The 144,179-nt window shown below is 39.1% G+C and overlaps 3 protein-coding genes across 3 annotated transcripts in view; all 3 read left to right on the forward strand.

Moving 5' to 3' along the window:
• Positions 1-6,800: 6,800 nt before the first annotated feature.
• SLC9A3 (solute carrier family 9 member A3) lies at positions 6,801-55,944 on the forward strand (the record flags this gene model as incomplete). The annotated part of the gene is made up of 16 exons (XM_084211453.1): positions 6,801-6,990; positions 31,391-31,693; positions 36,358-36,518; positions 38,443-38,521; positions 39,328-39,505; positions 40,380-40,600; positions 42,503-42,705; positions 43,508-43,597; positions 45,405-45,475; positions 47,657-47,786; positions 50,959-51,074; positions 51,689-51,818; positions 52,335-52,511; positions 53,085-53,160; positions 54,501-54,614; positions 55,697-55,944. 16 exons carry the CDS (start codon positions 6,801-6,803, stop codon positions 55,942-55,944), a joined length of 2,487 nt encoding a protein of 828 aa, XP_084067579.1.
• Positions 55,945-86,453: 30,509 nt separating this feature from the next.
• LRRC14B (leucine rich repeat containing 14B) lies at positions 86,454-92,154 on the forward strand. Its single transcript, XM_084207980.1, has 2 exons — positions 86,454-87,378; positions 88,878-92,154. Exons 1-2 carry the CDS (start codon positions 86,474-86,476, stop codon positions 89,515-89,517), a joined length of 1,545 nt encoding a protein of 514 aa, XP_084064106.1. The 5' UTR covers positions 86,454-86,473; the 3' UTR covers positions 89,518-92,154.
• A 14,043-nt stretch (positions 92,155-106,197) lies between these two features.
• RAMP3 (receptor activity modifying protein 3) overlaps positions 106,198-144,179 on the forward strand; it is a 41,128-nt gene continuing 3,146 nt past the window's right edge. The window contains exons 1-3 of the mRNA XM_084205282.1: positions 106,198-106,362; positions 123,447-123,476; positions 126,445-126,577. Of these exons, the coding sequence (XP_084061408.1) occupies positions 106,311-106,362; positions 123,447-123,476; positions 126,445-126,577 (215 nt within the window). The 5' untranslated portion in view covers positions 106,198-106,310. The remainder of the gene's footprint in view (positions 106,363-123,446; positions 123,477-126,444; positions 126,578-144,179) is intronic.

The following is a 144,179-nucleotide window of genomic DNA, read 5'->3' on the forward strand; positions in this document are numbered from 1 at the left end:
AGAATCTCTGTCACTTTTTACACCAGTAGCGACAGACCGACCTTCTCTTCTTTTTCTGCTCCACTACTGCCCAGCAGACTGCTAAACAAGTACAGCATTCCTTCTAAATTGATATTTGAAATAGCACCTGCAACTTCTCCAAATTGATTGTAACTTTTAGTGAAAATTTGTGTAATAATATAATAACTGTTTTTAATAAGCCAAACTGGAGGAAAAATGCTTCTCTTTTTATTTTTTCTCAAAAATTGAAATTTTAGCTTTGCTTTGGTGCAGAATAAAATAAAATCAGAACCATGTTAAAATCTTCTGAGTCATGATCAGGGCCTTCACCTGAAATATATGAAATTCAGGGTTATGTCTTGGCACTAAACTGGGCAGATCCTTGATGTTGTCAGTTCTAAGTTTCTCCTTCCTCTGGGACTTTAGCCAGGAATGCCATTCTGATCATGTGAAGACATCCAAAGGAAAGATTCATAGAAATATACATGTTCCACTTAAATGTTTGGATTTTAGTAAACTGGAATTAACTAACCAAAATCCCCACTACCTCTAATGCATCATTCTTAAATAGCAACAGGTTTTAAAGAACACGTCAACATCAAAGTGGTATTGCCTTCCATTTATGTCTTTTTGTATTGATAAAATTGCCATAATCAATACCTTAAGCCATAAATTGTGTCGGCAGATTTTTTTATTTTGGCATTGGAATTAATTTAGTTATTTGACTCTTTGATTTATGTGATTTAAGTTCAAAGGAATTGCTAATTATTGCAAGATTATTGCTGCTCCTCAGCCAAGGTTCACTTTTCCCTTTATCATAATTTAGATAAAGAAAAAAACATATGAAATTTTGCTCTCACAAAATCTCAACTGCCTTGAGATTTAGAAACATTTTAGAGAAAAATTCCTTTATGTGCAATGAAAGAGGGGAGGCTTAGGTTGGGCATTTTGACATTGGGAAGCATCCTAAAGATCAGAATAGCTTTAAACTATCATCATATCCAAGATGCTTAAGGAAGTCCTGTCCTCACAGGTTGCTGAGTGCCCTCAAGCCCAGGTAGGCAGGCCACCTTCTGCTGGGATTAGCTTTGGATTGCAAGAAGGAGGTAAGTTTATTCCTGTGGCTGGTTTTCACATCCTGGTTAAACTGCCCATGTCCACCCCATGCCCTAGCAGCTGAAACAAGCATGAATCACTGCGGGGCAGTGGCTGCTGCCACATGGGCAGACCTCAGCCCATAATTCAGGGAGGGCAGGGACAGCAGGACAGGCTTTGGCCAGGCTGGCAGGGTGTCTCCAGCTGCAGGTGTCACAGGTGATTTTGAACAATCAATCTGAGTGCCTGCCAAAACAGGAGCACTGGGGATGGTGTATTGAGTCTGGAGCAGCTTTAGGTGAAATCAGCTGAACTTTTTCACGTGAACATGCACACATTTAGCTAGGCAGGGGAGGCATGAGAGATGGATTTCACAGAGGCATTAATCAAGAAAAGGAAAGATTCCCTCCCTGTAGATCAGCCAAAAATTAAGACCAAGAAACATCAGAGCCTACTTATAACATAAGAAACAAGTGTAAAATTATCATGCTAGCAATTGAAATAATCTACTTAGCTGCCTTTGTTGTTTAAGAGTCTTCCTAGTTTTCCTAAGAAATTAATCTGTTTTGCTTTTCCTCTCAGGTTAAGCTTCAGGAAGCTGAATACCTGTACACAGAAACAGTGCCGAGACACATCTTTATTTTCCTTTTCCCCCCCACTGGATCTCTGAAATCTGTGGTTACCATTTCTGTCCCAGTCTTCCCCCCCAGCTTTTTTAGCATAAAACCAAATGATGGTTTTTAAAGATCAGCAAATGCAATCTCATTATGGCTAGAGAAATCACTTGTGTCTTGTGTCTAGTGTAAACATTTGTATTGGTCAGGGTGATGTGAGTACCCTGAAGGGGTATATGTGGTGAAAAATGACAAAGCTGAATTGGAAGGGACAGAGAGAGGATCAAATCTTAAGTATTGGGTTGAAACATCACACACAAATTGCATTTTGAGTGTTCCTTAGATCTCACTAGTAGGGATTCTTGGTGAGTATTGACAGAAGGTATGCAGGAAAAGGAAAGACAGCAGAAACAAGGAGAACAAAGAACAGAGAAATACGAGTGGCATGCCAATAACATGGGAATGAGGTGAGTACAACATGGGAATGAGGTGAGACAGAAAGTGTGGAAGATGCAGACTGTCACAGGTGGATATCTCTGTGGCCATCTTTGACTAATAGCAAGCCTAGAAGAGTCCTAATAAACAATAGAAGAATTTTCCTTGAAATTGGAACTGAAATAAAGAGTACTTTTAATACACATGGCATTTTATAAAAATATGTGGAGTTTTTTCCTGAACACAGATGATAAATAGTATCAGGTGTCTGGTGATATGTAAGAACTACTTTTTCTGTCCAATTCTCTTTTCACTGTACATGGCACTGAGAGCTCACATAGATACAATCCCTTATGGGGGGACTCTCCTTAGTGAAGGTCCTAGGCTGTGTCAGTTTGTCATTTGTACTGTCCTACTCCTACTAGATTAGCTTCTAATCTAATATAATGTGGGGGTTCATTAAAAACAGTAATGGCAACAACAACACACCAAAAAAATCTCACAATCTGCCTAAAATTTCTTCCAGTTTCAAAAATATTTGAGGCTAAAAATGAAGGTTCTGGTAAGAATCCCCTTTGCTTGCTATCCTTAAAGTGAGTCTTGTCTTGAAATTAGTCATGAAGAATTCAGCTAATTTCCTCTTCCACCCTACTTCCCAGACAAATCTATTTCCAACTACCTGTCTAATTCATTCTCACCCTAGTCTTCATCTTATTCACCTTAACTGGTAGTAATGTGTGTGGGCTGAATTAATATATTTTCTAATGTAATTTCAGAGGTTCATATTTATAATGTTGTAACACAGTGCTCTGCAACACCACTTAGTCCAGCAGTATTTGTCCAACTCCTTGCAGCATAGACTGGCACAGCAGCACTCATTTCTCTTGGAGAGTGGTTGGCAAAATGTCAGCTGTTGAATCAAGTAAATTCACTATAAATTTGTGTGGTTCTACATTCATCTGCATTAATTTTCACCAAATTGTGCAGTTTTATTGACACAATGCCATTCACAATAATTACTGTTCTATTTAACTTCATATACAGTTGGTATTATGGCATAAAATTATATACTGGAACTCAAATTCCATTCAAATCTTAACCTGCTTATGCATTTAATAGACATTCATATAAAAAAAGTGCATTTTCTTGAGGAAAGACAGGAGCGATAAGAAGTGATTTATGATAGTTTGTGTTGCATCAGGAGATTTTTCACACTTCACTTGCCAAATATTTACTATTTATTAATTTATTTTTCCTTTCATGAGATTTCTCAGTTTGACAGGGATGTGCTTCTTAATTTCATATAACCTTATTTTTAATATTTTTGGCAAATGCTAATGTTAAAAGTTAATTGTAGCTTCTACATCTATATTAGCATAACTGAAATACTGTGTGCGCTTTTAGGAGAAAGCAGATACAATTTTAGGGATTTTTTTAAACTGAAATTGTCTTTTACCTCAGCTTTGAAAAAATTGCCAAGAAGTAATCTTTACAGGACACAGGTCATGTGGAGGGTATAGAAGATACTTGTATAACAATTACACTAAGATACTCATAATTCTTTTCTTTAAGCCATTATGTACACGATATTTCCAGAAATTACAATGCTGGAGTTCAGTTAATTGCCAAAAAAAAAAAAAAAAAAAAGAAGGCTCAGGACACATAACCATTATTTTTTCAGTAAGTAGAAATTTTCCTTGTGCAATCTTTCTGGAAGTCAGGAAGTATCAGCTGTTGTGTGATATGATATCTTTATTGTAAGCATAATACTCAACCGATGCTTTTTGTTACTGGTACAGACTCAGGTTATTGGAGACTATGTAAGGGTTCCATAAAGGACATACAAGAAAATGGACTCTTGATAATAAATACATATATGCAAATGTATTCTTGTACAAGTACATATTTTGTACATGAGCTCATGTATACTCAGTGCATTATTGGTTTATTGTACATGTATTGGTGTACCTATAAGAAATTCATGATACACAGTCCCCTCCTCTGTCCTCTCTTGTCCTGCTGAAGTATTAATGAATCACACAACAATTCCCTGATATCTACAGTCATTTGATACCCTGCCAACTTCAAAAAATTCCATAAGCAGTCGCAAGTACACTTTGAACTAATAACTCCTTGTTGTTAAAAGAAATACAGTGTTGGCACTTTAACAGAGTTTTAAACCTTGTTTTTAGAAGATGGTACTGGCAACTTTTTTTCCCTAATACTGGTTTCCTCCACCAGCAAGCTCAAAATTGGCATGTAACTTTGGTTCCTGTTGTCATGGGCAGAACATTGCCTACAGGCAATGAGAGGTGTGATCTCAGCTGCTGCTCCTCCAAGCCTTTGCTTATCTCTAGAAAAGATCCACTGCAGAAGGCTTTCTCATTTTTCTAGCTCTGCTGCAGGTATTCTTGATCCATGACACATTTAATAATAACCATCTGGACAACATGGCTAGCTTCAGCACTTTCAATAGAAAGAGTTTTTATGATCAGTCAGCATTTTTTGGAACCAGATGTGGGAAGAATCACGAATATTAGATGGAACACTGGCAGCACTGGTGCCCTTTCATTAGCTGCAGCTGAAATGTTTAATTGTGCTGTGAGCATACTTGGAATAAGTTGCAACAGCAAAAACACTGCTGACAGCTTGTCTCTGCTGAAGTTTGTGGTTCTGCTAATAGTAGCAAGCAAACAGAACTCATGTTCATGGCTAGGAACTAATACTCTCCACGGGGCTCAGCAACAGGTTACACGGATGATCAGCAGCTACCTACTTCCAGTTACAGTTTTCTCTCTTGACTGCCTATCGACAAAAATGTTACTTTGGCATTGGCTACAGGCCCCTGTAGAACAGTCACAGAACTTAGGAGCAAATTCTAAACAACATTTGGGCGCCCAAGTCATGCTCTGAAAAAGATAAAAGAAATGTAAATAGAATTTGTTGTTAGACACTGAAGAATTCTTCAGGTCTTTGTCTACAACATTTACTGAATGTGAAGGAGCTATTTTGCTGTCTGTCATGCTTCCTAAAAAGAGTAGCCAATTCTGTCTTCAGACTTGCTCCCTCTTAAAGAACTTCCCACATCATTTCCTTTCACTTAAATAACGAAGAAGGAAAGAAAGTCCCCAAGATGTTTCATTGTTTGAAGACAGTTGGTCCAGTTTGGGGCCTGCACTTGCTTTGAGGTAATAATGACAATAACTTCCCATGGAAATTTATAGATTTAATTAACTAGCTAATTTATTTATGGAGTGTCTGTGCAGGACAGATGACCATGAAAAAGTGTGTAGGTTTTCTCCTTGGTGATTGAAATAATAAAAATAATTTCTCTGCCTTCCAATAATGTTAAAGAAGTTAAAGGAGCCCTGTTCATGTTTTACCTCTAATAAAACCAGCTGTTTTGTTAGGAAAACAAAAAGATAGTGTTTTTCCACAGAAAGTCACAGGAGGAGCGGACTGCACACAGATTGGGAGCACACAAGAGCGGAGAGCAGCTGCTGCTGCTGTTGCTGATGTGTGTGGAAGGGCGCCCTCAGCTCTGCCCGTCGGGAACAGGATGCTTTGCAAGGTGATGATTTCATGGGTCCGTCTGCCCGCAGCACCATGGTCCCGTGATATCATGGACCACGCAGGATAGCAAGCAAATGTTTTCAGCAGGAAAACAGGCTTTAGGGGGAGAGTAGAACCTCCTAAAAGGTCTCACGGTGTAAGCATTAAAAAACAAACAAACAAACAAACAAACAAACACAAGCCAGATAGCGTTTTTAATACGGCACATCTTAACAAGCAGCTGCAAGCAGACCTAAGTGGAAAGCCGAACGTTGCATGCTGCTGTCCTTTCCCCGAGCACCGTGGGAAGAGGTGCTCTCTGGTGGACAGAAGGAAAAGCTGGTCTGAGGAGCGTGCTGCTGCGCCCTCGGTGAGCTAGATCGGGCTCAGAAGGGGACTCGAGGCTGAGAAGCGGAAAGGAGTGCGTTTGCTCTGTGACAACCTGTCGGGAGAGTGAGGCTGAGGGAGGGAGGCTGATACACAAGCACCCAAAGCACCCGAACGGAGACCTGTGGATGCCCCGCGCACCCGGCTCCGGTGTGGGCGCGGACCCCGGGCTCCCCGGGACGTGCCCGCGGGAGCGTCCCGGCCCCGGCTCCGAGCGCCAGCAGCTCCGGGCCGCCGCTGCTCGCTGCCCAGCTGCCCGGGGCCGCACGGACACAGCCCAGAGCCCGCGGCCGGCCCGCGGCGAGCGGAGCTGCCCGCCGACCCCCGGGCGCTCTGTCAGTCAGGGCATCGCCGTCCCCGCACGGCAGGCTCTGCGGGAGCGGCGGGAGGCTCCGCCTCCGCCCGATCGGGAACAGCCTGATAAAGGCAGGTGCGGGCGAGCAGCGGGACCCCAGCTCGAAGCATCCGCTGGTGCGCGGAGCCCCTGACCCGTCCTTTGCCACCCCGCGCCAGGCGAAGCCCGGGGCAGCCGGTGCGGGACGGGACCGGACGGGACCGGAGGGGACCCTGCCGCCGCCGGCCGGGCGCGCCGCTGTCCCGCCGTCCTGAGCCGTCGGGCGCTCTCTGCGAAGGGACGAGGACCTCGCCCCCAAGGACCTCCGAAGAGGCGGGATCTCTCCGGGAAGGGGAAGCAGGATTTTGTTGTGTGGTTTGAAGATGAGGCAGGTATCTGGAGTGGCGCTCCTCCTGGGGCTGATGGCTCTCCCGGCGGCGCTGGGACAGAGAAGCTCGGAAAGCCCTAAAAATAGCAACGAAAGCTTTGCCATCGTCTCTTTCAAATGGGATCACGTCAAGGAGCCGTATGTCATTGTACTCTGGATACTTGTGGCCAGCTTGGCCAAAATCGGTGAGTCTGGAGTTACATATTAATACATGTCCTCTCCCTTTCCCTCCCCCCTTGCCCTTCTCCCACCCAGCGTAAATGAAGAAAGCTTATCATAGGTCCGCTGACCCGTTTTCAGGGGGTTTACTGTACTCTGTCCTGATTTCATAATACTGCCCTACACGGTGCTTAGCAGTGTGATTTTCACCAGCCTCGAGGGGTTACCTGGTTCATTTTCACCGCCCACGACTATGGCTTCTGCATCTGACTCCTTGTGAACCCTTTCAATTCCTTGAGACCTTGCACTCCTCTTGATCCCGGGAAAAACTTTTTTGCAAAAGTGAAACAGAAATCGGGCCTTACTGCTTACACAATATCTATTGCACTTTATCATATGCTTTTCTCCTGCCTATGGTTGTTAGCTGTATCAGTCGGTAATATCAAAAACAGCCGCTGCAAACTGCGCATATGAATTTAGCGTTCTCTGCTTTGAAGCGCATTGCTAGATGAGTGAAAGAGCATCGTTTATAGAGGAAGGTAACTCATATTATCAGACCATTTGATGTAGCTGAAGAAAAGACAAGCTTTAGAGCACCCAGAATTTTCTTCTAGAAATTGGAACAAGTGAAGAGCCAGGACTTAGCCTAACTTCGGCGTAGTTTAAATGAATTTATATGAATGCTCCAACTCTTGTGTTCTGAACTTTGTGACTTTTTCCAAAAGCGATCTTGTATCAATAATGCAGTTTGCTGAACGAGAAAAGTCACTGTTTAGTTAGAATGTATGTTACTTGATTGATGCTATTACTTTCAGACCTTTTGTCTTTGGATCTAAAAACACACCACCAGTTTGGCTGACACTGTAAATGTCATTTTCATTTAAAATTAATCTTTTCTATAATCAGTCTCATCTCAGAAGGTCAGCTGAAAATCCTACTGAAGACTTTTCTGGACTTGTAGTGTTAATACTAATTTGGTATACCAGAATCACATTCCATAGATTTTTCATGCCACAGAGAATGAAAGATGTAAAAAGGTATACTTAGGTATATTCTCTCTAGCACATAAGAGAAGCAGAGTAAGACCTGGATGGAAAATGCTGTCTCCAAACCCCAAAAAAGTATTTTTAAAAGGAGTAGTATGTTACAAGTTGGGGTGATATTGTACATAATTTTCCAGCAGTATTTGCATCTTGGCTTTTACTTGATTAACCATGGATATATAACTAAATAGCTTTATCCGAACCTGTTTGACTACATTATGCAAATAGATTGTCTTCAGACAGTTGCTGCATCACCTAGATTACATAACAGACAATTATGTTTTAATTGACTTTTATTGATGAGTTATAGCAATTAGAAAGCTGGGGAAACCATAAAAGGAAACAACTGACAACAATGAGTACCTATAAAATTGTGCTGAACAAAGTAATAAACAGGCTGCTTGTTTGAAACTTCTTTTTGAGATAGTCTTCTAAGCAAGTATAGTTATTAAGGCCTTGTGCTATTTAGGCTTTGCTGTTCTGTACATGTGGCCCAGTTGTGCAGTGTAATATTAGTGGTGCACAACCATATCAGTTTGTGTCTAAAGCCACTGAACCAAGAACAGGACAGTTAGATTGTACTATATTTAAATTGCAATGGCCTGGATTGAGATTAGTTGAGATTAATATGAGCCATTTTACCATGAAGTCCTTGATATAAACTCTTGATAAAGCGCTTACTGCCAAGAGCTGAGTGGTGCTGATTCGGTTTTTAAATTCTTTGTACTTCTTTCACAGTTGCACAGAGCATGTCACTTATTAGTAGATCATCCCTATCATCAGCTCCATCAATTTTCTTCCCCGAGGCTCTCAAGCTTTGTATGTTTCTCTCTTCACATTTGTATTTTTGAACCTATACTTCTCTGGACATAGTTTCTGAAGAAGAAATGGATAACTGCTGTATTCCCCTGAGAGCCTATGAATGTCTCTGCTTTCCCAGTGACATTTCCATCCCAGAGACCAGTCACAAATAACACACAGAAAAGCAAGAATATACACTCACTGTTCAACACCTTCTTAATGAAGAAATCATGAAGGTGTTCATGTCAGTCTGTGAGAAAGGGAACTGAAAAAAAAATAGCTTTTCAGCCTTCTGTCTGCCTTGGTGTGTCAAGGGTTCTGGAAAGTAGGTCAGAAATCTATGGGAAGATTTTGAATTGCAAAAGTCCTGTGCTGCATCAAAGGAAGTTTACATATTCAAAAAGCAGACAAGAAAGAAAATATAGAACATCTGTCCTTGGGTTTCTTTACTACCTGAAGCAGGTCAGTTGTAGTGAAGTGCTGGTTTTGCTGTGGGCTTTTCAGCAGGGAAGGAGCTGTTCTTACACATGCAAGCTCACTTCTCCATGGCTACAGGGATTGGGAGTTATTTTACTGATGGATGATAGACAATTGGGTCAGCAGAAAGTGTTCTAGGAATTGCAGTTGGTACCTGGGGATAAAGGTATACGAGAACTGGAATAGCATTAGTGGTTTAGTGTTGATTTGGATTTTTGTTGTTTTCAGGTTTTTTTGGATTTGTTTTGTTTCATTTGTGTGGAATTTCAGGGTTTTTGTAAAAAACAAGTTTCAGTTCATGGTGTTATATGACTGAGGGGAGCACTTTTTATTAGGAGATTTTTGCAGATTTTCTGGGGCTTGATGTTCATTCTCTGTGTACAAGGTATTCTGCAACATAAACTATTGGATGTTAAATCCCATAAGTGTCCCAAATACATGAGGAAGTGCTTAGGGTTTTGGGCTTTTGGAGAAGGAAACTGCTTTTTCAGTTTTAGTTTGGTCTAGTTACTGGTCAACTCTAAATATTGCTACAAATGAAATACTGCTACTAAATACTGCTACTACTGTGGAAAAGAGTCTTCATACAATTGGCTTTCATGCATTAGAGAAAATAAAAAACTTCCATGAAACTTCTGATGCATCTTGGTCTACTGGTTAACATATTCTAATTTATTTGATTTGACCCGCTTCATCTGAGATATTCCAATTCTTCATTCTTCCACTTCATGTGAAACATTCTTAAGGTTCATAATGTTCTGCTTTGGCTAATGATCTTTATTTCCCCTTGGTAGGCTGTCTTATCACTACAGAGGAGTATCCTTGTGGGATAGGGGCAATAAACTACTTACATTTGTAAATCTAAGCCAGACAATCATCTTATCTACATGAAGAAGGTACATGAAGTACAGCTGAGGACCCTCCTGGTGGACTTCAGGAGTTCCACGTCCTGGTATCTCAGTGCTCCAGATGAAATAAGCAACAGCACTGAAAAAGAATAACCCCCACATGCACACATGTGTGCATTTATAGCTACAGACAGTACAGACATTTCCTGCTGTAGGTAAAGGATGTACCATTTTTAAACAACATGCTTACACAATGCAGTTCTGGTTTAAGATGAAAGACACTCGTAGGCTGACCAGACTCTCATGTTCTTTCTAAGCTCACTTGACCATGTGCTCTTCTTCTTTATATGTCTGTCACGGATAACATCTTGGAAATAAACTTTGAATAAACAGATGCATAGAAGACACAAACAATATTTCAGCAGGAAAGGCTCTACAGAAAGAGGGTGGAAGATCAGAAAACTTTGGAAACAAGTAGAAGAAGGGAAAGAATAATGAGCTCAGAAGCTAAAAAATGGCTAAGAGAAGAATTTTTTTAACACTGAACATTATATACAATTTTGCAGCAGTATTTCTCAGGCCATGTCAAAGAAAAAAAAAAGAACAAGTATGCTTTCTACTTGAGGGATATCTAGTACATGTTTCTATACTTGTTCAGAATCCTAGGAAAGAGAGAGATTATACTTATGTCTTCATTGGAGGTTATATTGGGGAAATTGTGAAATTCCTTCTTGCAGTTTAAATCTCCTTCTGAACTCTAATATTTTTACAGAAGAATAGGTAATTGTCCTAAAGTAAAAAAAAAAACCCTTCAAAGCAGCCTTTCTGTCTGTCTGGCCCCCTGGGTTTGCTCAGTGTATGCAGATAAGCAACTGGAAGAAATAGTGGGAGAGTAAGTGACTATGAACAGGAATGAGGAAGGATACACAGCCTTTTCACTATCTGAGTCAAACCTCTTGCCAACTGCTTTTGTTGGTATAGGTTATGCTGAGTCTAAGAATGTCACAAAAGCTTCCCCCCCCCCCCCCCCCTAATTTCTGTGTAGTTGCACACAAATTCTAAAGGCTTTTATATAAGAAATTAAAAAGTGGGAGTGAAATTTGAATCCAGGGCAGCTGGTAAATCTGTCCTCAGGAATGCCACAATGCTTTGGAGGAGGGGGAAGAAATGATTCAATAACAGTGGGCAAACACATAGGAGAAGGCTGGTGAAGATACTGTGTCAGATGGACTTGTTGAGTCCATCAGCTCTTGAGACCTCGGCAGGACATGAGATTCAGAACACAATGCATCTCTAAGCTTACAGATATGGGTCCCCACAAACAGTCTGGTTTCTGCATGCCTGGGCTCCTTCACATTGTCTCCAACTACCCTGAGAAAGGAGCTCTTTAGAATATTTCGTTAACACAAACAATTGCTGTGGAGAATTTTAAGCATGTTAGGGATGGGCTAGGGAAGGAACTGTGAAAGGCAGGTCTAACCACCCATCTAATTTAGACTCCTGGGGCAATATTTTCTTTGAAGAAATCAATAACCCTCCTTCCAAAGCAAACTGTCATAACAAAAGCCCATTTGACTCCAAGGTTTCTCCTCCTGGCACTCTAGCTACTGAAAAGTGTCAGTTATGTAGAGAAAGCGATTTAGGGTATTGTTTTAATAAAATAAAAAATGTGAGACTAGCTCTTCTATTGTCAATTCTTCAGTAAATGACATAGAAAAAATGTTGAAGGGTGCTTAGCAGAACTTTACTGGGTGTATTTAACTGAAAATGGCGTCAGAGATTCAAAGGTGATGATATCAGCAGATCCTGCAAAGTTTAAAACCTCCTCATGATTGTGGATCTTGTTAAAAGTTGCCTTCATTAGCAAGTGATAATATGGAAAAAGTCTTTACATTGTGACTTAAGAAGTCTGGAGTTGGCTATCTTCCCCCATATCCTGACAAAGATAAGAAGGGGAAGATGCTTCTTTTACCTTTATTGTGAAGTCAGTAGAAGCTGAAACAGGTTAGCACACTTAGAACAGAGGCATATGCATTTTCTCCCCGGATAGTCATAGAAACAGTATAAAACTCTGCTGGCAAACTTACATATCTGTGGTGTCTTCATTTTTGTATGATGCTATTTCCTTTACCAACGTGCTGTTTAAAATACCTGTGAGCTAGGAATGTTAAGTACTGTAAAATCTCTTATCTTTTAAGGAATTACCTTTTGTATCTAACATTTTATAAGTTTTAGGCATCTGAAAAGAATATTTCCAAAACTGAATAATAGCTTTGCATTTCCAATGCTAAGAACAACTGTGTGAGCCATATTTTTATTAAATTTATCGTCTGTGACTGCCTATTCCCACATTTTAATTCCATTTTACTCTTGTGCCTTACTCATAATTTTCCTGTACTTCCTGTCTCCCTGTAACACACATCTATCTTCTTCCCCCTCCCCCTCCAAGTCTTGCAAGTCTCAAGTCTTAATTATTTAGAGCAGGGAAGAAGATATCAGGATAGTATAATTTGACAAGATTCAGATTACATGCCCTGGCAAATAGCAAATGTACAATGGCAACTTGTGCGAATTACATAAGAAAACAATGGCATTTTGAGAATGGCCCTGAATTGAATACAGTTCAGGCATGCATACCTAAGGAAGGATCTCTGCCATCAATTACTTTCAGGCACCTGTGTGCAAAGTGCTCGGCGTTCTCTGCAGAACAATGGAATCCTTTTAATACTGTAGTCTTAGGATTGTTGAAACCATTGATTTACTGTCTTCAGAGCTCAAGGCACTTATTACCAAGAGCGATCTAGGAACCCCCAAGTGACTGCAAATCTCTCATGTGGTAATGCTGCAGACCACAGCCCCACAGGGAATAAGAGCAAATCCTTCTAGGTGCACAGGAGGAGGTGTACACTTGTTCTTCAAGTGAAAGGCTCCGAGGTGCCCCTTTGTTTTTTGCGGACCTTTGTGTGTTAGAGATGCTTAGTATGGAAGCTGGCACTGGAAATCCTGAATTATTACCTCGTTTGACATGTACAACCAGAAGCCTGTCAAAAAAATCTGTAGTTTTACCACAAGTTTGCTTTAAGAAATGTTTGGAATCCAACTAAAAGAGTTCCCACCCCGATTTACTAGAGTTTTAATTGCTCTGAATGAACGGGCTAGTGGATTAATTAGTTCTTCTGTATTGTATGGCTCGCTCTATTCCAAGATGAAATATTGAGTCCAAAGTCATAGAAGAATATTTCTTATCTGAGTATTCTTTTTTCTTTCAGGAAAATGTCTCAGATTTTTCTCTTCTCTCTGCAGCAGTGAAGTTAGACTAATGGCCTGAAGGACTAGAGTCTTTAATTGTTATTCGGTTTGTTGACAAGTGGCAACCATTTAAAACTAGAGACCATTAAAACAGTCTCGGTAAACCACAGAGCATGGTGGATTGGCTGTGTTGCAACACTTTGTTTCCTTTTGTAAAGCAATTTGCAGAGTATTTACCGCTGTGGAAGGAGTGACTTGATACCCAATTGGCTGCTATGTAAAGCACTGTAAAGTCATAAATACTGAAACTACAGGCTGACAAGGAAGAGCTGACCAAGACGGAAAGCAAGACATCAAGTGGAAACACTTTTAATTAAGGCACGAATATTTAATGTTCATTCATGGAAGAAGAAAATTGGAAGGTATTCTGAAAGGCCTGCACACTAAGAGGGGTTTTAAGTACTTGGATCTGGAGAGTTTTCTCCTTCCATTAAATGAAAATAGAAGCAATAATTCTGGATTCATTAAAATGTGTCTAGGAGAGAAGTTCTGCTTTTATCTACTGAAAGAAAAAAAAGCCTTGGCTTTTGCCAAAGCCAAATGTAAAATAGCAGTAGTCACACACCAGGGAAGAAAATCTCAGGGTAGATTGTAGATTGATTTTCAAAAACGTGTAGTTATGATTATTTTTGCTTCAATTACAATTTTTAAAAATGGGGGAAAAAGTTTGAACTAGTGTCTTTATGGATTCAGCCAGTTTCATAAGATAAGCTTTGAGGAAAATATTAAATATTAAGAAACCAGTAAAGGTCTTGAGACTGTGAAATTTCACAATGAAAATCTCCCAGGTGCAAATAGATTGTAAACTGATGGAGAGACTTGCTAGCTCCTTTATTAAAATTAATATTGTTTCATTGGTTTGGTGATATAATAATATTCCAGGGACTAGGTGATACCAGTTAGCATAAAATAGCTTTATGTTAGTGTTATGTTATTGATACATTAACAGTTGTACTGGAGGTAGAGTTGTTATGTGATCATACATAAAACTAAATATAGATATCGTTTGGAGATATTACCATTCTACTCCAGTGAAATACCAGACTAGTGAATATCTAGATGTAAATTTTCAGACCTTGGCAGCTTAGATACATGCTTAGGAAATTCAGTTAATAAATGCTACTTAGTGGTTTAAGTGGTTAAAATATTCATTCCAGAATGACTGAAGCAGTCTTTGAATGCTTCCTCTTCTGTCTGTGCACAGTCTAGAGTTTAAAGTTTTCCAAGACCTGGTTTGAATTAAATATCCAGATTTTCTGTTGAAATAATGCTGGCTCTAAGCTATTCCATCCTATTTAGTTCTGGGAATGAATTCGGGACTGTAGGGAACTGGGGAAAACTGTTTGATACTGGGTCTCCTATATAGTTCACAGAATCATAAAATAATAGTGTCCCAGGCTTGTTGAGGTTGGAGGGAGCAACACCTGGTCCTATGCTCCAGCTCACCCAGGGTGACCTACAGCTCTTTGCTGTCGATCATGTCCAGACAACTTTTGATTATTTTTCACGGATGGAGACTCCACAACCCTTCAGGGCAGCCTGTGTGCCAGTGTTTGGACACACTCACACCTCTGCCAAGCTGCTCTGCAGCTGGGGGGCCCCTACATATTCTGGTGTGGGGGGTTGTTCCTCACCAGCTGCAGGACTCTGCACTTCTCTTTGCCAAACTTCATACAAGGTCCATACATTCCTGTCAGCTCATTTCTCCCTGTCAAGGTCCCTCTGGATAGCAGCCCGACCCTTTGGCCTATCAGCCTCTCCAAATTTGTGTCATCAGCCAAATTGCTAAGGGTACTCTCTGCCCCATCATTCAGACCATTAATGAAGATGTTAAACAGGACTGGACTCAGCTCAACCCCCCGCCCCCTGGGGTTCGCCTCCAGTTACCAGCCCCCGACTCTACTTGGCAGCACTGATCACCACCCCCAAGGTCTGTCCATTCACCCAGTTTCCAATCCAGCCCCTCCAGCAGCAGCCTGAGGCTGTTCTGGGAGGCAGTGTCAAAGGCCTCATTGTCGGCTCATTAGAAACTCGTCAGGCACCGATCTCCCCTCATCTAACATGTGCATCACTTTGTTGTTATCAGGTCAGTCAAACACTTTCACGAAGTGAACCATGCTGACTCCTCCTGAGAAATTTCTTGTCCCTCATGGGTCTGTTTACCCAATTAGTTGCTCTGTCAGCTCTGCAGAACCTTGAATTAGCAGTGGTCATACATGGGTGGGTCTTTATCTGCATCTTACCTGGTCAAAGAAAGCAACATTTCTGTATGCAGTCGGTAAGCTTTGGTCCGCTGCTACAAAATTGCACACTACAGAGAAGAGAAGAATACCAGGTGTTCATAGAGCGGCCACATGATCATGCCATCATGAATTAAATACAGGAATGACAAAGTACCAGCACAGTTTATCTCTCCTCTAAGCTAGGTGCTCTCTGATCAGAGTGCCTTCAATTTTCTATTATGAATGGCTTTCACTCATACATCACTCACCCTTCTGCCTTCTCTTACCTGATACAGTGTGAGTTTCATCTCTATTTTAGCCAAAGCTTTCTCCAGGATGAGCTGATATTCTAATGAGAATTATTATTATTACTTGATGGGAACGGGCAGTGAGATCAGTTAACTGGTAGTACCAAGCTGTAGCAGCAGCTGAAAGAGTCAGCAGGAGCATGTGTAAACTCAGAGGTGGTGCTTGTAGTGTACAAACCCCTCTCCTGCTCACAAGCTGTATGCCAGAAGTGCACACCTCTGTGGCTCCCCTCTGCACTATGCAGTTATTACTGCTGCATCTTCCACTTGCAGCACTGGCACTTTGCAACCTTGTCTCAGCTTGTCCATTTTTAATGGGCTTTTCTCAAGAAGACTGTCTTTGTCTTTCTAAAAAAAGAACCCTAAATTATGTCCATAAAGGTCTTCTATTCCTTCCCAAAATTATACTCATTTAGCTAACTTCATTTCACTTCACCAAGGACTGTGAAAACTCTGACTCTGGAAAGGAGAACATTTCAACTATTGAACTGGTATTTTGTCAAGAAACATTATTGAATTGTAGATAAAGATATTTTGAACTCAGTTACTTGGTCAGATCAACTGCTGTGGATGATCATTACTGGAGGATCGCGTATTTTTTTTCTAAGTAGAATTACTGCTTAAATGCTGTGTTTATTCTCATGCTTCTCCATTGTTTCACTTGCTACATAGAAGCCATGTAGAAAAGAAATCACAAATAACTTTATAGGTAAAAAAGTATTTGAAGTTGCATGCACAATCTTTCTGGTATAATGAACTGAGAAAGATAGTCTACATCTAAAAAAATGAACACTTTTGGACTGAGCAGTGGCCTGACCAAGAATGAAAAAGTACAATAAAAGGTATGAGATGAAGGGCAGAATGGAGGCTACAGATGAAGGTGCTATTATGTAAGCATAAAAACATTGGAATTAGATTGTGCAAGAACAAGAAAAACTGCAGAAAGAATCTCCATATTTACATTCAAAGCCTAACAAACACATAAATGAATTAATTAATTTCTCAATTTCTGTTTCTTTGTTATCACAAAGATAAGCATTTGACTGTCATTAAAGGTTTTCTGTTAAAATATTTTCTATTCATTGAAAGGATTTTGTCACAAATTACTGCCTGATAGATTCTATCAAGACTTCTGTTAATCATAATGTCTTATCATGAGTTAGCAATGTAAGATTTTTGGGACTTTGCTCTATAGATCTTCGAGAGGATTGCTTTTGCTCTTGGGCAATCTGTCCTCAGGAGGACTCATCCAGTAGCTCTCCATGTAATCCCGTGCAGTACAGTGTATCTGCTGTACAGACAGCATTTCTTAGAGAGGATGAATAGGCATCAAATCACTCAGTATCAATTTTTTCAGCTCATTGTCCTGCTAAGTATTCTTTCAAATGAGGGCCCCACCTTTCTACCTTCTCCCAGAAATTCTGTAAATCTTCTGGGGTATTTGAAGCTGGAGCTGCCAATTGCTGCATGGAGCAAAGTCCTGAAGGCAAGAATAAAAGATAGGTTAGTGGCTCAGTCAGGCCACATATCTAAGTGGCTGTGTAGCATCTCTAACAGAGACTGAAACTTGTACCAGTGAAAACTTACACTACTTATGCAGTAGAAGTGCCTGGAAAAGGAAGGCAGGTTTTGTTACTTTCTCAAAAAAGTCAACAATCCTCCAAAATTTTTGTTAAAAATTAAGAACATAAGTTCAGAAAATTCATTTTTTTTTTCAGTATGATAGATATGTCACTGAAGTCAGTGAAAAATAAAATTTTGTAATTCACCTTCCCCCTCCTCTGCTCAAGTTAATTCAATCAATTTTCAGACAATCTCTGATCTGAGGGTGAGGTTATTATATGAGCTTAAAAAAAAAGGACTGTCACATTTACCATGGACTTAAGGGGAGCAGCAACTCCTTAGTACACAATACATTAATCTTATTTGAACCTTATGTTCCCGAGCCTTTCAGTAAGCAGAAGAATATGTTGTTTTCATGTCTTGAATACCTGTACTGAAGAAAATGGTAATTAAGGGATAAGCTAAATTTTTTTTTTAACCAAAATTATTACTTTCGAGCACTCAATAAGGCATCTTAATTCTTTAGCCTTTCTTAAGGAATACAGCACAGTTGACCTTACTAAAAACCATAATTTTTAAGGCATGTTCCCTTGAATAATGCTGTTTGGTGTTTGAAAGTATGAGGATGTAAAAACAGCAGGAGGAAGTATGAAGTTTCCTTCTGTTTATTGTCATTTATGAGTAAAGATTAAAAGCAGTCCAAGATAAACCAGCCACTGCAAGTGGAAATTCAGCTTATGTGTGGGTACTGAAGTGCTTGTGTCAGAAAAGACCCATGCAAATGTGAAGGGGAATGGTCTTACATTTTCCTCTCGCTACTTGGTCTAGCATGTGTTGTCTGTTGCATTTTGGAGGACCTCAAATGCGTTGAAAGTCAGGAGAATCTTGTTGATATGCCATCATGTGATAAATGCTTTCTGGTTATAGGGAGATGAAGAAGTACTACTGTCAGTAGTAGGGTTTCTGCTGTAGTGCCTAAAACACAGAATCCTGCATCCAGCCAGGACAGGATTAATTTTTGCAGCAGCCAGGAGGGGCATGGCAAGGAGGTGATTCTGTACCCCTTAAGTCATTTTCTGGGGAGGGTTCCCACTCTGGGTTGGGTTGTGAGGCAGAGTGGGGTCAGGGTATTGACAGGGGTTTTCTGTGAGGGGTGGACAATAATTCAATCAGTCACGGTGTGTGAATCACTCACTGTTTTTCTTTTACCGCTCTGGCATTGGTATTGCTCCTTGTTTTATTTTATTGTTGCTTCCTGGGCTGCATCAAAAGCAGCATGGCCAGCAGGTCAAAGTGGGGTGATTCTCCCTCTGCTCTGCCCTGGTGAGAGCCTGCCTGCAGTACTGTGTCCAGCTCTGGGTCCTTGGCACAGGAAGGAAAGGGATCTGTTGGAGCAGGTCCTGAAGAAGCCACCCAGATGAACAGAAGGTGGGAGCGCCTCTCCTATTAAGACAAGCTGAGAGCATTCAGGTTGTTTGAGAAGAGAAGGCTCTGGGGAGACCTCATTGTTGTCTCTCAGCACTTAAAGGGTGCCTAAAACAAAAACTGAGGCAGACTTTTTAGCAGGGCCTCCTGGGATAGGACTGGGACTAATGGTTGTTAACTAAAAGATTCAGGATACATAGAAGGAAGAAATTTTTTATGACTAGGGTGGTGAAACACTGGAACAGATTACCCAGAGAGGTAATACATGCTCAGTCTCTGGAAGTACTCAAAGCCAGGTTGGACAGGTCTTTGAGCAACCTGGTCTAGTTGAAGATGTCCCTGCTCATTGCAGGAGGATTGGAGCTTGTGGCCTTCAAAAGTCCCTTCAAATCGTGACTACTTTGGGATTCAACTGAAGTTTAATTCTCATATATGTGGTAATAAAAGTAAAAAAGAGGCACTACTGTGGATAGCTTAGTAATATTTGTTTCATACTGAATTCTTACTCCTCCCAAAGTTTATTTCTGCACAGATATTTTTAGGAATATATGCAGAATATTTCCTATGTTGAAAGGGATCTAACTATACGAAGCACATGTTTTACAATGAAAAGAATCCTATGTTGATATGACTTTATACTATATATCATACAATAGAATAATGCTGAGTCTCAGTGGCATTCAGGGATTTTTTTTACTTAGGAAGGGATTTGTGTCTGGTTTCTACCTTTCTTTTTTCTTGTAATAAACAGTCATCTTAAGTACCCAGAATATTTGAGTTGTGAGCTGGCCTTCAAATAGAGCTTTAGCCAGTTCCCTTCCTTTTTATTTCTCCACTGTGGAAAGTAATGTTAAACTAATCTCCTTGTGAACTTCTTTTTGCACACTGTCCTTTCTCATTTTGCCTGTGCATTTGTGTACAAAACACAAATGCATGACTTAAAAAACCATCTGTCTTACCACCTTCCTACTGCATTTCAAAACATCAAAGCTATTTTCCATGTACTACATTTTGCAGTATAAGGACCCTAATTAAACTGCAGTTTTTCCTGCTGCTGCCATCGTGTCCATCACCTCTCAAATGAGATAATGAAGGTATGAAAGTTAACGTGTTACTTAACTGGAGAACCTGTAGGGATAAAAATCAAAAGTCAAGTTAAAGCACATTGAATTATAGCAGTATCTCAGAGCCATTTGCAGGTTTAAAATTATATATATTATATAAACTAAAATGCATCTTGCCCTTAATTCCAAGGGAAATAAATCACATATCTGGATTTCTGAGCAAATTTACTTTCTTATGGGCAGGAATGAGTGCATTCAGTAACAAAGCATGTCACATTTTCTGTTTTCTGTTGCCTAACCCAGAAACTTACAGGCTTGATTGGTGAAAATGGTGTTTTCTTAATAGACAGAGTACTGTGTAACTATTGTAACATGAGAATTGTTGCCTCTTTGTTTCCCACAAATCACCTTGCTCCCTTCTTTACCATACTCTTTCTGACTAGTGCTAGTAATGTTAAAAGAGCTATTCTGTCATGAAGTAAATTCCATAATGTATTCTCCATAACAGGATATGGAGAAACAAGTAAGTGATACATTATGTCTAGAGCATTCTTAAAGACAAAAGTTTTTACTTGCTTCTCCATTTTCTGACAAAGTTTTGGGGTCATAAACCATTCACTGAGATGTCTCCAAAGCCCTGAAGAATTAGAGAATTGTGGAATCATAAAATAGTTTGGGTGGGAAGGGACCTTAAAGATCATTTTCTCTCAGCTCTCTTGCATGGGCAAACACATCTTCCCCTAGACCAGGTTACCCACAGCTGCATCCAGCCTGGTCTTGAATATCTCTAGGGATCGGGAGTTCACAGTCTCTCTGGAAACCTGTTCCAGTGCCTCACCACCCTTACAGCAAAGAATTTCTTCCTAGCATCTACCCTCCTTCAGCTTAAGGCCGTTTTCCCCTTGTCCTTTAACTATGTGTCCGTGGGAAAAGTCCCTCTCCAGCTCTCTTGCAGTCCCCCTTTAGCTACTGTAAGGTTGCTATAAGGTCTCCCTGGAGCCTTCTCCTCCAGGCTGAACAATGCCAACCCTCCCCTTCTGTCTTCGTAGCAGAGGTGCTCCAGTCCTGAGATCAACTTCGTTGCCTCCTCTGAGCCTGTTAGAACAGGTCCATGCCCTTTCCTCTGCTGGGGAGCTCACAGCTGGATGCAGAACTCCAGATGGGGTCTCACCAGAGCAGAGTGGAGGGGCAGAATGTTCTCCCTTGCCCTGCTGTCCATGCTGCTTTGGATGCAGCCTGGGATCCTAGTGGATTTCTGGGCTGTGAGTGTACACTGCTGAATTGTGTTGAGCTTGGGAAGAGACTTCATCTCTTGTCATTCCGGACATCTTCTGACAATAGGGAGTGTTTATCTTTAAAGTATTTCTAACTTTGTGGTTAAAAATCTCACCTAGAAAATCTGAGATGACCTAATTTCTAGCACACATAAACAATATATCTGAGTTTCTGAAATTATGTATAGGAGTTGCAGTCCACCATGAAACTCTTCTCTTATCAAGCTGCTGGAGACTCTCCTCCAACATATGACTGGCAAAACTTTGAAGCTTTTCAGGGGGTGCAGTACTATTTACTTTCAATGGAAAGTAGACTGGCATATTTTTTAAATTCTCTCAAATTAAATTCATTTTCAGTTTTAAGCAAGAGCTGCTTGATATATGTGTGTTTACTTGGTTGGGGTTTTTTTTTGTCTGTGGGCATTGCTAGGGAATTTGAATACCATAATGCTTATTTAATTTACTGCTGTAATCAGGAATACTTCCACTGTAATTCCATGCTATTCCACTTGTATTAATTAAAATCTTACTGGGGTGGAATGTAAGGGGCAGGAAGCAAGCCAGTCTGCCAGTGCCTGAAAAAAGTACTTTCCTACCCCATGACCTGGAGCAGCCTTCATAGCTATTTGCCCTAGCCCTTAGGGTTTAATTATGTCCCTCATGCCCTTCCTAGCAGCAACAATCCTTACTATGCCTTGCTGGAAGCAGTACAGGGGAGGAAGACAAAGTCTTCCCTACCATATAAGGACATTTTCAGAGTTTCAGCCTACTATTGGTATTCATGAAATGATTTCTTCCTCATCTTCTTTTTCTTCATTTACTGTAGACCTGAACCAGGGAGAACTGATTCTGGTTCTTATTCAGGCTTTAGTAATTCCTTACACAGTTTATCATACAACAGAACAACTGCTTCCTATATTACAAGTAACCTATTTCTGTGCAGTTTTTTTATGAGGAGATGCCAAAAAATTCCCATGAGGATGTCTTAGTTTCAATTAATTTATCATATTAAAATGGAGGTTGAAAGAAAAAAAAAATTAAAATTCATAGTGTGAAACTCAGCTCTTGTCATTTCTTTATTTAACCCATGTTACTGGAAAATAGTTTGGTATTTTAAAACTAAAAAAATGCTTTCACTATCTGTCAATAACTTTCAGTGAATCTTTGAAGACAATTTTAAAGCTGGAGCAGTTGCAATATATTACAACTTAATTATAATACCTTTACATAGCAAGTGAAGCAGTTTTATGATTCTTTTACTGTCCTGTTTTATATCCTCTACTATACTTCAAGGTGTTTCTAATGTGTACTTTGCTCTCATTTTGAAATATTATTTTTGACTGTTCCCATTTTTCTTTCAGTGCCGCTCAGTTCCATAAGGGCCAAATGCTACCACACTTGCACTGCAGTGGGACTGCCCCTTCAAAAAAGAATTATTTCACATAATTATGATAAACTGTGCCTGACTGTTTAAGCTTCATTATGTTCTAAGTGCTTATAGAGGTAATAGTTGCTTACTCACACACTTCTTTGAGTTTGGCTTGAGGCTATCTTACTATGTTATGACCTATCAGCTGAGAACCTTGACCTGTATGTTGGTTACATTTTTAATTGCTAACATATTTTGTTAATTGTTCACCTACAGAGACCAGCTACCTAAAATTTCCTCCTTAATGAGCTCATTACAATGCTGTGCACTTTGTAAATGGTGACCATTACATGTGCCACAAATAAAGCAAGCTTTCTTGAGCTGGATTAAACCAAACCCAAACCAGTCCGTCCATATGAAGGACTTTTGTGTCTTGCTTAGGAAAAATATGTCCAAGATGAAGTAAAAATAATATTAATAGACATGGCCACGTAGTACATTTTAAGGCAGTACCAAGATCCAATACTAAAAGTGGATACATCTCTGAGTTTCTTCAGATATAAACTAACTCAAATTTTTTTTTCAATAAATCTCTTGTTTTTTCTAGATTGGGTAAAAGCATAAGGTACTGATTAATAAAATAATTTCATGTCTGTCTAAGGAGTATTGATAGAAGAAATCCTTAAAATCTGTTTTCTTAAGAGATTTTTGCCTGTTGTGTATAAATAATTCAAAATGGCAACATCAATTCACAACACTTGTTTTCTTGTTGCAAGGTCCACAGAACAGAATCCAAGGGACTATAAAATATGCTGTCAGTGCTCTGAGCAGGAAAAAAAAGAACTGAGCACACTTTGTTGATAAAGATTAGAAAGGCAAATATAGAATAATAATGATCAGCTTCAGTTCTGACAAGTCTGTCCAAACATTTCCTGGACAAACTAGAAATGCAGTTCCCTAATGCTTTGAATCTTTGCTTCAACTGAACCACTCATGACACAATGGAAGACATTTTTTCTTTAATTTAAGTCTAAATTAATCTGCAGATGAGACAGGGTAAAATAGTTTCTGTGTAGAAAAAGAAAAGATGAGATAAAAGTATGAAACTAAAAAAGGATTATTTTTCAGCCACAGGAAGTCACTAGAGTTTAGTTTTTGGACAGATGTTATGCAGGGCTTTGGTTTTGCTCTTTTTTGATTTACCACTTCACAGATGTGGGCCTTCCTACTGAAGGTTTCTGATTACTCATTTCTGCAGGCATTATCAGTATTCTTGTAGATCTGGCTATTGTACAAGGAAAAATATATAATCCTGAGTACTAGGGGAAGGTGTGCAATACAATAATAGCACGGGCAGTTTCACTCAGAGGCCGTGGCACGAACTGCCATGAGAATGGGAAGGAGAAGAGAGGTACATCTGTACAAAGTGAATTCAAGGTGACTGTGAGTCACCAGTGTGATAAAGAATCCAGGATGTAGCTGAACTATAGATTATGATAGGAAATTATTAATGTTGTTGGACCTGCTTCTACTATGACTCATGCAGAATGCAATCTATATTTCTGATGGCTCTGAATCCACAAAGGTGAACTCAGATTGAAATAGACAGAACTGAAGCCTGAAAAGCAGTGGTTTGCTCTCAAAAACCAAAGACAAGCAACAAAACATGGCTTTTTCTCTGCTTATGTTGTAGGAAATTAAGGAATTAGTATTAGGGCAAACCAGCATTTAAGAAAATCTATATCACTTCTGCAAAAGAAAATGGACATAAAGTATCTGTGAACAAGTTCAGGCTAGAAATCAGAATGAAGTCTCTAACTGTGATGAGTGCTGGTGGTGTACCTTCACATACACTTAGCTGGAGCAATAATCCTCTGAGATGAGGATCATTAAATATGATGGTGTGATAATGAAGGTCTGGATAAACAGCCAAATAGCCCTTCTAGTATTTATGGTTCTTGATGAGAATTCCCAGATACTCTGTTGAAAGGTGTGCCTATGGCTATGTAGGCAAAAAATGCTGTGTTTGCTAAAGTAGGGAACTCAGGAAGTCAAGTTGTGGAAGACATGTTAACAAAGAGATCCAGTACAACTGAGGTCAAAGCACTGAAGGATGCAAAACTGGTGCATCTGTGAAAATAATAAAAATTATAAAGATAGACCAGAAAATGGAAGACCTGAGAGTATAAAGAAACCAATTATAGCATGTGCAGGAAGTTTATTGGGAAACTAGTAGGTGGGCATGACTGTTGAGAAGTAAAGGGAGCCATAATAAAAGGAGAATTATAAACAAGTAAAATTTCTTAAACAGGAAATGGTATCAAAAACCTTCTCTTAGTAAAGAACGGAATAAGCAGAGATTAGACTTATCAGCAAAACTTCTGGAGAAATTAAAGATTAAAGTGGCAGTTTAAATAAATTGGCCCAATAAACAGAAGAGAAAGTAGCATTGAAGAGAACTACTTTTAAAAACTGCCAACATGATTAAAAATGAAACCAAAAATTATCATTATTGTTAAGCAATTTTCTAAATTGCAATGGGAAAGTTTGTTGCAATGGGGAATGTTGCAATGGGAAAGTTTGCTAAGGATTTTGTGCTGTCCATTTTATAAGAAAAATTCACTGTTAGACTGGATGAGGTGATGTGCAGACTGGGACTGACATACACTGCCCTCCTGTATCATGAGAGGACCACAGCACACACCAGAGGAAGCCAATTAAACTCAGTGATTACATCAGACTCTTGGTAAACCAAGAGTGAGAAGTCACTTTAAAACAGTGACTGCTCAGCTGCTTTTTGGATGTCAGGACTCCTACTTAAACAGTTTAATGGGATACAATCTCCAAACAATCTAATCTAATCTAATCTAATCTAATCTAATCTAATCTAATCTAATCTAATCTAATCTAATCTACTCTCTTAAAGGAGTTTGCAGGCTATAAAAAAACAGACATAGAAAATACACCATTGGCTCTGTCCCAGCTCCTACCCCATGAGTGCTGCAGTCTCTTGCAGGTGTGTGTGTTGGCTGTACGTATTTCTATAGCATTGCAGCTTCTTTTTGGTGTGGCAGATGCAGCTGGTCAGTCTGAGCTGTGACCCACTATGTCTCTGCAACTAAAGTGTGGGGCTAGGGAGCAAGAGCGTGCCCAGGGATCCATGACTTTTAGGCATGGGAGAAGCAAAACAATCCTGTCTTGAAAATGCATGCTGTATATTATATTTTAGAGGGTTTGGCCATGTCTTAGGTAGGCCAGCATAACAGCAATGGATTCTTTTGAACTACATTACTGACCAGCTACAGTTGATGCAATTTAGGTCATAAACTGGTATTTGACTGTACTGTGAGCTATTTTACAGGCAAGATAAATCAGATTTTTCTCCAGGGACGCTATAGAAATGGTGGTGTTTTTTTTATTTTGGTTTTTTGTTTGTTTGTTTGTTTGTTTGGTTGGTTTTTGGTTTGGGGTTTTTTTTGTGTGTTAAATAATAACATATATCTGCAGGAGGCACCACTGAAAAAATTGTGAAAATGGTAGAACAGTTTTTGAATTGAATTCTTTTATAATGTTAATGAGAATGTGAACAGGTACAAAAGGTAAGATACAAAAATTTCATGCTTGCCGGTCAGTGTCCAACTGCTGGAAGATATTTAGAGGGAAGAGTTCTCTTTGGGCAGAATATTCTTCTGTGTAATTTATTATGCCCTCTCTTAAGAAGTTTCTTGTGCTGTTAAAAAAATCTTACTGTGTGCTGCCTTGGAGATCCTGTTAGTTGCATCTCTGAAAAGTAAAGAAGCACAGAGGAGCTTGTTGTGTTTTGCTCTCACTTTGGTCAATGGCAAGGGTTTTCACCAGCTGCAGAGAATCAGGTCTTGGAGCTCCAAAGAGAAGCACCCATGGCTTGATGAAGTATGTCAGCTTCAACTTTATAAGTGAAAATAAAAAGTCAGAACTGGAAACAGACTAATAAGGGAGTGTCAGTGCATATTTGAACCATTAGTAAAAATGCATGTAGGAGACCTCACGCCTGCCACTAACCCTGATAGGAGGAGCTCAGAAATGTTTGTGGATTCATATCTATGCTTGTGCAGAAACTATGGAAATGATAGGCTGATCATATTTTAGTTTTCTAAATTATTTTATGTGTCCTTGGATCTTATCCAAAGATACATGGAAAAAAGTCATCAGAGAATTGTCAACATTATTATAGGTCAGTTCTTGATTTCTCTGGATGACACATTGTGTACTGTGCACGTGGTAGGTTTTGTGATTCACTAGAACAGTGATACTAGCTGCAAAAATAATTTCACTGTTTTCAGAGACTTGATTTACCCTATCAAAGATAATAGAAATGTAATTATTCATTTGAAATAGTGTTGAAATGACTGCCTAAATCCTGAAATTTAGCAGTATTTTAAATAGGTACTTTCAGATTTTTGTTTTTGCAGTGGTGTATTTTCAAAAGGTTGTAAATCTATCTCAAATTATTAATTTTGGCTGGAAATAATGCAAAAAAAAAAAAATCCTAGCTCTAGCTAAATTAAAATATTTCCTTTGACAAGAAAAAACCAGTATTGATTAAAATTTGGTTTTGTTAGAGATAATTAAAAAAAATAAGTGAAAACCCTACTTCAGAATTTTTTTAGGTGTCTACAAACATTACAACTTGAAGATGAATTTTACAGTATCTCTTTTTTATTATGTTTAAATTAATTTTTTCTTGCTTTTAACCAGTTTTCCTGACTTCATTTCTTTGAGTAAGTGAGAAAAAGCTTATTCTGTTGAATCACATCTTCCAAACCAGTCACAGATGGCCTTAGAAAGCAAGAGACAGTTCACTAAATGCTGTAATTCCACTGAAGGATTTAATCTGAGTTACTGCATTCATAAAGGGCCATAAATCCCAATTTACCTCTTAAGGTATGTTTCATTCTTCATGTCAAAAGAAAGTGGTTCCAGTCACCACATTCATAGACTGCTAATTTGTTTTGTCTTTCTCATCAGATAGTTTAAATGCCACAGGCCCTTTTCCTGGATCTCAAAGGAAGCATCTGAAAAAAATCACAGGATGTTTATACTGTGCAACTGTTTCTTAATTTTGTAGAAAGCTTCTAATTTGGTGATGCTCAGCTTGAATTTAAACCCAGTTTACCCAGTAGCCAGTCCAACCCACTTTCAAACCAGGTATAGCATGTACTGGAAATGAGGCAGATGTTTAACTTTTTCTTAAATACTGTATCTGGACCTAGGTAAAAGAATTCCAAATGCTAAATGTTAAAATGTTATATATCAAAATTTATGGATCACAAAATTGCCCTGTGCACAGTTATTTCTTTATGCCATGAACTGTCTACAGGTGTTCCTCCTTTACCCTTTCTCTCTCCTCATTAAAATATATTAACAGTGGTAAAGGAGACAATCACATCTCTGGGTCTGTAACAGGGTAATTTATCTGAGCAGCACTGCATGCCATCCTTCCTGATAGTTGAAATTCCTACCACATCAGAATCAAACTAAACCCTTTGTCCATTAGGTGTTTACAAACCTTGCTGTATTTTGCTCCTCAGTCAGGTGAAACACCTAGTCATGCTAGACATTTAGGTGTAATTAAAGCTTCCAGTTCTACTTTGTCATGGGGACACAATTAATTTTGTGGAACAGTTTTTGGATCTCTTTAAGACAAGTAAAGGCAAACTTTATGAAACAGAAGTGCTATCATGGTGTGGGATTGTAATACTCTCAGAATATATCAGAGACGTTGCTTCAGAATAATGAATTACAAAAATAAACATTAAGAAATGAATTTAGAATTAACCTATCTCTATCAAATTCCACAAATGGAATAACTACTCATAATGTACAATCTTGATTAAATATATTTTATACACATAGCCAGAAAAAAAAAATCAATCTGTGTAGGTGCAAATACGAGCTCAAACATGAATCTAAGTTCCAATTGCATCTCAGTGCAAAGCTATTTTATTAAATTTCATCAGTTGTGGTATTTTCCTTTTATTTATTTCTATGCTTATAGACATATTTCTGTTAATCATATAGCAGGCTATCTGCCTGAAGAGTTAGCTAAAAAGTTATCTTCAAACAAATATAGTCTGGTTTTCAGATTTTGCTTGGGCCATATACAAAAATGAAAAGAGGCTTCTCTAGACCCCATTCATGCAATAACTTTCCTGTCTATGGCCTGCATCCTTAAACTAACAGAGTAGAAGAATTTATTGCTGATAGTATTAAAATCTGGCACAGATAACAAGTGGGTTGGAGTTAAAGGGGACCCAGACAGATAAGACAGAGCTGATTCGCTGGGAAAATGCAACTTTTAGGAGGAGACAATTTTTCCCAGCATTCAAAACTGGTTTTGGTTGTAAAGGAGAGAATTCTACAAAATACAAAATTTTAGCTGGACATTGTTTTTTTTTCCAAATGCCTAGTTTTGAAAAGTCTTCACAGGTTCATTTTAAATTTTTAACTTTAACTTCTTGTAGTCATGGCTTATCTGCTAATGTAAGAGTAGGAAAAACAGACTTTGGTTAGTAAGACTAGCTCAGCAGCATTCATTTTCAGGGATAAGGAGATAATCCCCTCTCTGTGAAGTGATAAATTAGTTGATAATTCACGGACTGAAAATTCAAGGAATCAAGAATGACTAGTAGGAAGGACTTTTGAGAAGCTAAATGCCGCAATTTGTACACATGGAATAGTAGCTAGTTTATTTTTCTTCATTTAATTTCCTCTCTCTTCTTCTTTTTTAATGCAAGCCCAAGGGATTTCATAACAAAGAGAGGAAACTTAACAGAAAAATCAGAGTGTTTTTTTTCTGTGAAGTGTCATTTATCTCTTCTTACATGACACCGATGACATAGAAAGCTGGCATGGTTTAGTCAGCTTCACTGAATGCAGTTTGTTTTCATGTCTGGTTGCTTTTGTATTAATCCCTCTTTTTAGCTGTGCTCCAACATGTTTTCAAGTCTTGTCTGCAAACACTCAGGAACATCAACATTCATGCTCATTATTGGCATAGGGAGGCTGTGGTCACTTTCATGTTTTCTATTCTGATGAGATCATGAAGGTTCTATAGCTTAAGGAAGCACATTATTGTGGGGCTGCTGTAATGATGGATCGTGCCTGTGTAGATGCAACCAAGGCAAAAGCTGAGAGTTCAGGAGTAGGGCCCTTAAAACACTCTAAAAGGTAACTAGTAAATGTTTGACAAGGACAAATACTTGGATGGGAAGAAAAACAATGGTCTTTCAGTAAAGTAACCTGGTTTAAGATCTCTGCATGGTCATTGGAAAGATTCTCCCACTATGGCTTAAGAGTCTGGAATTCATAATGATGGATTTTTGTCCAAGCTAGTTAGTTTAGTTAAATTGCGTTAGCTTAACAACAGCTTCAACACAGCTGATGTTCAAACCAGGAGACGCTTGGTGGCTTTTGTTAAAATTTCCTTCCTGAAGTGCAACTTGCATTTTCAACACAAAGCTATGTAAGTAAAGCCACATTTATTGGGTCAGTTTCACAAAGTACCAGGGTTCAGGCCATCTGGGACACATCATTACTTAAGATAAACTGAAGGACAAGCTTACAGAAAACCTAAGAAAGTCAATTAAACCACCCGTCCTTACTTATTATCAAACACTTCTGCCTCTTCCTCCTATTTTATGTTCCATCTTTCTTTGTAGACTTGAATTCTCTCTGTTCTTCTCTCTGCTTTTTTATTTTCTTTTATCTGATACCTATCAAATGCACTATAAATACATGTTGCCACATGTATTGGCAGTCTTAGTTGTGTTTCTGTCACCTTGAACAGCCTGTTTTTTCTGTCTGGTTGTGCCATCTCTCTGTCTCTTTAGATTTGCTCACGGAACTCAGTAATTTTCCCTCCTTCTAATCATTGGCTAGTTTAATACTTTGGCCACACCATACAGTTACATGTTTTGCTATTATAGATACTATATATTCTTTGTTTATTAACAGATTTTACAGACTATTTTAATATACAATTTTTGTGACACCTTATACAAAAGAAAGCAACCTACTGCAGAACCATTTCACACAAATACATATTTGAAGGAACCACTAAAGCCTCAATTCCATCAGAAAGCCTCTGAATTATGAGAAATCCTCATTAGGGATGTCTTGAAGAAAAGGCTCAAAAGGGATCTCCCATGATATAAGTTTCATTTTTTTCCTGCTGCAGGCTGCATTATCAGAATATTTATACATTTAAAAAGAGTTGTCTTGAAACTAGTTCTTCTTGCAGCATCCTTATAATATCTTCCAATAATTTTTAAAGACAATAATTAGGAGGCTGGATTGTATTTTTAGTGACAGAAACAAACCATAATATCATACATTTCCAGGACTTCTCCACTGCTTTTCAGCCTTGCACTTACTGCTTTGCACAGAACATCATCTTTCCCTAAACAGATCTTGTTAAGAGAAGATAATCCAATGAAAGATATAAATATCTTGGAATGTTGGCTCTATATAAGTTAAAATATGCTGGATAAAATCTGAAGATCAACTCCTTTTTTTTTATTCTATAAGTGTCTATTTCCCAAACATCCCACACATACTTTTGGGTCTGATCACAGTGAAAGCAAAAACTTTGTGTGGAGTCAAAATTGCCAGCTATCAACAGCTGTTGCTCAAATTGTTTCTCCATTTCATTTCTGACTCACTGTTTTTGTGTTTCCTTGCAGTTTTCCACTTGTCCCACAAAGTCACTCGGGTGGTTCCAGAAAGTGCTCTGCTGATTGTCCTTGGTCTTATCCTCGGTGGCATTGTATGGGCAGCAGATCACCTTGCCTCCTTCTCCCTGACACCAACTGTATTTTTCTTCTATTTGCTGCCCCCCATTGTTTTGGATGCTGGATATTTTATGCCAAATAGATTGTTCTTCGGAAATCTTGGCTCCATCCTTTTGTATGCTGTCATTGGGACAATCTGGAATGCTGCCACTACTGGTTTATCTCTCTATGGTGTCTATCTGACTGGAATAATGGGTAAGTTTGATCTGTGAAGACACAGTTATGAATGCCACTGCATAAACTGTTAGATGGGTGATGTTACAATATAACAACTCTTTCCAGCAGAAAAATTCAATTTTAAAGGGAGCAATTTGTAATATCTTTATCAAATTTAAAAATGACCCTTTCCTTAGAGAAAAATCTTCCCTAACAGAAGTATAAAAGCTTCTTGAATCCACGTCTGTTATATTGTCCTGCTCTAAATGGGTGCACAAATCTCAGGATAAAGCTCAGGATTCCTTCTCTAATGGACATCTGGACAAAAATACACACTAAAGGGCTTGTTTGTTTCTGCTGTGATAGAAACCTTAAAAGTTACTCTGAAATGAAAGTGTCTTCCTGAAGTCAGCTTTTATTATTATGTATTATTTTTACTGTTATTTAATATTAAATATTATTATTGTATTTAATGTTATTAATGCAATTAAGTGCTATTTATAATAAGTGCTATCCAATATTAAGTGGCTACTGAGTGGGTATATATGCATGACTCATCCACACATCTCTTTTGCATTTTCTGAGTCTGGAAATTGTAACGGAAGATCTAGAAGTTTTACAGAATGAAGTAGCAGATGCCTTACTAAAAAAGAAAAAAAAAGGAAGCCATGTTAATGGGAGCAGTCCAAAGGGGCTTGAAAGGGTGGCTGATGCACAATTTCCTAGACCACAAATCCAAAAAGTGAGGGCTTCCTATTGCTTGTGCTTTCCACAGACGAGATGATGTGGATGGCCCACCCCTGGCAGTGTTCAAGGCCAGGTTGGATGGGGCTCTGAGCAACCTGGTCTGGTGAAAGGTGTCCCAGGTAGCGGAACTGGAGGGTGTAAGAAGTCCCCTCCAGCACAAACCATTCTGTGATTCCAAGACACACTTTGTCCTAATTACACTGTGATGTAAGGGCACAGGGCTGCTAGAAGAGGCACAGAACAGCAGTATTTAATCTCTACTTTCATTTAAGACTCATGTTATGTAATTGTAGATGTTTGTAATATAGACAGCTATGATGGATACATTTTAGATATTTACCTTATTATAACTCTTATTTTAGAAGCAGTAGTATTTTCTTAAGAAGATACAAAGGAGACAGCTCAGATGCAAAAATCTTTGACATTTTTTAGGTAGATAAGAGGTTTACTGTGCTTTAAGCAATATATTTAATCCACAATATCACATTTATAATTAAAATCAGCTGTTCAGAAAGAAGATATATGACAGGGATATTTCTATTGCAGATTGGAAAAGGATTTCTATATTTAAATATCCAAGATACTTGGAACAATTTAAAAATATGACCAAAAATATTTTCCTAAAAAAACCTGTTCTTGGAAATATAATTTATAATCATTGCTCTTAAAATATGTTGCTAGAAGTCATTAAAAGGAAAGGATTGATTTCCTTACAACATATGAAATAGAAAAGTTGGCTGTTTTTCAAAAAAAATTATTTTAGGAGGAAAATTCACTCAAATAATTCTTCTCCTCCCAATCTGTAAACAACTCATGACTAACTGCAAAAGCTGGGTTTGATGGTTATATGCTCTGCTTCATCAGTATGAGAATCTTTTAGTGATAGTGACAATGCATACTAGAACTCTGAGGTTACAGCTACACAGATCAATCAGCCCCTACCACAGGTCACAGTTAAAGCTCTACAAGAGAAATATGGGGATGTTAATAAAGGCAAACAATAAACTGACATGTCTGGCAAAGTTTGATGTTTAGAAAGAGCAGTATTTGTGCACTGTGGGGACCTGTCTTTGCCATGAAGACCTACTAGAGTTCTAATTCCAGCTGTGAAAAAGGCCAGACAAGGCTGTCCCTGATTCAAACTATGTCATTCTCCAGCAAAGCTGAGTAGGAGTCTAAAATATCTACATGACACAGACTTACTAATCCACTAAATCTATTGTGTTGACCTCCAAGAGGTCAACAAGATTTAACCACCACACTGTGAAAAGCCTTGCTCTTGTTACTTGCTGAAGATAGGAGAATGCTGAGTAGCTCAGTTTCTAGAAGAGTTCATAGTACCTTCTGGTTGAAGCTCCATGGCTCATATTTATTTCTATCCCATTTATTCTACAATTGGAGTGAATAATGATAAAAGTAATATTATAAAATGTAGAAATGTAAATCCACAACAGACTAAGAGGAACTAAAACCAAATGACTTCTAGCTTTGCTGTTCAGTGGGCTTGTAGTACTGTCCATCAATAAAAGAATGCATAATCCAAACTGGATTGCATAGATTTCCTACATAAATAAATATAAAAACAGGTCTTTGTTGGCATTCAACACCCTTGAGATATAATAATTTGCAGAAGGAAAATGGAGGAGGTGGTAGTGATGAAGAAATCCTTCTTTAGAACTGAAATAAAAAGATTAGCACATTAATTGCTAACCATTAGTCGTATCAGTCTGCTTGCACAGAACAGGAAGAATTATGTAATCCACTGGAGAACTAACACTTGCAGTATTGTGGCTGTGACTAGTTCTTATAACAGTTTTTCCTGTACAATCTAGGTCATACCTGCAACATGCTGAGTGTATCCAAAGGTCTTAAACTGGGCCCAGTGAACATATCTTGGTCAGGTGTCACTGATGTGCTGGAGGAAGCCATGGTCATGTACCAATTAAAAATAACAGCTATTATCACTCAGATGAAAGTCTCGTTTAGAAACTACAGGCCTCTTGACTTTGTAGGAATTATAGATGTGTCCTCATCTCCCCATAAATATTTGCTTACTAGATTTGCAAGTCTTCAAAGAATGTACCAATGATTATAATTGGTAACACATAAAAAAGATAAGCAATCTCGGTCAGCCAATTTATTTTCAAACCTTACGTTCTATTATACCCTGATATCAGATAGTTATTGTCATTGGGCTTGTTCCTTCCTTAGGCCTGCCTGAGAAGGACAACATTTGGTGGAACCATTGCTTGGATTTAGGTTCAAGGCTGTTGTCAGAATTTTTGGCACAGACTTAAGGTCACTGCCTCAACTCCACTCGCACGCTAAAACCGATAGGCTCAGTCCTTGTTCACAGCCCCATAGGTCCAAGTGTGAACAAGACTATTTATCTTCTTGAAAAAATTAGGCAGTTATACATCTGTGCAAGCTATGAATTTCTGTTTTCAGGGCCATACCAAGATCCCTACAAACTGTTTGGAAACCTTGTAGATAATCTGATTGGCAGATCGTAGCTAAGAGAATATATACATCTGCAGCTCCACCAGAATATTGGGCATTGTCACATATAACAGGGAGTTGTTTACTCCTGCCTCTGACTGCCCGTATAAGTATCCTTTTCTTGAGTAAATAAGCCTATGCCATTTTGTATCAAAACTATCTGGAATTTGGTTTCTGTTTCATTTACATTCTTAGCACAAACCATTTTGAATTTGAAAAATTACCTTTCAGTGTTCTTTCTAGAGGGGTGGCCATATTGTTCTGGAAGTACCTTACAGGCACTATTGATCCTGTGGTATGGTTACTGACTGTCCTTGTCTGACTCGTGCTTAAAAACCATTTAATTAGATGAATTTCTTCTTTACCTGTAGAAATCATATCTGATAATTTTGGGCATGGGCCTCTGCATTGTGTTTTAATGAATGAATTCTCAACCTGCTCCTTCTTGGCTCTTCCTCATATAATTTTTAGCAACATCACTTCTTCATAAACCTTGCTTCCTCCATCCATTAATGAACACAAAGGGAATTTTAGTGCTCAGAAATCTTTTCCCTAGAAAAAAATGACTAGGTTTCCACTTTTGATTTCATGAAGATGATAGATTTTGCTAGGTATTTAGGAAGCTGAGCAAAGCATTTTTTGTGGCTATGCTGCTTCTCTTTTTCTGCTACTTTTAAAATGACAGCGAATGCTTGTCTTGGTCTGTTTGCATAACTGAACAAAACAACATTAATAACTAAAGGCAGGTTAAAAAAAATACCGGGTTACATTGTCACCAGAGTTTTGTACCTTCAAAACTTTTGAAATCATTGCCAAAATTCCTTAGGGGCTACAACACAAACATGTTGAGGTACATTTTGGTCCTTCATCTATTTTTATGGTCTACTTGCAGACAATTTAACAGCCTCATGAATCCTAATTTGGGAACAAGTAGCTTAACCACACCTATCAGTGAGTAAGGAGGCCACAATTGGTGTTCACTTGTACTGAGTGCAGTTAAACACCACTGTAGCAGTTCTTACTAACCAAAAGTCACATTTGACCTGTGACATGAAATATTTTGGAACATTTACTTCAGAAGAGCTGGTATGGTCCTCTTAACATCTTGTGATTTCTCAGTTATCCTGGGATAATTTAGTCAAGTTAGACAAACCATGCCACACACAAATAGAAAGCTAGTTTAGACCTGGAACTGTCTTGTCACAAGAACAGTACTGGTCCTGCTCCCAGAAGTAACTTTGATCCACATGGGCCAGTGCTGAATCCAACAAAACTTGTAGGACACAACATGACTCAGTGCAGAACTTTTTAAGTAGTTACTGTAACACGCTTTCAAGTTGATACCTTGGCATGTCTATTTTCCAGTATTTGGCATTATCTGTAATATCCCAGTCTGTCATTGCTATTGATAATACAGAGATCATTCTGCTTGTAATTTGTTTGCTTTGTTTTTGAAGGTGAACTGCAATCTGGGCTGCTGGACTTCCTCCTCTTTGGCAGCTTAATTGCTGCTGTGGATCCTGTAGCTGTTCTGGCAGTGTTTGAGGAAGTCCATGTCAATGAGGTTCTATTCATCATTGTTTTTGGAGAATCACTTCTGAATGATGCTGTAACTGTGGTAAGTAAATGAACTATCCCAAAGTCAATCTAACTCAAGGGGATTTCTTCTGAAGTGCGTTTTCCCCTTTAAAGAAACACTATATTCTCTGTGTGTATCTACTCATGGGCTACTGCAGTGCAGCTCATGGTGTTTTCTGTCTTGCTTACAAACATCAGATATTTGAGCACTACAGCTATTTGGAGCTGGTAAGTGACATAAAACTCGCAGTCCTGGGTTAGACATTCCGAATGAAGTTTCAGGGCTGCATGTTTTATTTGCCTTTGCTGTTTAAGTAGGGCTTTGATGACTTAATGAAACCAGTTCCAGGGATTTTAAGCCTTCCTTTGCTTGTTATTGTTTAATGCACATGCATTTTTCTCTATATTTGTGTTATGCCCATAATTTATATGCATACCTCAGCTAGTGAGAGAGAGAATACTCTTCGAAGTGTTTATGCCTGCTCCCTTAGTTTTACTTTGATCAGATGTTTATCAAACAGATATAGGACAAAGAGCCAAATTAGAAAAAAAATTGTATGACATTTTAGAAAGTTTCTGATTTATTTAAAAAACCCCCATTATTTTTTAAATTTAAAAAGGCTTTAATAGATGTAGCAGAATCCCAGATTATACTGATTTTTTTTTTTTAATTGAAACAACTTTTCATACAAATTTTTTTTTCCCCTGAATAAAATTGTCAATAATATTGTAGCCCAGTGCTAGTGGTCAGGAACCAGGAAGTCCTAAGGCATAAAGATGCTATGCAACCAAGTTGCTGTGCAGCTTCAGTTCACTTTTGGATCATTTACAATTCTTGCTCCTGCCTATCTGCAAGGGAGGGTAAGACATGTTCATGAGGCTCAGCGACTTAACTTTTTGCAGCCAAGGAAGCAAAGCACTCCAGGGTCATCGGCAGCAGCCTAACTGTTCACATGAGCTTGAAGGTGACAGTATGGCTTCCAGAGAAACCTAATTGCCCCTGGATATTGGTATCATTAGTACTTCTGGGGTATTGCCAGAAACAAATATAAAAATAAACCTCTGATGAATTCAAGTGTCAACATCAAACAGTCTACAAAAAAAGAAAGTTTGATTGTTCATTGATAATAAAACAGACGAGCAAGTATGGTCCAGAGGTAGAAAGTGCAGCGTATGGGGAAATTTGAAACAGTGGAGTTACTACTTGGAAAAATGAAAGACTGGAAGACAGAAGAAAGTGGATAGTATAGCTTTCTTTAAACATAAATATGTAAAAGACTACTGTTACAGAAGAAAAGTAGTCTATATCCCATGACTGGGTGAAGATGATAAGAATTATCAAGTTTAGCTGCAACAAGGAATGCTGAGAAAGCCATAGTAAAGTCCTTATTCACCACTGGAGAAACTAAGAGCAGAATAAACTGGTATGTCTCAAAAATGATACTCATGTAAACCTCCTTAGGCACAGGTATGGATAAGGTGAATTCATTACTTTCAGCTCAATCACTGTTAGTCAATTATTTAAAAAGTTTTAGCACAATCATTATATTCTCTTTTATGTTCAATTTATTCAACATAATTCAGTATCTCATTATTAGCATCTTATTATTGTCTTTTATTTATCTTATACATGTGAGTAAATGAATCTTTGAAATACCTGGATTTTACAGTCAGGAGTGCTTTAGAAAACACATCTATATGTAACAATGCTTCTTATACTTAGGGGACATATTGAAGGGAGAAATGTATTGCTGTGAGGTGTTATTTTTTTGTTTAAAAAAAATTGTTTTTTCTTGGCCTACTGCATTTCTTTTATTTTGAGAAAATATAAAATTCACCCTTGTGACAGAATTTCCTTCAGTCAAACTCAATTTCAGACTTCATAATATTGAGGGCCCTAAGGAAATTATTTTAATAGGCTCAATTCAGGAGCAATTATTAAATTAGTCTACTTTTCTTTCCAGGTGCTGTACAATGTGTTTGACTCTTTTGTTGCGATAGGTGCAGCGAATGTGACGGGGATTGAATGTCTCAAAGGCATAGGTGCGTAGAAGTGAATTCTGTATCACACAATTGGTGTATATATGCAGTATTTTAAACAAAATATTACTATTATGCTATTGGTAACTGTTATTTTTTAGCCCTTTTCATTATTACTCATATTCACACACTCTTGGCATAGGCAAATGTCTTAAGAAAATAAATAAATAAACATTCCTGAATATTTGGGAAACTTAATCAGATCTGTTTTCTTTTGAGAAGACTCAACAGATGTGGAGTCAATTTGTTGAGAACACCAAACCTGACAGATATATATCTTTTCTTTGTATTTAAGAGCATTTCCCTAATTTCAGCCTACGGTCTCCCTGCATTCCAGGAAAGTCCATACTGCATACAGGCATTGCCACTCCTTATCACTGATCACCATCAAGCAATGTTTGCCAGTAACTATCAAGAAATTTTCCCTGAAAAATTAGTCTCTATTTCCCATTCCAAGTAAAATGAAATTATCTTATGAATAAATGTTTTAATAGTGACTTGGTCATATTCTATAAAACGTTTTTGTAAGAACAATTGTTTACAGACCATGGGAAAAATAGCATAAAGAAATGCAGTGGGTTTGAATAAGAGTAAAATGGTGAGGCTTAACAGAAGTAGCCTTGTTTTTCTACAGAATTCTATATTCATGCACCAAGTGCTCAAAAGCCTTGAGCCTAGAAATGAATTTGACATGTCCTCCAAATTCTTCTGTGATTTACTGGCCATTTGCTGTCCTCTCTTTGGAAGAGAACTAGCTCAAACCATTATATTTCTGTGGTTTAAGTTGTGTTAGGTGTTTTGTTTTTCAGTGTCATTCTTCGTGGTGAGCCTTGGTGGGACACTGGTTGGCATTTTCTTTGCATTCCTGCTCTCATTTGTCAGTCGTTTCACCAAGCACGTGAGGATCATTGAACCTGGATTTGTGTTTATAATTTCCTACCTGTCCTACCTCACAGCAGAGATGCTTTCTCTTTCTGCCATCTTAGCGTAAGTCTCTTTTTATAACTGCCTACGAAGGGGATTAGAAGGGAATATGGTTTTTAAAAACATAGAAAGGAAAACCTAAATTATATGGAACAGCTATAGAATACAACACTCATTAAGTTTATGCTGGCTAATACCATGTTCACACTGCATTAGATTATAGTTTGCCAATCCTGTTATTCAGCCTTGAAAAGGAATGCAAGTTCTTCTGTATCTGCTGAGCAACACGAGAACTCCTTTGCAAAATACAGACATGACTCTTTCCTCTCTGTTATTAATAATACTTCAAACTCAACTGTTGTCCATTTGTGCTGACATCTCTCCCTATAACTTGAAACTAAAGCAATATTTTTCTAAGGCACTGTGTAAATGTCACGATTCTCTGTTCTCTCTGTCTTGGCTGGCCATTAAGGTTTGCCTAAATGTTGCCTGTTTTGGCTTGAGTACTTCTGTGGTCTTTCTTCTCTTAGTCTCCATTGATTCCCAGCATACTTTTCTTCCCAGTTTTTCTTGTCATGTTTGTAGATGATATAGTAAGTGTATTCAAGTTCTGAAAATCTTTCTGCAAACAGATCATTAGTTTAAGATTATGTCTAATGTAAACAAGGTTTAGAAATTTGCATTGAAAAGAGTATGGTAATCTGAAGAGAATTACATGCTGCTATGTTCTAATGAAATCCTGTCTTCAGGCCACTTGAGGTCACATCAGCATGTATGTTTGAGGTATGCTTTTTATCAAGAGTAGACTCCACAAGTACTTGTGAATGGATCTTTTCTTAGGAATTAATAGTGAGTTTTTATCACTATGTGACAGACAGATGGAAATAATATTAAATGTTGCAACGCATATTTTCTGAACAATTGCATCTTTTTCTAGGATAACCTTCTGTGGCATTTGCTGTCAGAAATATGTCACAGCTAACATATCTGAACAGTCTTCTACAACTGTAAGATATACTATGAAAATGCTAGCCAGTGGAGCAGAAACTATTATCTTCATGTTCCTGGGTATTTCAGCTGTGGATCCAGAGATCTGGGATTGGAATACGGCTTTTATTCTGTTGACTCTGCTCTTCATCTCAGTATATAGAGTTATTGGTAAGAGAGTGACCTTCCTGTTCTTGCATTGTACTGCTGATGCAATCACATATTCTTTAGACCTATCCCCAAAAAATATTTGGAGTTCTAGGTTTGCTCCTTTTAAAACATTCCATTTATGTTAGTTGAATTTATTGTTGGATTTGGATTAGAGTAGTAGAACAAGCTCTACAGTAAATTCTGTCATTTGCTGAAAATATAGCAGGATTTAATTTCTGATGATGTTTGAGAATGTGAGTAGCCAGCAGTTAACACAAATCATTCAGTGGCTAAACTTTGTTGACCCAGTAAATGGCACTGGCAAAAATCTCCCAGTAAAATGGACTTTGTTCTTTAATTTGCAGCCTAACAAAAGATGTGACTCTTGTCAGCTGTATCTTTCCTTCAGCTATTTCAATTTGGCACTAAAGAGATTGCCTTAAGCTAATGTTATGGTTGACTTCAGGTTTTGGGCACACAGTGATATCGGACCATACAGAACTACATTGCAGGTTCTCTGGCTTAAGGAATAATTCTCAGGGACTGATGAAAAACTGAGTAAATAAGGCAGTGGCAGGTAGAGATTACCTACTGTCAATTTACTGGGTTTATATAAGTTTGCAAACATTTCAAAATACCAATGATGATTTGTCCAGCTACATAGTTCTGCTATAGTTTTGCTAAAATCGCAAAAGAGCTGTAGAATGAAATACTTGTAGAGAGTAACACACATGGCAATTTGGTCTATGTACTTACGCCTGGGAATAAATTAAACCAGCTTATTTGCCTGTTTGTCTTGACTTAAATTCAAATGACAGGTCACACATCTATCTAGCTGGCAGTTTTCCTAGATTCTGTGCTCTTATTCTCTCTAGAAGCTCCTGAGCTGAATGAAGTGCCTAACTCCTTGCCCTCCTTTTCTAAATATTCTGCAAGCATTGTTCATTTAGCTGCCTTTCAGTAACTGCAAATGTGCCTGAGGTGTTTTAGAAGAGTTTTCCGGGTCTTTTCTTTGACACTTTTTGTATTCCTCAAATGGGCGGTTAACAATCCTGTAATAGATGTGATAAGTAAATAGTAAATATTCAGCAATAACAATAAGCACCCACTAAAGTAATTGATCTTGGACATTGACAAATTACCAAATACCAGATGATATTGGGCCTTACATAATTGCAGCTCTCATACCCTGGAGGAGTCAGATTGGTAGAATTTCCAAGGTCCCCTCCTCCGGAGGCCCTCCTTACAGTGACAAGACACTTGGCACAAGTTCAAAGTTCTTTAAAAGAGAAGAAACTGTTTTGTGCTGGTTAACAGCCCTGGTCTGCTGCAGTGGGAAACACATGCCCTACCAGTCACACGAGTGGTGAAGCTCTTTCCCTCTGTATGGTGGGAGTTCATTGAGATAGCTAGAGCCTTAGGTCTCCTGCAGCAGGCAGCATCTCACCTGTAGGTCTGGAGACAGTGTCAGCATAACTGAACAACCCTTCATAAGACAATGACTTAAATGTAATTTTCAGTGATTTGCAAAGGGTACAACACTTACTCCTTAAATCAGTGCTGTTTTAACCTGTTTTTGTTTTAACTGACCCTGTGCATATCACTGGTTACGGTGCTACAAAACCTATATTCTTTCTTAACGAATTTCCAAGGTCAGCACATGGCAGAACCTTCCTTGGAGTGCCTGTGCCAGAGGCCAGCCCTCTCAGATGAGCTGCTGGCTCACAGAAGCGGCTTCACCTAATTCCTTCGACTTGACGTAATGAGAAGGCACCAAGTGGGCAGCACAGTGATAAGAGGGGGGAAGTAGATGGTGAAGATTGTTATAAAGGCAGTCTGGTGGCACCATTTCTGTTACTCACAGCTGGGATATTGACATTCCATGAGGGTGTTTCTAGACGTGCTGACATTTGTTTGTTGTAGGTGTCGTTATACAGACTTGGATTCTTAACCGCTACAGAACTGTCCAGCTGGAGATAATAGACCAGGTGGTGATGTCCTACGGAGGACTACGAGGAGCAGTTGCTTTTGCTCTTGTTGCACTTCTGGATCAGGATAAAGTGAGAGAAAGAAAGCTGTTTGTCAGCACAACCATCATTGTTGTGTTTTTTACTGTTATATTCCAGGTAATTTAATTTCTCAAGCATGCTTCTTGCAAGGAGAAGGAGTCCCCCAAATGTACTGAATGCTTAAAGCAGTTCTCAGCTGAAGGTTGCATATTGTTTCACTGAACTGAAAACATAATTGAATTTGTAATTTTAGTAACAAAGATCCTATTTTATGTTTTCATGTGGGACCACATGGGGCAAAACACAATTTCCTCTGCACTAAAAATTGTTCAGTCTTAGCTGCTTGGTATTAATAGTGCCAAGTTAATATCTGATTAAACATCCTTCACCTCATGCGAATAACTATAGGGAACAGTGCTTTTAATGGGCAGATACAGTCATTAAGCTGATCTACCTGAGTTTCAGTCCTTGTTTTAAAATATAGCAGCAAGCAGTGGGACTAGGAAGTATTTAACGTCCAAACAAAATAGCACTTTCTGGATTAAAAAAAAGTAATTTAAATGAAAATATGTCAGTAGGTAGCATCTTGCAATATTTTCTAAACTGCATTACAGAAAGTTTAGTTGTGTTCACAAACTCCTGATTTGCGGAGAAAATACCACATTCAGTGGCATAAAAACACTTCTTCCACTACCATATTTTTCCTATAGATTATATAGTTTTCCACTGTTGTCTTTTCAAACCTTTGTAATAGGAGCTGAGGGTACTGTATTATTTTATCTTCTAGAAGGAATAGAAATCAACTGAGAAAGTATGAGAACCACTAAATAAAACACAAATGTGCTTTATTTCTGTTTAACCAGCTGGAGGAAAGTCTAAGAGGACTTCCAAGAATTTATTGTCTTGTTTCAATCCTTAGGGACTGACTATCAAACCTTTGGTACAGTGGCTGAAAGTGAAGAAAACTGAACACAGAGAACCAAAACTGAATGAGAAACTTCATGGCAGAGTAAGATGTTTAAAAAAACCTCATGGTATCTTGCATTTTTACAGAGCACCTTAGGAGAAAACAAAATTGTTAGTGAAAATGTCTTTTTTTTGTAAGGGAGTGGGCTATCAAATTTCAAGAGCAAAATCCTTCAAACATTTCAAAAGTTATTTGTACGTTGCTGTTTCTCTTTGGTTGGAGTCCTGTGAGAAGATTTTCATATGCAAGTTCTGGTCTTTCACTTGAGAATTCAATGGGGCTGGGAGTACTGGGGAAACAGTACAGATGGAATACGCTTCTTTGTCTTCATCCAAAAGAGGAGGATGATTGATAATTGCTAGGGCAAAGCATGTCCAAAAATTTTTATTTTTCCTTCTCAAAAACTTAATTTTTGGAAAAGGTAAGAAAGCAGGCTTTGTAGCTTGCATATTACATAGAAAAATACTCTGCTGCCTAGTACAGAATAATTATATACTGAAATTCCAGACCAATGACAACAGTTTCAATTCAGTGTGAGTGTTGTGTACCAGGATTTCTTTACCCTTTTAGAATATTTTGAAACACAAACTCTTCCAATTGACTTTCACACCACATAATAAAGTTTTCATTAAGTAAAAGAAAACATAACCTTTCAATATAAATATAGGTTAAAGGATGGAAGACAATAAAACATCACAGTATCATCAAGGTTGGAAGAGATCTTCAAGAACATCCTGTCCAACCATCAACACATCACCACCATAGTCACCCCTAAATCATATCCCCCAGTACCACACCCAGACAGCTCTTGAACGCTTCCAGAGACAGTGACTCCACTACCTCTCCGAGGAAATTATTCCAGTGCTTACCACTGTTTCAGGGAAAACTTTGTTTTCTGAAATCTAATCTGAACTTCCCCTGGCACAACTGAGGACCATTTCCTCTTGTCCTTTCACCTAAGACATGGTAGAAGAGGCCAACACCCACCTGCCTACAACACCCTTCCAGGTGGTTATAGAGAGTGAGCCTCCTTTTCTCCAGGTTTAACAACCTCAGCTCCCCCAGCTGCTCCCCACAGGACTTGTGTTCCAGACCTTTCCCCAGCTTCATTGCCCTTCTCTGGACACGCTCCAGCATCTCAATGTCCTTTCTGAAGTGAGGGGCCCAGAACTGGACACAGAACTAGAGATACAGCTCACCAGTGCCTAACGTCAGTCCTGCTGTTCCAAACATAGCACTGTATATTCTGCAGTAATCATTCCAATGTTCAGAGTGAAATGTTAATAACCATACACAGAAAAAGGCCAAATTGTACCTGCAGCTGCCTTGGTTTGAATCAAGAGTTATAAGCCTCCAGATTTCTATCAGCCAGATAATATACTTAGTATGAAATTTTGCCCTAGATATTAAAAGAATGGTGCCTACTTCTACTCTGAGGGGAGTATAAACTCCTGAAACATCTAAAAAGAATTACTGTGGAAACTACTCAACTGAAATAATCACCCACACTAATAGTGGCAGATTTACTTAATAGGGCAGAAATGGAGATGGTAAAATGAGTCCATAAAAGTTTTAAAATTGAATGTTAAAATGGGGGTTTAATGGTACCTTCTCGTTGAGACCCTTGTAATTCAAGAACACTCAGTGAATTTATGAAGAACTGGTTAGAAAGTTCAGGACCTTTGAAGAAAAGCTTATAGTTAGTACTTCTGTAAATGGGGAAAAATTTTATAACAGCCAAAAAATTATTCTGCATAGTCACCTGGTACAACTTGAAATAAATTGGGCTATTTTCTAATTATGCTTTTTTATTTCTGTAAAGATATTAATTCCACTCTCACTTTCCTAGGCCTTTGATCACATTCTTTCTGCTATAGAAGATATTTCTGGACAAATAGGGCATCATTATCTGAGAGACAAGTAAGTAGTAACCAATTTAGAATCTGGAAATACTGCTAGGAAATATTATCTGTACATTATAACTTTTTAAGCCTATGAGCTTAGGGAAAGTAAGGATGCTAAATGTAGTAAAGAGGTTGCATACTGAAAATACTGGAAATACAGCAAATGTCAAAACTGTATTTTTGGCCCCTTACAACTAGAATCTTTCCTTTCTCTTCCACAGTTCAGGTTATGCCTTTGAAGGTGCTTCAGTTCACATACAGGGGTCATTCTCTCAAGATTAGAAAACGGACTATTTGCAGAAATTTTCATCTAGAATGTTAATGTTGGTTTTTCTTTGTACTACTACATTTCATGAATACTGTTTATGTGTGGAGGCACTAAAAAAGCTCAGCTACAACTATGCTAGCTGTTCATCCTATCTCTGCAAGGATGTGTTTAACACCTGTGAAAGTTATGGCAGAGGGTGCTCTGAAATTGCTCTGACAGTGTCAGCCTATTAGCCTGAAACCAATAGTGAACCATCTCCTCTGTTTATAGTGGATTCATCTAGAGAGAAGCAGAATTACTCAGCTGAGAGATACACCATTACCTTTAAAGTACATGTGAAGATTTGCCCTTGTGATGGACACACTTCCATACCTAGATGAATAAATGTGGAAAAAAGGACATTAAATCTGGACTTCCTTAAGAATGTTATTTCAAGTTAGGCCATTCTCTCCCTGGAGTCGGGTCATTTCATAGGTGCAAACTGTCACAGTTTTGACCTGCTAACCTCTTGCTGACTCAACATGACAATTCCAATCCAAAAGCTATGTGGTTGTGTTAGCTTTCTGCAGAGCACACCCCTAATGCTTTTTGAGAAGCTGAGTCTGTTAGCTTAGGTTTAACATTATCATGCAAAACAATACAATTCTTAGGCTGAAGCATGCTTGTACTGGAACTCAAGCAGAATTGCTCACCTGCATCCAGTTATAGAGACAATCTTCTTCCTTTCCTTTTACTCTTCATTTATTTATGCAGTAAAAAATTTTCCCGAGGCACTACAGAGAGAATAAATCTTTATTTTGGTCTAAGTTTGTAGTTTCCTTTTTGGGAATAAATTTCAACAGGCTATATATAATACAGGCAAATACATCTCCAGTTTTGAGATTGCCTCAAAGATAGAGCTATATTTTTAAAGTGGAAGATTAACATGTGACTCCTTGCATGTCAGAAAGTAATCCCCTTGAGTAAGAACAGAAGGAATAGCTTAATGTAGAGTCATGGTTGAGTATGTGGTTTAATGACCAATATATTTTGAATGAGACCATCTTAAGCCTGCCTTTTGGACTCTATGTACATGAAAGTGCTGCTTCCATAATGAAATGGCAACCCCTAGCATCCTCACCGATAGGTTCAGGTGTGGAAACCTGAATTAGAGCCTTCTGGTCAGATGTTCTGGCCAGAGAAGAGGAATAGTCATCAATTATGTGAATAATATTTAACACAAAAAGGTTTAGGCAATCTGAATCAAAAACTGGCCATTGGGTGAGATGGATAGAGTAATTCTGAGCAGTAGTCTCCAAAGCTGCCTCATGCCCTTTAGATGAAGTGTTGAGGAAGTTAGAAGAAAGTACAAAAGCTTTTAATCTTTTGGACCCTAAACATGACAGGGCAGATATTCTACTCTCAGACAATCTTGGAAGTGTAAATCATTGAAAATACATATGGCTACTATCCCCAGAGCAGAGCACATCAGTGGCATGATGTGGCAGAGCTTCTGGAAGGGCACTGTCATTCAAAACTGATGGTCTGGCTGTCTTACAATACACCTGGGGAAAAGCAGATTACTTTCTCAACAAGGGAAGAAAATTTAACGTAACCAGAAGTGGAAAAATAAGGTAGCATAACATCCAAAAGTATAAAATGTGCTACTGACTCTGAAATGGGCTACTGTAATCACAGCACTCTTGTATAGTAGTGTTGGGTAAGTGAACTGATTAAATGCTTTGTGACACCTTTGTAAGTCTGTAGCAGGCTTTTCCTTGACTTTCTTTCCATGCTGATTGAAAAGCTTCAAGACACAAATCCCTCACATTCCACCGTTCACCTTTTTTTCAAAGTGTTTAGCTAAAAAAATATAATTTATACTAAAGTAAAAATGCTTTGAAACTAAAATTGCTTGTTGCCATTAACACAGTTTGTTTAAATTATCAGGTGGTCCAATTTTGATAGGAAATACCTCAGAAAAATACTGATGAGAAGGTCTGCTCAAAAATCAAGGGACCAAATCCTTAATGTTTTCCATGAGCTCAACTTGAAGGATGCAATTAGCTATGTGGCTGAGGTACTTATGAACACTTGTTGACATATTATAGCATCATTTGGAATTTGTTTTTTTAAAATTTGTACTATAACCTAAAGTTGATCTGTTGCAGGAGGTGCCTAAAGGAAAACTATTTCCATCTCAGCTCTGCTTTTATTTATTTTTTTAATGTGTTTTGCGTGTCAGTATTGCTGTTTTGAGAAGCTGTAGTTCTCAACATTGTGCCTGATCGCCAAATGCTAGTATATTGTACTTCAGCATACATTTCTGTTGCATTCTACTGAATATCTTTGTTTCTATATTCATTACTTGAAAAAAATACTGTAATTCTGGAGGGGTGTTGTCTTTCTAAATGTGTCAACAGGGTCTGGCTCCTGCAGGATAGTGGGTCTATGTGATGACAAATCTGATTTGAAGAAGCTCACTTCTCACATGATGTGCATATGTGGCCGAAGTGTGGGACTGCTAATCTCAATCTGCCAGATCACTGTAACACGCACCCAAAAAAAAAAAAAAAAAAAAAAAAAAAAAAAAAAAAAAAAAAAAAAAGAAAAGGGTAACTTTAATTCAGTGGAACCATAAGCCGCACAATTCAGTAATTAGGGTAAAATATACTACAAATATCAATTGTAAACAAAGAATTGTGAAGTTAGGGAAACTTAAAACTTGCAACAGGAGAAGTTTTTAAAGGAGATTTGAAGAAAGTTTCTGACCTTCTGTAGGAGTAGTGCAGCAATGTTGCCTGATTGTGTAAGAGTTCCTAATCTTCTTCAGTATGAAACTAGTCAGCTCAGTTCAAACAGCCATGAATGTGCAGTACTGATACAGGGTAAAGGACAGTTTTAAATGGAATATTTTTAAAAGTGATTTTTGAAATTATAATTTATCAATGCTCATAATCTCCAATTGAATTACTTTTCACAGTTAGGTGATATATCAGTTAATTTCTTTAAATAAAAACTATTACTATCATTGATACTACTACTACTACTGCTAAGCTCTTTTTCCTTTTTTTTTTTTTAATGAGCTATAGCCAGGCAGTCTTTTTCAAATGAAACATATAATTTTGGAGATTGAATTCAGAAAACAAAATGAAATTCAGAAATTATGTTAGCATGGAAGATGGAGAATAGTTCAACAAGACAAGCAAATTATTCCTTTTGAGATTTTGTAAATTATCCTTTTGATTTTTAGACCACCTGAACTCAAGAACTAATTTTCTTTCTTGTGATTCTTTCTGGGTCACACCTCAGAGGAAGAAAGTTGGATAATGACTTTGAGATGGATGACCACGAAACTCATGTTCAAATTCATTGCTGAATCTGTTCAGTAGATTCATTACAGTGTTTCTTCTCTTTAACAAATGCAAAGGGCTTTATAGATCACTAATACATGCAGATTTAGAGTCAGAATTTTTAGCCAATAATATCTTTGATCCCATATAGTAAAGACAGATTTCTAAAAGTTAGATTGCTAATTTTTTAGGCAATGAAACACAAGGGAACTGCTTTTTGTTACCTTAGTCCAAATCCTATTTGTGTATATTGTTTCTTGCAGATAAATTCTGTTGGGCAAATGTCTACTGATCTGATAATAATAGAAAAAAAAATTGAAAATTCTCCAAGTTCTACAGAAGCTTTGCAACAAGTTTTCTTCCTGCAGAAATTAATTATGAGCTGTGAATCCTAGTCATTTCACCTTTCTCACTTTAATATTGTCTTCAATATACATTGCCTTAACAACGAAAAAGTTGTTAAAGCAATGTATCAAAAGAATGTATTAAAAGAAAACTTCACTTTGCAAGTATATCTTTGAACTAAATATCTATGAATTACAAGATGAAATTGAAACTGAAGCTATTGCTTCCAGGATAAGTAAAGACATGCCTCCCCCAGCTACTCACTCTCTTCTTACTTGCAAGAAACTGAAGAGTTTAAAAATTATTTTATATCTTTTCCTTTGTTCAACTCTGCTGCTGGGGTGCATCTATATAATAAATATGAATTGAGAGAGTTAAGTCTTTATCTAAGTAAATTCATTACAGTTGAAAGGGGAGAACCTAAGCCAAGAAAAATGAAAATAACCCAGAGCAACTGAAGGGAAGTGACTTAAAATACTCATGGTTCATAATTTGTTCTGGCTAAAATACCTTCACTGCTGATCTGGTATGATGTATGTATGAAACATTAAACTTGATTTGAAAAGAAAGTCAGATTCACTTAAGAAAATGGATGGGACAATGTTCTCACAGAATTCAATTTTATTAACCTCAAGTTTTCTGCCTGCAGAGGCCCCAGTGTATTTATTAATGCCATTGGTAACCCACACACTGTGATATGTATGTGGTTTGCCACATCAAAAGAAAACTTTTTTTTGTCCGCTCCATGAATATGAAAATGTAAAGGAAACACAGTACAGTTAAAGTTGGAGAAATGTAGATAACATCTCTGTTCTGCAAGGGAGGTGATTTTTCTTGATTATTACTGCTTAAAATCTAGAGACCTGCTATGTAATTTCACTCCACTGATTCAAAATCATAGATGTTTTCAGCCTGTGTAACCGCAATGTCACCCAACAGATACCTTTTAGCTACACAAGAGATTATTTAAAGTGTAGGGAAAAGTATGAAGATATAAAACTGAGCTTTTCCAGCAGTTCACTTCTGTGACACCAGTTTTAAAACAGAAAGAAAATCTCATCTCTTCAATATCTCATCTTGTCATGTCATAATCTCTTTTTAATAGTCTTGTAGACTTCTATCCCCACTTAATATTTGCTGCTTCCAGTCTGGTAGAGAACAGAAAACTTCATGTTGTGTCTTTGAAAATGTTTCTGATAATGTGTTGATGCGTTGAAGCATAAACATCCTTATGTATGTTCCTATGGTCTTGGCTTGCAGCATTTTACAAAGTAAAGTTGCAAATCTATTGAGGCACAGGAAATCATTCACTTTTCAAAATCAGTTTCTAAGAATGGAGTAGATTTTCTCTTTGCTTCGTTTGTTGGGATAATGTCACTCAACGTAAAGAAACCATAAAACCTAAAAATGGTTTTTATTTGTTACCTAGATACAACTCCTCCCATGCTTCTTGTGCCATTTGCATAAATAGTCTCACAAATTATCTGTATTCTGATACGCATTTTGTCCTAGGTTTTTACAGCTGTAATATGTCTTGTTTCTTTCCATGACCAGGGAGAACGTAGAGGTTCGCTGGCATTTATACGTTCTCCAAGTACAGACAACATGGTAAATGTGGATTTCAGCACTCCACTCCCAAGCACTGTGGAAAGCTCTGTCTCTTATTTATTGTAAGTAATGTGGACTGACGGGGTGGCGTATGAGAGGAAATTGAAACACTGCTAAAAAAATTGAAAAATGCAAATTACAGGGCCTTTGGTCACTACTTTTTGAACTTTAATTAATATTTTCTCCCACAGAAAATGGGTATATATGGATTTATAATGTCATATTTTACACACATTTTTTTTTCGGTAAAGTCTGGTAATATGAAGCAGACATCCCCATTAGGGCTGTTTCATTTGCCTTTGGTTCACCAACTATTATATACAGGGCTAGATGTTATTTCTGTGTTTGCTCCAGAAAAAGGAGAGGGGCAAGGAAAAAAAATGCCCCTTCCTTAACTTTTTGATGAATCTGTTACTGAACAGACCATGTGCCATGTAAACGGTGAAATAAATTAATGCTACATCCCCCTGAAAGACAAAAACCAATGATCTTTTCACATTTCCCATTAGGCATTTACTCAGCCATCGTAATTTAGCTTTAGCCAGTTCTTACTCTTCCTTTTTTTTTTTCTTTTTAACTTCATCTTGTTTTCTCCTTTTCATTCCTTGTCTTCCTGTTTTTTCTTCCTTTTCAGCAATCACTGATTTTAAAAACCACTGTTTGTGTTTTTCTTCAGGAGAGAAAAAGCTGGACCAGTTTGCCTTGACATGCAAGCTTTAGAGCAGAGAAGGAAAAGCATCCGGGACACAGAAGATACCCTTGCTCATCACACCCTACAGCAGTACCTGTATAAACCCAGGCAGGAGGTGAGAGCCAGAGGCTAGCACTGGACTGTTTTCCAGTCTAAAACTAAGAGGAGATAGGAAGCAAAACTTGCGAGTGAAACTCAAAAGGAGAGAACCCACTGCAAAATCTGCACCCTTGAGGAAGATAGGCTCTTTGTGTGATTTCCCATTTAAGAACATGGCATTTTAAAAGAACTAGTGCCTTTGAAATCACTGGGAACAGTGGAATGCAGAACTGTGTCCAGCAAAGGTTCTGATCAGGATTAAATGAAGTGTATCAACTGAAGGGATTCAGACACTTACAGGGGAGAAGCTTACTTTGAATGACAGTCCACTCTTACACAGTTAAAAATCCTGGAATTGTTTCATGAAGAAAAAAGAAAAATGGGAGTTTCATTTATGCCTTCACGCTAATCTTTAGTTCACTCTTTCTTACGGAGTTGTTTACATTTTCGTGACACTGATTGAATGCATTGATTCAGGGCTTTCACCTGTACTTCTCAGTAAGTGAATATTGTCTTCCCTTCCTGGCCACAGCACAAACACCTGTACAGTCGACATGAGATCATGCACAGTGAAGATGACAAACAAGACAAGGAGATTTTCCATAGGACAATGAGGAAGCGCTTAGAATCTTTCAAGAGTACCAAACTAGGAATAAACCATTCCAAGAAGCTCAATAAAATCCACAAACGAGACCGGGGCCAAAAAAGGGTAAAAATACTTTCACAAGGACCCAGATGTAGCCACCTATTATACAAACTAATGGGTGGGAAGGGTAGGGAGGACTCTGAAGGGTCCTATGTCCTGCACTTATCTCTGTCCTATAGAACTTAATGAATTTAGAGGACCTAAGCAAGAAGAGATAAAATTAGGAGGTAACTCAAGGGGCTTCTTCTCACATTCTGCACTTCTCTATGCTTTGGGACTCTTCTTCTGGGTGAGAGGTTTCTGATCACTTGAAAAACAACAGACCCTGGACCATGCTACTACACTGTGGAGAGATTTTGCAGGAGAGAGGTAGCAGGATAGGATGGAGCATTCAACCAAATTTGTGTGAAACTAAGAGAGAACACACAGTATAAAAAGAGCCAAAGTTTCTTTTTATACTCTGTCTGTCCACTCTTCATCTGTAGGTGGGAAATGAGTGGCATCAATATTGAGCCTCAAACAAAGATTACAATGGATTTTAGGCTTATTCTGCTGAACTCATCATTTCAAAGGGTATCACTGCCAGTGCTACCTGATGACATTAGCATTTTTGGTCACATTTTGCTTTCTTTTCAGAGAAATAGCAGTGTCATACCAAATGGAAACATTCCTTCAGAAAATCCAGTACAAGATTTTGCTTTGAAGGAAAAAGGTAAAAAGATTCTTAGACTGTTTTCATTAACTGAATTTTACCAGCTACACTGCCAGCAAAGCATCACTAAAAGATTTTGTGATATGCCACAGCAAATCTGACAGTAAAAAGGGGCTTCTAGTCATAGTTCAGAACTTGAAGTGGTGATCTGCTTCATGCTTAAATGTAGTGTGTAGAAGTTGGTTTTTTAGGCATCTGGACGACAAAAAAAAATTTAGTTGGCCTTTTTGCTCACATTTTAAAAGTATCACATTTATATTCTGTAAACAAAACAATGCAGTGGCTACAATATAAATGAAATTTCAGCTTCTGTTTGGATAAGGTACACAGAGCTGCTAATTTTTTTCGTCACATCAGGATATGTCTACCTAAGATATCAGCCATATAAAATTCAGTAGCTGAGATTGCATTCTTATCTGAGTTAAAGTCCACTGTTTTAGAAGGGTCTGAATCAGACCTGAGGCTAAGCAAGTATGATATAACTCAAGGAAGGTGTAGTCAGAGGTCAGTTCCAGCACTGCTTCACCCTCCATGAGCAGATCTATCACATGGATCAGTCTTGGAAGTGTAATTGGAAGCTGACCAGCCTGGGGACTATCCCAAGCAAAAGCTGGTCTTGCAAATAAAGCCCAAAATTCTTTCCCGTTTTAGCCATTTTTGGGCACTGGTGTCAGGCATTGCCAGATGTGATGGGTGCTAACATGCTTGTTATACAATTTTAAATTATATGTGTGACTTCAAACTGAAATGTGGTTAAAAGCTGCTGAACTAACTTTGATTTGTGTTCTTCCCTCTGTTTATGCCTGTAACTCCTTGATCTCAAAGACAACTCAAGTAAAATAGAGAGGGATTTATCTTTTCTCAGTAGCTCCAAGCAAATATATTTTTCCTTATGTACCTTCTTTGAATCATTTACTGAGTGTTATTTTTGTTTGACTGAGAGGAGCAGTACAGTTGGCTCCCCATGTGTAATATTCTAGAACTACTTTGCTTGGGAAGAGCCTTCCGAATACTCATTAGTAGGTCATTCAATATTGTCTTGTTAAAGAACTCTGCATAGAGATGTCATCATCTACTTAACACCAAAAAAGTTTAATTGGAAGACAGACTTAGCAAGCGGTTTAGCAGCTATTGTAAAACTTATTCTACTGCAGTAAAAGCAGCAATGACCTCATTAGGTTTGAAACTAGTCATTATACTAACGCTGACCGTGTCAAGTGATGAACATCCTTGTTAAAGATGTATAACCATGACAGCATCAAACCAGTAGGAAATAGCAATTTCTATCAGAACTGATACAAAGCTGTAATGAAATTGCATTTTTTTTTCTTTCCCCCTAGATTTGGAGTTTTCTGAATCAGAAGAAAATAATGATTATGAGACATTGCATCTAGGCAAAGGAGTTGATTTCCTGGCTAATGTGACGAAACAAAATTTCACAGATGCACCTGCTGGTAAAAATATTTATTACCTACAAAGATTTTTTTTCCCCTCAAATTTAACAAAATGTACTAGAAATGCTGATGAGTTAGCCTGGTGGGTTTTTTTTGTGGTTTTTTGTTGTTTTTGGGTTGTTTTTTGTTTTTTTTTTTTTGCTTGAGTGATTTTATGTGTTCAATCTGAAAATACATTTCCTTAATATTAATGTTAACATACAGATTTTTTGATATTTGGAGGTATGGAGAGCACCACTTTTGAAACTGACAGCAGTTGTGAACATGACTACCTAAACCAGTTTTAAAGCCACTAATTATTTCTAGCAGCAGAAAATGTTATTTTAGAATTGTCTTACTTCACAAGACCAGTCAATACTAGTCCTCTGGAATTATTTTTCACTTGCATTGGAACTTTGTTGTGATAAATTTTGTTCTTCTTATTTCAGGCAAGCTTTCTACTTTTAGGTTCACAATCCCATCAGTTCCTTACAGGCTTATAGAAGTCACTGAAAAGGGCAGACTGCAGCATTTCTGGAGCACTCAATGCTCTTGATTTCTAGCCCTGAAAGACTCCAAAATATTAGATTGGAAGCTTATGTTTATGTAAAAGCTTGTCAAACTTGATAATGTATGAACAGGCTCCTGTATCATACTTTTGACTGCTTCATGGCCTGCCATAGCTACCTCACACTCATCTGTTTATGGAGTGGTGAAGTCAGGGTTTTTTCACATTTTTTGATGCATTTGATCTGAAATTTCTGCAGTTAATTTATGCTGTGGTTTTTTTTTTTCCATCTGGTTTAACACTTCAGGACTGATTAATTCTTTTATTGATTTTATTTTTTGTCTCAAGATATCCCTAACTTCATTGCAAATTTGATGTGACAACCAATATTTCTCTTTATTGAAATCCAGTATATGTCTAGCTATAACCAAGATACATATGTGTGCAATGGTCTGTATATTGACTTAGTCACACACATACCAGTGTATCAGCCCCTTTTTTCCAACAGCCTTTCTCCTTTTATAAAGCATCTTGCTGTATTATCAAGAAATTATTTTGATTACTTTTATTTGTCACTCGTGAATTTTTTTTTTAGGAATTGATAACCCAGTATTTTCAGCTGATGATGACCAAAGCATCTACATGAAGTTCTCACCATGGTTATCTGGTGAAGACACTGTGGTACCCTCACAAAGGGCCCGAGTGCAGCTCCCATATTCTCCAGACAACTTCAAACGGCTCACTCCAATCCGGCTCAGCAATAAATCAACAGATTCCTTCCTGCTAGCAGATGGCCCAGAGGACCGACCCAGATCTTTTCTCCCAGAATCAACACATATGTAATATTTTAAGAGATATTATCACCTTTATTTTTTACCCAGACTTCTTATCAATCCTGAGAAGTAAACTTATTCTTGTTTTTTCTTCTTTCAGAAAATGTCTTTCTTTCCTGATTTCTTCGTACAACTTAACATCTTTTGTTTCCCTCTGACTTAATTAACAGAACACTTCTCTATTTTCCTTCTGCAGAAGAACTGTTCAACTATTTGGGGTCCAATGCCTTGCTACTTTTACAGCAGACAAGGGTCCCTCTCTTTGTTTTCACTCGAATATTTTTAATGCCAAGAAAATAGTATTCCAAGTACCAGAATATTGAGCATACATTTTCAAGAGGCTTCAGGTTTCCCGGTTAGTCAGTCCTAGGTGATAAAATTGGTAACAGAATTCCCTAAAAGGAATAAAATTTTTTGACCCTGTTGCTAAGAAGCCTTGAGTTAGCTGAACATTTTTCCAGATTATTTATCCAGTGTCCAGGAAGAAGAAATGCCCCAATGCTACAGTGCAACTATTCAGTGACACTACTGATGTACCATCAATTTACATAAGAAAGGGGTTTAAAATGAATTGTATTTACTAAAATGCATCAGAGTCTCCTTGTGGGGATAATTACACAACAGAATTGTGGAGAAGCAGAATTTCATTTAGAGCTTTATCCTTAAACTGTGAATTTACCTTAATCCATACCTTATTTTGAAACTAGAAAAAGGCTTAGCTTTCTGAGGCAGCAAATAATTTGTTGTTTCTAATGTGTTAGAGGCTTAAAATTAAATTGATTCTGGGTTTAAATTAATATCCCAGTTGCCCTTTAACTTCTGCTGTGTGGAAATTTTCCACACCATAAAATAGCTTTCATTTTTATAATCAAGTCAGGTAGTGCTTCAAACGAGGTGGGTCAGGTCCACAGTTCAGATGTAATTGAATAGAACACAGGGCACTTCAGGGATTGTGCAATGAAACACAAAAGTCAGTGTCATTGTGAATACACTTTTGTGGAATCCATGGGCACAAATATGTCTTAGTGTCCTCTTGGTGTGCATCAACAAAAAAAGTGAGTTGAAAGTATTCTGTAGCTGGTTGATGAAACCTTTTTCAGACAAACACCTCAGGCCAAGAGTGAATACTGTTAATTTTGACATAAGAAGTATTTCATGCCTCTTAAGAAGAAGTAGAAAAGGTAGTTCCATTTTTCTTCTGTTTTGGCTTCTGTCCCTTCAGAAGATGTGCTAGTTCAAGGGTAATTAGAGGAAGCACATCACTTTCTTTACAGGAGTGGCCTGTAGGTCTGTGTTTGGTTTCAGTACTGTGTTTCTTAATAATGCATCTTTGTTTATTTTTTAAATGATGCTTTAAAATAAACACTGTATTAGTTAAAGGACTGTGAATTACAGCCCAATATCCTGATGAGAAGTGTGAACAATGAGCAGCATTCCAAAAGGAAAATTTCACCTTGACACTTATCCACATTGAAATTCTCTTCACTTTTTCTTCCCCACTGAGAACATTGTCACAGAATATTGACATATGACCTGCAGAACTTTTGAACTTTTTCTTGCAAGCCTTTGTTCTTTTCCTCCATTTAATTGCTTTATTTATAATTTACTTTATTATTAGGAAGTGGTATGTGCAAGTTCATTTGTGGGTATCTTTGATATGTCAAAATCACTGGATTTTTGACTAGTGCGTTTCTTAATAAGTGTTTTGCAAAGTTAGATTTCCCAAGCTGATAAGCACACACCTTGATTACTGTCTGAAACAGTCCTCTGAATGATCTCCTTAACAAAATTCTCCCAATAGGAGAATGATAGTAAAATCTCAATTAAAAGGTTTTAAAAAAAAATGGAAACTAGAAGCCAAGAGTGGAAGTGTTAAGTTTCTCTACATACCTAATGTATACAGAAAACTGATCATAGGTTCTGATCAATAAGAGATTGATTCCCTGGAGTGAAACCCTCTGCTATTTGATTGAAAGAGTACAATTTGTTTCAAAAATTTCTGAAATATTTCTTTGCTGAGAATCAGGACTGTTTAGATATACACCTTAGTCACCAGACGATGGCTCCATCTCCTAACTATCTGAAACAGGCAGTTGTTCATCTAAACACTGAATTAAGTTTTGCTTGACATTCAGCAAGGATAAGAAGTTTACTCACTTCAGGTTGTCCAAGATAGAACTGGATACAGAGTAGAGTTCTTCAGGAAAAAAATAATCTTTAACCACTCACTTTCATAAAAATAGCCAAAAGCAAAGCCCAATAGCCAGCATACTAACAGACAAACTGTGTACAAATAGAAAACAAATGTTTCTATTTAATTATGCTCTCTAGGTGATATGGACCATGACGTTGAAATGACAGAATACTCCTCTTCAGATGATCAACTAAACCAAAATGGAAGTGTTTCAGTGAATCCCCTCCACTTCTTCCCCTCTTGTCTTCAAATGCCTTGGACACAAAACTACTCTTCATTGGAAAACAGAGGGAATATATCTCTTTCTGCTGTCTCTGAGTACATTGCTTCATGTGACCCAAATGTACCTGATCTCTTCTGGGAATCGGGTACAGATATGAATAACAAAGAGACAGTAAACTCAGGTTATTGTTCTGAAGTTAGCTTCAAGTCGGAGAATTCACAAGAAGAGAATACTCTGCTTATGTTTGAAGGGCTGGAAGACTCTTATATGAAGGAGCCCCAAGAGAAGAAAATGTTGCTTGATATAGAAGGGAATTACAGGTCTGCTGCAGCCAGACGTGTACAAAGCCGACGCTCTTTCCACAGGCCAAAACCTCTGCATCACCCTAAGCTTCAGAAGCTGGCATCTCTTCCAGCATCTTGCCATGTCCCTCCACATTCCTTGGAACAGGAGGAAACACAGCTGTGAGCCAGAACTTAATTGAAAGAAGAAGATGAACAAAGGGCTTTTGTAAAAATAGAGAGCAACCTATTGGGTCATAGGATCTGCTCTAGGATGGCTTCAGATGGAAAGGGAGTGGGGTCCTGTGATGTCAGAAACACTTGAGCTTTTCTGCTGCACTTACATTTTTAAGTTCTTATTCATAATGAAAGGGTGCATAGTGAGAGGGAATTATGACTCGTTTTTTTTTCACGTAGACTGTTACAAATAATCTATTATTTTTGGAGGGCTAAACCAAGAATCTTTTCAAATGGTAAATCCTTGATGTTTTTTTGACGTGGACATGGTTTATTATGCCATTATGCCATAAATACATTTAAAGGAATAGGCTGCATTTGCTGCTTCAGTAATGGAATTAAGCATTTTTGCTACATGAGATTAAAGTAAAAGAAGCCAATGGTTAGCCTTTTCCCTGCTAAGTCTACTCTGATTGAAATGGATCAGTGCCTTTTATAAGTGCAAGCTACAGAAAAATATTTTCCTGCTCTTGAATATTTGTGTCACTGAGTAATTGTGGATACAGACTCTCATGTAAAACTTTCCAGGGAGAGGAAAGTCCTGGAATCTTGAAATTTATTCAAGTACTCCAGGAGGGCCATTTCCTTCCTTCACCTTCACTCCCTCAACTCGTTAGCACTGGAATGAAAGAACATCCAGAATTAGCTCAGAATTATAATTTGTGTGGTCAGAAGCAATTAATTTAATATTCTTAATTAAGCTGCTCTATTTTAAATAGCCTCACTCAGAAAGAAGTGTAAATATTTGTCATTTTTACTGCTGCTTTGGAAGAGACCTTCCAAGTACTGTTAGATTATCCTGTTAATTTATGTATCACTTTCAATAGCTGATCAGGATAGTGGGCTCTCAGATGGTGTTCTGCATTTTGCCACATGATTTAAGTGCCACAAAGACTCAGGATGCTGATGGTTCAAAGTATTGTACAGAGGCAGTTTGGCTACTGTGCATGTATATACCTACTTCTTTAGGAATGTCCTTTATTTTTGTATGTGGTTTTCTGTCAAATGATAGTTATGGTTGCACTAGACACTTACTGCATATGAATTAGATCTACATCACCTTGAAGACAGATGGAGACATCAGTGAAAGCCAATTCAGATGAAGACTAAATAAAAGTGAAAACTCTGAGACCTCTCATACATGTATAATACTACATGTATAGTCCTCTGGCCATTTTGCCTTGGATGATTCCAGTCTTGAAATTTTGGCTTGAAATCTTCAGTGGTATAAATAGTAAAGGTTCTATGACATTAATAGAAGGAGAGTGCTTAGCCACTTCTGTGGTCCTAATGTGTTCCTACTTTCTATTTAATATCAGTGTAAACTATTTGTAAATGAGCTGTCACCTTCAGGGAGGTATCTGAATTGTTTAAGACTGGATCCTGGACAGTGGCTTTATGTGGTAAATTTTACTTTATCTATAGTAATTAATGATTTTTTCACTCTACCTACCCAGATTTTGAATGGGTTTGAGATGATTCTGTGTAAGATATCAAAACTGATATTTACCCAAACACCCAAGAAGAGTGGAGCAATGTGTGAAAACTCATGCCTAAATCCTTTTTCTATCTTTGTCTTCTTCCCAAAATCTGTATGTTAGGCTGCTGCAAATTGCAGAGATGTGATGGCATATACAAACCTAGACAGATACAAAATGTACACCTCTAGAGACTAGACTCAGAGAGAAGTGGTTCTTTTGGTAGCAGCTGCCACAAGCAGCTGCCTGTTTAGCTGTCATTGTAGGCAAAGATTCAAATCAGGGTCCCTGACTGGAAAGCTTCATCACCCACAGCTACTCTCGTTAAAATTCAATAATATAAATACAATTTTTGTGAAACTGAGTACATGTGAACATACTATTTTGATGAAGTAGAGCATATTAATGCCATTCTAGATATTATAATTGGAACAAGTATTTTAGTAATTGGCATAGATATGTAACAGGACTGTGACTGATCCCAAATATTAGTACAAGTAAAGTGCAATGTGCCAAAAATCTACCCCTCTGTCTCATAGCATAATGCTAAAGTGCCAACACCAAAATTGGCAAGATGCTCATCAGGTGTTGGCTTTTAAATAAAACTTTCATTTCTTATTGGCCTCATACAGAAGTCATTGCTGTGCTGCAGAGAACCACACTGTGGACTGTTTCCTGCATGCTTGTTAGACCATTACCAATCTGTCTTTGTACACCTCAAAGGTGTACCTCAAAGGTAGGAACCTCAAAGAAACATTTGTAAGTTGTCATCAGCAGATGGGAGTTTTCACCATATAACTGTTGCACAGACAAGAGTATGCAATTTTGAAAATCACATATGTTTCTATTGTTGTTGCAAGCGTTTAGGCTAAAGAAAAGAGGATCCATAGACATCACCATATTTACAAACATACCAGTCTCTGTGAAAAGTCAGCAGGACCCTGTATGTTTTTGAGGGCTGTGGGCTGTAGTATTATAAAACAGAGGAATATCACACCATTTCAAACAGTAGAAATGGAAAGGCACTATATACAAAGGGCTTATCTCTCTGTTTCAAGGGCATTAGGCATTTTCTATATGTTGCTCAACATATAGAAAACTACAGCTCAACAAATATAGGATAAAATGGGCCGTTCCGATAGCAAAGAGACCTTTCTCTGGAATATCTTGCTTAATTCCTGAAGCTCTTCTGCCCCTGGAAGAGGTTTTCTAGTAGAATTGATTCTACAGCAAGGTTTTGCTTGTCATAATTTCTCAGTTTGAAATGTGATAAAAAAAACTTTCATGCCCCCAGTTTCCACATTTGAGAATGTACTCATTCATAATACTCATACTAGTGGATTATAATTCCTTTTTTTATCAAGGGCAATTGATAAATACACACTCCCACTCTCTACCAGGGTAAATACAAAAAAGCGAGTTATAACAGTTGATCATTTGTCATACTTTTTTCTTTTTTTGCTTTCTCTTTCCTTGTGCATTCACATTTCCTGTGGTATGTGAACCTGTGGGTGAAAGTGTTTGGTTACTTCTTCAGCACACTTTAATCAGTCAAGCACCACTGATTTCTATCACAGCAATATAAATTCAGAGCTGCTGAGGATACAGCTCTAAGTATCAGCTATTTTCGCCCTGGTTTATTAGACTGGAATGATCAGTTGACAACTCATTCACCTCTGATGAGGCCAGTTCAGTTCTTACTTCCCTGAAAACTCTGTCTCTAAATTTTTTTTGTGACATGCTCTGTCAGAAAAAGGGAAGCTTGGCATTCCACAGTTGTTATTTATTTAATAAGTAACTGTGGCCTACCTTCTTGCAAAAACATGAAGCGAAGAAATATATTTTGTTCCTTCTACATATTTTGCTCCACAAATAAAGTTCTTTTTAACAATGTTTATTATGCTGCACTATGACCTAGCAATGTTAAAAACCCCCAGAAGTGTTGCCTGCATTGAGGCGAATTCTGTCTCTCTGAGCTGTGAACCTAGTTATTGAAATATATGAAATTATGTTTTACAAATACATGGTCTAGTCAGAGATTTATGTGAGAAAGTTTGCAAAACAATCACGTGCCTTAAATTGTCACTCTCTGGAGTGCTGTTTGGACATACTTGTGTGTACTTTCCAAAAGGTGTCAACTTACTTCATATATTTTTAAACAAGTCAAGTTGTTCTGCTAATGTCTTTATAGAAATGTTTTAATAGTATATCATAATGAGAAGTTTGGCAATAAATTGTATCACTTTGGTGGAATCACACTGGTTTGGTAAGTGATTTAGAAAATAATTTATTTATTACACTTGGAAAAGACTTTGCATTCAAGACTTCTGAGAAGCATGTATTTCTGCTCCCAAATCAAAGTTAAAAAGGACAATGGAGTGCTGCTGATAATTCATGTCATTTATAAAACACAAATCATTAAAAGCAGCAACAAAACTGGTAGATTTCCTGAGTCTCATTCTGACAGCTGCAACACTTTTTGAATAGTTCTAGTCTCACTGTAGTCAATGACAGAATTCCAATTGACTTTATAAGCCACTATTTTCATCCATAGAGCAGAAAGGCACATATTTTGTCAAGTTATGTATAGAGATGTAATCATAACAACAATTTATAATTTAAATTTTACACAAATGACATATGACATCTCATTATTATTATTATGCACGTGGATTGGGGCAATTCAACATCATAGAAGGAAAATTCTGACCAGTCTTAGAAAGTTATTTCATCGGTTTCATCAAAGTTTCAGGAAAGCTAAGTGATAAACTGGCTCTATAGTTTATTTTATAGTTTATTTTAAAGTGTGATCCTTTATATAAAATATAGTTTATTTTATAGTTTATTTTAAAGTGTGATCCTCCAAGTGTTATCAACAAGGAAGAGGCTGCTCAGACCCATCACTGAATACTGCAGTGCTTCCAGGAAGCACACATTTGCAGGCATAAAAGGAATCCTGGGAGGCAGTGTAGCTGTACTCATGACTGAAAAAATGAAGAAAGTCTGAAGCAGAAGGATCACTTTAGTGCTCCTAAGGTGTGAGTAGCTAAGAGTGGGGAGAAACCTTATGTGGGCTAACTATGTACATGTGAATACTCATGACAGAAACAATGAAAACTGAAATGGGTAAAACTGACCTCAAAGGAAGATAACAGAGAGGTGCAAAACACACCTATATCACCTGCCTAATAACCAATGCTTAATTCCTACCCACACAAACATATTTTCAAAGGATAACTCTATAAAGTGCAATTTTAGCTGACATCTTAATACTAACATTTCCTTCAGTGTAAAAGCAGTAGAAATGACAAATAATGTAGTCACAAATAATCCTGGATCTAGAACCCAAGATGTGAGAAAAATAATTCACAGAACTTTAAACAAGCACATAAACTCACTAATCCAGTGATGGCAGGAAGGTACCGAGAAACACCAGGATGATTACACAACTTGCAGTCATCCCATACTCACTGGCTCAGAACTTTACTGTATAGAGTAGAGAGAGTTTCACCTAGGAAATAGAAATGGATTTTGAGAAGACAGGATAGAATGCAGTGACCAATTGAAGGGCATGACCAGATGAGCAGACTGACCAGCAACCTGTTCACATGGAACCAGTCCCCTAAATACCATCATCTCTCTATCTTCTTAGAGTTGTTCGCCCTCAAAACACCTTAATTGCCTCCTTTCCCTGTCTTAGCTTCCTATTCAAAGCATCTTATACAATGTCTTGCAGAATCCCAAGATAGATTCCATTATCCCATAGGCAGTAACCCTCCTTGTTCTGCAAGGTGATACAGAGCCCACCCACACGACTGACCTCAATGGCTTTCACCACACAGACAAGGAGGCTGATTGTCCTCCTGTGACAGCCCTGGAAGAAGCCAGATTAGAGTGCACCAGTTTCTCTTCTCCAGTTGTAATGGTTTCCTGAGCATCACTGTCTCTCTGTGCTCCTCTGTGTGTGTGAGGATGGACTTTGTGTTTCATAATCTAACAACTTCATTGTAGTTTCTGGGGAAAAAAAAGTTCTATTGCCACCTGCTCAGGTTTTGTGTGTGATAAAAAGTATTTTTTGAGTTGGTGGGATTATCAAGATAAATAGTGTTACCTGCACCAAACTGTTTTTTTTCTGCTAAAAATTGGTGAATTCTATCCATCACATGACATGCATAAAGAATAACAGCATCATTTAAAAAATGGCCATTATAATTTATTCAATTAGTATTGTTGAAACTCTTATCTAAAAAGGCTATTTATAACATCACTCCAGCAAAGTCCTACTTCTTTGACAAGTTTACAAGCCAGATCGAGTTGACAAGTAATGTACAATCCTAAATTTAATCCCCTGAACACTGCCTATATTTCTTAAGATACTGAAGCTATTCAGACATTCAGAATATAGAATCATTTCGGGTAAAGAAGAACCCCCACTGTTAACCTAACACTTTCAAGCCCACTATTAAACCATGTCCCTAATCACATGTCCAGGTCTTTTAAATACCTCCATGGATGGTGACTCAAACACTTCCCTGCACAGTCCCTGTGTGTGAGTGCTTGTCAACCCTTTCAATGAAGAAATTTTTCCAGTTATTCAATCAAAACTTCCAATCTGCAGCCTGATGGGGCAACTTGTTTCCACTTGTCCTATCACTGAGGAATGAGGCCACAAAGCTAAGCTAAAAAATGTTTGAGACATAGATATGTTGGAGAGCATCATGTGTAGGATGACTGTAAAGTCTCATGCCATAACACAGGTAGGTCTGCTGTAGAAATATATTTCACAGGACATAAACAACACCCAGAAGTGTCAGTGGAAGAAGATTTGTGTTAGATTCATCATTGGAGTGATTGCTGAACCACATGGGATAGGTAAACTTTCTGGAGCATTGAAAAATAGATTTTTTGGCTGCTATTGGCATGTGAATGGTCTAACAATAGATGTAAGTGAGCTGAAGAAACAGCTGAAGTGAAACAGCCTTTATCATACAAGAATAAGCAAAATACTGAGAATATAGATAAGGATTACCATATGGATGCAAAAATGGACCTAATTTGGAGAGAAGATAATCCTTTTTTCCAGTGCTGCAAGTCTTTTTACTGCTCTTAATCCAATTTTTACATTGCATATTTCCTTCTTGTTTTGGAACAAATACAGCTTTTAAGAAATTCTAATTCTTACACAATTCATTAGGGGACAACTTTGTGTTGTGAATGTTTCATTTCTTTAACAGGCTTGCACTGTAAAGCATTTAGACCTTTTTTTTAAATGACAGTTTTGAAATCACCAGAAACTGGTTTTGCTTGATGTTAGAATGATGCTTAATTCTAACATGAAATAGTCAGGAGTACAGAGATAGTTTAACCTATCTTCCCAAGCAAGCACTGCCCTTTTAGACAACTAATTTCGTAAGGTGGAAAAGGGGTGGCTGTCTTCCCCTCTTTTACCTTTCTTCATACCTTGAAACATGTAATTAATATCTTCAAGAATTTCCAAATCATGCGGTGATTCCCACCTGAAAAGAAATCTGAATGAATTTGTCCCGCTGTGTTGGATCTGCATACACTCTGGACAGGCCTAGAAGAAAAGAAAATCTATTATGAAGGAAGGTAATGGTACATTTGGTATACATGTGGTAAATATATGAAGAGATAAGCAGTTACTTTTCTGGGAGCAACTGAGTGTGACCAGTAGGCCCTTTTTTCTAGATTTCACTAGGATTCCTAATACCTATAGCTGTTAGCAACACTACCAGTTTGCAGGAATGGAATAATGAGTTTGAATAGCCAGTGCCCAGTAAATCAGATGTTGTGACAGTTTGTAAGAACCTTTGTACAGCAGGGTCAAAAAAAAAAAAAGACTCGGACTGAACCCAGAAGTACTTTGTGCAAATTATCAACTTAAATATCTGTCATGAGAGAATACAGGCTCTTGACTACATTTCTGCCATACCTAATGAGGAAATAGTGGCACATTTCAAGCATTCACCTGACCCACCTGAGCTCTGAGTCCACTTCATGTTACATTCATATTCAAACATCCTTGAAAAGGCAAATAAGAAGCAGTTAAGCATTAGGAAACTACCTACATCTAGCTTATGTAAAGAAACCAATACTTAGACTTTTCTGCAAATAACGAACCTAGTTCTACATCCTCATTGTCAGTGTTTTCTTTTGCCTTATTGGACTTTTTAGTTGGGCTTACTTTTAGTGATGATAAATATGTATTGAGCAATTGGGAGGCCTAGACAGCAAGATCCCTTGACAAGGGAACATTGCACAAGTACAGAGTACAGCATCTGACAAGTGTTAGCAATCCATGGACAGATAGTTTCAGAGAAACACTTTTTGAGTAGCTTTTCAAGTTTATGTTTCAGTTTGCCTTGCAAACAGAATTTTACTACAGGAGACTGTATGAAAAATCATTAGATTAGATTACAAAATCAGATTAGATTTGACTAGATTAGATTACAGAATCACAAGGTTGGAAGATCATCGAGTTCAACCCATGACCTAACACCTCAACTAAAACATAGCACCGAGTGCCACATCCAATCTTTTTTTTAAGCACATCCAGAGATGGTGACTCCACCATCTCCACGAGCAGACCATTCCAGTACTTTATCACTCTCTGTAAAAATCTTTTTCCTAACCAACCTATATTTATATCCAACCTATATTTCCCACAGCTTAAGACTGTGTCCTCTCGTTCTGTCAATTGTTGCCTGGTGAAAGAGACCAACCCCCACCTGACTACAGCCGCCTTTCAGGAGGTTGTAGAGAGTGATAAGGTCACCCCTGAGTTTCCTTTTCTCCAGGCTAAACAACCCCAGCTCCCTCAGTTGCTCCTCACAGGGCTCGTGTCCCAAGCCCCTCACCAGCCCCATTGCCCTCCTCTGGATGTGCTCAAGCATCTCAATGTCCTTCCCAAACTGAGGGGCCCAGAACTGGACACAGCACTCAAGGTGTGGCCTTGCTAGTGCCAAGAACAGGGCTGACCTCCCTGTTCCTGCTGGCCACACTGTTCCTGACACAGGCCAGGATGCCCTTGGCCTTCCTGGCTGCCAGAGCACACTGCTGGCTCATGTCCAGCCGGCTGCCAACCAGCACCCCGGGTCCCTTTCTGCCTGGGCACTGCCCAGTCACACTGTCCCCAGCCTATAATGTTGCAGGGGGTTATTATGGCCAAAACGCAGGACTCGGCACTTGGATTTATTAAACCTCATCCTATTGGACTTTGCCCATCCATCCAACCATTGCAGATCTCTCTGCAGTGCTCTCCTGCCTTCCAACAGATCAACAAACACACACTCCCATTTAGTGTCGTCTGCAAATTTACCAATGGAAGACTCAATGTCCTCATCCATGTCATCAATAAAGATATTGAACAGAACTGGCCCCATCACAGCAAGGGACACCACTGTGACTGGTCCCAGCTGGATGCAGCGCCGTTCACCGCCACCCTCTGGGCCCGGCCATCCAGCCAGTGCTTAACCCAGCAAAGAGTGCTCCTGTCCAAGCCGCAGGATAAGATTAGATTACTTTAGGTTAGACTAAGTTAGATTGGAAGCGTTGCTGGACCTGCTGCTCACCGAGATGAGCTCTTTAAAAGAGGTGAAGCTTTACAGCGGTATCCCGGCTCCGGCCCAGAGAGGCGGGATTCCGTCCCGGACGGATTGGGCTGGGCTCGGGGAGCGCCGGCAGGGCAGGGCAGGGCAGGGCTGTTCGGAGTCCACGCCTCTCCCGGGCGCTCCGCTGTGCTCCCGGGGCTGAGGGCATCCTCCGGGCCCGGCTCCGGCCGCCCCGGCCCGGCCCCTCCGGCCGTGGCCCCGCGGCGCCCGGCCCGGTCAGTGCCGCTGGGCGCTGCTCGGCCCGCTCGGCCTCCTCCGGCTGCTCCTCGCCGCTTTCCGCCAGAAAGGCGCTGGAAGGGTTGGGATCAGCAAGTTTTAGGAAACCGTCTTGTCCTAGCTGGCAGGGTTTCAAACTTACAAAGCTCTGATAGAAAAAGGGATGGCAGGGCTCGAACCGCCCCTGTGCTCCTGTTTAGCAATTTCCCTGGGCAGTGTTTTCCAGGGGCTTTCCAAAGATCACCTGCTGTTTAAACCGCGCTCCTGAAGGCAGTGGTGTTCACACCGAATTGTTAGGTTTTCCCGAGGTCTTATTTCCCTGGCACGAACATAACCTCCCTGACAGCTACAGTTTCATGTAATATATTTAGGAAGCTGTTTGCACTATGGTATGATGGCCTTTTGTTAGGGAGAAAAAATATAAGGTCACACCTTTCTCCCATGCTCCAAGTGCCTGAGGGAGAAAAGGACTCCAATTATAATATTAAAGTAGAGCCACATGCCATGATTATGGTACCACTTGCACTTACAAACAACGTGACCTCCAATCTTTATGCTGACATCACTATAGAAAACAAAGTTCTCTTCATAATGTAAACCCCTGAAAGGTATGCTTTGGGGAATTATCATTCTGTGTTCTACAAAAAACATTGCTCACCAACTGCTAGTTAATAACATTAACTTTTTCTTCCCTTACAGAGAATAATTTAGAGTGGAAAAGATCTTTAAGACTGAGTCCAGCCATAAACCTAATACTTCCACTCCACTAAAACATGTCCCAAATCACCACACCTGTGAGTCTTGGAAATACCTCTAGAGACAGCAGCTCCACCACTGACTTCCCTGGGGATCCTGTTCCAGGCTTGAAAACCCTTTCAGTGAGGAAATTTTTCCTAATATCCAATCCAAACCTCCCCTGGTGCAACTTGATGCTGTTTCCTGTCATCCTATAATTTCTTATTTGGAAAAAGACCCCTAGACATGCCTTGCTCAATAATTAGAGTGATTAGGATGATCCCTGTGCCTCCTTTTCTCCAGGTTGAACAGCCCCATCTCCCTCACTTGCTCATCAGACTTGATCTCAAGACTTTTAAACAATTTCATTGCTCTTCTTCAGACACCTTCAAGTTTAACATACAGATTCAAGGCTATTAATTCTTCTGTTTAAACTGTGAAAATCAAGAAATCAGAGAATGCCAAATCTTGTTTTTTTTAAAAAAATATTTCATAACCTGGCTATTTTCATTTTAATTTCTCTTCCCCTTTGGCAGATTACCTGTTGCTTGCATCTCATGCCCACAGGTTTCAGTCGAGTCAGAGCTACCTCTTTAGAAGCTGCAGATCACATACCTTCGACTAGTAAAAATAGATAATATATTTTTGAGCAGCAGCCCAGGATGTTAATAATTTACTAAGCTGTCAGTAAAACACCACAGTTCCTTTTGACACACAAGACTTTTCTGCACTGCAAGAATTTCTGCTCTGCCTGAAGCTTTTGCATTCCATGGCACATTCTAAACTCTCCTTGTCTTGCTGAAACTTGATAATGCTGAAGTTTATTGATCACAGCGCTTCATTCTGCATTCTGAAGTGATGCAGTTATGAGATAATCACTTTCCTCCCATTTTTTACACCCCTTTTTTGAGGGGTAAAAGATTTTTGCATATTTAAGTTTTTATAACCTCTTGTATAACCTATGTATGTGATTGCTTTCATTCAAATAAATCTTTTATTTTTAGTGTCTTCTACGTGGAAAATAACTATAGAATATGCTTTTAAAAACAATCTAAAAGTTTGAACTGTTAAATTACAGTTGAATTTTAAGATTTTAGTATATATAGGTTAGCTCAAAGGACTAACTAAAACCTGCCTGAATTTGTAGATTTTTGTATTGCAAAATGAATATGTCCAGTGACTGACAAACAAATGGGTATGATCTGGAAAACCTGAAACATTTTGTGCCTTGAAGTAATCTTAAGTGGTAAGTAGTGAGTGGTAAAAGCATGAAAGACCAAACAGAGGTATCTATATTGTGAAAAATCAGATTATGGAATAAGATATTACGATAGGGACTGTAAGAGGTAATTATGTATTACTTATTTGGGTAATTATATATTACTTATTCATTCACACACTTGGTGTGGAGAGGGAGGATCTTAATTTTAGGATAATACAAGATAATTTCATGTGCTGGTTTGCAATAGGATTTTTTAAAACTCCCAGACATTTATTTCTTAGATGATAATGTCCCTTTTGTTCCTGAATGGTAACCTTGCATCCTGGTTTTGCCAACGGGTTAGACTTTGTTTCTGAATTCTTAAAAAAATATTATAAACAGGATGAATAGTCTTAAAGAAAATTTTAATTTCCTTTTCCAAAAAGTAAAACTTCATAGACTAATTTGATGTGTATTTTTAGAATGAGTTTATATTGTCATGCAAATCTGTTTCTGTTCCATACCATTGACACTTAAGGAGGATGTTATGTGTTCACTACTTTTTGTGTCATAAAAGAGTAAAAATTTTGATGAAGGGTGAAGTTTAGCAGTCCCTGACCAAAGGAAAATGTGATACGTGTAGATGTAACATGTTACATAGTTTAAAGAGTTAAAAGTGCAGTTACATTTGTCACTTAGATGTGCAAGGGAAGGAAGCCAATCTTATGTGCAAATAGTGTTTGTTGAGACTGTAGAGGAATACTAACAGAATTTTAGAATAACTAAATTTTCAGTGGTGGGTTACAGATATGATGTGGATTTGCTTTATTTCTATGTTCTAACATCAAGCTTCTAGCTTAAAAAAAATGTAAAATAAAGTTGATTAACTTTTTTGCCTTCACACAAAAGAAAAACTATTATTGATGATCAAATTGCTCAGTTTGTAGACTGGATAACTGGTTCATAACGCTGGCCAAATTTTTCAGATTAGAGTTTGTCATATACTGATAGTATAAAATCCAACTCGTCACCTTGTGCCTTAATATTAGTCATGATTGTAAAATGGACTAAATCAGAGGCTTAGTGATAGTGAAAATTGTTATCTTCCATTTTCTGATTGCTATGTTGTGCTTGGATCATGGAAAGATTTTTGTATCATTCCCGCCTGAGGCCATGTTTAACTCATATGTGTATCAGAGGTCTGCACGTGCAGATGCATTTCAAATACATTTGCATTTCGAGGCCAAACTGATTCTTTTATTCTTCCCGTCCCCCTCAACTTTCCCCTGCCCTTTCTCTTTCACACTCCCCTTTCTCTATCCCTTTGCCTTTAGCCTTCCCCTACCTTTAGCCTACGCCCTACTATCCATCCCCCAATGGATCTTTTATCTCCTGGCCAGGCAGTGGAACACCTGTTTGCTGTATTGTTGTTGCTGTCTTGTTTTTGTTTGTCTGTGGTGGTTTTTTTCCTTTTGAGTTTTGTTTTGTAACTGAGAAAATTATCTCAGCATGCACCATGAAGCAATAGAAGAGCATTTTGCAGTATTGGGGAGCAGTTACTTTAATCTAGTGGAGGTGTGTGTGATTGCCAATGAGGAATGTTTCCTGGGAGCACTTAGTGTTTATAAAACTATATAAAGGAGGGTGGTGTGAGCTGAAAGACATGTCAAGCGAAATTTAGAGTGACATGGATATCAGTGCTTGCATTGTCTTGACAAAGTGCCACTTATGCAATTGCTTTTTGCATTGCAATCAGGATGGAGTAAGTCTCAAGATGCATCACCAAACCCAAGCTCCAAAGACAAGTGTTGACAGCTGTTGATGTAGAAAGTTATGTTGAATGCAAGTGCAGTCAGGGAAGCGATAGCAGATGTGTGTGCCCTTAAAAAAGGCCTTGGGACAACAAAAAATGTTTTGATGGATGTAGGTGATAATTTTATGACAATGATAAGCAATCAAGAGGTTCAGGTAGCATTTGATAAATCCTGTATTTTGGATCCATGTTTCCATTCTCCTATGAGAGAAAAATAAAATAAATATGAGTAAACATTCACATTCTTCAAGAGTTACTTGGTCCCTGTAGGTAAATTCTGAGGAAAGGGTCAACACACCATCCTTCCTTCTGCCTTTTTCCCTCACCTTTAGACTGAATACATTCAGCAGGCTGCTTCTCACTTTCAAAAAAGAAAATGGAGATTCTCACACTTCAATTATAGCCATTGTGTTTTATTACTAGGGGAACTTTGCATTTGGCTTAACAAACAGGTATGACTTACTGGAGCAGAACAATACAACAGTGTTACTTGCGTGCAGGTTTTTGAGAAAGGCTTGGATTGGGTGATATTTCAGTAAATGATGATAGCTAATCAACAATATTTAAGATTTTAGTATATATAGGTTAACTCAAACCTGCCAGAATTTGCATTTCAAATTTGGAATACAACAGCAGATGCATTTACACAGGTTTGTTGGAGAAAAGTATGTGCTTTTTTTCTCTCTAAAGTTTGTGCATAAAGTGTGTAAGCAAAATAATGCCAGAAAAATGCTTGAAAGGAAAAGAAAGTGCTGGTAGTATCAAAAAACTTTACTGTTAAGGAGGAAATTTTAAAGAACAAATTCATTGTTTGGTTAGGTGGTTTGACTTGTCTTGTAGTGCAACTCTATTGCTATATCCCCATAATTCACAAAACATTGTTAGTGTTCAGTGCTTATTGTTGTCACATAAATAGTGAATTCAAGCCTGATTCAGGCTTGTATATTTTTGATATACAATATTTGCCATGAGGAAAATTCAGGCTCTTTTATCCATAAGCAAATTGCTATTAAATAAAAATGCAAAGAATATCTGTAGTGATCTTCTGTGGGGTCACAGGGAAGCTCTGCAGCTTTCACCTTCATCTGGTACACAATGTGGAAGACAACATGTAGCAAGTGTAAAAAATCTGTCTGTCATGCCTGTTGAGAAACAGTCCAGGTACAGCAGTACTCGGTTCAGTGGTTATACTCTGTGAGCCCTCTGTTCAAAATCAGTTCAGCATCGGGGACAAGTTTAAGTTCAGTAGATCATTCAAGAGACAATTGGAACATTTTGAACTTTTTTTTTGAGTTGAACAAATGTCTTGCTATGAAGACTGAACTTACCACCTTATTTGTCTTATTTGCCTTTGAGCTTTAATCAGCTGGTGAACCAAATTTAATTCCTACTGCTTTGACACATAAGGAATTCTTGGGGCAGTGAGTGAATCTTATTCAAGTGAATTGTATTTGATAGAGTGTTTTTTATGCTTTTTGGTGCTAGCAGGTAGAAGCAACTACACGTTCTTGTAGAATAGAGGCTAAGTGGATTGAAAAAGTCAGGCAATCAAAATCTAATTTTCTCTCTCAAATACTATATTGTGCATTTTCAGATTCAAAGTATGTGTTGAAATAGCTGTAAAAACGGCTTAAGATTTAACTCTAGAAAAAAATCAAGCTATTTCTTTTGCCTCAAAGGATCTTTCTTTTGGAAACTATTGTCTCAAGATCAAGCCTGGTTTTAAGGTTCAAAAATGACTGTTGCTAGCAAATACACAGAATTACAATTAACTCTGAGATAAAGGCAGGCTCTAAGATGCAGCTGATGAGGAGATGGATCAAAGGGGTTGGAAGTACCTGAAACACTGTGCTTAGAGAAAGGCTAAGTTTGTGTAGCAACACTAGCAAGTGTTTCTCTGACTGGTACTTGGTATATGTCTATAAAGGTTTTTGCTGAAATATGAGGCTGGCATAATCTTGTATGATTATCTCAAGTCAGTACACTCCAATTTTGTGTGGAATTCTTTGGCACGCATGCCAATGAAAATAAGTACAATGTGCCAAAAGGAATTGGGAGGTCTGTGATTGTCTCCTTTTTCCTCTGCTTCCAGGTGAGTGAGCTAGTGGGAAAGTGAGCTAAAGAAATTCTTATATTTTCCTGTGAGTCTTTGTGAGGCAGGCACCACTCTCAGGATCACTGTTTGCTCCTCTTTAAGGAAGAGAGATCCTGAATCTTAGCAACTGCTTAAAGACAATTGCTTCCTGAACAGGTGCTCTTTATGGTCTCTGTTTCCACATGAATAACACCATCCATTCCTTTAAATTTTAAGCAAGAAATGATGAATAAATAAACAAATTCTAGCATACTCTGTGTACTGAAAAATATTCTGGGGGACACAATCCTGGGTCACTCTGCTGCTTGTGGTCCAGTCTTCTGACTTTAAAATGGGATCTGTAAAACTCATCAGACCATTACAGTGCCAGACCAAGCTCACTCTTCTGTGAAACATCTGTAAGGCTGGGCTGGAGAACTCATTACTTCCAGCCTGGAATTGATGAATTCATTACTGGCTGAACAGCAGATCCTGGAGGGTCATGATCAGTGACACAGGAACTAGTTGAAGACCTGTCATTAGTGGTATCCCCCAGGGTTATATGCTGGGCCCAGTGTTGTGTAACTTGTCCATCAGTGATTTGAATGAAGATGCAGATGCCTCCTCAGCAAGTTCACTGATGACCCAAAGCTGTGAGGAGTGTCTGACACCCCAGAGAGCTGTGCAGCCCTTCAGAGGGACCTTGATAGGCTGGAGGGATGGGCAGAGAACCTACAGAAATTCAACAAGGGCAAATTCAGGGTCCTGCACCTGGGGAGGAGTAACTGTGACCACCAGTACGGGCTGGGGGGCAGACTGTTGGAAAACAGCTCTATGGAGAAAGACCTGGGGTCCTGTTGGACAACAAGTTGTCCATGAGCCAGCAGTGAGACCTTGTGGCCAAGAAGGCCAATGGGATCCCAGGGTGCATTAGGAAGAGCATTGCCAGCAGGCTAAGAAGGTGATCCTGCCCTTCTCAGCCCTGGTGAGACCACATGGAGTGCCCACTTCTGTGCTCCTGAGGACAAGACATGGAGCTTCTGGAGCAGTTCCAGGGGTGCTAGAACTCAGGACATCCCTTTGGGAGTCTGGAGTTGCCATGACCCCTGCCAGGGGCTCAGAGACCCTGGCACACAGCCCAGAACACCTGTGGGTTCGATAACGAACCGTGGAGCAAATTGCCAGCTTTACATGAAGATCTAAAAGCCACAGCAGTTTAAATAGTGTAATAATAAAGTTATCACAGGGTATAAATGTAGGTTTTGGGATTTTTAGTATGAGGGTTTTGGGGACAAGATGGAGGAACTTGGGCATGTCTAGCCCTTCTTCTTTTTCTTCTCTACCTCCATCTTCAGTGGTGATGCTGGCACGTTTAGATTGGTTTAGAGTAGAAGCTCACTGTCTAAAATAGGTGATAGCTATTGGAAAATAATTGTAAACATGTTACATGTAGTTTTTAGTACATAAAGATAACACCGCCCTGGGGGCAGGCAGAGTGCCTCTGGCTGTCCTGCTGAGCAGACTTCAGCTGGGCAGGAGGAAAATTTTATAGATAAGATTTAATAAACAACTCCAAGACCGAAAACTGAAGAGCTTCGACTCATCCTTTGAATGTGTGGGCTGAAACAGAGACTTTTAGCACATCTCGGGTTCGCAAAGCTTGGCAATCTTCCGAGACAGGGGAGAGTTACAAAGTTGATCAATGGTCTGGAGAATCTCTCTTACAAGGAAAGGCTGAGGGAGCTGGGCCTGTTCAGCCTTAGAAGGAAAGGACTGAGAGGAGACCTCACCAATGTCTATCAGTATCTAAGTGAGGAGAGCCAGAAGATGGAGCCAGGCTCTTGTCGGTGGTGCCAGCTCATAGGACAAGGTGCAGTGGGCAGAAACGAATGCACAAGAAATTCCACCTGAATGTGAAGAAAAACTTCTTTACTACTCAAATTACCTGCTGAGCCACTTAGATACTCATAAATCTATGGGACCAGATGGGATTCATCTAAGGATACTGAAGGAGCTGATGGAAGATTCACCAAACCTCTGTCCATCTTTTATAATCAGTCCTGGTTAGCCAGGAGGTCCCAGACAGCTGGAGATTGGCCAGCGTGATGCCCATCCACAAGAAGGGCCAGAAGGAGGATCCAGGGAACTACAGGCCTGTCAGCCTGACCCTGGTGACCAGGAGGGTTATGGAGCAGATCATCTTGAGTGTGCAGGACAACCAAGGGCTCAGGCCCAGCCAGCATTGGTTTAGGAGGAGCAGGTCCTTCCTAACCAACCTGATCTCCTTTTATGACCAGGTGACCCACCTGGTGGATGGGGAAAGGGCTGTGGATGTTGTCTGCCTGAACTTCAGCAAAGCCTTTGGCACTGTCTCCCATAGCATACTCCTAGAAATGCTGTCAGCCCATGGTTTAGACAGGTGCAGTCCTTGCTGGGTTAAGAACGGGCTGGATGGCTGGGCCAAGAGAGATGTGGTGAGTGGTGCTGCTCCCAGCTGGTGGGTGGTCACTGGAGGGGTTCCCTGAGCCTCAGTATTGGGCCAGTCCTTTTTAATATCTTTATTGATCACTTGGGGATCAAGTGCACTCTCAGTAAGTTCACAAATTACATCAAGTTGGGTGGGAGTGTTGATCTGCTGGAGGGTAGGAAGGCTCTACAGAGGGATTTGGATGGGCTGGATTGATGGACTGAGGCCAATTTTATGAGGTTCAACAAGACCAAATGCTTGATCACAATAACCCCATGCAGCTCCATGGGTGAAGAGCTCCAGCTGGGTGAAGAGTGACTGGAAAGCTGCCCAGTGGAAAAGGACCTGGGATGCTGGTTGGCAGCAGGGTAAATATGAGCCAGTGTGTGCCCAGGTGGACAAGAAGGTCAAGAGGGTGTGGCTTGTATCAGAAATAGTGTGGCCAGCAGGACCAGGACAGGGATAACCCTCCTGTACTCAGCACTGGTGAGGCTGCATCTCAAATCCTATGTACAGTTTTGGGCCCCTCACTCCATGAAAGTCATTGAGGTGCTGGAGCATGTCCAGAGAAGAGCAGTGGAGCTGGTGAAGGTATGGAGGGTAAGTCATATAAGGAGCATTTGATGAAGCTTGGTTTGTTTAGTCTGGCGAAAACGAAGCTCAGGGGTACCTTATTGCTCTCTACAACTGCCTGAAAGGAGGTTGTATCCAGGTGGGGGTCATTCTTTCCTCCCAGGCAGCCAGCAACAGCACCAGAGGCTTTAAGCTGCGTCATTGGAGGTTCAGGTTGGACATCAGGAAGAAGTTATTCCTTGAAAGAGTTGTCAAATATTGGAATGGACTGTCCAGGGAGGTGGTGGAGTCACCATCCCTGGAGGTGTTCAAGAAACAGCTGGACCATGGCACTTAGTCCTATGGTCCTTTCCACCCCTAATCATTCTGTATACTGTGACCCATTGCTCTCACTTGAATTCAAAGAGCATTAGGAGATGCCATAAATGTGCAACATTACAAACAAACTTTAAACTCTCTGGATAAAGTATTATGTTATTTGGATTTACTTAAGATTAATTTCCCAGTATGATGAAGCAATAAAGTAATTGGAAATAGGTGTTAAAAATCACGTGTATGTCAAATGAGAGGAAAAATAATGGGTATGTTAATACATAAATTATATTAGGAAAGTTGTGTGGAACTATTTGAAGTGTGTATTATTTGTCATGCAGAACAAAGCCATATACAGGTGTTACCTTTAAAAGCAGAATCTGGCTGAAGAGAATTTTTAAACTTGACATGTCATTGGATATCTTTTGCAGACAGTGTAAGTGGGAATATAGCATTTTTAGTAAGTTAGTGATGAGACTTAGTGGCTATAAACATTTATTTACAGCCTAAGCCTAGACCATATGCTTTCAGACAAAATAAAGGACATGGATGATGAGCTACTTTAAAACTTTCCAAGTTTTTTCCCTTGCAAATTATTTCAGCATTTGTTTTTGGTCTTGCCACCAGCTTTGAGCCTGGAATCTTGTGAGCCTGCACAACCCATCTTTTCATTCTCTCTTTGATCCTTGGAACATGAAATGGAACAAGTTTTTCTGGCCAAATTAGTTCAAGGTAATCAGCCAGTGTACCAAATTATTCAATGTCTGTCCCACAGCCTAGATGAGAAGACAGTTCCTTCTACAGGTTCCCAAAAAAACCCCAGAGACAGCAAAATATCAGGGAATCAGGGAGGAGCTGTGATACTTTGAGTTCTTTGCTTTACCTAATAACATTTCCAGGAAAAACTCTTTCTGTCCTTCACCTGTCCTCTGTTGCTCAGTGTCACTGGTTTACTGTTCTTTTGCCTCTAATGCATGATCCAAAAAAAAGCAGGATGTGGAAGTGCACATTGTCATGTTAGCTCAAAGCAGGAGAGAAGATAGTGGTCAAAGTAATACATTATTGAGACTCTTTGAAGAGTTACAGACTGCTATGCTCAGCTTCCCTTTTTTACAGAAGACTGATCTCTGAAATGAACCATGGATATGAGGATAAGACTGTGGAGTACCAGTAAGTATAGTTGCTCTGCTGCCTGGGACCGAAGCAGCACCCTTGACTTTTAGTAACTTGGAAATGTAGCCCTGTGCACTGCTTGGAGAAGTTACTATGGCCACTGAATATGAGAAAGCATTTTTTCCTGAGTTTGAAAACCACACCCACTCAAATATTCCTGTGCCAGCTAAAATACACAGCTGTAGATCAGGAAAGATGAGCTCTCTCTCTGTCAGTACTCTTACTGTACGGGAACCACATCCTGTTGTGCAGGTAAGCCAAATCAATAAAGTTAAATAAATGCTAGAGGAAAAGATTAGTTAACTAAAACAGAGATGTAACAGGGATGAGTGGTTATTGAAAACAAGAAAAAGACACGAAGTGGAGTACTGCAGATCTAGTTTTTGGCTCTAGTTAGTGCATAAGAGACTATTGTTGGAATGAAAATGTTCAGAAATGTGACATCTTTGTGAGACCTGACTAGATATCTTATTTTTGCCCAGCTTCTAAGTTTTTTCAGAGCTATGGTTAGCCAGCATAGACAGTAGGAGCAAGGCTTCATTAGGAGTTAAGGTTCTGTCTAGCTATTCAGTTTTCATTGTTTCTTTTTATAGATGGACACAGTATGAAGTGCCATTATTTCTTCTTTGGTATTTCAGGTTAATGGGAAAGTGTTTTCCTTGTACACTGCTATCTTTGCCAAGATTTCCACAAAGGATAGAGACACTCTTTGGCCTGGTTTTCTACAGGTGCTGCTTCCATCATGTATTTTAGATAATCTGTCTCTTGGCTGCAGAAACATAGCAGGATTCCTCAGCTACGGTGGGAGTTGTATGTTGTCTGTGCAATCTGAAGTATTTACTGCCTTACTCTGAGATACTGATTCCAGAACTGCAAAGCTGCAGGCAGATTTCAGTCTCTTCCTTCTCTGTGAAAACTTGGTTAACTCTGTCTCCCTGCATTCAGAGATCAAAAAGGAGCTTCTCTTGATGATGGAATATAATCTTTTTTTACAGAATATTTTCCTCATCCTTATTCACTAGCTTATTTGGTTTATGAATGCCTTGGTGTCATCACAACCTGCTTGGAGTGGCCAGCATTATCTTCGATTATGCTACATGTAGCTGTCACCCTCTAGTGTTAGTATCTATTGCAACAGGGACATCAAGATTGATACAGGATCTAGAAACTATTGAATGAGGCTGGTAAGAAAGGAGGATGCTGGTGCACTTGGTGATGGATAGATTTTAAAGCTCACAAAGACTTCTGCATGTTTCTTCTGGAAGGCTGTTGCATCAGTGATGAGTGACATTGTGAAAACAACCAGTAAAATTCTCAGTAGATGGTCAGGCCAAATGAAGACGCAGTACATGGAAACAAAAAACTCAAAGCCTCAGGTCAAGAGTTTAAGTCTCCTAAGCAGTAAACTCCATGCCCCTGCCTTCCCACTAGTTAATGTGTGGCTGGATCAACGTCAGAGCAACAGACTTTCAGAGACTCTTCACTGATTTATACAACCAGAATGTGAGAAGACTTATATAAACTTAGAATGCTTACAGAATCAAAAATGTTTAAAATAGTCTAGTAATTGTTTTTGAGATGAATAACATGAATTAAACGGACTCAATATACATAGTGAAATTCCTGCATTTACACCTTTTTTCCTTTTCTTTTTTTAAGCAAGAAAGAGCATTTTCTCCTGATCTGAAATGGAATTTGTCTGTTCTTGTGCCATTGCATAAGCATAGATCATAGTCTAATGCATAAATTAGCTCTAAAGCAACTAGTAGGAATAGGTGAATATGTAACTACATTACAGAATCCCAGAATGACTGACTAGGTAAGGTTAAAAGGGAGCTCTGGAAGTCATCTAGTCCAGCTTCCTTGCTCAAGCAGGTTCCCCTAGAGCACATTACTCAGGACTGTATCCAGGTGGTTATATAATTGGTAGGTAAAAAGAGAAATAAGATCTTGGATATATCCATGAAATTATTAGTTTACAGTCTTTATTTTAAATTTTGCATTTTAGTAAAATACTTATTTCTGAAACCCAAGAGTGGCTTGTGAACACTGGGTACTGCAAATATTCAGTATAGCTTTTCATATCACAATATGGGAGTGTATGACATTGAAAGAACCCAAACACGATATAGTCAGAGAAGAATTGCTGCATGTCTTGTTGAACAATTTTTAACATCTTTTGTATTACTAATTGCATTATATGGCATCCCTGTGTTATTAAATGTATGTAGGACTGGGTGGAAGTGTTGGTTATTAGTATCTGTTATTTCAAGAAAAGTAAAGTACTTATAAAGGTGTCAGTAACAGTGGTGTTTACAGAAAACTAGTATTAAAAATAGTAGTAGTAGTGATAAGTAAGATGCATCTTAAGAGACATCTGTAGTTCTTAATATGACATTTTTTCATGTTGTTAACTAGTATTTATATTTAAATTCAGCTAAAGCTGCATGAAGAGATTGTAGTTATTATTTTTTATTTGTAAGAGGAGATATTCTAAGGTACTTTGAAATAATAAATATTTAGAATAAATGATTTTATGTAAAACTTAAATTTACTTCTGTAAGTGGGCATTAATTCTGGTAGGAATTTTTTTAACATCCTGGAATTTACCTGAAATTTATGGGCTGACATGATGTCCTGAATAAACCAAGATGTTTTGGGAGAAATAACTTGCTTTCTTGATTTTATTCTGAGTGACAGTTAAACAGAGGAACTTCTTTCTGTTGCATCTTAACAAATGAGAGTATGATATTCATAGTGATAAATGTGCCAAACATAGTAAAGAATGTGGTTCTGGGGAAGTACTTTTTAATTTGAAAATTTGAATAAAGTAATATATTTTGTTCTTACTGGCTTGTTTGCAGTGACATTCAATAAAAAAAATAGGGATTGATGCCTCCTGAAGGATGCAGTTTACTCTCTGACAAAGTCCACATCAGATAAATTCTGTTGATCTTCCCTCCCCATTTAAAAGAGATAGCATGGAATTTGTAACCAAATTGTATAATCAAATAGATGAGGAAGTCCATGGCATGTTGCTGTTGTCCCATAAATGCCTTTGGCAGCTGGGGAGTCTTGGAGAAGCATGAAAATTGGAGGAAGGTAGTGACCAGGTCATCATTACTTTTAAGGAATTTATTAAACAAACTACAGCCTTAAATATCTTTTTCTCTGTTTAAATAGCTGAATTTATCTGACATTATATATATCTTTATCATATTGTGCTTCAGAGACAATTATGTGTGCAGTGCTATCAATATTAATGTCAGCAATTTATGAGCATGCAAAACAAAATATTGTCATCAGGTCAATATGTCAAACTGGCCCAATTCAGTTGTAATGTAAGGACATAGAATTTCTTAAGAGAGAAATATATGAGGTAATAAATTAAGTACATTAATTTACTTCAACAAACCATCTCACTTCTATGCCCTATGTCTGAATAGTGTATGTTTGATTTGCTGAATGGGGAGACAAATTTTTTTGCATTTTTATGCAGATAGAACTGTAGCTTGCAAATGAGCAAGAGAAATATCTTGGCTCCTTAGATCAAGGAGGACTTTCATTGGAGGAAGTGAGAAAGCTGCAAGATTTCCAGGTTTTAACCGACAAGGCAAAGGGGATGTTCTCTTTCCTTCTACACCCACCCAAATCCAAACTAAAAAACTCAGCACAACAGAATACTTTAAAAACTACATGCAAAAAATATGGTTTGGATTTTTTTTTCTCTTTCTCCTCTAACATCAATATTACAATAAAGGAGTACAACCAGTGCCATGTTCATTAAACATGGAAGAAAAAGATCAAATCCTTAACAAATACCTGATTAATACCTGAGTAACATAATCATTCTAACAGAGAGGAGGAAGGCTGAGCTGAAAAAAATCAGTCAATTTGCATGAGTGACTGTGTGGTACTTAATTGCTCCTTTTTTTTTTTTTTTTTCTTTCTCATAAGTTTAATTGCAATTTTTGTAGTGAAAACCATTATTTTACTTCACTCTCGTGTAAAAGAGTTGCTATGACGTTCATGTTATACTCTGTAAAACCTATGATTTTTTTTTTCAATCATTAGCATTTCTTTTCCTGCACAACTATGCCTTTCATAAAAAAATAACTTCCTCAGCTCTTTGTAGATAAATCTGATGTAAGATCTCATCCACACAGATCAGATTCTAAGACCACAAATGTCATGGACTTTTGAAACTTTTCATGATAGCTTGGCAAGTCAGAAATTTTCCGTAGAAAGTAGCAGAGATCTGAGCTTCACAGTAAACACTCTTAGGAAAGAGATTAACAAAATTATTTACTTGCATATGTAAGCCTAATTTGGTGGCAGGGCTATTGCCCTTGTTCTCAGAGTTGTGTTATGTCTTAGCTTATTGCAGTATGTGTTCCCTGATGTGGTGTTTATCACCCTTGGTACCCGGGCTGAGGTTATAATTTTGTTGTACTTTGTATTAATGGATTGTGAGGTAATAGAAGCGCTGGTCATGCGCCTAATCCTGTCTGCCTGCCTGGCGCTGCAACACCTCTGAACCTCGGGAGCCATCTGCTGGGAAGTATCAACAATCACACCTATATTATCCCACATCTGCTTCTCTAGGCCAATTACAGTGGCATTTGGGAATTTTTGAAAGACTTGAATATTCTTGGCATGCTGAAGCCAGCCTGGTCCTATTGCTAGGAGCCATGAATGTGGCTCAGGTCTTGTTTAGAGGAGGGTGTTTCTTTTTATCTTTTGTTTTGGTTTGGTTTTAATTGCCTTTCCCCCCCTTTTTTACTTTATTTCAATTAATAAACTGTTCTTATCTCAACCCCTGGGTTTTATAATTCTCTTTTCCATCCCCCTGGGGAGCGGGGAGCGAGTGAGCAGCCACATGGGAGTTAATTGCCATCTCAATTTAAACCACAACACAAGGTTAGACAGACTGCTAAAGCTGGATAGTTTTTCATATAGAAATGCCTGAATAAAGATGTAAAGGCTCCTAGACAGGTAAATACTGAAAGTCTAGACTCCAGGTCAGGTGTCTCCAGAGGAGACAATCTTCTCCTTTGCCCTGCTGCTTCACTGCTTTTGATGGAACCTGGGATAATGGTTGGCTTTTTGGGCTGTGAGTGCACCTTGCTGGCTCATCTCCACCAACACTCCAAGTTCTTCCCTTCAGGGCTGCTCTCCATCCTCTCATGCCTGTGTTGATACAGGGAGTGGCCCCAGCCCAGGTGCAGCACCTCACATTTGGGCTTGTTGAACCACTTCCAAGCTTTTCCAGGTCCTTCTGGAAGGCATCTCATCCCTTGCACATGCCAACTGTAACACCCAGCTTGATACCATCTGCAGATTTGCTGAGGGTGCACTGGTTGCCACAATGTCATTGACTGAGACAGTCCTTGTCTCAATACGGACCCCTGAGGGACACTACTTCTCACTTCATCACTTCTCACTGATCTCCGCTCAGCTCTTGACCAATACTTCCTGGATACAGCTGTACAGCCAATTCCTGATCCACCAAACAGTCCACACATCGAATCCATCTCTTACAATTAAAAGAGAAGGATTTTGTCAGCGACCATGTCAAAGGTCCCTGACACAGAAGTCCTGACAAATGACAGCCACAGCCCTTCCCTTTTCCACTGTAGAAGGCCACTGGGTTGGTCGGGCAGGACTTGCCCTTGCTGAAGCTGTGCTGGCTGTCCCAAATCAGCTCCCTGTTCTCCATGTGCCTTAGCACAGCTCCTAGGAGGACCTGTTCCAGGATCTTCCTGGTCACAGAGGTAATGCTGGCAGGCCAGTAGTTCCCACAGTTGTCTTCTCTACCCTTTTTGAAGATGGGTACAATGTTTCCCCTTTTCCCAAGTCACTTGGGACTTTCCCTGACTGGCATGAATTTTCAAGTATCATGGAGAGTGGCTTGGCAACTGCGTCAGCCAATTCCCTCAGGAATGTGGCATTCATCTTGTCAGGTTCCATGGACTTCTGGACATTCAGGTTCCTTAGGTGGTCACAAGCCCAATCTTTTACAGTGGGAGGAACTTTGCTCCGCCAGTCCCTGCCTTGAGAGGTGTGGGAAGAGAGATTTGTCAGTGGGGACTGAGGCAAAACAGTAGTACCTCAGCCTTCTCCTAGTTTGTTACTATCAGTTTCCCAGTTGTGTTTATCAGAGGAGTACACTTTCTTTGACCTCTCTTTTTTGGCTGAAATACCTAGAGAAGCTTTTCTTATTGTTCTTTCCCTTGCCAGGTTCAGCTCCAGCCAAGCCTTGGCCTTTCTGACCCCATCTCTTCACAACCAGGCAGCATTCCTATTGCTGTATTTTAATAAAAATCTGGGACAATAGTAGAATACTTTATCTTGGAACTTTTGGACCGCTAGTCCAGATATACCAGGTAAGCAGATAAAGAGGTCCAGATGTACCAGGCAAATAGATAAAAACTTTATGACTAGCTTATTCTATTTAGAAAGGCAATAAAACTAAACTGACAAAAGTTTCAATCAATTTGTGCGTTTTTCTTGTCATACAGGGATCAGTTATATGTGGCCATTTTCAGCATGTATTAAATTGCACAAAATACTGTAATACCTACCTCATTATCATCTGATATGCATGAAGTGGAGTTTAAAAACAAAGGAAAACACTTAATACCTTGTCAAGTTCTATCTATTTCACCTTGCATGTTTTTTACCACTCATCTATTTGAAGGCAAAATTAAAACAAACCAAAAGTCTGCAAAAATAAAAGGCTTCCTCAGAATGACACAATCTAATAAAGATGTCCCTTCCCTGTAATTTAAAGCATATTTGGGATTTTTCTTTTGCTTTCGATAAAATATTAAAATATTCCATAAGGAGTTTACTTGAAAAGAAAAAAAAACCTGAAACTTTGAAGTGTGGTGTAAATTTTTCACAGCAAAACAGATGTGGAATTATCTGGAAAAGCAGGATCAGCACACTTGAAGGAAGTCTCCATCCCACTGGCTGCCTAGCAAAACACATGAGAGGTAAGGGAGGTGTTCATCATTGCTTCCCCTGGGAGGAAGTGCCAGATTGAAAGAAACATCATCTCTGCTCTTGTGATAGGTGGGTGACAGAGGTTTTTCTCCTACCCTGGAGAGATTTTGAATGTTTTCCCATTCAGTACCACAATGGAACCATCATTTCTTAAATAACAGGAAAGAAAAGACCGTCTGTTGCTCAAAGCAAGAGCACTAAGACGCTTGCCTGGGAAGTTATGACAGAGTTTTAGCAGTGCTCTGTTTTGTTCAGCTTGTCTTGCAATCAGCATTCAGTCTCCTACCACAAGCAAGTGTCCTGGTCACCAAGGCTCTGAGCTCTTCCAGTCTTTTGTCTTTTCCACTGCAGCAACTATATTAGCTCTTCCTTGCTGACAGCACAGGCAAAATGGAGGGGCATTGTTGTAGTTCCATGACTGTAGTTCCTCAGTCTTTCCTTATGGCTGTAGTTTCTAGGAGAAGCTCAATGCTAACTCTGGGAAACCATCCCCATTGAAATCAGCATGTGAATCCCCAGCATAGCATCTTTCATGGGAAAAAAGTGGAATACAGATCATGTTATTTGTTTAAGTAGAACTCTGAGTGCTTTTTTGTAGGGCAGAAAAAAGATACAGCAGTACTCTCATGTATGTGTGCTGCACTGATCTTACTGTTCCTGCTGGGTAGCAGTCTGTATTTACTTGAGTTATCTTAAATATAAATATGAAGACATAAAAGCTCTCTGATTGAAGATCTCACAGATGATTACTGCAGACTCACAGTGCAGCTCTAAAATAGAAAGCAGCATGTGACTCTTCACTCTGGCTTCCCAGGCTCCCGCTAGCAGCAAACAGCAGATAAAAATAGAAGGTAGTAAGCAACCAGGATCTTTAGTTAAATATAGAAGTCACTCTCCATGACAGTAAGGAGTCCAGGACAACAATGAAGTCTCTGCGATTCATTAGCGCCGAAGCATTCGTGTCAAATGCAGAGTTTGCCAGGAAGAGTCTCGGGGCTGTTGCCCATGATCTTTTTCCGCTTCTTTTTAAAGCCAGCTATTTACTGGAGCAAGGGGAAGTGATTCACGACTTGGTAGAGAACTGGCCACTTTTTGATTTTAACATGGGAAAACTTTTGGGAGCTACTCTGGACTACGAGGAAGACCTGAGCCATAGAACATGCTCAGTGTGCTTGGAAAGCTGTCTGACAGGGCTGAGAGACTATGTGCTGAATCAGTCTTCTCCCTACATGAAAAAGTTGAAAGTGGTCGACCTGACGGGTATAAAAGATGTTGAAGTTCAGTTTTGTAAGTGCAAGAAGACGATGGGCAGGTGGGCCAGGACACAGCTGCTCTGTAAGCTTTGTTCAGACCTCCTGGTTTACCTGCAACAAGCACAGTGCAATCCAGGTACCTTTGAAGTCAGTATCAATGTACTAATTGACTTGTTTGTTACAGAGCGGAACTTTGAGCTGGTCGTTCAGGCCCTGTTGAAGAAATGCAGTTGTCCGCTGAAAATCTGCTGCGTGGCATTCAGATCTGACAACCTGACCTTGCAGAAATTCTTCTATATCATAAAGCTCACCGACCCCTCCTTGTTGCGCAAACTGGAAATAGTTCATAATGTTCACTTGGAAATGGAACACTTGGAAATGCTCTTCAGCAGTATCCACTTCCCTCTATTGATGTCCTTGACCTTGCCAGCACGAACATTTAATGTGCGGAGGTTCACGGCTACAGATGAACAGACGCTTTCTAACATAGGCGAAAAGATGGGTGAAATGACACAGCTTACTGAGCTGAGTATGTCATTTTCTATACTCACTGGAAGAATACAGAAACTTCTCAGGTAACGTGGTCATCCTGCTTTCAGTCACACTGTAAAAAAGAGCACTTTGTGCTACCAGCAAGCTGGCAATCTCTGAGAGTAAGGGAAGTGAGTGTATCTTGGGGTGTGTGTGGGAAGGGGCAGCAGGAAGCCAGGAAAGATTATGTGTTGGGGAGAATGGGGAGCCAGTGTATACCTAATACACTTGGAAAAACTGACTATTTTGATTAATTTTCCAGAGTCCATCTGGTGAGAATATACTTTTAGCTACCACAGAAGAAACTGGTATACCCAGACATTTTAAATTTGAACTTATGTATTAATCAGCTTGCATTGGCCTTTGGTGCAAGTCCTGAGTTGTATTCCAAGTATTTTTCAGAGTATCTAGTGAATGTTTGTCCTCTAAAGAGCAGTCAGTAAATATGCTTTTCCACAGATACTATATATAAGGGGAATAGCTGATTTTCATTTGAGACTTTGATTTGAATTAATTGTTGTGTTTCTTGATGTCAAGACAAGAGAGATTTGATGGGTTTTTGTACTGCAAATTAAGCTGATATGTGAATATTCATTATGAATTCCAGTGGAAAATTGGAAATTTGCAAAAAGCTAGCAAACTACCAGTGACCAGTACTCATATTGGAAGAGGAAATAAGTTAATTGTAAGCTTTTCAGAGCATCTGAAAAAAAAAAAGGCAGATATAAGTTTCATCCAGACAAATGACCTTGGTCTAAAATTCTTCCCATACAAGAAGCCATTTTATTTAAAATTTATGAGAAGCATACTGCATATATTGATTGATACAATTGAAATGAATTGCAAGTTTCTAAGCTTGATCCAGCTGAGCCCTGTGGCAGAAGTCTCACTAAGATGTAGTAAGTGTGAAAGTGATCTCTTGCTTTTCATTTGTCAGAACTATTTCATATTTAATGTGAATATCCGAGTATAATCTCAGTTACACTTCTTCCAGCCTTCTTCATCAGAATGTCTCTTTGCAACTCCAGAACACTACATTGTGTAAACCTCTTGGGCATTAAAAATTGTAGCAGGAAAAAACAGCTAGAAACAAAAGCAGACATCATGTCAGAATAATGATTTCATATTGGAATTAATCTTTCCTTAATGGAAATTATCTAAATCTCTGGAACAACTGCAGCTTTCTACAAGAAGCAGCTACCAATGCTCTTATGTTAGTAGCGATCTGCTGTTAAAGCCAGCAAGTCACAGACACTTTACAATATATAACTGTTTAAAAAATAGATACATAGAATGTTAATAAATTAAACCCCATTAAAATAGCACAGAGGAGTCATGCATAGGAGGACGTAATTAATGGAACTAATTTCAGGAAGAAAATATACTTGCTAATGTTGGCACATGCTTCTGTTTTCAAGAGAAGTTCGAAAAAAATAATGTGGAAGATAGCTGCATTCATAATGTAGCTAGATGCATGAAATTTTGTAAAGGTAGCTTTTCAACATTTTGTACCATAACACTTTTTTTCTCTTTAATTCTGCAGCCCACTAAAAACTCCACTGAAGATGCTGGATGTTTCTAACTGCTCCTTGAACCATGCTGATATGGCCTTTTTAGCCAATAGCTTCCATGCCAATCACTTGGAAGCCCTGGACCTGAGTGGTCACGATATACCTGAGCTTTACCCATCAACATTCTTTAAGCTCCTCAGCCATTGCTCTTCGGTGCTCAGGAGTCTTACCCTGGAGGACTGTAATATCCAAGACACTCACGTCAACATGTTGATTTTAGGTTTAAGCTCTTGCCGGAAACTGCAGGAGTTTAAGTTTATTGGAAACCCGCTGTCATCCCAAGCACTTAAAAACCTTTTCGCATTTCTCTGTGAATTGCCAATGCTGAAAAATGTGGAGTTCCCAGTTCCAAGGGATTGCTACCCTATTGGCATCACCTACCCCATTGATGATGCCAGTGTTTGCAGATTTGATCACCAAAAATATGAAAGGGTAGCAGAGGAGCTTAACCTCATTTTACTCCAAGCAAATAGAGACGATGTGAAGGCTTCAACACCACTCTTTGGAAGTTATGATGCAGCTGTTCAGGAGACAAACAACGAACTGGGAGCTTACTTGATCAAGTCCTTCAAAGAGACTTTAGAGAAGTTCACTTCTTCATTTAACAAATGAGTTAAATTTGTAAAATTGTAAAGTATGATGAGATGATCTGCCGAACCAGAGCTTAAATTAGTCTTTTCTAGATCTGCACCTTCAATCATCAGTTGTGAATTTTCTTTAATTTTTCAGCTATTATTTGAATAGCCTCTAATCACTCGAGGTACTGTAACTTATGCTATATCTCTGGCATACTCCTTACACAAGCACTACTTGCTCACAAAAGAGGAGAGGACTGATAATTGTATCATTAGTGCATTATTTTATTCAAATGCACTTTTTCTCGGTAAATCAAATAGGTGTTTAAGCTTGGCTGATTTCTTCTACAGGTTCCCTTAGATTTGTCAGCTGATCTGGTAGGCCTGCAGAAAAAACAGGGAAGTCCTTGTCAAATCCAGCAGGATGTTCAAAAGATTGTGCAGATATCCTCACGTGTGGCTCCCTAAACTGATTTCTTTTTTTTCCTGCTCATGACCAGAATTTACCAATCTGTGTTTTATGTAGCATATTCCAAATAATGGAGAATGTGTAACAGTCTCCATATCCATGTGCCTCTTTCTTTTGCAGAGGCAAGTGCAATAAACAGAATTTGTCTTATACACTTGGTGAGGAGTAAAATTCCATACTGAGGAGGCAACAAACCAAATGGGATCTCATCCCACTTACCCAGCAATCTTAAGCAGTCTGTGGGGACTCTGCTGATGTTCTTGCAATGTGTATTTTAGAAAGGCAGACCAGGACAGTGCTGCACAGCCATGCCTGTCATGTGCCTGGTCAGTGCCTCAAGATACTCCCTCTGGAATCAGCTTCTTGGCTGGTAGAATGTACCCTGCTCCTTTTAGCTGTTTTAAAGAAAGTCTAGGACTCTGGGAGTACTGAAAAAAAGACCAGTCTTGAAAAGACATGCAAAAAAATTTATTCCAATGCCAATTAAAAAAATGTGGAAAAGGGACAAGGCTGGTTGCTGAGTAACTAGAAGTTCATCAGTGTAAAACACTGCTGGTTTTCTGTCAGGACTGTGCGTTCTCTACAGACTTGCAACCAGTATCAGGAAAAATTGCATTTATTTGTCTAACTTTAGTGCAAGGAAAGTATTAGAATGACAGAGTAAGCAGTATCCCAGACTCCACACATGCAGCTTGGAGCATAGGTAAAGGGGCCAACTGGATGTCAGGACAGTGAGGGCCACAAGACACACATCTGGGAGGAGTACTATAATTGGGGCCTGAGTGGTAAACAGGTGCTACTCAGCTTCTCACCTGTAAAACTAGAGACCTGGTTAGCTTCTAGGTAATTGAAAATAAATAGAATAATATTTTAAAAAATATATAATAAATGTACTTTAATAGTTCATGAAAACTTGTTCAAACAGGACAGAAAGTGAATGTTTGTAGCAGGAGCTGAAATGTTGCTGTAGTATTGAGGATCATCATTAAGATAACCAGGACAGTTTACTTGAAATAATACTGATCCTCATCATCTGGGGGTAAGGAAAAAACTTTCTTCATTTAGGCAGTGCTGATTTGTTAAGCTTTCTGTTTATCTATAGTAGGAATATGCAAGCAACTCTTAACCTAATTTATTTAAAAAAAAACCCAAAACAAACCAAAAATTAAGGGACTGAGTACTAAGCAGAACTTACAGGTTCCACAGCATGCATTTAAATTATTTTTTTGACGTCAGCTCACATTCTAACATGTTTTATTGATTAAACATATGATGGTAAAATTGAAAGTGAATGGTCATGACCTGTTTATGTTTACAGAGCACTTGAAAAATAAAAAGGTAATTTAAGTTGCTAAGCTAAGGAATTGGTAATAGTAAATGACAGTTGCGTCCCATATGATCTTGAGAATACTTTGACAGAATTCCACATGCTCCTTTATCCCTGCCTCTGCTGTACCTTTTCTTCCCTCCAACCTCGCCATTCTTTCCATCTCAGACTCGACCCATGACTTCTCAGTCAGATTTAAGTTACTTGAATTTTGCTATGCCAAATGTCTACCTCTTTGGGATGAGTAGTGGTGCTTTTGCTGGGAAAGAACACTGTACTCTAGCTGTGAAAGTGTAGTGATTCTTCCCCCCTCCAATCTAACAGGTTGCACCTGGAGATGAAGGCTGGCCATTTTGGAACATGCTGTGGTACGACAGTCAGTCCTTGCCTTTTTCACTACACACAAAATACACAGCTCTTATTTCAGAATCATTAGATGCCTTATAAAGTCTGCTGTCTGTGTAGCTCTCCTTCTCATTCCTTCTTGCCATGGTTTACCCCTTTACTTTATTTCCTCCTTTTTCTGAACCCCACAAACTCCTGCCTTTCTTCCATTTTCAGTCTCGTGTCTATATGCTGGCCCCTGGGCCAGCAGAACTATGTAGCTTTTGTTTTGGTGCAAAGTGATGATCATCACTATGACTATTTTAGAGCTTTAGCTCTCAGATATCTCACCTTTTTCCCTTTAGTTTCTTTCTTAATTATGTTGATTTTAGGTTTAAGCCCTTATTATCATTGGTTTTAAATGCAGGTCAAGCTTTAGCATTTTGGTGTTTGCCTGATTTACTGCAACAAGGATTTCTGTCCTGTCTCAGACAGGTTCCTGTACGTCTTCTGCTCCAGCAGTGTGATTTTGGTTTGGACCTGCTGTTTCTTCCTTCTTCCATGTGTGTGGGACTTGGAGTGCAGCTGTTAGAGAAGAAGGATTAATGTTACATTGACCTAGCCATACAAAGTTACCTTATACTTTGCAAGTACAGACAGATACTGATTGGTGTTCCCTTTTCTTCCTTACGGGACTATTGTCAGCTTCACTGGGTTCAGACTGGAGTGGATCCAAGTGCATTTGTACTGTCTATCCAGAAACCTGTCTAAAACCTTAACTACACACCACCTTGAGGGGAGACAGTCTTCTAAGCTCCAGTTAAGGCTGCCCAGACAGAGACAGGACAGGAGTTACCACAACACTGAAACCACACAGCTGTCAGTGGAGTGAAGATGTCCAATGTGTTGTGAATGGAGTTGAATTCAATTCCCTCCTACCACATCTGCTCATGATGTTCCTTTAAGTATCTGAAGAAGAACACTCAAAGTCACTTGAGGTTTATTTGTGAAAGACACAGAAGAGATGCATGTAGGAAAAAAACCCTGAAAAACAAAACCAGGATGAAAAACAAAACCAGGATAAAACCAAAACCGTTCTCACCATAATCAAACAAATGTTCTAAACACAAAATGCAATAACGAGTATCACAGAGAAGCTAAAGGCTGAATTTTATACAAAGAAAGAGACTGCTAAATTCTTATTTTATTCAACATGCTTTATGCAGTACCATGTTTTATTTACCATATTGTACGTTTTTATTCATTAGCATATCTTAATTTCATTTGCTGGGACACATTTTGTTCAGCAGCAGTCACTTGCAAATCTTTCTCTTTTGCAGGGGTAAGAATTGCCAGAAGAGCTTCCTGCTGCTGAAATTTCTAAACTCCCATATTCAGTAACTGAATTCAGTGAAGTACCTCGTACATAGGAAATAAATATTCTCCTTTGACAAACTTCATGAAACTGAAGAACAGGCAAAAAATCTTTATAAATTACTTTTGTTAGATCTGATCTCTTCATAATTGAAGTCATATTTTGTTCCGGCCACAGAGCAGTTGAAAAAAGCAACGGGAAGAAAGATGACAGTAAGATTTTTACTATGGAAGAAGCAGCACAGCAACTCTGTACTTGGAGACAGCCATCTCAACAACATAAAAGCCTATCAATAGAAAAAGGCAAATAAACACTACTGTTGCAGGAAAGTTGTCATACATGAAACTGAAACAAGCTCCCCAACATAATCCTACACCTTTTAAATTAATATTCTTAAACTCAAAAGTTATGGACTACTGGTCACTTCCTCTGAACATGTATGACCTTTGCTTACAAAGCTCCTCTTTCTCTCCTTAAAATATGCATCAGTCAACAACACAGCAGGACTGTATGAACTAACTTGCAAAGAAACAAGGGAAGGAACATTGTACCTAATGCTCTCCACATACTGCCTTCAAGTAAAAGTACCCTGTGTGAAAATTATTGTGTCTAGGATAATAATTTATGACGTAAATTTAACACCTGTTTCAATGAACGTGTGGCCGGAGATTCAAAGCTGCCTCTGGTTAATCCTACAAGCAGCAACTGTAATCATTATTTTGTAGAGACTTTTTAAATAGTCTTATACCTAGACAAAGAAGCTTTACTTTTGAAGAAACATGTTGACTGTGACTGATGATTGCATTATTTTTAAAAGTCTTTAAATAGCATCCAGCATGACCTTGTCTATCATTCTTCCAGGTATTAAGGGAAAGATAGTTTGCTGTCTAAGGTACAGCTGCATTGATATTGCTTAATTTTACCCAAGAAATTTTTACAAAATAATCCTAAAGATAGTTTAAATCTCAAGCAGAATATGCAGACTTTATGCAGCATAGGATTACAGGATTTTGAGGGGAACAGAACACGTCTGTCCAGAAAAAAGAAAAATTATTTCTCTCTGTGGAAGATGATCAACTCTCCACCTTGTTCTCAACTTTAAAGTATTTTAAATTCCAGAACTGAGAATATTCAAACATCTAAAACACATATCTGTTCTGGGAATTCATCATGAAGAGGGAGAAAATTCTTTTTCTTCCTTCTCAATCTTTCGCTCAGAAGTGATTTTTTGTTCCTGTTGCCTCTGCTGTGAACTGTGGGAAATCATGCACTGAGCTGTTGCTTTTTCCTTTTCCATGCTTTTCTTCGCTGGGCTGAAGGTTTCTCTTAGCCTCAGATCCATCATACAACATTGTCTTTACTTAGAGTTTTCTTTGTTTGCTGTAGAAGGTTTTACAAACTGAAAGACAACCTTGGCTATGCTTATCATTATTTTACTTTTTATTTTGAGCACCAGCTAACATGTTCCTAATGAAGAAGGACTATAAGCTTCATTAATGCTTAATAAAAGCTGTATTTCTTTTTGTTTGTTTGTTTCTTTTTGTTTTCTGCAGTGGTTTGATATTTTGGCTCTCTTGCCCATTGCAAGCTTGGAATGGAAGCAAGCTCTGCTGTTCCCTTGGCTCCATTCCCCCAGAGGTTCTTCCTTGTGCAAAAGAGGAAGGACTTGGAAGGACTCCCACCTTGCTGCACAGTTCACTGCTGCTCTCCCTGTGTCTAATACAAGTGCAGGGCGAGCACTAGAGTGCTTTTCATGCATCACTGGCCAAGATACACAGTGGCAGAGCACATTTTGGAAGGCAAAATGTGTGCTTGTCATTGATGCATGACCTACTTTGGAAAATGCCTCATGGCACCACACACTTCTTTTGTGTGTGGTTGGTATCAATCCTCACTCATTCTTTTAAGTTCTCATTCTCTTTCATAAACCAACATAAGGTCCTGTTTCCACTTGGAATACTTTGTGTATTTCAAAGTGCTTTTGGAGCTGTTTTCTGCAGGAGTTTGATATTTTGGTATAGTGTATATAGGGGAGCTGTTCACCAGTGCAACATGTACATCAAAGCATATTGATACAGCCTCATCATAGTGTGACTGCTGCATGAAGTTCTTTAAATATTTAAGTCTAGTGCATTCTACTGAATTTTTAAAGGAATATTCAGTAAGGCTTGGCCACTTCCTCTATTGTGGTGTTGTGCTCCAGGGTAATTCAAGATTGGGTTCGTAATGCCTGATTCCTGGATATCAGAAGAGAACAAGCTCAAAACCTAGCTCCTCAACAAGGGGGAAACAAAAGTTAACTTGTTGTATGTCCTTACATGAAGTAAGCATGTTCTTACATTGTAAGTATGTCCTTACATTATTTATTCCTTTTTTTTTTTAAATGTTTGCGCAGTAGAGGGAAAGCTGAAAGCTTATATATTCAGTGTGCAACTGTTGCCTGTAAAAATAAGAAATGTCAGTGGAATAATGTATGAGGTTTTAGCATTTCAGTTCAAGAAGATGATGGACATTTATTCCAAGCCACTAAGTTAAATGAGTCAGATGATTTTAAGTCAGCAGTGTTAATGTTCTTACCTGGAAGCAGTACCATGTAGAATATAATACAGCAGAAGCTGCTCAACCATATGCTTTGATCTGATTTTATTACACTGCAGCTTACCTTGATGCTATTTATGTTCAGAAATACTAATTTAATGGAAAAATTTAAATATATATATTTGTTACCTTTCAGTTACCTTTTTAATACTTTGAGAATTACGTATTCTTTCCAGATTCTTTAAGTGTTGAGGTTTTCTTTATCTTTGTATTTCAGTTGCCATTAAATTGGTTTCAGCTGAGCCTGAGATTCAGTCCAATGGAGCTCCCAATATAAAGGTATACGTACTTGTCCTTGAGCCTGTTTTTGTGAACACAATCCAGGTTAGCCTCTCCTTCTCCTATCTCCATTAGATTAAACTATTTATGCTAAACCCATTTTGATAAAACCAGGCAAGGGAGCGGCTGCATGTTTAGCTGGCCTGGTAGATTTATTTGGAGGAAAATATAAACCAGTGTTATCTTTTGCCTTCCCAGAGCTACAGGCACCCTGCACATCCAATGAAAAGTTCCTCAATCAGTGTTTATTTCCAACACACATGGGAATCATCAGGAAACCCTCTGAAGAATAAAATGCCCCATTTTCCTCACTGTCCTTTGACTGTATTAGAAAAATCACCTACCTTGAAGCAGCCCTACTTGATCCTCCTGTTTCTGGGGCATCTCTGAACACCTGCAGAGAAGCATGGAGCAGCACCTCTCCTTGGATGAGGGCAGAACTTCTTTTGAGAAATTTGGCTGGGGCGCAGCTGCTTTCTCAATCATAGAGAGGGGGCCAGTTAACATGCTGCCTCTTGGGATGCATCTGCTGCATGGCCTGCCCTGGGTGGGAGCAGCAGAGTAGAGCAGAGGAGCTGAGGAGACCTCAGCAGGCAGCTTGGGTACATCATGATTTTAGTGTTCAGGAGTACATAATCACGGAATGATTATATGCAGGTGCTTTTATTGAAGAGCTCTGGGTGTCAGGGGTGCAAACCAAATCTGTCTCTGACATGGGTTTGGGAGGAACACGTTTTTATACCCTTATCGTTAAATAACTACACATTAATTATTAAACTTATATTGTTCTATTGCATACATTGGTTTCATCCAAGCATGGATTTTTGTAATTTCCATGAAACCCCCCAAACATAATTTCTCATGATTCTTGTTACAATTAAACAATAATTATATCCAATTACCGAACAATCATCACATTTAAGAATCATATCATTTATCATATAACAATCACATTGTTTATCATAGTCATTAAATGATTGTACAGGTGCAGTTTCACGTGATCCAGTAAAGCCTAACATTTTCCCCAACATTTTCCCGGGGCCTACCAGGCCCAACCTTTCTTTCCAATCCCCCTGAATATCCCATGATTTTAGAAACAATTTATTCCTATACTATCAACGATACCACACCTGACCAAAGCTGCAGTCACCTCAGAGGCTGTGGGTTCTTTTGGCTCTTACAGTCAGGAAAGCCTTGACTTCCCTCCATATCCTTTTGTCCGGGAATTAGGAGTTCTAGTGTACAAATATAAGTGTACAAAGGTGTCAGCAAAAGGCAGAGTCAGGGAGGGCTCTGAAGGTTTTTTTAAGTGAAGACAAGAAATTTGAAAAAAAAAAAAAAAACAACTGTAGGATTCTCTTAATGTAATGAGATGGAGGGGGTGCCTAGCACTGATGGCAAAAGTGTTTATTGTGAATTGAGTTAATAGGGGATGTGACAGAATGAGAGCTCTAGCTGCATGGACAGTCACACCTCAGGCAAAGGAAGAGGAAGGCACGAGAAAGATCAACACTGATTTGTGAGCTTAAAAATGAGCTTACATTTGTGAGTGGCATGTTGGAAACCAAAATTGCCACTTTTACATCGCATCTGTCCTGTTGTTACCTGTATTATTAAAAGAGGCGGTTTTATAAGTAATTGCTTAATCCCTGTATATAATTCATTCTGCTGTTTCTTTGCAGTGATTGCTGGAATGGCAGTTCAGGCTGCTGCCACGGGGTGTCTCTCCCTGGTGCAGCATGGCATCCTTTCTGCTGTGACCCACATCCCCTCCCCGCCGATAATTACTTTCTCTTATCTAGGGAAGAAAATTCTCCTCAAAGGATTTCTTTGATTAAAGAAACTCATTAATATGATGTCTAGATAATATTAATGCTTTCCTGCTTAAGTCTTCTCACTTACTGTTTGAACAACACATTTTTCCATAGTTTGTTAAGATCAGCATCTTTGGAGTTTAATGGAAGCCCTACTATCAATTAACTAACATTTTTTTAGGTTCCAGAAAAAATATTTGAGAAAAGTAAATCTATGTGTTATTATTTCAGAAAACATCCCTGCCCATCTCTTACACATACAGATTTAATGTAAATCATTGTGAGTGTTTACCTGAAGAAAAATCTCCCACCTGGGCTTTCTGAGCTCATCTCCCAAACTGTTATATTCATACTTAGCAAAACGGACAAAATAAAGAAAAGTTCAGGAAATTAAGGTCCGTTTGACTCCACGAGCAACAGCTAAAAGGTGGGATTGTTAATAGTTCCCACCAGATGGCTCCCCAGGTTCAGAGGTGATGCAGTGCCGAGCACGCAGACAGGATTTGGTTCATGACCAGCGATTCCATCACGCCATAAACCCGTGCAAAGAGCAACAGAGTTGTAACTTTATCCTACACCCCATCGACAATCAGCATCACCACAGGGAACATGTGCATCAGGAACAGTGTTCTACAATGTGCCTGTGAGCACACATGCAGGGAACAAATGAAACAACATGGTGACCAGCAATGATTAAACTAATTCAATGGTTCCTTAAAGTAATTTGTTTTAACAAGCTCTGATCAGATCTGTTGTTATCTCAATCCTCTGGGTACTGCTGAAAATGTCTGTTGTGGTTTAACCCTAGCCAGCAAGAGCCATGTAGCTGCTACCTCGCTACCCTCACCCCAGGGGAAAGAGAATTGGAAAGAAGAGGCAAAGCTCTTGGGTTGAGATGAGAACAATTTAATAGCTCAAACAAAATAAAATATACTACTACTTCTACTGACAATTCTAATTGAAAAGAGAGACAAAGAGCAATAAAACCCAATAGAAACAAGTGATGCATAGCACTAGTGCTCACCACCTGCTGACTGATTCCCAGCCCATCTCCCAGCAGTGATCCGCCCCTCCCAGCCAGCTCTCCCAGGTTTACATATTGGACACGGTGCCCTATGGTCTGGAATATCCCTTTGGCCAGTCTGGGTCAGCTGTTGTGGCCATGCTCCCTCCCAGGTCCTTGTGCAGCTCCTCACTGGCAGAGCACAGGAACCTGAAAAGCCCCTGGCTCAGGCTGAGCACTGCTGAGCAAAAGCTGAGCCACTGGTGTGTTATCAACATCAGCCTCACACTGAATTCAAAACATCACACTGTACCAGCTAGGAAAAAACGAACTCTATCCCAGCTGAAACCAGGACAGATCCTTTTATTAATTTCTTCCAGAAAGGAAGAAATATGACAAGGAATCTGTTAAAGAAAATTTATTCATTTAAGAAATGAACTTTCTGTCTTGAATGATGAACCCAGCTTTCATCACAAGCGTAGTCACAGGCCTTTACTTTATTCAGAATTAGAATACCAGTGTTCTGAAGAGTAGACAAAAAGTTAACAGTGATGGTTCTGCTGGATGAAGAGTTGGGACAGAGGTATTTTCTTTTAAAAGTAGTTGCCTAATTTACAGTGTGAACAGGTTTTGATTTTTTGGTTAAATATTTAGGATTGTTTTTTCTCCAACATGCACTTTAGACATTTTTGGGAAATAATAATAATAATAATAATAATAATAATAATAATAATAATAATAATAATAATAATAATAATAATAATAATAATAATAATAATAATAATAATAATAATTGTTGTTGTTGTTGTTCTAGGTTATTCCATTTGGAGATGGTTTTGAATCTCATATTTATTTGAAGCTCTAATGTATGATTAAAGCAAATTACACCCTTGCAATAGCAGTGCAAAAAACCCCCTACCTTCGATGTGCTCAACACTGACTTTACTGTGAACTTGAAATCTTGGTCTGACTTTTGGGCTAGGGGAGATTTCATATTTTCTGACAGGTGTCACTTCCTCTAGTGCAGCACTGTAATATGCCTGCTAAGCTCAAGCAGCAAATTCCACCTGAAATCATCGAGTTGCAACTCAGTAGCTGATACAGTAGCTGGAAATGTCAAGTGTGCATGTGAGCCAGTGGTACAATACCTGGTGTGCCTGTTGTCCACTTACTCACATCCTTCCTCTGATTTAGAAATCTCTGGAGACAATGACAAAGATAGCTCATCTTTGGAATATTTTATATCTCTGTCTACCAGCAAAATAGCTGCCTATGTCAGTTAATCTAGATTATTTAAAGCACTTTTTCTTATCTATATTATTTGTTCACTTCCCTTACATGGAAAAATTTAGTATCTAGTAAATTTGTTATGGGAATTATTGTTATCTCACTTATAAAAAAATCTTCTCTAAATTTAAAGCAAAAAGAAGTGATGATAAGTAGAGATCCTGACTAATATTTAACTGATACTTCCATAAGATGCAAATAATTCTACTATTAGAGTCAAAAATAGTGAGAGATGTTCACAGCAATTCAATTAAATATGAAGGGCTACATATTCTGGAAAGTGAAATTTTTGATGAACAAAGCCTTTCATAAAAAGTAAACATTTGAAAAGACAATATTTCCTTTCTTCTATCATTTATACTTTCATTTGAGGATTGATATTATTTCATGTTAACTAATGCATAAATACACACTTTTCTTAATAACAGGAATTTCCTTAAAGTTTATGTTGGTTCTCTGTGAATCAGAGATTTGGCACACCAGTCCCAGCAGCCTACACTGCTGTTTGGCATAGGGCAAATATAGTGAGTGCTACCAGGATAAACTGTAACCCATTGTTCCCACCTGTGTCCTGTTCTTATTTTTGTGCTGCCCCAGATGTTTGAGAAACATCATTTTTTCAAATGAGAGCTACAGTCACTTGTCACACTGAGATACTCTCTGTCATTTGAGGTCAGCAGAACCTGAGCAGATGCTCTCCTTTCTGCAAGTGCAATAAACACAATTAAACCTTTAATTGCTGCACTTGTAAATGCAAACAGAAGTTTCATTCATATGTGGGGGAAATAATTGGTCTCCTTTACTCACAACATTTGAAGGGAATCCCAAGACTTGAAAGTATGTGGTCAAATAGTGAAAGAACCCTTGTGAATGGATACATTTGCAATCCTGGACAAATTATGAAAGAGATGGAAAACACAACCAATGGTGTCTCTGAAACACCACCTTTCTTTCCTCCCTTCCCCTTTTTAAATGGCAGTGATAGTCAGCAATGTTCTTCAGGCACGCTGCCAACAAACTTTTTCCAGATTTCTAGTTAATATGTGAAAGTATTTATTGTGCATTTCTTCCAAGTCAGGAGTAAGGGAGGTAGTTCTAATAAAGGGAAAGCATGATGAAGGGGAAGCTCTCTGGGTCTTCTCCTCAAGTGATGGAAGCTGGGGCTCTGCACCATGGCACTTCGAGGGAAACTGATCAAGTGGAACAGCATGAGGTGATATTTGTGTCTGCCTTCACATTTTATGCAATTTGTAGCGAATGCTGTGAGATGTGTCAGTGACAGAGGTGTGAGTGTTCTGTGCATGAACTGGGGTGGCCTTGGGGCTGTAAAGATGACAAGATTAAAAAGGATGATTTATTATGATAGAAATATGTGTGAATGCAATAGCAGGTTGAACTCAGCCTAAATGAAAACATGTTATGATTTATTTTTTTATTTTCTATTTTACTTTAGAAGGACAATTATACAAAGGATTAGGATTGGATAATTAGAAATGTTATGTATTGCACTTGTTTTGTGCCACCAAATAGCATTCTATTTACTATAGTAACATCTTCTATTTTATATAGTGCTGCATTTTTCCATGGAGGGGAGATTTATGGAATTTCTCATTTAAGAAGTGTTCTAGGATCTGTCTTGCCCAGCCCTAAAGCCATTCATGCACTTAAGAAGTACAATTAGTCTGTTTTCATATAAGGGGAAGCTGGTTCAGAACTGCACTGGTCAGAGCCCACATGTGGAATCAGAAATCCTGTGCTCAGAGTGAACTCGAATATGCTTTGCTGCTTTCTCTTGCAGTAGGTTTATGTTGCTGTCCACCAATCTCTGTGGAGTCAGCTGAGTTCTGATGGTTATGAAATGATCCTTGAATGTTCCTTCAGATATATCTCAGCTTTCATCTCTGTAAGATTTTTTATGAAAATAAACTCCAACAGTGTTATTGTTTCTAAAGGGAAAAGAAAACCCAACACATCAGTGTTTCTTCCACTTTGCTTCTAGTATCTTTCTCCCTGATTTTCCAAGCTGAGTTATTTCTCAGACATAACCATGTATGGGAGACATGGTATATATATATATATATTCTTTCCCAGTATTTTCCGAAATGCTCAGCGAGCCTGTCACAAAAACCAAAATTAATTTCTGAGTAGAAAGTCAGGGCCTCTAGAACATAACTGAGTTTTAAAGGTTTAAAACCTTTAAAATTAGTTTTGGCTCTACTTAGTCTAGGAGGAATAGAGCATTGTGTGCCTTTTGCTCATGCTTACATTTACATTAAAATGAAGGCATGACTTATTTCCCATTCCTGAACCAAATTACAAAGATTTTCTGTTATAACAAAGCTTCTGGCTCATGTTGAAAAAGAATAGTTGTGTGCAACAGGAAGAGGCAATTACAATGTGCATGACTTAGAGTCACCAGTGGTCTTGGGATACTCTTTTTGGCAAAAGAACAACAGATAGTAATGAGCAAGACATCCCAGTTCCTACATATTTGCACTCGGGTCCTTTGATGGGAGCATTTTGCACTGCTGGCTGTTAAACAAGGGGTGGGTGCCTCGGTGAAGGACCCTTGACTCTGGAGCTTCTCTCCAGAGGGAGGGAAGAGGCATTTGGCATCATTCCATAAAACCTGCCTGCTTTCCCTTGACCTGCATCATGACACTTGAGGAATTTTTAATTTTTATTTGGTAGGTGTTGGTGTTGATGGCATAGGGTACAGAAGTACCTTGTTTAATTGCATATTCCACTTCCTTCAAACAAAGCCTACCTGCTGTGCCATGGGAAGGCTGTCAGGTCAGAGCTAGGTATATAAAATAAGCGGTGCTTAAAGGTTTTAGAGGTGCTAAATACTCACAGCTCAGCACTTTTGAAACAGAGTGCAGTCTGGAATATGTGAACATTCCCTAGATGCTTTGCTCTGAGCATAGAAACCCTGCTGAAATCACAGAGCACATCCATACATGACTTAAAATGTAAGCTTTAGAAGCTGGCAAAATATTTGTGTGCTTCTGTATTCCATGACTTCTCTTATGCAAAAAGTCTCAGATCTTTACATTAAAAAAATGTTCTTTTTTCTCCTCCTTCACTTCATGCAATGTAGGCATAAAGAGTTTGACCTCATCAGATCTGACTGATGTAGACTAAATTTGGGTATTCTGTGCAGTCAATATACCATAGTGGGGCCTTTGAGTCACAGGAAGAAGTTGTTTTTTAACTGGGGAGTGTGTTTTATCATTTTTTACATTCCTGTATTGATGGTAAAAAGAGAGGAATTATTTTAATAACCTGCAGATCCTTTTTTTTTTTTTTAAATTTCTGGAGCAGGAATGGCACGCTTCTAGGAGCACTAAATAGGAAGGATGACCTACTTTAGTTTAAAACCACGGGCGAACTGAACCTACTTTTTCAAACCTCAGTCCAGCAAGTAATCCCATTAAAATGTGGTCTTGAAATCTTAATGTGTCTTTTATACAAAGTTGCTGTGCTAGGAAGAGGTGAAGAAAGCTTTCATCTGACACTGGGCAAAGTCCCTCCATACAGGCAAGTAGCCTCTCTCTCTGGGCCAATTTGTGAGGTGACAAGGAAAGGAAATGTTGTTTTCCATAGTGTAATGTCTTCAGCTTTTCCTTAATTTATTTTATAATTGTTTCAGTTCCTGTTGAATCAGTTAAACTCTGGAGCAATAAAGTTTATTACCTTATCCTGCACCATTCTGAACCCTGTAGTGCTGGCAATAATACCTGTCCTGGGCAGGTATTATTGCCAGCTTGACTTCTTTCATCTCTTCTCACCACAGACTCCCCAGGAACTTGCTATACTGAAACAACTACCTACATGTCTGTTGCTATATTTTCTTTTACTCAGTATCTTGTTAGCAGATTTAGGCGTTTTAGAAAATACCTGAAGTAATGGGATTGTAGCACTGTCATCAGGGTACCTAAGAAGGTGTCAGTGTGATCTCTGGAGGCTGTATGCCTGGAAATGAAAACAGACTATGGTTCTGAGGTCACTGTTAGTGTGTGTGTCAGGGATGGGATTCAGAGCTCTGTACAGCAAAGGGCATTCATAGTATTTCTTATTTGAAAGTGAATTGGATTTCTGCTGCTGGTATAGGTACATGATGCTACCAAGGCAGATTTGCAGAACAGAAAAGGTTGTTTGCAGTCATTCTGGAGTGAATCTGTTTGCATTACTGCAATGCAATGGGGGTTGGGGGGGGTGGGCAGTCTTACTGAAAAACTGCAAACTTCTGAAGTTTTTTGAACCATCTTGCTAACCGTTCTAACGTTGTCACTGTTTTGTTCAAGTGTGAATCAGACTTGCTCAATTTAGACCACGTTGATGCAGATATCACCTAGCATAGCTGGCTTGTGCAATGTGCTGCATTAGTGCATTTACCTATAAATTCTATTTGTTCTACCGCAGAGGTACTGTTTGCACCTTCAAACTATGTGCTGCAAGCACAAAATGGGAAGTGCTTGCTGAATCTTGAGAGTTGGAAGAAGTAACACTCACTTTGCCAGTTTTTTATCTGAAACAGGCAAAGAAAACAAATGCAATTGATGTAAAAAGACTTGTCAGCATTATGTCCATGTGTGTTACAAAAAAGATTGCCTTTATACTGTATAATATAGTGTACTTTTTAAACATATAATATTGCATATAAAGCATGATGCTTAACCTCCTGGAAATCAATCCAAATTATTGAAAATACTAATGGTATTTTCAGATTTGCAAGAAATGGAATTTGTGATGTAAATCAAGATCTTACTGTTAGAAAGGATGCTATAGATGGTATAACAAGTCTGTGGTGTATGTGCCTTCACGCCTGTCACTTTGCTGCAGCTCCTTCTGGCAGGGGCAGCTTGCTAACGCTCCTTACAAAGCAGAAATGGCAGCCCCTCTGCTGAAGGATGATCTCCCTGAGCTATGGTTTATTTATGGTTTATGGTATTTTACAAGGTTTGTTTCCAGCCAAGTGGAAGAAGTGGCACACGAGTGATAGGAGGTTCATTCTAAGTGACACACTTAAATGTCTGCAGAGCTGTTTCAACACTGGATTCCCAGCCTTCTCTGTGGTTTCCAAAGTTTTCCATTTCCTTCAGCATAAATCAGGCTAAGGCTGTGTACTGAAAACAGTGGTCACAAAGGCACATGTTGCATAATTCTGCTCCTGTGCTGGGGTCTCACTCTCCAAAAGTGTTTGGAGCACTGTGCTAGGCAAGCATACAAAGTCAATGTTAACAACCTCACTGATACCTAAAAGCACCCTTCCTTCTTGTGTGTGGCTTGAAAATATCTTTTGAAATTTGAAATTCTATGGTACATTTGACCTTTAATAATGGCAGTGATTTAATGTTCTACTAAAAGGCCATTATTGAGGTGGAGTGTCCATGAACCCAGAGGAACAGTCTGGGTCCTTGTTACTGAGCAATACTGCTATTTTTAGGTAAGAAATGTTGCCTTTAGCAGCTTCCCGGTCTGGTATTTCTTGATGGAGATGCTAATTTCCTAGAGAGAGAGCTCCAGGAACACAGCCTTTAAATATTGATGAAAATCAGGAGCTGTACCATCTCTGAAAAGAGACAGGCAAAGATGAAATTGCAACATAAAAATACACTTAGCATCTCAGAACTCCAGGCTGCTCTGGGTCTGCGTGGGGTCAGGCCAGCTCGCTGCCCGTGTTCAGCTGTAAATATCGAGCAGACCAACAAGTCGGTGCCAGGCAAGGGCTGCAGGTGGACTAACACAGGCGTCCCTCCAGTTCCTCATGCCTTCACCCCCACCGCCAGAATGTTCTGATAAGAGGAGAGCCGCTGCTCTGGCTCCCAGGGCAAGGGATGAAGAGTCCCTGAAATCCCTTGGACGCTTAAGACCAGAACCTTCCCCGTGCGGGGTAGGTGCCTTTCCCCTAGGCAGCCACACAGACCGATGGGTTGGGAGCGGCATCGCTCCTGCCCCGGCTGTTGGAAGAGCGGGAGGCACGGCCGTGATTCTGTGGCCGTGCACAGAGAACACCCACCCCTCCCTGTCCCTGTCCCTGTCCCTGTCCCTGTCCCTGTCCCTGTCCCTGTCCCTGTCCCTGTCCCTGTCCCTGTCCCTGTCCCTGTCCCTGTCCCGGCTCGGCCCGGGTCCGCCCCGCCGGCGCTGGGAGCCCCCGGGGGCGGGGGAGCTGCTCCCCGGCGCGCCCGCCCCCGCTGCCGCCGCCGCCCGGGGCTGGACGCCGAGGCATGAAGAGGAGCCTCCCCGGCGGGCGGGCTGAGGCGGGTTCGGGCCCTCTGCGGCTGCGGACCGGCCGCCCCATGCGGGCTCCGTCCCCCGCGGCCGCTCGCCGCCGCTGCCGGCCGCGCCGGGATGGAGGCGCAGGGCAGCCGCCGGCGGCACCTCCCGGTCCTGCTGCTCTGGGGTAAGTGCCTGGCGGGGCCGGCCGGGGGCGTCCCGGCTGCGTGCGGTGGGGCTCGCCGCTACCGCCCCGGACTGCTGCGGCGGCACCGGCCGAGCATCCTCCCGTGTGCGCGATCCCCGAGGGCAGTGCTTCAAGCCGGGGCGTGGGGCTGAAGTTCGGGAAAGGCTGGAGCGCCCCCGCTGTGGGTAGAGCATAGCTTTGGGAAGGGGTCTGCGAGCTTCCCTTGCCGGCGAGTCGGGACGCAGCCGGGATCGCTTTCCCTCCGGGGCTCTCCATCCCGAGCATAGCGGCGGCTTCGCAGCGAGAGCGTTCCGGCCGCGCCGGGCGGGCAGCGGGGCCGGGCGCAGCGTCAGGGCTGCCGGTCCCCTTCAGCATCGCGCCCACGTCGCCGACGGGGGTCCTCGAACAGGGCCCCAGGGAAAACGATCTCAAACTTCTCGCCTTAGTCAGGCTTTCCGTCTTGGATCCCACTTGGATTCTGGGGAGGTGTGTTTGGCCGTTGGGGAAGCTTTTTCCTGCAGACTGAAGGGCTCGTTCTGTTAGAGTAGTTGAGTTCCAAGCACATAGTTATCAAGTGCAGGTATCCTTCAAATCTTTCACTTGGAGTGCTTCGGCTGCTAGAAAAACTATTTGATTGTTCCTTGTCAGGTAGATTGTTTTAGGGCTCTCAGATGTAATGTCTTGCAGTCATCTAAAGTTGCCAGAAGTCGGCTCTGATCATCTTCACTCAACACTAAACTCAGAGATACAGTTGATTCCCTGTGAGTCACACTTAAGGGACAAAAATTCAGGTCTGGTACCTTTAGAAAATGTATTTGAGGACTTTAGAATTTAGTTTGCTATCTTAGACCCCTTCCAAAGTACAAAACTGGTAAACACTGCGCATATTTTTATGAAAATACCCACAAAAAAATGGACAGTATTGACAGTGTTCAGTAGCACCATCCTTAGCTGGTCTGTCAAAAGAATGACTGTCACATGCACAAGTTTCTGATTCTCTGTGGCTTGAGGACTTCTAAAATCTTACCTTAGTTGCTCAGATTTCTGTTATTCCTCAGCTGAAAAGGAATAAAAAGATGGCCAACACTTGTCTTGACATGTGAAAGATTTATGCAATCTTGAATTTAGGGAACTAGGCAATAATCTTTTGTATGGGGAGACTTCTTGATGTTACTGTGATTTTTTGCAAAGCAAAATTAGCCACTGGAGATATATTTTCAGAGATTTGCTAGAGTGAAGGACAGTGTCCCTGTGGCTCAGGAAGCTACAGAAGAACATTTTTCACCAGAGAGGCACAGATAAATCAATTGTGCTAGACATTTTTAACTGTGCTAGTTCCATTCCTAATAGAATAACACACACACAAAGGATTTTAAGAATATCTCTTAACTGATAATACATCACTTTTGCTTGGAATTGGAAAGGGTAGGTATAATCAAGGACTAATGAAATGAGACTGATTTCCTAGTAGAAAAACCCTAAGAGTTCTAGGATGTGAAATCAAGGGTTTTTAATAAGAAAGGCCTAAAGTGGTAGAAAACTAAATTTCTTCTTTGGGAATACAAATACAGTTTTAAAACTAGCTATTTTGGAAGAATTTGTACTTTAATTAAATGATCATTCATAATGGCTTCTCTTGATTAAGCAGAGAGCTGTGACCTCTGCCATTTAGGTGGATCCACCATTCCTCAGTGCTAAGCCCACTGAAGGCAGTGGGAAGCCCATCTGGGTGGGGTGTGGGACTGTACTTCTGTAACCTCAGGTGACTACTTTCTTTATCTTTCTGCCTAGGATTCTTGACACATTGTCTCTATGCATAACTACTTGTTTTGTCCATCCTTAGGATGGCAAAAAATGCAGCGTGTTCAGGGATTGTAGGAGAAGTTGGATTTGCTGGGTGTGGAGGGGAAAGAATGGATCAGCTGAGGTACTTGGTTCACAGGCATGCCATCAGTTCTGTGAAGTGCAATGACATCCAGAATAGGGCGGAGCTGGAAACACAGGCTGTCAGGTGAAATCTCTGATTTGCTCAGCAGAGCTGTAGCTACTTAGAAGACACCTACTAACAGTGAAATCTAAGCATTGAAGAAATAATCTAAGAAATAGTGTTGTATTTACCATCATACCAAATTCTCTTACTGTACTTCTATGTGTGGTAACTGAGGCAAGAAGAAATGTAAGAGCTTGACCAGGACTTTTAACAAAGTGGTTTTTTTTTACACAGGCCATTGTTTTGGAATCCCTGCCCAAATGTTTCTCCTTCATTCTTTATGTAACACCTGCGTTTCAGTGGTACTATTTGTATTTTGTTGCTGCAGGCCTCCAGCCGGGTAATAATTAGCACTGACTCCATGATTCCAGAAGGCTGATCAATCACTTCATTCTACTATATCATACTATACTATACTTATTAAGAAGCTTGTAACCCTTATAGACAGTCTGATACAGCTTTGACCTAATTGGTCAATCCATCCAAACACCATCCTTTGGCCAATTAATATGGTAAACAAATCTCCATAACACATTCCACATATGCACAACAACAGGTGCAGCAAGTGGAGATAAGAATTGTTTCTCATTCTTTTCTCTGATCTTCTCACAGCCTTCCCCAGCACAATGCCTGGGGAAGTCGTCTGTTGCTCTCTGTGGCTGGAGAGCTGCTGCCACAGTATTTGAGTTAAAAGATGCTACCAGAGTAAAGCTGGGTATTTTTAAAATTCTAGAGTAATCTTTCTCAATATATTTGTATAAACCCGTATCAAGAGAGATGGTGGGATCCTTATCTGGAGCAATTCTTGTATGCAGATTTCAAAGATAGTTTTTTGCATTTCGTAATTCTGTTTTCACAGGGGTTAGTCAAGCTTAGTGCTTTAGTCACAGGTGAGCAGCTGGACAGTTGGAAAAAGCCTGGTCCCAGTGTGGTTACTTTCTGATTTAAAGACTATACCTCATCTGCAAACAATAATGAAAAAGCTGTGTATAAAAGTCCAAATTCTGTAAGGTCCTTAGCTCCCCTTGTGTGAAGCGAGCAAGTCCTGAAGAGTTTGGATTCCAACAGGAAACAATTTTAGTGGATTAAAGTTTGAAAACCAAATCAAGGGTTTTTTTCCCATTATTTTTTTATAAATATCATGCTGTTCTGCAGCTGCAAAGGGTGGAACAAAGAAAGGGAATACTGTTGTAGGAGTTCTGAATTTAATAGACCCAGGCGAGAGTGTGTGTGTAAAACAAATAAACCTTTGCAAAATGGAACATCTTATTCTGAGACTGACCACAGAGTTCTAACAAAAACACTTCTCTACCAAAATGGTGCTTCATATTCTAAAGATGGGATTTTCCACACTAGGCAAGCAGGAAGACGGGCAGCAGACCCCACCAACATCCATCCTGAAAGCAAAGCATCTGGGGTAAATGCTGCCTGTGTTCCAATTTGCTGTTGGAGCCAGGCATTCTTCCCACCACCCTTCACCCCGTTTGTGTCTCCTAATTCTTTTACTTGGGAAGGTGTTGCTTCTTCCCTAAGACCTACACGTGCAGCAGGGGATAGGTTCACACCAGTTCCCTTGAGAGGGTGAATGGCAGGACTGTCCCTGTGGTGGCAGGTGGACTGCAGGTGGTAGCACAGAGCATGGAATGCTGTCTCCAGCTGGCATGGTCCCAGCCCTCAGGAGGAATGGCATTCCGTTTTTGAAGGTAACTCCAGGCTTTTAAACCCTGATTTACAGCAGTGAGATGCAGTCCTGGAGACCATTTAGCTAATGTAAACTCTTGCTCCTAAATTAGTAACACCTTGCTATCTACATCCTCGTTAAGGTTTTAAATACCTTTGGTGTCTCAGGGCTTTGCCTGTAGGTTTGTTTTGCCTATGAGGCAAATCACGAGGGACTATGAAGTGGAGATTGACTTCTACACTGGGATAGACAGGGACTACTATAGTGCAGATACACACAAACTGCATGGTATGAAGGAAAGGGGAGCTGAGCTCAGGGGAGCTATGGGAGGTTTTGTCAGTTGAGTTGTGTTTAAGCATTGCACCACCAGTAGTTTTTTGTACCATTTGTGTTTCAGTTTCTCCCACCTATCTACTGGTAACTGAGATGATTCATGGCTTGAGTTGCAGACAAATGAATCAATTTCCAGTTTGCCTTACCAAGGAAAAATTGCAGTGCGTGGTCCCTTACAAAACACCATTTGCTACCATCTGTGTCTTGGCTATTGAAATTACTACTTGAGAGACACATGAAAAAAGCAAACTGTGCTTTCATTTGGGGCTCAGAGAGATTAATTTTCACAAGTATAATGAAACCTGTTTTAATTCACACCCTTTTAGTTTAGTGAAAGCTGTTACATGAACCATTTTATTTCAGAACAGAAATTTAGAAGTGTGTTATTTTGTGTTTTATGGAAACAGCCTGTCTTTTCTAAAATAAGAATCTCTTCACAGCCAGGCTTTCGTTGAAATAAACGGGAAAATATAAATCGAAAAAAATCTCATTATTTTAATGTGAATATATATGCCAAGTCCATAACATATATGTAGAGCAACCTGAAAGCTGATTGAGGGACTCTTCTGTGAAAATGTGCAAATATGAGGAAAGAAAGGAGTAGCAAAGTGGAATAGGAGAAAGGTCCCATTTCAGAAGTTTTTAGTCTTAATCTCCCTTCATATGTTGACTTCCTTGAAATCAGCCTGAAAAGAGGAGACAGCTTTTTTCCTTGCTAAAAACCTCAAAAGAAAATGCAGTGGCACTGTTAGAAATGGTCCAAAGGGTGGAGAGGATTCCTTGTTCTCTTCAGAGCAGGTTAACATGATCTACCATATTGTCTTGGATGAGGGACATGCCTGCATAACAGCCCTTGGCCTCAGTTTGTCTCCAGGAATACAGAATTTTGCCCGTATGGAGACAGATTGATGGCCTTCTGCAAATGGGGTGTCACTTGCTCCCCTATGATGTGAGCCAGGGGGACTCTCACCTGAAGAGGAAGATGTGGTAGGTGCTGCTGAGACCCTAGCAGGGCTAGGGAAGCTGATGGAAGCACATCTTGTTTGCATCTAACCAGATTAAGCTGGGTGAGCAAAGGATTGAGCCAAAGCACTGGGCCCTACAATAAAGCATCTGTCTTAAGATTTTAACACTCTAATAAATGTGACTAATTTGCTTTTATTTTGCAGAGCATTATCTGTGGTCAGTGTCAGAATAAGTAGTGTAATTAACACTGCCCTGTAGTGACTGTCATTTACTGTGTGGAATCATTTTGTTTCCAAATGTCACAAGTGACAGATCACTTTTGCATCCTTTTGTGTCCAGAGAGATTAATGCTAGAGACTCTACTAGTTATAAAATATTATTGCATTGCTGTTGTTGTGTCAAAATACGTAGTTTGAAGTGTGCAGCTTTTTTTCTGGGTGGCCATCCTGCCTTTAGCAGAAAGGAGAAGAAATTTCACAGCTGTAAAATGCTGTGAAGAGATTGGGAGATACTGGAAGGGGAAATGGAACCTCATAGAAGTCATTCAGGTGGTCATCAATAGGACACAAAGCTCAGGTTTCTTCTGAGACTTCAGCACCTAGACTTAAGCTTTGATGGGTAATCTTCTCTCTTGTTCACGCGGTGAGAGGGTCACGGGGCTGTCTGCAGTTGGTGTTGTCTGGGGAGCCAGAACTTGTCCAATTTAATATTAGAAGAGGTTTCTTTAAATGTATATAACCATGTGTATTGTAGACTAACTGATAAAGCGTTAAGCTTATGTTTTCAAGAGAAATAGGAAAAACAAATTTTTCTTCTCCAGTGAAGAGATGCTCAAAGCCTTTATTTCCATGGAGTCGTCAATTGTCATTCAGTATGTGTGAAATTGCCTCTATACCTGTTCTATTTTTAGCTAGCAGGTCAATATTTAGTTTTATTATAAGCTATGTCTGTATTTCATGCAAAGTCAGAACTTACTGTATTGTGTTAAAAAATAATGTAAATCTCTTACTTTTGACAGTGGACCTAGGTAAATTTGCATTCAGGGATGGTAACCTTTGCCATTAGTAAATGTGGCTGCTGAACATAATTGTAGGGCTATGTTTGGGGTGGGGATTTTTTACCATGAAACACAGTGATGCACAATGAAATAGAGATAATGTTCCTGGAGCAGCCATCGGTCCAGTTTCTATTTAACTGGCTCCAGTGTAAACAAGAAACAGCAAAAATGTCTGAGCATTGTAAAGTAAAAGACAAAAGAAAATTAAGCTCCTCAAAATACTTGTTTTCTTTCTGTACTTTAAGATTTTTTGGAAAGAAATTTTAGTGTTCTTTTCTTGGATTTAAATATTTTTAAAAACTGGGAGAGGAATCTCTCTCTGTGAAGTAATGTGACATTTTAGACTTCTTATTTTCAGCAAGTTTTAGTTAAGGTAGGTTCTAACTCCTCTTTGTCTTACCTTTCTGATGGAGCAGTACAGAACGGGTGGAATGGGCCCTGGAAGACCATAAGGATGCTTGTTGCTATTAGGCTCATGCTGTTCCATGCCAAATATGCCTGTGCAATATTTAGGTTTTATTTTCCTCCCAGCTACTTCATACTTCATCATGCAGTGATTTAGAAAACAAAAACTTGTCAAAGGAATAAAAAGTGCCGGTAGGAACAATGTAAAATAAACACCTCTTGTAGGAAATGGGGGATTCTTGCAGTCTTGAAATGTACACTGGAAATCTTTATGAAGAATATTTGTTTTGGAGTAGGTGTTCTAGGCTTAGTCTATAAATTATTGTAAGACCTTCTTCACCTTCTTCTACAAAAGATCTGGAAGATGTGAGGGATTCCTTCTGGTGTCAGAGCGTACTACTCCACAGCTGTATAAATAAATTCAGCTCTTTGTGACTTAATGAGTAAAAGTATTGTTGACACATTTGCAAAACTAGAGGGAAGGGAGTACTCATTCTTATGTACTCTCATTTCTAGTTATTTCTTGCATGACTTCAAAATCCTTAGGAGGATTTCCCTCAGGCTTTAGGTGACAAAGTTTGCCTGCCATATGGGAGCAAAGCCATAGAAAATACTAACCTTAGAACACCTCTAAGACTCTGAAAGGCAGATTTAGGTCAACTGTTTTGCAGGCCCACTGATTGTGTTGGAGCTAAACCAACCCTGATGTATAGGTGAATATAGAGAATAACCAATTTTGTTTAGTTGAATCTGCTGTTTGCCAAGGTCGAGCCCACCAGTGGCAGTGGGAACACTTGTGGGATTACATAGTTATGATGGGGAAGAAAACTGCTGCAGAACAGCAGATGAAAGTGTGGAGTAAGAACATGCGAGAGAAACAGCTCTGGTGAGTGCAAAAGGAGGAGGAGGAGGTATTGCAGGAGCTGAAATTCCCCTGCAGCCTGTGCTGAAGACCAGGGTGGGGCAGCTGTGCCCCTGCAGCCTGCGAAAGACCATGCAATAGCAGGGATCCACCTACAGCCCCTGGAGAGCCCCATTCCCAAACATGTGGATGCCCAAAGGAGGCTGTGACCTTGTGGGAAGTTTGCAGGCTCCTGGCAGGACCTGAGACCCAGTAGAAGGACCCACGCTGGAGCAGTTCATGAAGAACTGCTGCCTGTAGGGACGACTCATGTTGGAGAAGTCTGTGGAGGGTTGTCTCCTGTAGAAGGGATACAGCACTGGAGAAGGGGTGAGGGTGAGGAGCCATCCTCCCGAGGAGGGAGGAGTGACAATGTGTGATGAACTGGCTGCTGCCCCCCTTCCCCATCCCCCTGCACTGCTCCAGGAGGAGGAGGAGGTAGAGAAATTAGAAGTAAAATTAAGCTTGGGAAAAAAGAGAGAGGTAGAGGGAAGGTATTTTAAGAATTGATTTTTATTTCTCATTACCCTTCTCTGGTTTTAATTGGCAATACATTAAATTTATTTTACCGTGTTGAGTCTCTTGCCCATGATGGTAGCTGTAAAGCGATTTCTCCCTGTCCTTGACCCATGAGCTTTTAATTATATTTTGTGTCCTCCTGTCCAGCGTAGGAGGGCTGTAATAGAGTGGCTTGATAGGCACCTGGTGGAATGATTTACTCCAGTAGATTGGCCTAAGTAATTTCCTATGCCAGAATCTGTTGCTTTGCAGTTTCCTATATACCTGTATAGACCTAGGAAAAATTATGATGTAGAGGGATCATGCTGTCATGCAAGGATCTGTTTTCAGACCCTTGGAGCAAGGGTGTTGTTGTGAAAGGCCACTCACACCTACTATGAGCAGGTACATGTACAGCAGTATAAGTAGACATGTGAAGCTCTGAAATTTTGTTAGTGTTTCATTGTTCTTATGAGCTCTTCATGGCAGCATGTAATTTAAAAGATTCTGTGATCCTGTAGGTGAGTATCCAGGGCTCTGGAACCCTGGTAGTCAAGCTGGACTACTGAAGAGAAATAGCCCACATTTGGATGGTCAGGCCAACTTCATATTTCATAGTAGGCATAGAACTGAAAGAAAACATGACTTCACTGGAATCATGTTGGATGTAATGCCTCAACATGGTGACATGTAACAGCATTAGGAATCTGTGAGAGGAGTACATGCAGCATCAAGAGAAGGGGGATGTGCAGAGTGGGAATTTTTGTCATCTGATGAAAAGGAAAAAATAATTTTCCCAGGCCTTCTATGATCATAGTATCTTTATTTAAATGTTCTGCCTGTCAAGGGAAGAAGTAACTTTAAATGTCTTTAAGTATCCCATGGTTTTAAACACTTCCTCAGGAGGGAGTGTACGGTGACCCTTGTCTGTGAAATCTTCATGGGTCATTTCCCCTTCCCAAAGTTATTTAAAAAAAAAAAAAAAGAAGATTGCTTGACTTCTCTTTCAGGCTACCTCACAGGAGCAAACTGGAGTCTCTATTGGCCTTGAGGGACTGGTGTTTCACACTCTTTCACAGGTGGTTAGGTATGGAATAAAGTCTGTATTGTGCTGACTTGTTTTCCTTATTATAGGGAAACCTGACGTCACATCACATTTTCTTCTGTGTTTTCCTGCCTTTTCGACTAATGATCTGGATGGCAATAATGAGCAGCCATTAGATCCAATATGTGCATCCAGGGGATCACCTGATACAGGGTCAAGCTGTGCTCCTGGATGCAGATGGCCAACTTCAGGGGCTGTCACCATTCTCTTGTGCTCTGGGGTGTGCGTGTCTCAACAGTAATTGCAGGCTCTCTCAGTGTTGAGGGCAGTGAATCAGAATTATGCTATTTCATTAGCTGACGTACCTTTTTCATAAATTGCACAGTTGACACATTTCACAATTATCTTTTGGGCAGAGAGATCATGTTCTTCAGTTGCTTTGGTCTCATTTTCTGAGAGGAGATAGTGATGAAATAGGTACTGGCAACAGACTGCTGCTGGCTCACACTGTAGTTATGACTGATGCTGGCTTCTGCTTGTGACCTTAGACAAACTTCTTACTACTTCTGTCATTATTTCCATAGTTCACATAAAATGGAGACCTCAGTAGCAGTACCTCATGAAGCTGTAGTGAACCTGAAGAAGTACAGATGTTTAGGGGGTGAAAAAATAGATTTTCCACTTCCATTTGCGAGAACTGTATTTATCTGTAGTCATAAATCATGGAGAGCTGTGGTCTCATTGTTCTAGATGTTACACACTTATGTGGCAACTGCTGTATGCTGAGACTTAGAAGACCAGGTCTTGCAGGCAGGGGTGAGATGGAACCAGGAGCACAAAGCCTTGACAGGCCCATAGATACATGGTGGATAAGTCTTTGCCTTACATCCTAGGTAACACACACAGAAGTTAATTCAGTGGATTTGGGTTTGTTAGGAACGTTGTGCTTGCCTCTGCTGACTGTAGGCACCTCCTGATGTGTGCAATCACCTGGAACTCTCTTCCTTCCACCTTTTATCATAGAATAACCTAGGTTGGAAGGGACTCACAAGAATCACTGAAGTCCAGCTCCTGCCCTTGCACAAGAATCACACCATGTACCTGAGGGTATTGTTCAAATGTTTCTTTAACTCCTTTAGGCTTGGTGCTGTGATCACTTCCTGGGGAGCCTGTTTCAGTGCCCATCCTCTAGGTAAAGAACCTTTTCCTAATAACAAACCCAAACATTCCCTAACAAAGCTTCAGACCATTCCCTCAGGTCCTGTCACTGGGCACCTCAGAGAAGAGATCAGTGCCAGGCCTTCCACTCCCACTCATGAGGAAGTTGTGGACCACAAGGAGGTCTCTCCTCAGCCTCCTCCACTTGGCTGAACAAGCCAAGTGACCTGGGCAGCTCCTTTGTATGGCTTCCCCCTTTCACCATCTGGCCTTTGGCACTGACTCCCACAGCATGCTCCTGGAGAAGCTGGCAGCCCACAGCTGGGACTGGTGCATCTTTGCTGGGTTAGGAAGTGGCTGGATGGCTGGCCCAGAGAGGTGTGGTGAATGGTGTTGCATCCAGCTGGTGTCTGGCTCTAGTGGGATTCCCCAGGGATCAGTGTTCCACCCAGTTTGGTGTCTTTACTCATGATCTGGGCGAGGGGATCAACTCTACACTTGGTGAATTTGTGGATGGCACCAAGTTGATGCAAATGTCAATCTGCTGGAGGATAGAAAGGCTCTGCAGAGGGATCTGGACAGGCTGGATCAATAGGTCTGAGGTTTCACAAGGTGCCAGGTCCTACACTTTGGCCACAACAATCTCATGCAGGGCTGTAGGGTGGGGGCAGAGTGGTTGGAAACCTGTCTGGCAGAAAGGGACCTGGGGATGCTGGTCAGCAGCTGGACATGAGCCAGGATAGCCAGGATAGCTTGGTGCCATCCTCTATTAGAAGTAGTGTGGCCAGCAGGAGTAGGGAATTGATTCTCTCCTTGTATTCAGCACTGTTGAGGCCACGCCTTGAGTGCTGTGTGCGACTTTGGGGCTCTCACTTCAAGAAGAATATTGAAGTGCTGGAATGAGTCCAGGGAACGGCAGTGGAGCTGATGAAGGGTCTAGAGGGCTCCTGTGAGGAATGGCTGAAGGAGCTGGGTGTTTAGCCTGGAGAAAGGGAGGCTCAGGGGAGAGCTTATCACTCTCTACAGCTGCCTGGAAGGAGGGTGCAGCAGAGGGGGTTGGTCTCTTCTCCCAGGCAACGTGGCAGGACGAGAGGACATGGTCTTCAGCTGTGCCAGGGAGGTTTAGGTTAGAATTTCTGGATGTTAGGAAGAATTTTTTCACAGAAAGGGTGATTTGATATTGGAATGGGCTGCTCAGGGAGATGGTGGAGTCACTGTCCCTGGAAGAGTTTAGGGAAAGATTGGATGTGGCACTCACTGCTATGGTCTAGTTGATGAGGTCATAGGTTGGACTCGATAATCTCGGAGTCTTTTCCAATCTACCTGATTCTGTGATCTTTTCAGCCCTCCTTTGGATGCTTTCTAATAGCTTAATGTATTTTTTATGTTGCGGTGCCCAAAGCTACCCACAGGACTTGAGGTGGGGCCCCAGCAGCACAGAGTAGAGTGGGACAGTCACCCCCAGGACCGGCTGTGGTGTTGTGCTTGTTGCTAAATGTCGTCTTTAAACTGTTTCTAATGCCACAGATTTCTTTCTGGTCTAGAAACAAATGTACTCCTCTTACCCTTTCTCAGTTTTACTTTCTGGAAGGATGAATCTCAAGTCAAGGATCACATTTGTGTATTCCACTTTTGTAAAAGTGTGAAAGAAGTTTACTTCAAGCAATTGCTTCTGCTCTTGGAGTATTTTGTTTATTCACTGTCTGAAAGTCAGTGGCTATAAAAAAAAGTATTTTACATTTCAGTTACATGCTGTTTCATTAAAAACGTAATGGGACAGAAAAGGCTTGAAGAAAACATTGTTACATTTCAGGTTGAGCCGTTTCCAGCACAATACAGATCTTAGCATACATTACAAATTAGTTGTTGAACTGGTATGTTTAATTTAATTATTTATTTGATAAATTATTAATTATTAATAAAGGAAGAAATATTTTAATAAAATACTGGTTATATATTTATTTGAATAGACCATTCCAGTTTCAAAGTAGTAGAAAACCTATCCAGCACTTCTGGAAGTAGACAATCTGTTCAGAAATTGTGCCTCACCCTTAATATACTGCCAGCAGTGATTTAAGAACTTCAAAAAACAATGTAAAGGACAATAATTTGTATTGCTACTCTGAAAGATTTTCAGTTGAAGCATGAGTTCAGAATAATGGTCACATTGCCTTGCAGTCACAGGAAACCTGGGGAACTCTGTACCAGCATGGGTCGGAACAATTGATACCCTGTGATGCATTCCCTGTTGATTTCTACTGATGAAAAGGCTTAATTTGCTTCCTCTCATGCTTTTCTTGCTCTGCAGGAAGAAGACTCTAATGTTCAAAATAGTTAACAGTCTGAAATTACCTTCACAATTTAAAAACAATAATGTAGTGCCTCAAACTGTGATAAAGTAAGGATTGAGCTGCCCTTTTAGTTTTGTATATTATATTTCTATGGCTATATATGCATCTTCTGTACAACTGACACAAGGGGATAAAAAGAGCATTAAAAAGAGCTTCAGCATCAAAGCTGGAGATAATGCAAAGCTGAGTTCCATGTTATGCTACCTCTCAAGAAAACTTCTTGAACCCGGAGACAGATCGGTGCTCCCTGCCAACAGATTTACCTTGCTCCTGCCACTCCATGCGCTGAGACACATTTTTTTCTGGGCCAATTTTGAATGCAAGTGTAACACTTCTTTCAAGTACTATATTTATTGCAAGCTTCTGTTTATTCCTGGCATCCTTCCTTTGTGTTGAGTTCCTGTCATTGCCTGTCTCTGTGAACTTCAGTTGCCTCACTTCCTTGGTTGCTTTCACAGTATGTGATGTTGTTCTTGTGTCCTGTTCCCCTCTCCCCATCCCATTCCTCTTATGAAGTGTCAAAAGGATAGTTGGTAGCTGAGAACAAAAAATGACCTTCTGAGCCATGTATATTGTGCACAGAGTTATTTAAAGAGTGACAGGTGGTTTAGTCTTTGCACCAATAGCATTATTTTTCCTTTCCTTCCACTTTTTTAGTGGCCTCTGGGCTTTCCCATCAAGTTGTAGGATTTCTTAGCCTTTTCAGAGTGTGTCTTGTTTTGGCCATGTACATTTGACTTGACCCCAAAAGAGCAGTTTTAGAAAAGGCTTTGGAAAGCAACCATGTGATGCTTGTGTTAGCTCATCTTGTCCTTCTTTATCCAGACAGACCCTAATGAAATTAATCTCTTAAAATTATGAATATCCAGGAAACAGATAATAAAAACACCTATGCCAATTGTAATCAATTTTTTTTAATGTAGTAAGATGCCTCTTGACATTGTGTGAGAGCACAGGAGAAGTAATTTCCACAGGTAATGTCTTTTGCATTAGGTACCCTGAAGTGTCTGCATTCCTGCTAGAACACCTGTAGTGGTATGACTTGGGATTTACATAAAAGATTGTTGAAATTAACATGATCTTTGGTGATACCTGTGCAACAGGTAGCTTCATTCAACATGAAAATACCTGGAGAAACCCTAGACTGCTGTAAGATTAGCTTATTCAGTATTTCAAATCAGGTTTATAAGAAAATGTGAAGATCAGTATGACAAATTGAGATTTGATCAGTATGACAAATTATACTTGTATATACATATATACACACATAATGTGTACATATATATATGTATATATATATAAATATATAAAATAATATTAATAATAGAGTATTAATCTCTTAGGTTTCCAACAGATCATATGTGCATGATTGCAGAGCAGCAGTTCCCATTTCAAACTCTGGTTTTACTTGCTTTTGTGAGCTGTATGTCAGGGCAGTTCTTGCATAGTAGTGTGCTGCTATCAGTGAAACTTCAAGTTCTGCAGGGAGCAGCTGTTTGGTTAGTACATAATTTCCAATGGAGATCTATCCTGATGTAGATAAGTATTAGATGATGGTAATTGGCAGGATTGTCTTTAAAAAGAGATACAGAGGTAGGCTCTTGACATGTGGTTTATCTTGAGGTCCTTATACATTCTTTTTGCTTATGAAAATTATGATTCAGAAAAATGAGGTTTTGAATAAACGTCACATATGCGCAGTATTACACTGTTGTAGTTGCTGGTTAAAAGGTGCATGCAGTAGTTTTATCTGTTAAAATAAGGATTATTCTGAGAAAGTATGGGAGCCACTCAAAATATCCTACTATATGCTGTCAGTATCTGCATCTTGAAGAAACATTCAGTCAAGGGAAAATTGTAGCATTTCACTCATATATTTACACAAGATTTTCAGAATTGTTCTTAAAACTTATTTGGAGAAAGGTGGAGTAGGGAGAACACATAGCAATTCATATGCTGCTTCAGATTTATTGAAGTAGTTGCAAGACAGGCATTCAGTGCTTTTTTTAAGCCTCTGGGAAAAATATCAATGAATAATCACAGTATAGAAGAAAAATAAACAGTGAGAAATATTTTTCCATTTCACAGAAAAAGCTTATATACTTGACAAAATTACAGGACAGTTACCCTGTCATGTATCCCAGTTGTGAATTTATGTAGGGCTGTAAATCTCATTTTGAACTCCTTTTTTAGAATGACATAAAAGGAGAAAAATGTCATCCTAGATCTTCACTAGTACCTCTTATTATCTGCTCTCTACTCTCCTTTTACTGAAAGGAGAGCTATAAAAAGAGAGTAGAGAGGAGATAATAAGAGGTTCTAGTGAGTCTAGGATGAGATTTTTCACATACAATATCTTGAAGAAGGTTGTGATTAAAAAAATTGGTTTTTTTTTTTTTTTTCAGTTTTCTTATTTTCCATTACTCTCTCCTACTTTGTTTATCTTCTCATGTTCTTTCCAAAAGCCTTTCAAACCTACTTTTCCTCACCCTTCATTTGATGATACTTTCTTTACCTCTTGCTCTGGCTCTGACCTGGTTGGTCCCTTCCCATCTGATTCAGCTGATGCTAGGGATGATCACACATGCTGCTACCATGTATGGAGAAAAAAAAGTAAGCAGCTACTTCAGGCAGCTAGTACAGTTAAACTGAACCTCTTTTTACCTCCCTAAATGTTAGTTTAGGTGGGAGTGTATGCCAACTGTTTTATTTTGGGGTCTTGGTAACACCTTTCAATGCTGACCCACTTTGCTTCTTCTACGAATCTCCTAATGAGAGATGTCATGGCATCAGCCTTTCAAGAAAAAAGCTGAGCTTGCCCCATCTTAAAAGAGCTGCTGGAAAGTTTTTGTGCGAACTGTCAAGGCCAGCATGCCGTAGTGTCCTGATTAAATCTTTGTTGAGTATCTCAGAGCAAAGAAAATAGAGGAGTGGTGCATGGTAATCTGAATGGCTGTTTTACCCTTCTTTGAAGGTATCTGGAATCTTTTGGTTGAGAATAGGTGAAAAACATCCTGTTTTACTTTGTTATCACCAGATCAAAAAATGCAAAAAGCACTTTTTGTTGGGGGCAGGAGGATTTGTGAGCACTGACCTGTAAGCCTTTATTCAGTAGTTTTTCACTCTTTCCTCACTGGCACTTGGGGCAGTCTGGTTCTTTCTAGTTGTAAACCCTCTCTTGTATTGCTGTGGTCTTGTGAGGATTACTGCAGCCATAACCATAAAAGATCTAGAGCACAATGATACGAATTGACAGAATAAGAATTGGGGGTGCAGTCTGTGATCTGCCAGGGGGAGTACCTGGGGTATCTGTGTACACCCTACACTGTTTACCCAGAATGGGTGGGTTTGGGTTCATTGTAAAGCATTTACTTTTAATGTGATCTTCAGTCTCCTGTAGTCAATAAGGCACATTTTCAAATGAAGATTCAAGAAAAACCTGCACAGGGAATCAAGTCTATTTATTAGTCCATCTGCTAATGGCCTGGAAAGAAAAGTGCTCTATTTGTGAAAGAGATACAGCCATCAGAGTGTATTATGGAGTTTCATCTCTGTGTGTTTGGATGCATGACAATTTTCCGATGTGTGGATTCCTGCTCTTCACAGTACATTCTGGCTCATTAGTAACTAAGACAGAGATTAATGCTTTTCTGGGAGAAAAATATGTTCCTTAGAAGGATCTAAATTCTTCTCTTATGCCTGTACACAATAATTTTCAGTTAACTCAGTTGACAGCTTGGCACATCCCAGTGACCACGGTCCAGATTAATGATTGGTACTGATACTCTGCTTACGTATATCTTGATTAGTTTTACTGGGGTGCCATGTATTGTATAAACAGGGAGGCACCTATCTGTGTGAAATCATTAATTTCTGATGTGAGGTTAACACTATAAAGATTTGTCAGCAATTTTATTTTTCAGTGGGATATCAAAATAATTGAAGCCATGTCTCTCTTAGCTATTACAAAATCCTGGGTGTGGCTGGAGCTGTGCAAACACAGTGGGCTTCTGTTAATTTAACCCATCTGGATATTCTGCAAATCACTAATCAGAAGGTTCCTTCTGTTGGTATAGTCTGTTTCCATTTGGTTGCTCTTCCAATATACCTGTTTTAGTCGAACTTCTGCATAAGAAGCTTTTAGGTTTTGATAATAATGTTTTTCAAAATGTGTGACTTCACTGTGCAAAAGCTGGAGACTTAAACACAGCAACATGCTTTTAAGGAGAAGAGTACACACTTACTTATGGTTGTGTTTGCTTAACAATGAAAGGATTTTTTTTTTTACTCTACATGTTAGAATGTGCAGTACACCTATGTTTTGAGTGTGTGTGTTATCTTCTTGAACTTTTTCACCCAAGCTTCTTAAGAAGTTTGAAAAAATTTTTGAAAAAAAAATTGCCCTGTCCCTAATCCTTAATATTAGAAACTAGAGGAAGGAGTGGTATATAGAGACCTATAATAAGTCTGAATCAGCCATCTAAAGGATAGATAAAAAGGAATTTAAAAACATAATGTTCTCTAAATGTTCATTATTTCTTTCAGACATAATCTTTAAGAAAACAAACTAATGTTTGAATATGCATTTTGAATATTCTGTTGAAATGTAGTTATCCTCTACTTGGCTTGTAATTGCACTAATCCTTTTATATAAGAGTGTGGAGGTATCTAACTCATCTCTTTTTTTTTCCCTTCCCAGTTAATGGTCTAATGACTCTCGGATTCGCAGGTGAGTCTTACCTCAAAAATTCAAGCTTCTGTTTCTATTTTACTAATGGTTAACATCTGAGAAACACTTCCATCCTGTCTCATCTCAATTAGTTAATTGTCATGCATTTTTTACAACTGGTCTTATCCATTATCTGCATGCAAGAGGGTGTAGTGTTTTGTAAAGGTAATTCTCAATATATTTACACAGGATTTTCAGAATTGTTCTTAAAATATGTTTGTTTTAAGGTGGAACCTTAAAGTGATGGTGAAATGGAGGATTATCCATGATTTTGAACTCTTTTGGTCAAGGATTTAGACAGAAACTTTTGTGTCATCAGATTGGGCTCAAATGACTCTGATTGAGGTTTTTTTTCTATGACCCTGCAAAATATTGAAATTTTAAATACAGACAAGCAAAAATACCAATGTCATGGAAAATCCATTTAAACATCCTTCTGGGAAGGGGCTGGAGTAAATTGTCAGCACACATGACACAGAGGAAGAAAAAATTGGATTTGGTTGTAAATCATATGATAGCTGTCTGTTTAGAATACCCTGCCAGAAAAAGCAGCTTTGCGTAACTTCTGTCAAAGCATCATGCAGGATTTAAGTTGTGAGCCATGCAATTTTCATATGTGGTTTTGAATTCTGCACAGCTTTAGCATTCATCTGCAGAAAGTGTAGCTGGTAAGTGCTGCAGCTGCCCGATGAATCGACAGGAACACTTAAGTAGGCAGGATCCATGTTATCATGTTAACTTCTCATGGATAAAATTATGCTGCCCTTGTGTGGTAATTTTCACCATTTTTATCATTGGTGAGTAATTGTTGTTCTGACTTTTTGACCACATGGATGAAGGCTTCATGACAACTTTAAGAGCACTGACAGTCAGATGTGATGGAGCAGCAAGGATTAGGTCCCAGTGAGTGAGCTGTACACCTGGAGAGGTTTGTGGTCCCTAGGAAGTTGTAGACTCATGGTTTTAGGTGCGCACAGGCTGTCCTGTTGTGGGCCTGCTGCTCTTGGCAAGTATGTGAAAGGAAGGTGTTTATTTGGCCAGATGAGATGGTTGTCACTTGTCATACAGCATCACAGAGAGAGTGACCACCACCTAAGGAGTCAACTGTGATACCTGGAGTAAAAACAAAAGGTGGTCCTGCCCAGGCTCCAAAGGAGCCAGCTCCTTCCTGGGTGAAATGATGTTCACTCAAGCCTGTTTCACAATCACACGCCTCATTTCTAATGGAGATACTCAGACTTCTGAGTATCTGATGGCTGGGTTGTGATGTGAAGCTTGAGACCAGTCATTTTGCCTTAGAGTTTGGGGTTTTTCTTTACTAGATGGTAAGGAATTGGGCCATGAGGACTTCTCTTCTTACCAAGCAAAGTCCTGCCTGATTTTGACCTCAGTTGGCCTCTGGGAATGTGTTTGGCTGTTACCACACAAAATTAGAACTACCGACTCTTTTCAGCAGTGATAGGATCCTGCTTTCAAAGTAACTAATAGAAGCAAAAGAAATACCTCCTCTCCCTGGTGTAAATATGTTCCCAGTGAAAATTTCTTTTAGGAGTAAATAGTCTGTTCTCCTTGGCTGTATTCTTAAAAAAAGCTGTTCCTTCAGAATTCTCAGGGAGATTCCCTAATATACCAGTTTGTTAGGGTTGCAGTTTTGTTCAGGTAAACACATTTCTTGGATTTGAGCTGCTGTGAAGGGAAAAAAATGGCACAGTTTTTTTTTCTGACTAATTTACTTTAGGCATTTGTATTAAAGACATTAATGTACATATATTTACAGGTAATTTTCAATGTTGATGCATTTTTTGTACACGGTCAAAATAGTGGCATCTGTAGAGATAAAGCAAGACATTTAATGGCTTGATCAAAATGTTTCAGGCTTATCAAAATCAAACACATTAGTCTGAGGAGAATTTTTTCAGAATTTCAATTTTGTAACAAATATTAAAATATTACCTTTGTGCTCCAACGCAGCATGTGCTGGGTGAGAAAAACATTTGACTGACTAAATATACTGGAGTTGACATTATAGGTTGAAAAAGTTACAGGCTTGCTCAAGTCAAGGTTAACTTAACTGTTAACTAAGACCTCTATGATCATTGAGTCCATCTGTTATTCCAACAGCGCCAACTCCACCACTAAAATTTGTCCCTAAGTTCTGCATCTACACATCTTTTAAATATCTCCACAGGTGGTGGCTCAACCACCTTCCTGGGTAGCCTGCTCCACCCCTTTTGGTGAAGAAATTTTTCCTAATATCTAATTTAAACCTCAATTGGCACTTTGAGCTGTTTTGATGCTTGTTACTTGGGAGAAGAGACCAAACCCCGCCTGGCTACAGCATCCTTTCAGGAAGTTGTAGAGAGCAATAAGGTCTCCCCCGAGCCTCCTTTTCTCCACACTTAAAAATCCCAAGGTCCCTCAGCTGCTCCTCACAGGACTTGATCTCTAGGCAATTCCTTTAGTAGCTATACTAAAGAAAAAGCTTTGATTGTGGAAATTCACACCCTTTACCTGGTAAGACATACAAATATTTCCAATGTTAGAGTAATTTCACAGTAATATAGGTACTTGAATGTGTTGCATATGTGTAAGCTTGAAAAGTGCTTTCTACACTGAAATATGGGATTGGGAGATCCAGTTAGCTTTTAAATAAAAATGCAAATGGATGGTAATGAGTTAGTATGAGTAGCAGCTGAGTAAGATTGGAAAAGTGATTAGGTAGGTTCCTCTATGCTAGGTTTAAAAGGCAGTACTATATATGGTAACCTTTAGTTTTTTATACAAAGTTATGTTTTTAACATATTTATGTAAATATGTGTTTTGTCTATTTTCCAAAATTGCTTAGAAAATTTGATGTTAAGCTTATGAGAATGTAAGTGGCACGTTGGACTGTGTGAACAAATTTGAGTGATGTGTTTGTGCTTCTATTTCAGTGTTTGTGACTAAAGGTGCATCTGATGTTTTCTAGGTGCACGTCAACAGACTGAGCTCTGCAATGAATCTCTCATGTTAGAAAAGTTGCCTGCCTGTGGAAAATCCTTTGAAGAGATGATGAAGAAAGTGGACTCAAAAAAGTGGTGCAACCTTACAGAATTTATCATGTAAGAGTTAGTTTCGGTTTTAATAGCTCTCTCCTAATGCGTATAAAATATTTATGTTTCAGAATATAGAAAACCTTCTGTATTTTGTAGCCACTTGCAGGGGGCTAAGCTGTATTTCTTAAGCCCGGCAGTAAGGCCATGTGCACACAGAGACACCTGGCTCTTAACTCAAAAAGTGTGGAAAATAGTCCACTTTAATGAAAAATAACCAATGGGCTATTTAATACTAGCTGCTGTTGCGTTACCTCAGACAGTTGTGTTTCCATTTAATCTATATTTCTGCGCCTTTTAAGCAAATGTTCTGTAACTAATCTCTTTTCTATGAAACCACTAAAGCAACAATGCTTTTAGAATCATGCTTTTTTCTCGACAACAATGCAGTTCCCTCCTCTGATTTCCTTTTCTTCAGTAAGATGACACTGTTTCAGTAATTCACCTCATGTGAAATTGCCCTATCCAAATTTGAAGTGATTTGTCCCATTGAACCTGCTGTCATACACTTCTTTGCCTGCCAGCTAGCATGGAGAGAGCGAGCACCACCCATTCTGTTTGGATGTCTAAAACACTGCAAGACTGACAGTAGTGAGGGTGGCATTATTATTCTCTAATCTCTTTTCCTGTTCCATAGTTATAGGAGGTATTTAAACATCTCTCTGTAAAGCTGCACACTTCAAATTCTGTTCTGGAAAAAGCTCACAGGGTTTGTGAAATTGGTGGCATTTTTGGCTTTGTGGAGCATCTGCTTCTTAAGACCATGTCTGCTCATGCATAATGCCTGGTTATCAGAAGTGCTGAGTACCCTCTACTCCAGCTGAAATTAGAAGAAGCTGCAGGTGTTCAGCACTTCAGAAAACAAGACTCAAGTGAACTAGAGTTGGCATGGTATGAGCCAGCCTGAAGCAGAACACTTCCTGCATTTGAAACTGTGCTGGTGTTGTTTCTGGGGTCTGCTGTGGAGGCGGAGTAGCCCCAAGCCAGCTGTCCCCACCCCTGTTACAGTGTCACTGAGCCCCAGATGTGCTCTGGTAGGATCACTGGTCTTGTGTCCTGTTTAGTGTCGTGCCATGGGATGCAGACTCTGGCTGATCACCAACAGACTGGACAGATAATGAGATGTTGGACTGCAGTGCTGTGTGCATCAGTTCCCCACAGCTCCCTTAGCACCAACACCTGTGTTGAAATGCCCCGCCTGTTAATAATGTTTCATAATCTGATATCATATTATCAATTTAGATGCTATTCCTTCTTAGCACATGTATTCGTGCACCTTGATGACTTGAAAATCTTGCAATCTGTTAAAAGGTAGATTCTTAAATCTTATGGCAATGGAGTGGAAGATGCACTCATGCAGTTCTCTCCAGCAGTGGGGAAGAGTAAGAGAAGGTTAGCTCTTCTCAACCAGCTTGTAGAAATTGCAGTCAAATCTGACAGAGAAGTGTGTGTATACAAAAAAAAAAGAAAATCCTTGCAGTGCTGGTATTGCTAAATTTATTTAATAAATATCTGTATGTTATGCAGCAATAAATTTAATTTTATAACTCATCTAGGTTCAAGATGTTTTATTTGTTTTGAAGGAAACACTGTAATTTTGCTCCATTTTATCTTCATTATAATTGTTTTAGAATAACAAGATTTCTTTTACGATAGCTTACTTGAATCAATAAGTGACCTGAACTAATGGGATTACTTGCAGCAGTGAAAACTACCTATAGGAGCCAAAATATTAGACTATATCTGTATCAATGCAGGTGAAAAACCAGGCAGCTTTTTGAGAGACTTCTGCTAAAATTTATTCAAGATTTTACATATTATGTGCAAGAAGTTTTCAAGGTTTGGAGGTGACTGAAGTCTCTGAGTTTTCCTGACTTTTAATTAGAGTTAAGAATCCACCTTGATTTTATGCTTTCTAGTTGTGCTCACTGTTTGGTGTTGTTTTCATTCCCTGTACAAAAAAATTTTTCTGAAGAAGTTGGTCAGTCTAAGGCTTTGCTCATTTTTCCTCAAAAGCAGTACCAGAAGAATTCAAGGCTCTTAGAGAAAAAAATCTTTTACATTTTTAACAAAATATATATTTTCTAAAAACCTTTTTTTAAAATGTTTCAAGTTCTACTTTAGAGAAGAGTAGCAGGAGGAATTTGTTTTGAAATTTATCTCTTGAATCAAGCATTAATCAAGCATTAGAAGTCTGATTACAAACTTATCATAAGGGTTCATTGCACTGAAGAAGCAGCAAATGTGCATCTACCTTTAAGATTTTTACTCTTTTGAGAACAGACATTGTTGTTTGATGTCATGCATTCTATAAGAAGCATATAGAATCACAGAATGGCCTGGATTGGAAGTGACTGTAAAGATCCTCTGGTTCCAACCCCTCTGCCGTGAGCAGGTACACATAGAGGTTAATTTATTCCAATTTATTGGAGGAACCCTGAGAGATGGACAGAAACACTTCCTTCTTTGGAGTAATCTGACAAATTAATGAAAAACTGGTATATCTATCCACGAACACTTAAAATTCAGATATTTAAACCTGGTAATACTACTTTGTGCTGATTTTATATCTAGCCTCCAGCAGTAACAATTAATCAGTCTGGATCAGATAGCGGGTTAAAACTGTGAGTTTTGTGTAAAAGAAACTGTTTCTTCATGCAGTAATTTCTACATGGCACTTTTCACTTTGAAATAAATCTTTGTACCATGTATTGAAATATAATAGTTAATGGAAATCTGCTAATTTTCTAAATTCCTTGGTTCATGGAGGAGTTTTAGCTCTTCAGTATAAATGGCTTTGGTTATGGGATTGTAAATAGCAGTTATCTGTAGTGCTTCACCATTTGGCCAAACATTTGTGAGAGAATTTGCAGTGGCTCCAATTTGCTGTAACCTAATTACCCTGTAAGATTTTCTGACATCTCTGCCATTCTTAACAAACTTGTGTTCTTTAAAAAGCAGCCTTTTCACTGATTTTGAACAGACGAGGCTTCTGTGTGTGGCAGCTGGTACTGCAAACTAATATGAGAGTTTTAGCCTTCACAGCTGATATTGCTCTTGCTGGAAATGTAAGATGATCACATATAGACAGTAAATTCTCAGGTAAAGTTTTACAGAAGCACTGTTAGATGAAAATTTCCCGATTAATTTTTGCGTTTTTCTGTGAGGATTCACAGTTAGTTAGGATACAAGTACTCTGGGTCAAATTGTCCAAAGGTATTTGAAAGCTTAAATACGATCACAGTGAGATTTTAACATATTTTAAGTCGTTTAGATGTGGTGTGTTTAAGAGGTTCTAGCTTGGACATCAGAATATGAAGGCTAACCACAAACAGCTTACAAGAAAGGTAAAACCTTCAATACACAGCCAGAGGTGTTCATTGACAGGTGAGAAGGAGTTTGCCTTGTTGCAGTTTTGCTGAGGCCTTTAGATTATTAAGAGAGTGCTCTGAAGATGAAAATACAACGAGGTTGTTTAAAAGACTCAAAGTTATGGTACAAGGCAGAGTACTAAAGTGTGGGTGAAAGCTATATGAGGAATTAACAAAAGCACATATACTTTTCATTTGCCAAAAGATTGGAAATTTCAGGAAAGTTTTTATTTTTTATGTGTAATATTTCTGTTATGCCTACTTATAGTAACATCTATGTTAATAGTGCTGCATTACATATAATAACTATGTATTATATTTCTTCATTATCTTAATATTTAGCAGTTGCAGCTGAATATGTTAAATCAACTACTGTCCACAAGCCAAAATTCATTATTAACAGTCAGACTTTTTTTTGTGTGCTGTGATAAATCCTGTAGGACTACAGTTGAGAAGCCAGGTACGACTAATTCCTGAAGCAAGTGGCCAGATGAAGGTGGAAGTGCTCAGAGCTGTCTTACATGAACCTGAAAAAATGTTCCTTACTGTAATTACTTTCTATTCTTAACTCATGAAACAGTTTTTCAAATACTTCTGACTGGATCCTGGAAACAATTAAACTGGAACAAACAGTCTCTAAACAAATCTGTGTGTGTCTCCTAGGCCTAACCCCTATGGAAATGTGGGACCAAAATGTACTAAAGAAGATTTTCGGTGGCTTGTTAAGCTTTTGGCCTGCTCCCAAGTACTAGTTTTCTCTCTTCTGCATCACCATTTTCCAAATATTTCTGAGTTTAGTTACCAGCATTTCAGTAATTTTGAGGCCAGAGAGATGGCTGTGGCCATATCTGCACTGTTGCATAATACAGACCAGGCAATCTGCCCAGGAGTCACTATTCCAAACCCTGTAAGAGTGAATATACTATGAAAAGGCATCAACTCTTCATTTAAAAGATTTCTATTGATCTATTACATCTATAAACAGATTGTGTCGTCTGTTACAGGTGAGGCATTCTCCTCTTTCAAGCTAATACTATTATTGCAGCACTCATCCCACGAGTTGCATACCTGCTACTTTGGGAGCTCCCAGTCAGTCATTCGGTGTTTACCAGTCAAGGAATTGGGTTGAGAGTCCAAGGATGAAATAGAAATTTGTGCTTTGGAAGAGACCTCTAGCAAAGTGGTGCATGTAACACAGGTCAGATCTGGATTTTCTGTTTGAGAAAAAGAATGGATTGTAACAAACTTCTTCCTCCAATCTCTAAATTTCTTTTCACAGCTCTAGGAGTCCCTGATTTGCTGTGAGACAGTGGCTCTGTGACATTGCTTTACAGTACCTGGAAGACGTTAAAAGTCTTATTTTTCTGATGTTTTAAATTTCAGTTTATAGCAGAATAGAAGAGGGCAATTTTTTTCTTTAACTGCACATCTGAAGCAGATTCATCACAGGTATGAAATTTTCTGCTTTACTGTGTGCACGGTCCAAGGCCTGTACCCACTGTAAATAACTATTCTCTTTTCTGTACAGCCTTAGTGTAGTTTTCCCACAGCACTTCACATGAAATGTTAATTCTATAAACAGTTTCAGTCCCGTTGAAGATGATGAGGGAGTCCGCCCATGTTCTGTACAGATGCCGAGGATTTGAAAAAAAGAATTAAGGAAAAAAATCTGTATGACTACTTTTGATGTAATTTGGAAAAGTAATCCTGTTGCGCAATTTTTAAGTCAGTGGGAGTTTTGCCTGTTACAATTTGGCCCAACTAAGCTAACTGTAAAAGTGCCTAGTTTTCAAAGAAGCTTAGTAAAATGTTGCATGAAAGAAAGCCAGATCACATTAAGGTCAATGGGAAGGCAAACTCTGTAAGAAACATATGCAGCCCAAAATGAAATTACGTGCCCACACTTCCTGAAGCTTGGAGCTAAGAACCTCTGCTGGCTGAGTGTGTATGTAAGAACCCTCCAAACTGAGTAATTTTCTTGGTTGGTTATCTAAGTTTTTTCATCTTCCCCACTGACTGCTGCACGAGCCCTGATCTAGACACCAATCAGCGATTGCACCCAGCTGCTAATGACAAAACTTCTACACAAGAGGAATGTACTGTGAAAACCATAGAATTGCTGAGTGGTTTGGGTTGGAAGGGGTCTTAAAGATCTTTGGTTCCAAGCTGTGGACAGGGACATCCTCCACTAGACCAGCTTGTTCAAAGCCTCATCCAACCTGTCCCTGAACAATTCCAGAGTTGGAGCATCCACAGCTTTTCTGAGCAATCTGTTTTAGACAATAAAGAATTTCTTTCTAATATCTAATCCAAACTACTCTCTTTGCATTTAATGCCATTCCCCCTTTTTCTGTCACTACTGTCCCTCTCAGCTCTCTTTAGTCCCCTTTAGGTGCTGTGAGGTTTTCACAAAGCCTCTTCTACAGACTTAACAACCCTAAATATCTCAGCCTGTCTTCAGAAGAGAGGTGCTCTTTTTAATTTTTCTTTCTGAAAATGGGGTTGTTTCCTCTTTTCCAATGGGAACTTCACCAAACTGCTGTGACTTCTCAAATGTGATGGACAGTGACTTAGCCCCTTCCTCTGCCAGTTCTTGCAGGACCTTCAGATGCCTCTCATCAGGTCCTGTGGGCCTTCAGGTTCCTTACATATTTTTGAACTCCTACTGTGGGTATTTCTTCATTCTCCAAGTTCCTGCCTTGCCTTCTGCAGGTGACTGGAGCATTTGCCAGTGAAGACCAAGGCAAAAGGGTCACTAGAATACCTCAACCTTCTCATTTCCTGGGTAACTACCTCTTCTGTTTCCTTCCAGATAGGGTCGGCATATTCCCTAGTATCAAATCTCAGTGCGAATCCCTAGTGAAAATCTCAGACAAACCACTGGGTTTGTTTGGCAGCTGAGGTGAACCAGTGACTCGTGTGAGCTAATATGTTCTCATTGGTCTCACAATTGAGAACACTGACACCTTTGGTTTGTTCTTTTCAATATAATCAGAAAAGACTTGATTCTGGATTTTTGCATGTGATTTTCTCACATGAAAGGCAGCCTGGGGCTGCTGGAAACTGGATGTTTGAGTGACCAGCACATATAATTTTAGATCCAGTACAGTACTGATTTAAGGGAGTCCTACCCTTCCTCAGTTGTGTCATGTTAGGAGGGGGCTGTCTCTGTTTGTCTTGGGATTCATATCCCTGTAGGCAGACAAGTACATTGGTTATAGTTTACCCTGGGCAAAGTCATGATGAAAATACTGCAAATCACAAATGTGCTTGCACAACAAAAGGTCATTTTATTGCCTAGTCTCTGGGTAATTTTCTTCAATTTTGTTGCCTAAAGTTTTGTATGTATCTGAAGAGTAATGTCGTCTTTCCCCCGAAGATCAAACTGAGAAGGGGGACCAAAATCCCTTATTTAGCCAGCTGTGAGTCCTCCCCGATGTGTTAGTCCAGATTTTATAGAAGAAAATAGTATTTGTCATCTCAGCGTCTCTGTGGTGGAAGGTTGAGCAAACCTGTGCTTTGTGTGGCCTCATGTCAGTGTGGGTGATTTAACATTTAGTGTTCACTTGGGCACGGGAAAAGGACTGGTGTGGTAGGTGCCAGCATTTGGTCTTCTTTGGTAGGATTGTCTTCCTTTCAGCTTCTCATACAGATACAGTTGCTGCTTTTTTTTTAAGCTCTCGGTGAAATGAAGATGATGCTGATATTTAATATTTTTTACCTGTGTATTTCTTTCACCTCTTTACCTGTCAAAACGTACAGTGGTTTTGTACTAAAAAGCCATCTGAAAACTCATGGCAGCAATGGCAAAACCAGGCTGGTAATTGTTATCCCAAGAACATGCTGTTTTTCTTCTGTGACTCATGCCTTTCTTTTCAAAACAAAAGCAAAGCAGCTAATAAATCAATTAGGTGTGAGGAAGTAAAACAATGGAGAAGAACTTCGTATTTGAGCACTTGTGTTGCCATCATGCTGGTAGCTGACAATAGCAATTTTTCATTACAGAAATAATAATGCTTGCCATCTATTATTTAAAACATTTGGAATGAAAGAAACCTAAAGTTTATAAAATCTCAGGTGCAGGGCTGTGCTGAGAATGTGTACAATCATGTGCTGTGTTGGGATCAGCCATCCTAGTTGCTGTGAGGTTAATGCAAAGACACGGTGGGTCCCCTAATGGGGCTATGGAAGAATATCTTCCATAGGATCTCAATTTCACATCATACTTTAATATGAAATATATTTGCTTTATTTTGTACTGTGTAGATAAGAATATGTTCTGATGAATAGAAATAAAGTGGTTAGTTTGAATTCAGACACCAGGCAGGAATGTATCATTCCCGTAAAACTGCTTTCCTCCTGATAGATGCAGGAGGCTGAAATATGGTTCTTTAGTGCATTATAGTTTTCACCTTTGCTATAAAGGAGAGGCACAGTCATTTTATATAATACATGGCTGTGAAAATATAGTCTATATTTGATAATTCCAGGTGAGGTATTGGAAAGGCTTTGGGTATTCATTTTGAATATTTTTTCCTTCTGTAGTAAAGAATTACAGCAGTGCTTTTCTAAAACTGTGTTTTTTGTGGCTGTCTTACATGGTACAGAAGGGTGATGAAAAACATTCATGAATGTTGAATTTTTAGTGAATTACTCTGACTTCTGAATTTTAATGCTATATCAAGAACACGGATGTTTCTAAATTCTGTGATGACCTGCAGACCACTTTGCTTATAAATGCCAAGCCATCAGTTTGTTCTGCAGCGTGTTATAGACATAGCTATGCTACAAACTAGCAAAGTTTTTTGTCTGATGAGATTTCTTGGGTTTTCATTTTAGACACTGAAAAATAATACTTTTTGCAAGCAAAACCTTGCTTTGAACAGCTCACTTGAAACCAGTAAATGGGTATATTGTAGAGGATAAAGAGAAATTTGCCAATATTTTGGGAGGGTGCTGAATTAAATACACTCACTATCAAGAACTCAGATTTGGTGAACTAAAACTATTTGTTATTTATACCACAATACATGTTGTAATCACAGTCCACAAAAGCCACCATTCAAGGATACTAGTGGAATGGAATGGGGAGAAAACAACTGGAATTTGTTGTTCATCAGGGATAACTGTTTCTTTCCTTGTTAAACCACGGGAGACGTTGAGTCTTCTATTAAAAAACATATAATGACCATATCATGCCAGAATAATATGCTTTTTCAGCCCATCATCCATCTTTTCCAGGTTTTTAAGAGCGCAAATCTTTCTGTTCTTCAATTTATCAATAATTATGCAAATCTTTGTGGAAGTTCTGTTAGTTTGAAAAAAGAGAAGTAGCTTCTGAGCTTACTGCTAAGTAAGAAGCATTATGATGAGCTGAAAACTTTTCAGTTTTTAACATCAGATTTCAGTTTTTCAAGTGCTTTTTTTCATCAAGTTTTAACACCTGTTACATTTATTTGTCCTATTTTTTTTTTCAACAAGGGAATGAAATCTGGCATTTGCCAAGAGGTCAGTGATATAAATATCAGTATTTTCTTGAAGTTCTGAAAGAGTTTTCCACATTGGTGAAGTCGATGTCACCTGAAGACCCCAGTGACAATATTTTAGTGAGGGTGCTGTGGGTCAGATTGATGTGTACTTCAGCAGATGCCTTGGACTAATGGTGGTAGCTTGCACTCACAAGGTGGCATCAGTATGTCAGTGCTCATATTTCAAGGCAACTAACAAATAGTTAAAGATATAGGAATATAATAATTCTAAGTCACTTGGAAAAAATAATGTAAGCAGCTTAGAGGTGATGTTAGAAGGCAGATCTGCTGTTAAATCTCAGGACTGTCAGCTGATACGCCTTTCAACACCTTTCATGACCTTTCTGAATTTTATTGTGGTAAGATCAGTAATCAAAAACAGTCTTAATGGAGCTTATTTTTAAAGGCTGTATTTAATAAAAACCATTGCATAAGATTTCTGTGTAAAGTTGCTTGGTGGTAAAATAATATGGTATAACTTGATAGACTGATTATTTTGTATTATGCAATGCATATATAATGGACAGTATATTTTTAGAAGCAGTGAAAATAAATATATAAATGTATTATGAAAAGGAAAAGTTAATGCAAACTTTTCTGGTACTTCTAGTTTGCAAAACAATTTCTACATTCTTGTTTTCTAAATGGATCAACCACGAACATACAATAATGGAGATTAACTCAGCAGAGACAAAAAAATAGATTTTCTTGCTCCAGGCTACATGTGGTATTAGTCATGTGGTTAACTGTTGCCAACACAATAGGTATGAATTAAAACTACTATGTTTTGTATTCAGGGTCTTGTTTCAATTACAGAAGTTTATTATGTAACAATACTTTAAAAAAAAAGTATTTTACATGGTTAATTGCCAACGCTCTGGCATTTCTATTTATCCTTACAGAATAGAATGTAATTATGTGTTGGAAAGTAGTCTCAAGACATGAAGTGCAGTCTTCTGCACTCTTAAGTAGATAAGTCACCTTCTTCAGCCTGTAGTGTAATCTGCAAAAGGCAGACACACATGGCTGGCTGCATTGACAAACTTGAAGGCAATGTATGAGATGCCCGTAGTGCTTATAAAAATAATAGAGATATGGCAGTTTTGTAAAATTAAAATTTTTCACTAAGATACGTGCTGAGTATAGAAGGAGTGGAAATCAAAGGTTGTCAAGGCAATGGTGCATTGATGAACAACTGTGAGTGCAGCTCTTTGCACCTCTCAAGAAATTGATGTTTTGCATTTCTCTCAGATATACAAAAATCTTTCATACATTTCTCTGACTGCTAAAATGTACCATTTCATATTAAGCTATCATTATAAAATAAGCATAGAAATATTCAAATGAGTGTTCTGGCATCTAGAATTGGCTTCTATGTCTGCCCGTGGGACTGGGAGTTATCAGTGAGGTGCTGAGTCCAATTTTTATCTGCAGGAAGGTAGCTTAAGAAGCACAATGATCTCAAGTTGGTTCTATATTATGTATAACTTATCATGTTGCATTGTAATCTAGAATGGATTTTTGCTTCCTGTTACTGGAAGTATATATATCTAATATATATTTAGGCTGATTTGTAGTATGCAGGGGTAAGGTATTAGTATTGCTACTTATAAAAAGTAGGTGCAAAAATGTAAGGTTCTTTCTGCTGTTGGCTGTTTCTGTGCAGGAAAACAGATTGGTTTTTAACCATCACTATGAAAATAAGTCACTGTTTTCATCAGCCAAAGAGGAATTGAATGAAGGCTCAGAAAATACCCTACTACCTGGCTTCTCATGGTGCTTAAATATTATCAGACCCGGAATAATACCCCAAAACAGCTTTCTTACATCAGGGGTTTGTAACATTTCACTGTGCCATGTTACATTGTTCTTCCTCAAACTGAGGTAGAGTTTAGCTGGGCCCAAGATGAAGGTATATAAACTTAGCAGATCCAGGAGCTACAAAACTGGGACCTTTCCCAGGTGACAGTCTCAGGATGCTGGGTCCCTCTGCTTCTGATCTGCCGATGGTCTGGCTGGACACTATCCCAAATCCTCTGACATAATGTTTTTTGCACCTGCTTAGGAGGTTGCTGGCTCACCCTTAAGCAATTCCAGGGAGTATTGCAACCCTCAAATCTTTCATACACAGTTGTGGATAAGGAGTAAGGCCCTTTGGGTCCATCATTTGCCTCTGTTGTGTGTGTGAGATGTTGGAACAGTCTTGGGAAGGCACGAAGCACAAGAAGTACTTACATAAGGAGAGGGAATGTGTCTTTTCCACCACAAGTAAGAGGGGAAGACATAAGAAAGGAAAAAACCCACATTCAGTGGTGAACATGCTGTGCTGTCAAAGTCGTGCTAAAACATAATGATGTACTTGAATTGTAGATAAGCAGAACTTTTCTATATTAGGCTTCTTGCCTAACAGTCTTTTTGCTTAATTTTAAATCAATTTCTAATGTTGTTACTGTTCCTCTGATTTTATGGTTAATTTTTCATCAGTTTTGGTCTTGTTTGTGAGCTGTCCATGCCTAGATTGCAATTTCACATAATTCATTTATTATGCAAGACTGCAAAAAGGATTTATTCTTTAACTAGTCCAGTAGCTGGCATAATCTGAAGTTTAAGGTCTGTAATTAGTAACAGATTTTTAACTCCCATTATTTGTGCTCTGCTTGGAGCAGAACACAACAGCCACTCTCCTCCCAAAGCAAGTGTCTTTTTAAATTACAGGTATTTTTTAAAGTTTACATAAAACCCATTTTCCATAAATAATCAGGAAAAGTGTACATTCTCTATGTGCTCATAAAAATTATGTGAGGAGGGTTATGAAAATGATGATGAAAAGTTCAATTTAGAAACAGATTATTTGTTGGTTTTTTTTTTTAATTTAAAATAAATTGATTCTGTGAGATGCTACAGTGGGTGTTCCTCAAAATGTAAGCCTGATTTACTGATGATTTCTGTTTCACAGCTGCATATTACCAGATATTTCTCTCCCCTCTTTCCACTTGAAGAAATAGTGCTGTGGTATTATAAAAGGCTTGTCCTACTTTGGAGTAAGCAGAATCTAATAGCAGCTTCCACTCAGCAGGTGACACTTTAATACTCTTTAATATCCTCATAAAAATGGAATATGAAGCAGTTTGTAGATGTAAGAAGAAGGGCCCTTCTGTTATTTCTTTCTCTGTGAGTTTTTGTCCGTTGGTCAGAAAAATTATCTTCTTCATGGTTGTTTGTTTTGGGTGGCTGTCTGGAGGCCGAGCTGTGGAGCACCAGTCTGAATTCAAACCACATTTTCTCTGCTCACCTGTCAGCTTGGTTAATCTAGATGGAAAGAAAAGCCTTGAGCTCCGGAAATGTGGCATGAGCTCAGACCAGTTCAGGGCTAGCAGCTTCCCTCCTGACTCTGGCTCCTCCCCAGGTGTTGGATGATTGGATTGAAGCTGGGTGAGCATTTAATTTTGGAAGCAGTGTTGGAATGATGGTTTTATCATGGAGTTGGAACATTCTGAGAAGAGTGCAGACAAATAAACTGTTAATTGTTGCAGACTTTGCAAGGTGAATGAACAAAGTGACTGATGTATTTGGGTCAGACAATGACACAGCCACCTCCTGAGGTGCTTCTGCTTTCTCCCAAATACCTGCTTGCACCAAGAGCACTTGCATTTGCACTGACTGGAGTGAGGATTGTGCCAGTCTGTGGTGACTCAGGTGGAAATGCTTTTGGGAAGGAGCTGAGCTGAGATAGATACAAGGATAGTGTGCTGCTTGCATGTCTCTCCATCACTACAGTGGCAGATTTGAGTGTAATTCTCTACTAGCTTGCTTTCTTTTAATGAGGCTTTTTTTTTTGCTAGGCACAACAGGTGTGGGACTCATCTGTCCAAAGTACTACTTGTCCTGGGCTCTCTTCCTTGGCAGGGGAAGCTTCAAGGAATCTGTATTGTGCATCATGCCCTACAATTATTCCAGTGTTTTTACAGACTGTAAAGGCAACATAGTTTTGAAGTATGCAGAAGTTTGATTTGAAATTGTATATGAAAATAAATAGTAGGACTTTGCCTTCAAATTGTGTTATTGGCTTTTCAGGGCCCTCATCTCTGTCATGCTTGGCCTTTGAAAGAGGATATGTACCAGAAAATGCTTATGGTTTTCCTAACACTGAGGGGAGATGCATGATGCACAGCTGATGAGAAAGGAAAAATTCCCAATCTTAGTCAGGTATTGTCTTTGCCTGTCATTGTGAAGTAATCTGAATTAAGTAGAGAAATAACTGACTAGAATAGAGAAAAAGCAGATGAGGTAACAGAGATTGTGCATCTGCCATTTTGGGCACTGAGAAGTGTTTACTGGAGATCTGAAGATGGGCATATGATCTGGATCTGAATTTTGGAATGCTTCCTGCTTCCGTTCACATGTTCTAGTACAAGATTTAAAATTTTAGCTGTAAAATTTCAAATACTGATATACACAAAAACAGTGCTTGCCCCCAGAAACATGCTGTCTCCTTTGGTGAGAAGCCCAAAAAAAGGAAGGCCAATTTTAGTTGACCAATTTGACAAAAACTTTGAAACTTGATCCATAAATAAGAGGTTTTAAAATTTGCATTTCCCTGACAGAATCACAAGCCTGGTGTGTTTGACTGTAAGAAGCAGATAGGTCATGATTCTATTAATTCTATTAAGGACATCTTCCACACATCATCACTGATGGCTGCTTATGAGATACTGTGCTTATAAGAAGTTGGATATGTATGCTTAAGTGTTTGTGGGATTAGGATTTGCCTTAACTTACTCTTTTGAATTTTGTCTAGTTCAAGGGAATTAGACAAAAATCCCTTAGACAAAATTTTCAAGGGAGTTATGGATTGGCTTCTGGCTTCTGAAGACTTGATGTAGTGATGGCTTCAGAGACTACATCCCCTCTTACTGGGTGTTCTCCAAAAATGGGCTGAGTGTACAACTAAGTAATCATTAAAATCTGGTCAGGAGTGCTGGAAGGTAAAGCCTGCTTGCCAGTTGAAGTTTTTGGCTTGGTAAAATTCTGGTGCTACTAAACATTTGATCTTAATAATGCAGTACCTTATGTCAGGCTACATTTACCTCCTTGTTCTACATTTGCTCAATATAGTGGTTTCTGCTGCTCATTAGAGATGGCTTTTATGTGTATAAAGTAACTGCTTACATCTATAGTTGCTCTTTATATTTACATTTTCTGTCTGTATCTTTAGGGAATTAACAACAATTTAGTAATAGTTGTGCATTTTTGGGGTTTTAGTTCAGTTTATTTTGCATTTTCCAGACAGCTGTTGATGTGAAACTAAGGGTGGAGATCTGTAATTACTTCAAAGAATACCAGAATCTATTTATTACTTTCAACCCAAGTGAGTAAATCCGTCACAATGTCCATTATTTAGTGGCACGAGAGTAAACTGTACTTTATAATTTTTTCAATTAATCTGTTTCTCCCCACCTCCATTCATTTCCTTCCTTATGTTTTTGTAGCACATTATTTTCTTGAGGCTGAATTCTGTATTGGAGCTGCACAACAGTAGATCTGATCTGATTAGGGAGGTAAAAATGTGACTGTGAGAATACTCATCTTGGCAGAAGAAATGTGATTAAAGGAATGGTGAGACACAGACACAAATCTCTTTGGAGAGATATTGAGTGAGAAAATCTCAGAAATATTCTACCATATTTACCGGCTCCTAACTCACTATAAAATTAAAGCTGTCCTTTTAACATGGTGGTGAAACCTCAGGAAATTATCATCTTAAGGTTTGGACCCTTATTTGAAGTTCATCCAGGCTGTTACACATGGAAACTGTATACAGTCTGGCTGCATCTCACATAAGAATAGACTTTTTATTTTTGTGAGGTTTTTTGCTACTTCCTGCCTCCACTTCATCTGGAAATGCTGTAAGAAAAGCCTTTCTCATGATATGATATATTTCTTGTTAATAGTTTGGACTTTTGTTCCAGTCTGGGTGGAGGTTACAAGGATGATAATTCAATTTAATATGTGACTGTGTATAAAGAAATTTTTGGTTGAATAACCTGGGGGAAGGCAAATAATTTTATAGCATATTTATTAAAATATACCACATGACTTGTAGTGTCCTGAAACAGTGCCTGTAGATTGCTGTTGGGGATTGTAGAGTAGCAGGAGTGAGTGTCCCTCCCTGGTGTATCTGTTACCTGGTTTGCATCAAGACTCACTTATCTCAAGAGAGATTTTTCACTGTATTCTGAGTACTTTGTGGGCTCAAAATAGCAAAAATTACTCACAATGTATTATATTTCTTGTACTACCCTTCTATAATTATATCAGGGATCGTGAATTATTTTAAATGGGGTGGTGAAAGTGTGGTGTTTTGGTTTTTAATCCCTGGCCCTCCTCATTAAGCAACTGCAAAACACTCCTGACTGCTTATGTGTTGAGTGTCTCTGTGGTGGTCTATCCATGGGTGCTGGAGAGGTGGAAGGATTCTCCAGTTGGAACTGACAGTGGGTCTACTGGCTGCAGCCAGAAAATACCTTTAAATGTTTGTCTTAAGTGATATATATATTGTATTCAGCTTAAGTGATATATATATATTGTATTCAGCTTTTTGATAATTGTTTGTGATTCTTTGAAATAACAGTTTTGCATTGGAAAATGCTTATTTGTTAAAACTCTTAGTTAAACAATCTATTTGTTTTCTTAGTCTCACAAAAATGTGGAGGAGGGGGTTGTGGGACTTGTGTTTTTGTAAACCATTCATCTCTGCAGTTTCCTGTGGAGGGATACTGAGGAAGAAAGAGCAAGGATTTACCATGTTCCTCCCTGGAAATGTGGGAAACTATGGAGGAGATTCAAGCCCCACTTAGACTGAGAAGTGCCCTGAGTGAGAGGATGTGTACCCTGAGATAGATGAGATGTAATAAACCTAGCTCTCTATTTAAATAGTTTGAGTGGACACTCCATGAGACACTGTCCCATTAAGGCAAATGTGTCCACTGCCATTCCTCATAATAACTGCCTGCTGTCCAGGTTCTTAGTTATAGGTAGGATGTAAAAATATATTTTCTCATGAGTAAAATACAAAATAAAGTACTGCACAGTTTAAACAAAAAAAAAAACAAAACCAAAAAAACCCCAAAAACAGTGACATGGTTGTTAATATGTCTTTTAGTGAAAACGTAAGGTATAGGAGAAAAAGTTTGCGTGCTCATGAGATATTGTTCTAGAATATTGAAAATTATCTTTCATGACAAATGTGTTATAGTTCAGAGATTTCTCTAAAAGGAATTATTTCTTGTGTTCTCTGAAAGTATTTTCAATAATGTGCAGTACGACGAAGGAGTTGGTTCCTCAATAGAAACTAAAGTTATCCTGAGCATGTCAGGGCAAAGCACATCTTTATGCAAATATTGCTGCTCAGACTGTGCTTAGATTTTGGGGTTTTTTTGTATTGGACTACTTAGCTGAGTTGAAACTCAAATAATTTTTTGGCTCATTTGTCACAAAGCTTGTGACCAGACTCCCTGTGAATATCCCTTTCCTGAGTACTACCTATGTCCCTTGTAGTTGGCCTGAAAGAGATGAAACTGTGTCTCAGCACAAAGAATTAAGGATTTTCCCACACCCTCTTATAATCTGAAAAATGAAGGAGCTTGAGCTCCGATGTGCTCTCCAGTTATTTGTTCAGAGAATAAGTTGAAACCATCATTTCTTGTTCTTTCCTTTCACAAGCTGTGGAACTTTAATGCACTTCTCCTTGAAGTATCTGCAGTCAGAGGCCAGGAAATCTTTGTCATAGCCATTTTATTACACAGAATGGAAAGGTTTTCTATTCCAGCCTTTACCATTTGAATGAAGAGAATTACGTAAGGATTAGGCATAGGAGAATTCAACTGAAATGAAATATCTATTAAACCCCATCTCCTTCTTAAAAAAATCCCAACTTGCAAACCAATTGGTCAACTACAAAACATACAAAAGCATCCATGCTTTTGGGATGCAGTTGCTCCCATCTGAGGCAGCTATTCCACAGTGCCATGCAGAGAGGATCTTTTTTTTTGTATGAACTTTCTGTTGCAGTGCATAAACTCGAAATTACAAAACTACATAAATATTTAAGTGATTTGAGCTTTACTGGCAGACATGCAATTCTCCAGCAGCTGAGATTTTCCTTTATCTACATTCTCACAGTTGGGTGAACTGAGAGTTATAGGCAGGTAGGGTTTTTTTTCCCCTTTTTTATTCATGAGAGAAGGTTTTAAGGAAAAATTGTAAGGAATTCCAACTATTACAATAACATTTTTATTCTACTTTGGCCCTTAGGGGTTCAGTATTTCAAATACAATTTATCTCCCGAGTTATTTTTATCTGGCCTTTTGGCAACACTTAACCAGCTTTTTCTATCTGTGTTGTATTTGCAATCAAAAATCAGTGGCAAATATTTTTCTTTACACCATCTAACATTTAAGGAAAAAAATCTACAGAGTTCTTTGTAGAACACTGAATTTTCTATAGGATTTTAAATATAGAGATTTCTTATGGCGCCCTCCATAGCTTTCTCCAAGTGTAATATGCATATACATCAACAAATCTTTGAGCTTAGGGTACTCTTGTTCTGCAATCACCTGGATTTATTGTTGGTTTTCTAATTGAGGTGGTGGTAACAGCAGCCATTGATGGCACAAAGGTGCCCATGAGAGCCTGGCCCAGAGCAGGCTGGAG

The sequence above is a fragment of the Fringilla coelebs genome (genome assembly GCF_963513975.1).
Source record: "Fringilla coelebs genome assembly, chromosome: 1".
NCBI classification, from domain to species: Eukaryota; Metazoa; Chordata; class Aves; order Passeriformes; family Fringillidae; genus Fringilla; species Fringilla coelebs.

Bases quoted from the DNA above. Each gene is read 5' to 3' on its own strand.
- LRRC14B (XM_084207980.1), top strand. From the start codon at position 86,474: ATGAAGTCTCTGCGATTCATTAGCGCCGAAGCATTCGTGTCAAATGCA. The intron at 87,379-88,877 runs GTAACGTGGTCA...TTAATTCTGCAG, and splicing joins AGAATACAGAAACTTCTCAG to CCCACTAAAAACTCCACTGA.